The 138055-nt window shown below is 42.6% G+C and overlaps 3 protein-coding genes across 4 annotated transcripts; 1 reads left to right on the top strand and 2 right to left on the bottom strand.

Annotated features, from left to right (window-relative positions):
- Positions 1–11705: 11705 nt before the first annotated feature.
- nkx2.4b (NK2 homeobox 4b) lies at positions 11706–13874 on the top strand (the record flags this gene model as incomplete). The annotated part of the gene is made up of 2 exons (XM_080514612.1): positions 11706–12410; positions 13162–13874. Exons 1-2 carry the CDS (start codon positions 11888–11890, stop codon positions 13872–13874), a joined length of 1236 nt encoding a protein of 411 aa, XP_080370738.1. The 5' UTR covers positions 11706–11887.
- Positions 13875–17037: 3163 nt separating this feature from the next.
- On the bottom strand, positions 17038–77003 carry xrn2 (5'-3' exoribonuclease 2). 2 transcript variants are annotated; one of them, XM_080514613.1, is made up of 31 exons: positions 76804–77003; positions 76545–76672; positions 75112–75223; positions 74132–74243; positions 73801–73859; positions 73626–73715; positions 73444–73516; positions 72585–72635; positions 70919–71076; positions 68933–69007; positions 61422–61555; positions 60764–60821; positions 60591–60698; positions 59563–59607; positions 59193–59324; positions 58717–58761; positions 56578–56672; positions 54174–54309; positions 41371–41478; positions 40549–40638; positions 40398–40470; positions 40047–40130; positions 39445–39542; positions 38947–39026; positions 38748–38804; positions 37455–37523; positions 35508–35636; positions 34188–34306; positions 20485–20545; positions 18329–18542; positions 17038–17578 (listed from the first exon to the last, which is right to left on the bottom strand). In XM_080514613.1, the coding sequence occupies exons 1-31, from the start codon at positions 76876–76878 to the stop codon at positions 17513–17515; spliced, it is 2934 nt and encodes a 977-aa protein (XP_080370739.1). In that variant the 5' UTR covers positions 76879–77003; the 3' UTR covers positions 17038–17512. The 2 variants fall into 2 exon arrangements, with proteins under 2 accessions (XP_080370739.1, XP_080370740.1); XM_080514614.1 differs by lacking the exon at positions 17038–17578 and having other exon boundaries at positions 18503–18535; positions 20481–20545.
- A 16127-nt stretch (positions 77004–93130) lies between these two features.
- On the bottom strand, positions 93131–99228 carry LOC308143064 (bifunctional protein GlmU-like). Its single transcript, XM_080513735.1, has 3 exons — positions 99172–99228; positions 94108–94299; positions 93131–93670 (listed from the first exon to the last, which is right to left on the bottom strand). The coding sequence occupies exons 1-3, from the start codon at positions 99172–99174 to the stop codon at positions 93425–93427; spliced, it is 441 nt and encodes a 146-aa protein (XP_080369861.1). The 5' UTR covers positions 99175–99228; the 3' UTR covers positions 93131–93424.
- Positions 99229–138055: the final 38827 nt, after the last annotated feature.

Genomic DNA, 138055 nt, shown 5'->3' with positions numbered 1-138055 from the left:
TGTTCTTTCAATGATCAAAATCATGTTTTTGTTTTGTTCTGTTTTTGCTTTTGTTGTTGTTTTTTGTTTTGTTTTATTGCCTACCTGCTAATTTATACTCTTGCTTGAAAATCATGTTACTGTCTAGATAGAGCTGCTCAGGCTGGTTTAATCTAGAAAATCATGTTACTGTCTCGATAGAGCTGCTCAGGTTGGTTTAATCTAGAAAATCATGTTACTGTCTAGATAGAGCTGCTCAGGCTGGTTTAATCTAGAATATCATGTTACTGTCTAGATAGAGCTGCTCAGGCTGGTTTCATCTAGAATATCATGTTACTGTCTAGATAGAGCTGCTCAGGCTGGTTTAATCTAGAAAATCATGTTACTGTCTCGATAGAGCTGCTCAGGCTGGTTTAATCTAGAAAATCATGTTACTGTCTCGATAGAGCTGCTCAGGCTGGTTTAATCTAGAAAATCATGTTACTGTCTAGATAGAGCTGCTCAGGCTGGTTTAATCTAGAAAATCATGTTACTGTCTAGATAGAGCTGCTCAGGCTGGTTTAATCTAGAAAATCATGTTACTGTCTAGATAGAGCTGCTCAGGCTGGTTTAATCTAGAGAATCATGTGACTGTCTCGATAGAGCTGCTCAGGCTGGTTTAATCTAGAAAATCATGTTACTGTCTAGATAGAGCTGCTCAGGCTGGTTTAATCTAGAAAATCATGTTACTGTCTAGATAGAGCTGCTCAGGCTGGTTTAATCTAGAGAATCATGTTACTGTCTAGATAGAACTGCTCAGGCTGGTTTAATCTAGAAAATCATGTTACTGTCTCGATAGAGCTGCTCAGGCTGGTTTAATCTAGAAAATCATGTTACTGTCTAGATAGAGCTGCTCAGGCTGGTTTAATCTAGAAAATCATGTTACTGTCTAGATAGAGCTGCTCAGGCTGGTTTAATCTAGAAAATCATGTTACTGTCTAGATAGAGCTGCTCAGGCTGGTTTAATCTAGAGAATCATGTGACTGTCTCGATAGAGCTGCTCAGGCTGGTTTAATCTAGAAAATCATGTTACTGTCTAGATAGAGCTGCTCAGGCTGGTTTAATCTAGAAAATCATGTTACTGTCTAGATAGAGCTGCTCAGGCTGGTTTAATCTAGAGAATCATGTTACTGTCTAGATAGAACTGCTCAGGCTGGTTTAATCTAGAAAATCATGTTACTGTCTCGATAGAGCTGCTCAGGCTGGTTTAATCTAGAAAATCATGTTACTGTCTAGATAGAGCTGCTCAGGCTGGTTTAATCTAGAAAATCATGTTACTGTCTAGATAGAGCTGCTCAGGCTGGTTTAATCTAGAAAATCATGTTACTGTCTAGATAGAGCTGCTCAGGCTGGTTTAATCTAGAGAATCATGTGACTGTCTCGATAGAGCTGCTCAGGCTGGTTTAATCTAGAAAATCATGTTACTGTCTAGATAGAGCTGCTCAGGCTGGTTTAATCTAGAAAATCATGTTACTGTCTAGATAGAGCTGCTCAGGCTGGTTTAATCTAGAGAATCATGTTACTGTCTAGATAGAACTGCTCAGGCTGGTTTAATCTCATAACAGTTGGAAAATATTTGGATCAGTATGATTACTGTAAATAATATATGTAGCACTGACAAGGGTATTGTATGCATCAAAATAAATCCACCAAGTTGGATGGTTATTACGGTGACTGTCAAAATAAAAGCACAAGTCCAGCAGAACATGGACTGGGAGTCAGGACAGTTCTGATCGTCTCTACTGAGCATGTGCAGAACTACTTGTTTCTCCGGCTGTGGTGAGCATGAGCAGGAGCAGCATTTCTGCCATCTCCATGGAGACGGAGTCGGAGTAGTCTCAAAAAGTTGTGTTTTCAGTGGGTGCGAGCACCGTTGCCATGGGAACCGAGCCCCAAAATGCTACAAAGGTTTTGCGTTTTCACTTGAAAACAGGTCAGATAAACAGGACCGTAGAAAAACATCAACTTGACTGTTACAAAGATAAATATGCTGCTCTGGTTGAGCAAGGGAAAACAATTAGTGAAAGAAAACAATCCAAACAAATAAATACCACTGAACGTTTTTGTACAGTGGGAAATAAGATTCATTCCATGTTTTCTGCTTCTCTACATTGATGCTGTCATTTTCACTAAAACCACTAGAGGGCGCTGTCAGTAACTGAAAACAGACCTTTGACACCACATATGTTTCTGCCAATTCAAATGATGGAAAAGAAGAATTCAAACTTTCATATTCAGGGACGTTTCATCGCACAACAAAACAAACTTTTAAAACAACTGATGACGTTTATCTGAGCAGAGTTCAGCTCCACATGTGGAGAAATGAAACTTACCACCAAAATGTAGATTTGATACAACTTTTGGTCTCGTTTCCAAGATAACTTCATGTTTTTTTACCGACATCTCATGTTACAACTCATTAATGAGTCTGGACTCTTGGACACAATGAACACAAAGCTCCGCTTCTGATGGTTTTCACTTTTCAAGATGTTTTGAAGGAATCTTCTTAGAAATGACTCCAAAAATGAGAGGCTCAATATAGAGCGAGGAACGAGAACCGAAACAGCCTCAAGAAACAAACTGACCATGAAACACAGAAGTAGATTTTTAAAAAACCCACATTCAAACACTTTTTAAAGCTTGAGTTGAGGCTCCGCCCCCAACAGCAGGGAACACCAAGGTTCACTAAAATCTTCTTTTATGATATCTGTGTGTTTGGAACTTTATTAAGAGGGAGTAAAATAATCCATCCATCCATCTGTCCAACCATTCATCCATCCATTTATCCATCCATTCATTCATCCATCCAACCATTCATCCATCCATTCATCCATCCATCCATTCATCCATCCATTCATCCATCCATTTATCCATCCATTCATTCATCCATCCAACCATTCATCCATCCATTCATCCATCCATCCATTCATCCAACCATTCATCCATCCATTTATCCATCCATTCATTCAGTGTAAAACTAACTTTTGATTAATTTCCACATTGTTCTACATTCATTGTTTGATTCACTCATTCATTTGTCTGAATATGTAGATTTTATTTTTTTAAATAAACAGAAGTGTTCATTAATTCATTCAATTTCTTAAATCTTTCTTGATAAATGTCCAGTTTTATTTCATTCATTCATAAAGTCAACGAGACAAATCTTTTTCAATAAATTCCAACATTTTCATGCATCCATCCATCATCCATCATCCATCCATCCATCCATCCAACTTCCTGAAACTTTTGATACATTTCCACATTCCACAATGAATGAATGAATGAATATTCATCCATTCATTCATTCATTCAAATTATATTTATAATAAACTTCCACATCTTTCTACATTCATACATTGTTTGTTTGTTTGTTTCATTCATTCATATGGATATGTGGATTTTATAAAAGTGAATTTATTTATTTATTTATATTGTTTGTTTGTTCGTCAATTTAATTATTAATTTTCCTAAACACCCTTTTTAAAATAATGTTGTAGTCTTGTTTTTCTTGAGCAGCAGTCACAAGCAGCTCAGAATTAAACCTCCGAGCATCAAAGATAATTTACTGACTAGATCTTCTGGGGGGATGATTTGTAAACAAACAAATGAAAACACAATCCGGAGGATTAACTCGGGTCACCGAAGGGTTAACAGCTTCACAAACTGCAGCGTAACTAAAGTTCTGTGGTACGAATGTGACGACAGTCAAAATGTGTCAAATCAGACGCTCGAAGCTTCTGAATGGATCAAAATCACAGAATTCTAGTTGAATGGCTGAAATACTGCAGTGCAAATATCTGTAACATCATCTCAGGATCATAATTTAGTGTATTCATGGTCAAAATATGAAGTTTAAATCCTCTGCAACTTTAAGAATTGAGGTCATATCCAACAAACATAGAACATATAAATGTCACAATAAACCAGAAAAAGCTCATAAATATCATGAGCTCATGTGCAGCTTCTCCTGGTATTAGAACCTAGAAGTCCAACATTTAAGTCTCCATGAGACCAATCACATCAAAGATTTGAAAGAAACTCATTTTCTTACATTATTTGTGTGTAACTGAAGAAATGCTAAACATTACACTCATCACTGACTTTATTAGACACCTCAAAACTACCAGAATTTAACAAAATGTAACATTTCAAAAACTTTAATTTGCACTTAATTCAATCTGAACTCATTAAACAAGAAAACATTAATAATCTGAGTAAAAGACTCAATTCAAGCAACATTTACAAGCAATGTAAAGCCTATATTTAGTGTTTTAAATCAACTGTAATGAAAGAGATGTGAATAATTGAGACCAATAATAAAAAGTGCTGTTTAAGAATGTGTTAAATTACTTTTATATTGTGTTATTAAGACACTTTTACACGTGTTGTGTTTAAAAAGGTTTGGACGTCCAGACGAGGATAAAAATCCAAAGAAGATTAACAAATAATTTTATGACATTACTCTAGGATGATTGTCTGATCAGAACAATCTTAAGCTCTTCACACTCTAATCAACCGGTAAGATTTAATAGAAAGAAACAATTTTCAGCCAAAATTGAACTCATTGCATATAATTAAAAAACATTTTTTTAAATGTAATTGACAATTTTGAGTATTTAAGATATAAAAAGCACTATAATCCTCTTTTTTTTGTCACAATAAAGTCAATAAACAGCAGAAAATAAGAAAGAAGAAACAAAAATGAATATTAGTTAGATGAGGATATGATCACTTTAAGACTTTTGCCATTTCATGTAATAAATTATAGTAGTATATTAAAATGTAACAGAAAACTGCAAGTTAAGCATTATTTTAATCAGAACCTGAAAACAGTTTTGAAAGGAGGGGAGTTGGGCCCTGTAGAAGTATTTTGGACATTATGTGAATCCACAGCATGTAATAAAATAATCTCAAAACTCTACAACAGAATCCAAACATTTAAACACGAAGGTATAGATTATATTAGGAGGAAATGGGAAAACGAAGGTAATAATTTGATTTCGGTGGAGAGTTGGGAGGCAATCTGTCAGCTACCATGTATTACGACGGGGTCCGGCATGTGGCGGGAATTTTGTTGGAAAAACCTGGTGAGATTCTTCCTCACACCTGTTCAGAATCGTCACCGGGGAGGGGGCCACGCATGTTGGACACTCTGCGGGGTAAATGGGCCAAATCACTACCACATCTTTTGGAGTTGTCAGGTAATCAGGAGCTACTGGGAAGAGCTACATATGCATATAAATAATATATTCAGATCAAACATCCCCTTTACATGTGAAACCCTATATCTGGGTGATATCGTTTTCTGTAACTGGTCAAGAAATGATAGAAAGTTACTGGCCATATTACTGCCGCAGGTAAAAAAGCCATTACTAGAAAATGGTTGAAAGTGGAATCACCGACTATTGAAGAATGGATCGATATTATTCATGGGATTTATATAATGGAAAAATTATTGTTTTCCCTCAGGGTGCAAAAAGACACGTTTTATAAGCTTTGGTCTAAATGGACAGCATATGTAAAAACAGTGAGATCAGATTTCAATTGATATCATAGTTGGTGTGCCAACATATTAAAAAGAAATGTGTGTGGATGTTTGTCTCAGGTGATAAAAGCATAACGAGGAGATGAGCCCCCCCCCCCCCCCCCCCCCCCTTTTGTTTTGTTTTTTTGTGTGGTTTTTTGTGCTTGGTTTTTGTTCTTTCCTTTTCTTTTTTTTTTCTTTTTTTTTTTTCAATTGTCGAGAAAATGGAGAACTCGGGAGGACGGTGTGGACTGAGATACTTGGACTCTTCGTTATGGTTTCTGTTCGTTCCCTGTTCATTTTATTCAATGAAAGACAATGAGGAGAGGTCCAAGGATACTGTGAAATTGTACGAGTGAAATGGTGTCTATCCATGTGTTTTCCAAATAAAAAGTTAATTGCAAAAAAAAATGTGACAGAAACAGTAAAAAGCTGCTGTTCTTCCATCATAACACACTAAAAGATTTGATCAGATTAACAGAATCAGAGTTTTGAGTATCTTCACACACGTTAAGTGGTTTTATAATATAAAGATATTTTAGTGGGAAAAAAACGGTACAAGAGGTGAAATTAATACATACGAGGAGATTTAATTATTTCATATCTCTTCATTCAGTTTGCAACAATGTTATTAAAATGTATAGACACAGTTAAACACACATTGATAATAAACATGAGCATTATAAATAAATCAGAAACTAGACAAAGTTGCCTAAATGATTAAATATATGAGGATAAGATAAAGTAAATAGATGTAAATGACTTTGTAATTTATTTTACAGCACGACAGGGACGTCAAAAGCACATATGTAACAGCAAAATAATAACTTTTAAAGGCCTTTTGGGGGTTAAAAATTATTTTAAGTATCGATATTTTACTTTAAGGTGATTATTAATCCATCTGGGAATAATCAGATGTTTTAATATAAAAATAAACTATTCATGTAAATACTGTGAATCTCTAATAATGTGTCTCAACATTGGACTTTATAATCAACTTTAAATGTATTTTAATGACTGAAGCATCATGAAATACCTAGTTTAAGAGAAAATAATCCACTTTGAATTGATTGTAATTCCCTCTGAAAGCAATCTGATGCAGTTAGAAAATAAATACATTTGAATATAAATTGAATGTGAATACTGCAAGTATTTCATGAATTATCTTGAATTTAGAGTTTAAACTACCAAGAAAAGTAAAGTTTTGACAAAATGACATAAATGCATCAAACTTCAGGGCGTCTGCAGTCAAACAACACAATATTTATGTTATGTTCTGTTATAATAACTTTTAAAGCCTCTTTTCGGTCATAATAATCTAAAATAGAATTAAATGTGTTCTTCAAGGGTGAAAAAACCCATTAGAAGCTGATCCTCAACAAGTATTGATGGAATAGAATCAATAAGTTGATTGTGGGATCCTCCAGTGGTTTTGCTGACGTGACTGAGTGTCGACTGGAGGCTTGACATTCATGGTGCTGCTGAGGAGGAGGAGGAGGAGGAGGAGAGGAAGAGTATGACCGTATGGCCGTACAACGTATAACTGTATGACTGTAGGATCATATAACGTATGACCGTACAACTGTCTAACCGTATAACTGTAGGATCATTTAATGTATAACCGTATTACCATAGGATCTTATAATGTATGACCGTATAACTGTAGGATCGTATAACGTATGACCATATAACTGTATGACCATAGGATCGTATAATGTATGACCATATAACTGTCCGACAGTATGACTGTAGGATCGTATAATGTATGGCCGCATAACCACATAACCATTTGACCACAGGATCGTATAACGTATGACTGTATAACTGTATAACCGTAGGGTCGTATAACGTATGACCATATAACTGTATGACCACAGGATTGTATAATGTATGACCATATAACTGTATGACCGTATGACTGTAGGATCGTATAATGTATGGCCGTTTGACCACAGGATCGTATAACGTATGACCGTCTAACCATAAAACGTAGGATCGTATAACGTAGGACCATATAACTGTATGACCGTATAACTGTAGGATCGTATAACGTATGACCGTATAACTGTATGACCATAGGATCGTATAACGTATGACCATATAACTGTCCGACAGTATGACTGTAGGATCGTATAATGTATGGCCGCATAACCACATAACCATTTGACCACAGGATCGTATAACGTATGACTGTATAACTGTATAACCGTAGGGTCGTATAACGTATGACCATATAACTGTATGACCACAGGATTGTATAATGTATGACCATATAACTGTATGACCGTATGACTGTAGGATCGTATAATGTATGGCCGTTTGACCACAGGATCGTATAACGTATGACCGTCTAACCATAAAACGTAGGATCGTATATCGTAGGACCATACAACTGTTTGACCTCAGGATTGTATAACGTATGACCATATAACTGTATGACCGTATGACTGTTGGATCGTATAACGTATGACCATATAACCACATAACCGCATAGCCGTATGACCGTAGGATCGTATAAAGTATGGACATAAAACCATAGGATCGTATAACATATGACCCTATTAACGTATGACCGTATAATGTATGACCATATGACCACAGGATCATATAATGTATGACCATATAACTGTAGGATCGTATGACCGTATAACAGTATGACCGTAGGATCGTATGACCGTATAACAGTATGACCGTAGGATCGTATAAAGTATGGCCATATAACTGTAGGATCGTATAAAGTATGGCCATATAACTGTAGGATCGTATAACATATAACCGTATAACTGTAGGATCGTATGACCGTATAACAGTATGACCGTAGGATCGTATAAAGTATGGCCATATAACCATAGGATCGTATAACATATAACCGTATAACCGTAGGATCGTATAACGTATGACCGTAGGATCGTATAACGTATGACCGTAGGATCGTATAACGTATGACCGTAGGGCCATATGGTCATAATTTAGTTCTAGTTAGCTAGTTTTTCCTGCTGATGACGTAATTAAACCTCCTGGTCTCTGGTTCAATTCCAACTTCAGCCTCAGTACTTTTTGTTTGTTGGTTAGAAGTCACCACATTCATATTCATGATTTTAGAAAAGACTTGAAATGCTTGATTGAAATTCAGAAATGTTATTGCTTCATCCTTGTGTGGATTTGAAGCCTCTTTTAAATCATAATAAACTAAAAATCAAGAGTTAAATTTCTCCTTCTGGGACGAACAATCATTTTAAGCTGAAGGTGAAAAAGCACACGCGAAATATATTCAATTCAGTTTATTTTCATGTATTGTATTGACCTTTTTCTTATCAGCGTAATCTGGAGAATAAATGAATATCATGTGAGTAAAATATGAAATCAAACTATACTCGTATAAATCAAAAAGCTCATTATATTAAAGCAGAGACGCAGTATTTTTTTTAAATTACGCATTTAACCCACATTCAAGTATAAATAATTAAAAGCATCATATTTATATGGTTTTCTTGATTAAAAGCAGTTAAAAGTTTCACAGCAGCTGGAAAACATCTGCAGCAGGTTACCTGTCTCTCTGCCTCCAGGCCGGGTGTGACGCTCCAGAGGCGGCCTCCGCTCCTCATCTGGCCCCGGTCCCCTGGTCCCCTGGTCCCCCGGTCCCCCGGTCCCCCGGTCCTCTCCGGTCCCTCACCGGGGAGCCACAGCCGAGCCTCGCACGCGGGAAAAAAGGGTCCACAGAGAGCAACGTGCGGTAACGTGACGTGCAGGTCAGCAGGTGATTGGCTGCACGGACCCGCTCAGTGCGGCGCCGCGCGCGGAAAGGTGGGCGGGAAAAAAACAGACGTTTTCAGATCAGAGAGGAAATAATGTGAACTTCTTCAGTTGGAGAAAAGAAGATAGATAAGAAAAGAGATCAAGCGACTAATTATTGCAGGAAAAGTCACATTCAGGGACAGAATTATATTTATTATTCAGCGCATCTGCTTTCTGTTATATTTTCTATATGCATTTTATTTATTAATAATTGAATAATTAGTATAGAGTAATCATTAATCAGAAAAATGCTTGAAAACATTATTATTTTGGATAGATAGATAGATAGATAGATAGATAGATAGATAGATAGGCTTTACAGCAGCCAGTAACTATATGATACGTAACAGTACATAATAAAACAACAATGAGTAAAGATATCAGATATTGACTGTGATATTATTTGCTCTTGCCTACAAGAGTTAAAGGTGCAGTGTGTGAATGACGCCTTTAAACTCAACACAACAGAAAACATGCAAATAAATGGACGCAAATTGTAATAAATAGTTGTTGTTTTTTTTGCACAAATGCACCAACACGATTTTTTTTGCAAAATAATATTTTTTTGATTAATAAAAATAGATTTATTGAATGGAGAAAAAAAAGTGGTAAAGTGTCCCGTTACTCAGAAACAGGCAAAACAAGTGATTTAAATCATATTCAAAGTCGATTAAGGGACAAAATAATGATTCGATTTGGGCTTTTTCACTCACAGAGAGCTTAAATATACTCTTATATAATAGAGGATGTATGTGAAATGGATTCCAGTCGAATTTGCCGCCAAATTTTGATTAAAAAGTGAAGTAAATATGACTTGAGCAGCTGAAGGTCAAGCAGTCACCCCACTGATTTCAATGAAAACAACAAACAAAACATGTGACTTGAAGGCAACTGAAAAATTAGAGGATTTGTCTGATTAACAGATTCAATGTTTTTCATCGACCTTAGATGCATTAAAAAACTTTTTAAGTAGTTTTAGTTTCAGATTAAAGTTCGAAGTGTCGTTTAAAGCTAAATAAGCCCTTAAAGCTGATCAGAAATCGTTTTCGAAACATTTGTGTTTCAATACTTTGAATAACGAACGTCTGTGCTTGAAATATCTTTACAATAATATTTTTAAGAGGATTTTAAGGATCGCAAATCAGTCATGAATTATTAAAAACAGTTTAAACGCTAAAAAAAAAAAAAAAGTGCTTTAGATCATAATCAAAGAAGCATCAGGAATTTGAAACTGGAAGAGTAAATAATGCGCCTAAAGTTAATTATAAAAGAGAAGTGAGAAGATGTTACAGTATTTTTAGAACTACATTAAAATGCTTTGATACTGTCAATGCGTGAAATCCATCATTGTTCATGTTTAAAGGTTGTTTGTGGTAATAATAAAACTAAAAAAAGCTGAATTTTAAAATCTTAATAGATCATTGAACGGAGGCTGATTGCGTTTATTATGTATGGATTTTCTGGAAAGATTTAACGTTGAGATAGAATATTGTTAGAATCATCTTTATATTTACATGATATTGACCTGAAACGTGTTCAAGTTGTTGTGAACGTCACACACTGTTAGAACAGGAAAACGCTGTGAGCTCATAATAAAACCAAGCACGAGATCCCAGCTAATCATTTTGAGATCAATAAGATATTTCAGTATTTCTAAACGACATTTTTAATCTTTGAGAAGACAGATTGAGTTTTTAATTGTTTTAATGAATGATACCATATATGAGTTGAACGTCATCGTCACATATTAAAAGGTCAAAACAAAGCAAAGACAAGAGCTTAAAGGTGATTTAAGCGTGGAAAACTCATTTAAAGTTGAGTCTCTGCTGAAATAATCCAAACGTTAGGTTTTTGAACAGATTTGTTGTATAAATGTGCACGAGATGCTTTGGTCATCGGGTGTAAAACATCTAATGTGTGTAATAATAATGAGCTTTAACGGATCACAGAATATTTCAAATAGTTACAGTCACAGAAAAGTTGTAAAGGCTGTTTCGTGTCACATTAAAAGAAAATCACCTCGATAGAGTGGATCCTGGGACTGAACAAAACGTAAAAATGCGCCGTGAATGACCTGAAACGAATCCAAACGTTTTGGAGACAAACGACGTCGAACTGACATGTAGGTGAGACTTAAAGCTGCTCCGTCGAGCGTAATATGATAATATGAGCGACTGATCTGTGCGCTCTAATGGGCGTTAAACGTGCGTAATCGTGCGTAAAAGCGGAGGTGAGGCGCGTTTGGAGGAATTTGACTCACGCAAGCAAGCAGCAGCTGCAGGAAGCAGACTTTCTCCGCTCACCTCTCTCATGTCAACTGCCATTGTTGTCCGCGGTGTCCGCGTCGCTCCGCCCCTCCGTGCGGGTCCTGCGGGATAAGGGCAACTGGTCTCCTCCTGCGGCCGATCAGCTGGACTTCTTCCCAGCGACGCGCAACAAGCAGGGAGCCGGCGGGAGGGAGGGGGACGCAGGCACAGAGCCGCCCGGAGACACCCACACCCACTCATCCACCCGGCGGCGGCGGAGGGCGCACGGTGGGGTGGCCGCACCATGTCCTTGAGCCCAAAGCACTCCACCCCCTTCTCAGTCACAGACATCTTGAGCCCCATGGAGGACAGCTACCGCAGGTTCGGAGGGATGGATCCCGCGGCGGGGAGCCTCGGAGCCACCCCGCTGGGCGCCTACCGCCAGTCGCATGTCTCCCAGCCCGGTATGCAGCACCACCCGCAGCAGCAGGCGCCGCAGCCGCAGCAGCACCAGCCGCCTCACCTCCTCCACCACCATCACCACCACCACCACCACCACCACCTGTCCTCATCCTCCTCTTCATCCTCATCCTCCTCCTCCTCCTCTTCCTCAGCCTCGGCAGCAGCAGCAGCGGCCGCGGCGGCCGCGCTGGGTCCCGGGGGCCCGTACCACGTGTCCCACGGGGTGCCGCAGTTCTCCGGGGCCGTCGGCGGCTTCTGCAACGGCGGCATCGGCAACGTAGGAGACCTGCCGTCCTACCAGGAGACCGTGCGGGGCGGCGGGGCGGCGGCGTGGTACGGGAACCCGGAGCCGCGATACCCGACCAGTAAGAGACTAATTCACTGCCTCTAAAGTCACATTTAATCCGCTTCTATTTCCTGAACGTGTCAAAGTTTAGCTGTGAATTTTAAGATGAAATCCGTCCCAGAAAAACTTTGTCAAACTAAATTTATTGATTGTATTTGAATAAAACTTCGTCCAAAAACATTTTGTTTAAAGAGGAATGGGGCGAATTGCGTCGGGGTTTAACTATCCTCGACATTTTAAAACGGTTTTCTAAATGTACTGTTTTTACAAGCTTAACGGAAAAATAGCAGTGAATCAAAATAACTTAAATATTAATCAATATATTAGTAAAGCTGGTTGTACTCTTAGTGATGAATCCAGAAATTTCTACTTTTTCAACTCACATTTGTCACAATAACTATAATAGACTTCGTGTTGACTCTCCTTAGTGACCACAAACCCGTAGAATGTATTGATTTAATACGGATAAACTAAAAAAAGACACTTTAACCAAGACAAAATAAATGAAATAACTAATTACAGTTGAATCAGACACTTTAATAATCTAATCTATTTTGTTTGCAATATTCTTTCGTTTTATTTGGGGTTTTTAATATATTAAACCAATGGAAACGGATACTTTCCTAAAAGGATTTGGATCATTAATTGGTATTTTTTGCTTCACCTTATATATAACTTCCAGATTGACATTTCCAAAGGCAGTACATATATTTATTTAAACACATCGTTACTCGGTTGCAAATTGTGTTTTTGATGATTGTGTGTCTAAGTTTCCAGATTCATGGGCCCGTCGGGCGGGATGAACATGCCCGGGATGATGGGCGGCCTGTCCGGGATGGACTCCGCCGCCAAGTCCATGGTGTCGCTGCACGCGGCGGCGCCGCGCAGGAAGCGGCGCGTGCTCTTCTCGCAGGCGCAGGTGTACGAGCTGGAGCGACGCTTCAAGCAGCAGAAGTACCTGTCGGCCCCGGAGCGCGAGCACCTGGCGGGCCTCATCCACCTCACCCCGAACCAGGTCAAGATCTGGTTCCAGAACCACCGCTACAAGCTGAAGCGGCAGGCCAAGGACAAGGTGGCGCAGCAGCTGCAGCAGGACGGAGGTGGAGGAGGAGGGGGAGGGGGAGGAGGAGGAGGTCTATGCGTAAACTCCCGCAGAGGCTCCTCCGTGTCCCCGGTTCTCTCCAAGAACGGTAAAGGCTGCCGGACCGACACCGGCGGGACGCGGCAGAGCGGCGCGGTGGAGGGTCTCACTGGAGCCCCGCATCAGGCCCCGCACCAGGCCCCGCATCAGGCCCCGCATCAAGCCCCGCAGCCTCAGCAGCAGCTGAACCAGCTGTCATCCACCGAGGACCTGGAGGATTTATCCCCCAGCCCGCCGCTCGGACTGCACAGTCACATCAACATGACGCAGACGGACGCGGCGCTCATCGAGTACACCAACAGCATGATCGGCTCCAATTTACTGTACGGGAGGACTTGGTAGGAGGAGGAGGAGGAGGAGGAGGAAGAGGATCTTTCCCTGATGGATTTCTCTCTTTTTTTAAAATTCGGAAACGAGCGCGTGACTCGTGATCGTTTCCATCCGTCCGTGCGTAAAAAGTCCGGGTTCCTTTACGCACGGCAGGGACTCAAAAGACACTCGGTGGTTTTGAGCAACAACAGAAAGTGTTCTCTGAACCCGACTGAATGTCGATGATGATGTATTTTCTCCAGTTATTCAAAGAAATATTTGTTAGTTTTATTTGTATTTTTTATTTTATTTTTTGTAAACGACTTCCGTGGCTGCTGCCTTTAAGCTCGCATCTAATTTAAGGAGGAAACTTTTGCCTTCTTCACCTCAAAGACAAACTAAATTATTTCAGGTTTAAAATAATGAAATCACTGAAATTAAGCTCCGTTTTCACCGAGAGCGACTCGCTGATTCTCTTTGTTACCGCTTATTTTTTATTTCTTTATTGAATAAATGATTTTCATTTTGGACACTATTTTTTCTTCCTTTCTCCTCTGTGTGGATCCTGAAGCACAGCAACCCTCCATTGCTTTGATATTCGGAGCATTAATTCCAGCTGCAGTTAACATCGGATGAATATTAACGTGTATTAGAATTACAGATGAAAGAACACTGCGTATCTCAAAAAAGTCCGAATTTAACCGTGTTTTCCGACTTTTAATGACATTTTATTTCCCGACAATAGATGAATGCACATTTTCTGTACATGAATTAAATACATGTCTAATTAATTAAATATTAAATCAATTGCCATTTTTGTGGAACAAACTCCGTTTCTAAAACGAGGAGTGGAGAGGTAATTTAACAAATGCGGTTTCATTTGACCATTTCGAACTTTCTCGATTCGAAACAGTTGATTTCTGATTTATGTTGTTGAACAGTTTTGAATCTTTTTAACAGCAAAACGAACTTTTAAAAACTTATCAAAAGTGGACGAAAACTATTTATTGGATGTTTTTTTTTAATTCAAAAATCAATATAATAACAGGAAAACAAAGAAAATCTGGAAATGCTTTCCAAAATTTGCTACATTTTTTGTATTTCTCGTCATTTCTGCACATTTATTTGCTTTTTGGGAATTCTAAAGCTAATTTCTGTTTCCCATTATCTTAAAGAACGCCAAGGAGTGAATCTTCAACTCTTCAAGAGCTTATAAATCATTTTCACTCTTATCATTTGTTCATTCTCCACCACAAAGTCACATTTGATAAACAAAGAAACATTAAAATCATTTTGCGGAATTTCCCTCTGGGATCAATAAATTATTTCTCTTCTATTGTTTCGGATACTTTCAGAGTCGATCCAGTTTAATCAGTGGAACTCCTGTAACCCACGATTAAGAGAAATCTCTGGATTAGATTCGTTCCAGATCATCTCAAAATGCGTCACAATTCACCATAAATGACATTACACGTTTTGCAGTGGAGAAATATGAGTAAATCACAGGGTTGAAATATTTCACCTTTTCAAAAACTGCATTTCTGTACTTTTATCCATTGTAACAGTGACAGAAGCGAATCGAAATGTATCTGCAGATATTTTCAGCTCTAAATCCCCACAATCGTTTGATTATCATCTCAATTTTTCAGGAAATCTTCAGGGAATTTAATACAAACATGACTTTGGTTCACTTTTTAAATCGAAGCAATGTTCACAATGTTTTTTTTTTCTATTTGTGAATTCTATAAAGCACAAACCTCTGCATTTATCAACGTTTCAGATTATTTTGTGACAGTTTAGTGGTTTTTCAGCCTGATAATCCAAGACATTTGGAATTGACATGTATTTTACATGCATTTGTAAATGTGAAAGCACTCCAGGGTTTATGTTTTTAATACCCCAGAACACATTTTCACCTCGAACTGGATCAAACCGTCTCATTGTAGCCAATCTGTATTCAACGCTTTCAATTTGTGTGGAAACAATCTTGAACAGGCTTTTTGAATGAAATTGGTTTTGAATTTAACAGAAAAACAACAGTTTCCACTTATTTCAGACAATTTAAAATGATGTTAGTTGGAATTTTCCAGGAGTCATAACAATTAAACTAAATGGTTAAGTTTTGGTAGTTTGATCTGAGTGATTTTTACTTAAAATGTACCAAGACAAATAAATACAGATTTAGATCATTATTTTGAGAAATTGACCAGAAATTACTGTTTTTCATCTTTCAAACCATAAATCAGGCCCGAATTCAATAGAAAAACAACGCAAGTGTAACGTAGAATTGTTTGTTTCTAAAAACTGAAGCAAAAGAAAAAAAGCGATATTAAGCAATTTTATTTCAATTCCATTATTGAATCTCGAAATATGAATTTGGAGTGGAATTGAAAGTTTAGCCAAATTTTGCAGATTCAGCAAAACTTGTATATAAACCAAACCCGTTTCATTCCGTGAGAGAACCCTCACATTTCTATTTGTTTTGAAACTTCACCGCCACTGATTAATCATCCAACACAGTAAAACGGAGTTTTTCGATTTTGAAGGATAATGAATGAATGACTGAATTAATCCGGTAAGAATTCACTACACTTTTTTGCAGTAACTGAATGTTTGGGATTTTTCCATTTAATTAATTTTTTTTGTACACATTTTCATGACATTTAATTGCTTTATTCGAAAAAAAAAAAAAAAAGTGTTAAAAATTTGGTTAGTTTTTTTTGTATCCCATTTAAGATTTTTGTTTAAATTTAATCCCAAAACTACACCAGCATTACTGATTCCACCTTTTATCTTCAGCTCACGATGTTGAAATACATACATGGCCATATAATTATCATTTCTACTTTTAATTGTTTAATGAGGCTTCGAAAAACTTCACAGTGCAAACATTTTGTGAGAAAATCTGAAATCCCATTCATAAGTCTTCATATCTTTGTATTCTATATTTATATAAATGTTTCCCTTTTAAAGTGAAGTCCAACAACAACAACAACAACTTCTCTTTAAGCTACAAAACCTGAAACAAAAACTTCAAAACTAGTTTAAGAATGTGAATTAATTCAACATTAAGTCACATTTTATGAGATAATAGTTGGGTTTTACCATAAATAAACAACTTAAAGATATTTTTTCCAACACAAAAAAACTCACTTTTCCTTGAGGATCTTGAAATAAGATGTTTTAATGAGAAGCAAAGACAGTAACTCCAAGTTCCAGTTGATCTAAATCTTCATGCATCTGAGAATTCTACTTTTATATTCAGCTTCAAAAACAGCCCATTAAACAAACGCTTCACATCACTGACGATTTTATCAGATCAACTCGTGACATTTATTAAAAATTGAATTTTACATGTAATTTGCAGTCAAATTCAACACAAAAATGACAGTTTTTTGTTGTTTATTTTGCAGGATTTTCTAAAAAGTCAAATCATTTGGAGGGAACAAACATGTGTCCTCCGGTCACTCAAACTGACAGGAGATCTTCCTCATAAAAATCACAAACTACACATTTTGCATTTTCTTAAGTCGAGAAAAAAAAATAGAAAGAAGAAATTCCTTGTACATAGACGACAATAAATGGGAAAAAAAAAGAACTAAATGTTGCCGTGGCGACGACTTGGTTCCCGTAAAAACAAGTTGTGTTGTTTTCCGTCCAGCGCTCCGAGGTCACTTCCAGGTGTAGCGGCGGGACGGGGGAGGGGGGGGGTAGCCGCCCCGGCCGGAGCTGTAGCCCTGAAACACGCCGTCACATCAGTAAGTCGGGAGGTGGAGGACGTGAAGGCGAGCCACAAAGTCCGAGTGAAGGATGTGAAGCAGATCAACGAGCCCGGCTGGTTAGTAGGACACACTGCTTCATTCTTTCCTCATGCTTCCAATAGAAATGTGGAGCCGACGGTGAATATTTCCTCTTTTCTAACAACACCTGGCATTTCTACAGACGTTCCTTCACGTCGTCTTTCCTCGGAGACAAAACCCTCAAGCTTCTCAAATCATACCACAATAATATTACATCACAACTTTCCACAAACACTTTCAAATTAAAAAGTGTAAAGTTCAAACATTTCACAATAGAATCTGATTATTTTAAGTGATTAAGTTTATTGCAAAAACACAAACCATTCCAACTCTATAATAACTGACACTGTACACAACGCCACCAACAGTAGAGAAATTAGGATCAAACTATAAACTGATCAAATCATATGGAATTGGATCATTTATTATTAGATTCCTTTGATTTTAGGGTGAGAAGTTTTGACCATACGCAACTATAGAATTTGAAAACTTGATAAAAAAAAAGTTTAAAAAATGAGAACTGTTTTAAACTGAACTAAATTGAGGTTGTCATCAACCAATCAGAAGCCTCCTTTGTGTTTGTGGAGTTTCTGCCTGGAAACAGTTTTGAAAGTAGGGTTTTTGGCGGCGGGAGGATTAGGCTCCGCCCACCGCCGCTCCGCAGGGAGTCGGATAAAAAGACCTTACCTGTTGCTGCTGTTGTCCCCTGTTGTCACGGCGATCAGGCCAGTTGTCTCTGCGCTGGTCGAAGCGCTGCTGGTAGCTGCCCCCGGCGGGCCCCGCGCCCCCCCGGGGGTCCCGGCTCTGGTTCTGCATGTAGGCGGTCTGCTGGGACTGTGTGGCCCGGTCCCAGCCGTGACCTCCGGCCCGGAACGGCGCCTGCTGCTGCTGCTGCTGCTGCCTGGAGACACGGCGGCGGCCGTCAGGCTCCCAGGGAACTACGGAGCTTCTAATGAAGCTCGACATGTTCAAACGCTCCCTCTTTCACCCTCATCTTAAAAACTACTCATTCACTGCTTCAACTTTCTTTTCATCACTGCTCCTCTGCTAGACGATGAAAAAGGGTTTCAAACATGTTCTGCGTTTCAAAAGGAAAAGAAATAAGTTTCGTATTTCAGCAGTTTGAGAGGAAAAATGAACCACGAAACTGTTTAAAAAGCAGAACGTTCTCCACTGGACTGGTTCTTCACATGTGAAGATCAAACGGTGGTCAACCACATGTGGGAGCAAAACCTCCGTCCACTGAGGTTGTGGGGGAAACCTGACCAGTCCAGATCTGCTACCTTGGTTCCTGTTCAGCAGCTTGACTTTCACTTTCTTTAAATCAGGTTTTTGACTTAATATCTTCTGTGTTTCATGCGACAAACATCTTGAAAGTGTCGGGTTGACAACTTCCCCTGGATCCTGGATGGTGATTAATCACTGCAAGTGGCTCTGCAGGAGGACATATGTGGACGGTTTGATTTGTGATCCCGGTCTGAAGTGGATCTTCCTGAAACGCCACGGCCTGGCGTTTAGCGAGGGATCGCCAGTGAAAGAGAAGGAAGCGGCTCGTCCTCCAACACGAGGGCCAGAGGAAGTGAGAGGAAGCAGATCCACACATGTTGTGAGATCCTGATATGAAGGCGTCTCCTGAGAGGAGCATCCCTCATTACTGAACCAGGTCACACTGCGGCCGTCCATAATCCCCCCCCCCCCCCAGGTCCCCCCGTCCCGAGGAGTTAAAGAAAGTGTTTTCAGTGGCCACTAATAACCAGTGACCCGAGCGGCCACGCCGCCACAATGGGCCGGTGGAGACGAACCACAGAAACCTGATTAGGCCTTGGAGAGCGGCGCAGCTCCGCCGCCGCCCGGCATTACTGATGCCTCATTAAGTTGCACAAACCTCCTCGAGAGAAATTTGCTTTCGAGTGACGGGAGAGAAATCTTAATTTGGCGGCGGCGGTGAAAAGAGGGAAGGAGGAGAAGGCAGAGCGCCGGTTGGATTCCCAGCAGCGCCACTGGACGGGAGGAGCAAACAAACCAAGTCCAACTTTCCAACTCTTTCAACGGATCACTCTTCACTCTCAAGGCACCTCGTCTGTCTGGTTTCATTCCTCACGAGTTTGGACTTGTTAAAAGCATTTACTATGACGGCTTCTTCTATTTCTGACTTTTTAAACATTATTGAAGTTGTTGTGGCTAAAGAATGAATCTTTACAACTTTTAGTTTATACAAACTTTTAAGCACATTCTACGTAAGAAACTTTAAATTTCCGTTTGAAAACATTTCAATGAAGGTTATTAGAATTTAGATACTTTGAAGAGAGTTTTCCATCCATATAAAAGGTATTTCAGGATTTCTGGAAGCATTTTAAAGTTTTTAATACTTGAATTGCTTTGAGAAAAACTTCAAGCAACTTGCCTATTTTTAATACATTTTAAATAATCAAATTTTGAAAGGCTCTGAGGTTTTTTACTTATTAAATCAAGGTAATTTGACAACACTGGATTTTGTTTTTAAATCTTTCAGTTCTGAGACTTAAAAATGTACAGAAAGTCAACAGATTCTATTTCTTTTGGAGAAGTTCAGAAACAAGAGTCTCATTGTTTAGAAGAAATCTGTTTTTCATTGACTTTATATAAACGGTTTTACAGATTTGAGAGATAATAAAGATGCGGAGGAAGAGGAACAATCTTGAAAGACTTTCAGAAGCAGATGATTGAATTGAAACTTTTCCGTCCAACATGAGGCCCGTGGTCCAAACCCAGCCCGACCCCGGGACTGTGGGTGGAACTCCTGCTTTATGGGGTGTCGGCGCTTTATACAGACACGGTTGTTCTGACTGCAGTGGTGGACTTACCTTTGGTACGGCGGCTGGGTGAAGGAGGGAGCCGGCCCCAACAAACTCTGCTGTCTGGACTCTGCAGGAAACAAGAGACACAGAAATGAGCGGCTCGGCAAAGTCTGACACTTTAAGTACACGTGTCAAAATAAAGTCATTATTAACCTCCTGTTAGTAATCTGACACAGAAATCCTTCTTATTTTTGGTTGTATAAAAGCCACAAACATGAAGCTTTGACCATTAAACAAAAGAGTTTAACCTCCAGCACCAAAACACACCAACAGGAATATTTCAGTTATGGACACAGAAGGAATCAGTTTGTCACGTTAGAATGAAGCGTGAACAAAGTGGGGGCTCTGGAGGTGGTGTAGGGGAGGCAGAGGACGAGGAGGAGGCGGGGGGTTGTCAGGCGAGGAGCGCCGCATTTGCATTTTTTGTTCAGAAAATGAAATAAGCATTCAGCCGGCAGTATTGTGGACGCCTCAAGTACCCTGGCTCCGTCGCTGCAGGCCCTTCACAAAGACACACTTAAAGAAGGAGGGGGGAAAAAAAAAAAAAGCTTCTTCCAGATTTGCTGTTGCCACGGCGATGACCAGCTGCGAATCGCAGGCTTGTTTGTTTGGCGCGGTGGGCCGGCTGAGTGGCCGAGCCTCGGGGTGGGTGAAGGGTGGCGGGGGAAGAGAGCACGTTTACAAAACCTGGGCGGAGTTTAATCGAGAAAAAGAAAAGAAAAGAAAGACGAGCAGAGGAGTGATTTCATCCACGCTCTGGATGTTGGATTGACGTGTGTGGACGTTCCATCGGGGCCTGGCGGCGGTTTCATCACTAATGTAGTGACGTGTCCAAGAGGAGCGCCACAACAAGTTCCATCTTACTTCCCACCTTTACAAGGTCGTCACGTTCAGTTCTGCTCAAGAGGTTTCGCTCATTTCTGAATTCTACTGAAATGAGTTGTGGAGCAGAACACTGTTCTTATTGTCCAGCTGCTGAGCGTGTGCACAAGAACGCTTTACACCAGCCGTGGTGCACAGGAGCAGCGTTTCAGAAAACTTACGTTTCCACAGAGAGAGTGGGAGTGTTTTCAAAAAGTTGCTCTGAGCAGCGTTGTGTGAAGGAAGAGCCAACAGCAACAAAGGGTTGATGAAGTTTTCACGTGAAGTCGCCGGGGCCTAAAAGAGCCCATTTACATTTAATTGGACATTTATGGTCATTCTGTGAACTTACTGGTCAAACACTTATCTTTAGAAAAGCACTTCTGGCGAAAAATGAAGGTAAAAAACCAAAAGTACTTTTTTCACCTCATGTTAAGCCGTTTCTTTATGAAACATTTGAGGGCACATTTCATAGCAGGCCTCAACAAACACTTAATAACTTAAAGATGACTCAAGTACCTTTGATAATCCACACTAAAGCCACTTCAATACGTACATTTGCACACTACAGTACAATCTGAGAGGTAATCATAAAGGCAGAGAGCTTGATTGATTTCTGAGGAAGAGCGTCTCAGAAACCTTGAATTTCCATTTGAGATGTTTCTAATATTTAGCTCAACATTGGCTTTGTTGACCAGTTGACACTGTTAAGCATATACCCAAATGGTGCCATAAAGAACGGGGGGATTGTACATCTCAATCAAGTCCCCTGTGGGGTTCCTCAAGGATCTGTTTGTGTGATGAACATCGGCATGCAGCGCCGCCCTCAGACAAAACAAGCGTTTCCCCGGTAACACAGCCCCGACCCCGAGCAAATAGACCAATATTCCTGAGATCCTACCAATCTGACCGCTACATTTCAACACAAACATGAAAATAACTCACTTCAAGTCTAATGCTGATCGACGAGGAGAAACTGATTTACTAGCAAGCCTTCATAAGGCCTCGTTTACACGTTTCCAACTGAAAACCTCTGTTGTGTTTTGCATGTTTGTTTATTTGACAACGGTGCTCAGAGTCTCCCAAGGTGGAACTTTTTGAAAATGTTCAGTCTCCATGGAAATGGGGGAGACGCTACGTTTCTGAAACACTGCTACTGCACATGCACCACGGCTGTAGTAACTAGTAGTTCTGCACATGCTCAGTAGATGGACGATAAGAATGTTGCAGGACTCCCAGTGCATGTTCTCCTGGGAGTAGGTACTTTTATTTTGACAGTGGTCTGTCCACTAGAATGTCCTGTTCTCCCAGTGTTAAAGTTTAGAGCGTATTGTTCTCTGCTGCATGTGTGTGTGGAGTCAATACAGAAACAACCAACAGTGCCACCTTGTGGCCTGGAGCATAAACCAACCTAAATGTTTCTGTGTAAACGTGAAACTTTTCTGAAATGAAAACAAAAAAAACTATGCGCTTTCATTTGAGGCTCTAATGAATGAAGCAATAACAAAGCCACTGTTCTCGCAGCGTTTAAGTGCAGAGAAAGCGTTTGTTCGGTGAAGTAAAGGGAGGATGTAGCAGTGGTTTCACCCACCTTGGGAATCTGCTAAATATTCATGTCCAAACTCCTCATAATGCCCAACATCAGATTAAAAAAATTTATTATACTATTTTCCCTGACAGTTACATAAAATCATAATTTAGTTGATTGAATACAAAACCAATTGGACCTCAAGTTAAATCAATGAGATGTTGGGGTTCTCAATCCAGTGAGACCATTAGATAATTGATATAAATGGTGGTGAGCTATGTAAAGCGCTCTGGGGCTGCTCACACAGCTAGAAAGTGCTATATAAGTGAAATCCATTTACCATAAATCCCGGCGTGAGGAGGAGAAATTATGAGTCCTAAATGAAGCACTTCAATAATAAATGGATAGAAAAAAGCAAAAAACAAAACAAAACCCAGTGATATAATCTGCATCAGCAGATAAATTAAAGCAAAGTCAAGTGGGAGGTACTGCGTCTGCTGACCAGCGCAAGAAGCAGTAAAACACACAATTAGCAGCCAGCAGGCAGACTGCTGTCGAGACATTATCATTTTGTTTTTGTCATTCAGTTTTCATGTTTGATTATCTCCTCCACCAACAAACTTTAAGTGGACCACCCAGTCGGGCTCCAATTATAACTTCACAACGCTGCGGTCTTCTTTTTCTCATCACTGGCGAAGACTCAAAGGAGAGAATTACAAGTGGACACCTGTCAATCTCCTTAATTAACAATGATCTGAAAGTGTATAGACCTCCAGTCTGCGCAGGACAAAAGCCAACAAAGGATTACGCTCGAAATCCTTGAAACACGCTGCGTCCACTGTATTAACGCCGGGATTACAACCGTGCTAAACAACTAAACGTCTCTCTCCACCTCTTTTTTCAATTAGTTCAGCGACTATTTGACTCAGATCCTGTCCAGCCGGCTCGGCTCACATAACAGAGGCAGGACAGTAACTTTTCTATCTGCGGCACAAAAGCGGGACAAGCCCACAAAAAGAGCTGGGCAGCCTCTCCTTATGCTGCTGCTTCACAAGCTGAGAATTAAAGCCCAGAAAAGACTTGCTGCTGCTGGCAGCTGGTGTAAATTAGAACCAAGAGACCAGGAATGCTACACTTTTGATTGAAAAATGCCAGAATAACTTATCTTATTCTCAACTCTTTCTTCAAATCACATTTTTTCACTCCTGAACATAAACCGCATTAAAACATTGTGGTGTGAAAAACGGGCATTTGAATGGTATTTTGTCTAAAACCAAAAGATCTCATCCAGCAGGCTCAGTTTTGATATAGAAGTCAGACAACAACGTTTATTTATGCAGCTTAATAAATAAACATGTTTTCCTCTCCTCTGCTTCATATATCAAGAAACAAAACCTTGAAAGAAGAGAGATGCAGCTGGTTTGAATTAGAAATGAGGAATCACAAGGACAGGAATTGCCAGTCTTATATGAAAACATTAAAGAAAATGCTAATGATTTGACATCATGTACAAATAGAGTTCAATCTGTAACAAACAAAACCTTTAGTGGACTCTACTCCTGTTTTTCCAGAAATATCAAAGAACACTACCTCAACAAAGAAAGCTGGTTTAAGAGATGTATTAACAGACATGTTACTGTGATATATGTCTCCTGCTAAAACTGCTCAGGCTGGACAGTTATTAAGTCCATCAATCTGTCTTGTACACTTGTAGGGGGGCCAAAGTTGATGGAGGTTGGTTTTGAAGTGAGGTCACATCCTGGACAAGTCTTCAGTCCGTCACAGGGCCAACACACCTCCAGGCCTTTAAACTCTACAAACAACCTCCCCCTAAAACTGCTACCTTATCGTGGTGGGGGAGTTTGAGTACGCGAATGATCCTAGGAGCTATGTTGTCAGGGGGTTTCATGCCCCCCCAGTAGGGTCTCCCAAGGCAAACAGGTCCGAGGTGACAAGTCAGACTAAAAGCAGTTCAACATACCCCTATGGAGAAAAAAAACAAAGAGAAGAGAGACGTCTCCTGGTAAGGCGCAGCCGGGGCCCCACCATGGAGCCAGGCCTGGGGTTGGGGCTCATACACGAGCGCCTGGTGGCCGGGCTCTTGCCCGTGGGACCCGGCCGGGTTCAGCCGGAAGGGACGACGCGGGCCCCTCCTCCTCTTCCTCCTGTGTGCCCACCACCCACAGAGGCTGCCGTAGGGGTCAGGTACAGTGTGGATGGGGTGGCAGTCAACAGCAGGGGCCTCGACGACACGATCCCCGGACACAAAATCAGTTTTTTGGGACATGGAACGTGACCTCGCTGGGGGGATGGAGCCGGAGCTTGAGAGATACCTCCTAGATATATTCGGGCTCACTTTCACACCCAGCTTGGACTCTGGAACCCAGCTCCTCGACACTCCACTTTTCTGGAGTTGCCCACGGCGAGATGCGGTGGGCTGGCGCGGGCTTGCTTATTGCCCTGCAGCTCAGCCGCCATGTGTTTGAGTTTACCCCGGTCCCTACGTCTTCGGGTAAGGGACAGGTCTCTAACTGTTGTCTCAGCCTATGGACCGAACAGCAGTTCAGAGTACTCAACCTTCTTGGAGTCCCTGGGAGGGGTGCTAGATAGTGCCCCAACTGGGGACTCCATTGTTCTACTGGGGGACTTCAAAGCCCACGTGGGCAACGACAGCGAGACTTGAAAGGGGGTGATTGGGATGAATGGCCTCCCCGATCTGAACCCGAGCGGTGTTCCAGCACAGGGGTGTCCATAAGTGCACGTGGCACCTGGACACCCTAGGCCGGAGGTCAATGATAGACTTTGTGGTCGTGTCATCTGATCTCCGGCCGCGTGTCTTTGACACTCGGGTAAAGAGAGGGGCAGAGCTGTCAACTGATCACCACCTGGTGGTGAGTTGGATGCGCTGGACCGGGAGGAGGCCGGATAGACTCGGCAGGCCCAAACGTGTTATGAGGGTCTGTTGGGAACCCCTGACCGAGCCCTCTGTCCGCATAGTCTTCAACTCCTACCTCCGGGGGAGCTTCTCACGGATCCTGGCTGGAGACATTGAGTCCGAGTGGACCATGTTCTCCACTTCCATTGTCAAAGCTGCTGCTCTGAGCTGTGGCCGCAGGGTCTCTGGCGCCTGTCGTGGCGGAAACCCCCAAACCCAGTGGTGGAAACCGGAAGTAAGGGATGCTGTCAAGCTGAAGAAGGAGTCCTACCGGGCGTTGTTAGCTCATAGGACTCCCGAGGCAATCGACAGGTACCGGCAGGCCAAGCACACCACAGGGAGGAGTTCGGGGAGGCCATGGAGGAGGACTATCAGTCGGCCCTGAGGAAATTCTGGAAAACCGTCCGGCACCTCAGGAGGGGGAAGCAGTTTTTCACTAACACTGTTTACAGTGGAGGCGGGGAACTCAACTGGAGACATTGTCGGGCAGCGGAAGGAATACTTCGAGGACCTCCTTAATCCCACCACCACGTCTTCCATTGAGGAAGCAGAGGCTGGGTTCTCAGAGGTGGACTCGTCCATACCCGGGCTGAAGTCACGGAGGTAGTTGTTAAGCTCCTCGGTGGTAAGGCACCGGGAGTGGATGAGATTCGCCCAGAGTTCCTTAAGTCTCTGGATGTGCAGGGACTGTCGGCTGACACGTCTCTGCAACATCGCGTGGCGGGCGGGGACAGTACCTCTGGACTGGCAGACCGGGGTGGTGGTCCCTCTCTTCAAGAAGGGGGATCGGAGGGTGTGTTCCAACTACAGAGGGATCACACTCCTCAGCCTCCCCGGGAAAGTCTATTCCAGGGTACTGGAGAGGAGGGTCCGGCCGTTAGTCGGACCTCGGATCCAAGAGGAACAATGTGGTTTTCGTCGTGGTGATGGACCAGCTCTATACTCTCCACCAGGTGCTTGAGGGTTCATGGGAGTTCGCCCAACCAGTCCACATGTGTTTTGTGGATTTGGAGAAGGCGTTCGACCGCGTCCCTCGGGATGTCCTGTGGGGGGTGCTCTGGGAGTATAGAGTGCTGGGCCCTTTGTTAAGGGCTGTTCGGTCCTTGGACGCCCAGAGCAGGAGTTTGGTTCACATTGCTGGCAGTCAGTCAGACCTGTTCCCAGTGCACTTTGGCCTCCGGCAGGACTGTCCTTTGTCACCGATTCTGTTCATCACCTACATGGACAGAATCTCTAGGGACAGTCAGGGGCTGGAGGGTGTCTGGTTTGGAGACCACAAGATCTAAACAAACTTTTCTGGAGTACAAATGCAAAAAACATTGTGTAAACAGGGACGAAGTGTAAGATTTCTATTGCTTTATAATTGTATTCGCCAATGATGTGACTTCAAGAGATTTTAAAGTGATTTTAATGCTTTTTTTTGACAGTCAAAGACGCTTTACATTAAATTATTCATTCCATCCATACTGGATGGTGGTGAACTCTCGATATCTGCACCATTGGCCTCTCCAACCACCACCAACCACTCACTCTCTCACTACATTCACCCTCTGACCACCACCAACCACTCTCTCTCTCTCTCTCACTACATTTAGCCAGGCATTCCATGTAAGCAGACAGGAGTTGGGAATCGAACCTTCCGATTGGGAGACGACTGCTATACCAAATGAACCATGCCGCCCGAAACTCGGTTCAAAATATTGCAAGAGTATGGTTGAGGGGAAACTCTTAAAGGGGTTGCATTTCTAAACTTCAGACTATTTTAGGTTCTAAAGAGAAGACCTGGAAGCTCAACAGATTATAGAAGTATTTGTTGTTCTCGACTGAATTCAGGTCATGAGCCTCAATTTGAGCAATCCATCAGCGGGTTTCATTCTCAACCTGTAGGATCAGGGCTTGACATTGAGGATTTTGAGTGGACAAGTGCTTACAACTTTTAATTTGCCGGGACAAATTTTTACTTGCCCAAAGTTTAATGGAAATAAAGCTTGGGTAATGTAAGGATTCGACCAACACAACTTTTTACATAAAAACACTTGAAGTTTCTTTAATCATCAAGATATCGCAATAAAACTCAGGGAAGGTGTATCTTTATGCTCTTCAATCTGAAGGAGTAATAATATATATTTTAAGTTTGGACTTCACAGCAAAAAGCCCAGAGTTGAATTAACGCCCACAGTGTTTATTTTAGGCCAACCAGCCTCAAATAAACATATGTACAATATAATAATAATATGTATAATAAACACAGCTTTTTGCAGTTGGTCTGAAGTAAATTTGATAGTATTAAGATTGGAGCGGTCACACCCTACTACCATACTACTCCATACCTCCATATTGCCACACCTTATTTATTGTATTAGTCACTTTATATCCATATGCATTTATTTCAATAACATAGTAAATCTGTGTCATGTATTTTAATTATATTAACAAATCAAATCCTCTTCCTGCTCAGTCAACTTTTTTCTGAACCATAAAAAGTTATGAAACTTCGGGATTAGAAAGTCAAAATAATCCAAAATACGTCATTTCAGTTGAAGTTGTTTTTATGTGTTGAACTCAAGTGACTTTAATTAATTCCAGTGACGATCTGAATGTTGACGGAAGTGAAAAATTCAAAATGGCAGACGATGTAATTCGACGGATCCCCGAGGAATTACTCGACACTATCCAATCAGAATGCATGTTTTCTAGGCAAGACGCAGCGTCACTGACCAGAATGGGGAACACCAATAGCGAAGAAAATAGCCGCCACCATCGGCGTCAAGCGCTTTCCCTTCGCTATCATCTCGTTCACGCGAGAATCATGTGATGGCGCTCTCGGGGCCAGAAATGGCTGCGCCCTGCGGTGGCGTAACACGTTGGTGATACCAAGTGATTTGTGCAGAAAAAACACCAAAAAACCACTGACTCTTTGGCTGAAGAGTCACAATTCAATAACCAGAGTCATGAAAAAAAGCACATATGACAATTATTAACTTTCCAAGTGAATAATAAGATGAAGGAAACTGTTGTAATTGTGTTGTGATATTGTCATTGCTGAGCTCTACTCTGAATAATAGTTGTGTTCACGAGGGAAAATCCAACAGCTTTTCTGTAGGTTAAGGATCAGTTTGTAAAACATTCCCTCAAAGTTCAGTTTTTAATTAAAGTTCAAAACTAACTAAAGAGTCATCATATTTGAAACATTTAAAGTAGAGATTTGTAACTAAAAAAGATCTGAAATGATCAATAAATCAATGAAATGTTCGTTTTTTGTTGACTTTGGCTCACAGGACATTTCCAGCAGTGCACGAGTAATAAAGTCGATGGCAAAAAAAATTGCAGTGGCTCCATGGAAACATCTCGGGAGGATATTCCTAAAAGAAACACAGATACCGCTGAGGCCACATGAATTCAGTGCCTTGTTGTTGCTCCAGTCAGTGGACTTGCTAGCATGAAGCAGCCAGTACGAGGAGCTGCTGCTCTCAAGTGGCAGGGGGAGTTTGGAAGGCTCATCAGTTGCTGCTGGATCAAACAGTTACTTTTGCTGGCCCTGGTTAAAATTTGGTGTCACCGTGTGTCAAGACAATAATGGCCGCCAGCAGAGACTCCCCGGGCCGGTTATTAGCTGGCAGCTGGTGTGGCCGCGGTGCACAAAGCCCCGCGGTACGGCTCAGGGGTGGCGTGTTGACACATCACCGCAGGAGGTAGCAGCGCCGTCAAAAGGGGGAAGTTAACTTTGGTTTCAACACACTTCAGAGTGCATCACACAGCCAATCAAATAGGATCCTCCCGGATGCTTTTATCAGGGGGGGGGGGGGGGGGGGGTAGGGGGGGTAGCTACTGTGTCCAGCAAAGCCACTCCAAAGTCTCATTACTGGCTCTGGTCTCCCACAACACTAATCAGCCCCCCCCACTCACTCTCACAGGGAGGGGGAAAAACCAACACACACACACACACACACACACACACACACACACACACACACACACACACACACACACACACACACACACACACACACACACACACACACACACACACACACACACACACACACACACACACACACACACACACACACACACACACACACACACACACACACACACACACACACACACACACACACACACACACACACACAGTGATTACTGGCCCAGCAGAGGATTGGCCCTGAGAAAGTGTTATCTGGACAAAAGCAAGCCTCTGGCCTACTGCAGCAGAATGAGGCCTACTTGTGCAGATAATCACATTCCAGGACATTCCAGTTGGTCCATCAGAAGTCCATTCATTGGTTTTTTTTAAAGTCAATTTATAGAGCTGTGGCAATAGGAACATTTTTCATGGCCATTAGACGACGAGCAGAGGAGAGACAGATTTGACGGCAATTCAAAAAAAAAAACATGTTTTATGTAATTTGCTACAAAAACATAACACACAAAAATGTTTTAAATGCCTGCAAAAGACTTTGGCCACCAGTGCAAACCGCAAAACCCAGATTAGGTCCAAATACCTGTAATTGGACACCAGCAGGCTGAGAAAGGGCAATGAGGTGGTGAGCACTTTCATCTCACGGGGCGTTTCCACCAGAAAGAACCAGGTTCAGGGCCAGTTCTTAAAGGAGACCCGCCAAAGAACCACTTTTTTTGGTCCACCGTTAACGGAGCCAAGCGAGAGCCACGTCATTGTGTCACTCCAAAACGTGCTACGTCAATGATCACCATCAGCCTGACGGCGCTCATAGAAGGAGGAGGAGACGGACTGTTTGGACCGGGTCGCTCCATCTCGTCCGTCCTGAACCTCGCAGAGAGGAACCGGACTGGCGCCTGACGCGTCATCAGGTGGGGGCGGAGTTATCGCTACTTACAAGGTGGAAGAGCTGCTGAACCAGCTTTCTCAAATCTACAGGGAACACGGAGCCCCAGAGGGGTTATCAAGAAAAACATAAAAATGAGGCGTGGGAACGATATAAGTCGCTCCCTGAAGTCAACAATAGGAGGCAATGAGGTCCTTTAATCCTTGATAGCAGCGCCGTGGCTCTCGAGAGCACAGCGAGCTGTGGCACTGCACCAGATATACAATTTAGAAGCGGTTTTCCATTGTTTTGACGCTTTTCATCATATCATCGTTGTATCCAGCTTCGCTTCCATGTCTTATTTCACGTTATGACCACAGGCTGAGGCCGAGCAGTGGAGCGATGTGCTCCACGACCAGATGATCCAATAATACATTCTACCCACTCAACTTTAGAATGAAGCCATACTTTTGGTAGAAGTTTCACTCTCTCAACTAATAAATATTCAGTGTGTGTGTGTGTGTGTGTGTGTGTGTGTGTGTGTGTGAGTGTGAGTGTGAGTGTGAGTGTGAGTGTGAGTGTGAGTGTGAGTGTGTGTGTGTGTGTGTGTGTGTGTGTGTGTGTGTGTCCGGAGGCCAAACATGCTTGTTTTCGCATCTTTTTATTTTTTAAATGCCATGCTTATATTGTAGTTGTTTTGTTGTTGTAAAGCTATCAACGTTTCCATCACATATACTGTGCCACAAGAGAGGAGCTTTAAATGTTATATTTGAAGGTTATTATGGTACCATTTTCACGCTCCAAGCCTCTCCAGCAGTGGCAGACCTCGCGGCTTTTCTGCCCTGGGAGAAATATGGCACCAGTGGCTGCGGGTTCAGGAAACGGCGGCTACGCAGCATGGCTGATAGAAAGCGCACAAAGGTACAGCTCCACTGGTTAAGCCCAGGAGTTTTGTCAAGGCCGAAGAGACAGCCTCATATACACTGTCCTCATTGTTTCAGAGGGGAAGGAGAGGGATAAGACGACGTGGAGCTGGGTTTTAATTTGACCACCATTCATTTGAAACAACCCCGCGTAGTTGAAGTGTTGAAGGAAGTTGTGAAACAACTGCAAGGTTACAACACAAACAGTTGGATTTTTTTTAAATATATTGGTTAAAGTTTATATATTGAGAAATAAATGTGTTAAGTGTAAAAATGTTGAGATTTTATGCACGTGAACATTTATTACCACACAAACTGTTGAGCACCAGTAACATTTCCCAGGTGGCAGGTATCAGTAATGCATCGGTTTCAATGTGAAAGGTTCCCAGCCCTACACCCTGGAGTTAGAGAGTTTGGAATTTGCCTCTATGCAATAATAATTTATTCATTCACTGTTCACGTTCCTGTACTATATTATTTACCAATTCTATTGTGCACCGTGTGATTTTATTTTTATCTTGTACAATATGTGATTCTTATTCTCCCATCCTGCTTTGCTGCTGCTGTGACATGGTACATTTCTCCATTTGTGAGATTATTAAAGGATTATCTTATCTCTTCTCTTAAATGTCATCACTTATAGAGCACTTGGTGAAGTGCTGCAGCATAACGAGCAATTTTCTTTCTTATCCTCTTAGTTTTGAGAGAAAAAAACCCCCAAACATGCGACAAACTTTTCATCACTTCAGTTCATGTTGGACAATATTTTTGTGGGATCATGAATTACAGTGGTCAAACACTTTTGATGATTAAATTATCATGCATCATCTTGCGTGAAGATAAAAATGGACACCTTACCGAGGTTTATTATTTCAGGAAAATCCCACAAAAGTAGTGTCATAAAAAAAACCGTAGCCTCTTGATGATAACACATTTCGGTTGCAGGTACTTCAAATGAAAAATCACCCCGAGCTGAAGAGGCGCAATGATTCTCTTTCATTACAATAACAGTTTCTCCAGATGATGGAAATGGAAATACAATCCAGAGCCTGGTGAAATAAAAAAAAAAAAGAGAGAACAAAATGTCCTGGTCCACTAATTGGCAAGTTTAGCCCCAAGAAGGAGCGGCGGAGGCCAGGGGAGGTGCTGCTGCGACCGCGGGAGCCAAAAGCCCCCATTTGCATCAAGTGCCACCAGAAGAGTTGCGACTCCCCCGCACGCTATCGGTGGACAGATGAGATTATTCATCAACTTGCAAATTGGCACGTGAAAGTGAGACTGGAGGGGAGCCGGGCGAGGAGCGGGGGGCCGGGGGCCGTGACCAGGAGTCAGGAGAGAGGTTGTGGCCCCCGGGTGACGAGGTGTGAGGACCGCTCAACCGCCGGCCAATTACCTGTGTCTCCGTTTGGCAACAGACTGACAATCATGGGGGAACTGCTCAGAATATCTCTTCTACAAAGGAAATGAATCATTGATGGAGTGGTTAATAGAAAAAAAAAAATCAATTACAACTTTTCTCCATTTTGAAATTGATCAGATTTGGTTATTTGAGGTTTTAGAAGAGATAAACATGGAGGACAACTTTTGTCCTCTGTTCCATCCTGTTTGTTTATCCATCCATTCGACAAAACGCTGATCCGTCTGTTCAAAGAACCACTCTGCCATCGCTTCATCACACATTTATCCATCTTCCTGTTTAATTACACATCCACTCATTCGCTTTTCAGATATGCCTCAATTTATTCAAACCCTTCAATTATGCAAACATTCATCCATCCATTCGTTTATCCACATCACTCCATCTACTCATCCACTCATGCATCCACCAATCTCTTCACTCGTTTTTACTACATTGATTTAGATTGTGATACAAGGTTCACTGTTAAAATGTGTGATACAGTGTTTGTGCCGTCTTTTTAATTGTGTTCCTCTACTAATCAGCTATCAGACTTCATCTCACATGCATCCAGTTGAAAAAGGTATATTAGATCCCTGGTGCACACACATGTTTCATACAGATGATCAAGGTACAAGGGTGTAAAAGAGCAGTGGTCACACTGAAGTATCTGACACACAGCTGGAAATATTTCTAGTCATCTCCACGAGAGACCTGATTGAAAGCAATATAAGCAGTGAATCGTTATTGGGAACAAAAGCAGAATCATCCAGTATTTTACAGGCTCTTAACACTCTTCTTATGGGAAAACTTTGGCTATTTGGATTCGCTATTATGTACAATTCAATTCAGCTTTATTTATATAGCGCCACTACAGCGCAGTCATTTTGAGGCGCTTTTAACGGAGATAAACCAAACAAATCCTCCATTAAAGACTCCCAATGCTCAAGCTTTTCGTGCAGTGTCACGCAGATCAAGGTCATTATGAATAGCAGCGATAAGCAGAAGATGAACAAAAGCCAAGGAAAAACTATTTCTGGTATGAATGGAGCTGGATTTTTAGGTAAACGGGTATTGTTTTCACCGTGTTGCTGTGTAGCCATGAAACTTTACTGAAATGATAACGATGCGTTTTCTCTTGAAACTATTATTGGTGTTAACATCTGCATTATATCTGAGGTATACGACACTTTTCAAGGACCTTTTGATGGGTCTTGAGGGCTCAATGTCTGTCTGTGTTCTACCATGGATCCAAACAGGTGCGAGGATGAAAGGGTCTTACGTTGGTAAGGCTGGTGACCCCCGCCGTGTGGAGAACGGTAGCCTCCATGCTGGTAGTTGCCCGGCGGTGGCGCCTTGCTGTACTGTCCTTGACCGGCCTGGTTTCTGTTCATATTGTGACTGAAAAGGAGACCGAAAGTCAGGCTGTGAAAACGGAATCATTTCCAGACGTTTGTAGAGGCGCGTTTCTTATTGCAACACATCCACTGAGGCAAGCTAATTCAACCGTTCTAAAGTGTTTTACCTTTTCTTTGTTCAAGTCACTGAACATGCATTGACCATAAAGGCATTCAGTTTAATTAAGCATCTGCAGACATTTCCACACTGCTTTGTATGCAGCATGTGTATCACGTTAGTGTAAATACACACAGATGCATAAAGTGTCTGTAGGTTTGACCACAACAGTTAATTCACAGATACATTCTGTTGTAAATTGATTTCTTTACTCTGGTTTTAGAGGGAAAAAAAGTGGAAAAATAATTTAAAAAAAAAACCCCGACACAATTTAAACACTGAACCAACTGTATTTCAATAAAAGGAAACTTCAGAACTTTGTTACAAACTGTAGGTTCATATGTCTTAACTCACAATGAACCAAACACTCACTCCTGTCTGCACAACGCTGCCACTTTTTAAAAAATTTTTTTATAATCAAGCAGAAATCCTTCTTTTGCCATTTTTTCAGTGTTTTTCCTGTTCGCCATCTTCCCAACACCTGCCCGTTTGGCCCGTTCAAGGCAAATAACTGCCTAATTCACTGAATTAACCACATAGTTAAGCAGGGGGAGGAAAAAAAGGAATTCATTGCATTTCTACAAATCCGTGCATAATTAATTCTCCAACACGCTACACTTGGACCCAGCCAGATGTTCAATTATTCACATTTGCTTAATGATAATATCAATGTGTGGAGTAGAGAGCCGAGATCATAATTAAGGATGGCTGGTTAATGGGGAGCGTTTGTGTGGCGATACAAACATTTAAACATGTTGATTTCATTTTAAGAATACTGTACTGAGTCACTGCAAAAGCAGCCGTGGTTTAACGCTATTTAAATATATCATCCAGCAATATGAGACTCTTTCACTGCAGGTTTGAATGTTGCTTCTTGTTAATCAAACCACTTAGAGAAGTAACTGTAACCTGGAGGGAATCCTTTTTGGAAAATCTGTACACAAGATTTCAATCAGGTTCCAGCAAATGCTCAAACAAATTGAAATAGTTGTCTGCCAGTGTTAATCTGTCTCCAGTCAAGGCAAACTGAGTAATCCAGCCGTTCTTGTCCTATTAATCCAGGGAAAAAAAGAGAGGAGAAAGTCACCTCAGAGCTCTGAATCCAGATTGGTCCAGATGAGCCTGCTGCCTGTTGGGATTGAAGCCCAGCTGGGGCCTCCAGGGTTCCCGGTTTGACCTCTCCCAGTCGCCTGGCTTCAACACCTTCGCTGGCATCCTGAGTTAAAGACAAGCATGAAAAGACAGCAAAGTTAAGAGTTACTCTAACAGAGAACATCTCTAAATTCTATTTCACATAAAAGCTCTCACTTCTGTACAGAGAATGAACCAACACGCAAAAACAAGCCCATCGCCACTCACTTCCACTAATTCCCATCCCACAGTTGCCCAACTCGCTCGCAACAAAGTCAATATGTTAAACAAACCGAAATCTGTAGCCATCAACCTGTGTTTATGTTTAACGAACTGACGTCATCGCCGGAAAACTGTTGCATGGGTTTCTGGGATATGAAAGATGGCGTGGCGACGGCGCCAACCTAAATATCAACATTTGACCGATTCATCAAGCCACGAGAAGAGTCTTAATGTGAAACCCATTGCACAACGCCGCAACAGTTCATGCACACAGGGCTGTGTGTGCATGAGTGTGTGTGTGTGTGTGTGTGTGTGTGTGTGTGTGTGTGTGTGTGTGTGTGTGTCGTCCGCCTGCTTCAGGAAAGCAAAGATAAACAGACACAGGGTTTTATTTCTGTTGATAAAGTATTTTATAGGTCATTTGATGACTATGGTTGTGAGGTGAAAGATTTTCCTCTCAGGAGGATGATTGGTGCACAGTGCTCAGAGTTACGTGATGCTCCTGAATGCACCACCCAGGGCTGTCGGCTCCTGCAGTTGAGACGGGACGACAAAGCGCTGATCAGATTTAGTGAGTGCGTTTGGTTTACTGCTTCTTCAAACAGACAAATGAGAAAACACTTTCATTGGTCCACTGTGACTTGTTCGGCAATTTCATTGGTCTGATGTGACGAGGCTAAATGTATCGGCGGCATGAAAGTCGTTAACCCATCTATACATTCGCCACGTCATTGTTTAAGCCTTAGGGTTCAGTGCTGTGAAAAAAGTAGCGGCTTTTAGTCCATAAATGACTGTAGTTCTCAGTCCAACTAGTCTGTGGGGCATTTCTGTAATGTGATCATGTTAAAGTGACTACACAAGATGGCAGCTGCATTCAAAACACTTCAGAACGTTTCTCCGGCTGGTATTTGATGTGAGGATCATCTATGGAAAGACGAGATGACTCAGTACAGTCAACTTCTTAGCTGCTCGCTCACGACATAAAGCACACGTTACTTGGGGAATAGATTAAACAGAAACCCCAACACTGCACAAATTAGCATTTTTCCCCACAACAAATGTCTTGTTGCTCCACGTGTTGTGAGCACGCCGGCTGAAGGGGATGGAATTCTGCTCTCAGTTCTTACTGATTCCTGTTCTGCAGAACGTCTCCACCTCTGAGTGTGATTGGTGTCTTCCTTTCATGGGAAACTTGTTTTTCCTACCGTCTCCTCGACTTGCTCGTGTGTAATTGTTGGGTTTTCTCTGCAAGTGCGACCTGAAATGACTCAGTTGTTTTGATTGCTTTAGAAATAAATAAGAAGGCAGTTGAAAACTAATTCTTAAAAAAAAGAAAACATAACCACACCCACAGACGTCTTTCCACCACGAAATGTGGCATTATGGACGGTTTACAGAGCAAAAAAAGAAAAAAACATTTCTTACTTGAATAATGTACACACATTTGTTGATTTTGCAGCTTTTAATTCTGGTTTGTGAGCTCATTCTCAGAGCCACAGACAGCAAACCGTAAGAGACAGACCAACGCGCTTGGCTTTGGGTCTCCAGTTGAATGCTTCAGGGACGTCAAGAGCAAAAACTACATTTTCACACCTTAAATAAAAGTGCCGATTACACTCTGCAAAGAAATATATGAGCTGAAATAAATGTAAAATATAAAAGAAAGAGAAAAAAGTCTCACTTTGCTCCACTCAGGAGGATGGCTTTGAACACAAAGCCATCTGCATACACCGGATCCTTGAACTTCACTCTGGAAAGCAGAAGAAAATCCTTTTCAATTGACGACAAGGAGAGTTTCCATTAGCTCAGTTTTTTCTTTGTCAGAAAAGGGAAATAAAGCCATCCTTTTTTAGTGCAGAGATCCCGAGTTTGTGATAGTTCATGTCAAGTGCTGTCATTTTCTCCTCAACCTGCCTCGTGTGAGCCACATTGTCAATGTGCTGCTGGATGTCTTTTCACCCTCGGCGTTGTGGGAACCACAGACAAAGAGGGACAGCCGCAGTGAGCAAGTCTCAAAATAACAACGTGTCTACAGCGAGTGGATTTATGTCTGTTTGCTTGTTGTTCTCTGCCACTGTTCTCTCCTTTTCTCTGCTATTCCCTAATGCCAACCGGAACAGCAGAATCTCCATCTTTGAGTCCAGTTCTCCTGGTAAAAAAAGGAGTTTTTTGCTTTCCACTGTCACTTAAGGTTGCTGATATGAAATTGAAGGGGTTTTCTCTGTAAAAGTGCCATGAAATGACTGTTGTGTTTGGCGCTAATTTGAATTTGAAATTTGAATTGAAATTAATGTTTATCTCTATGTCGCACTAAGTTTGTAAAATGTAGGCCCCCACCACAACAGTTCCAACGACACCCACTGGACAAACGACGCACACACACACTCTTCTACTCCTCATCGATGAGATTTGCTGCTGACTTTTCTTGTTTTCTGCTATTGTTCTTTCAATGATCAAAATCACGTTTTTGTTTTGTTTTTGCTTTTGTTATCGTTGTCGTTTTGTTGTATTGCCTACTTGCTAATTTCTACTCTTGCTTGAAAATCATGTAATCATGTTACTGTCTAGATAGAGCTGCTCAGGCTGGTTTAATTTCATAACAGTTGGAAAATATTTGGATCAGTGTGATAACTGTAAATAATATATGTAGCACTGACAAGGGTATTGTATGTTTTCCCCCACCCATCCCTCTACCCCCAACTCTCTCTCTCTCTCTTTGAGTGCCCCCCCCCCGGTCATGTACGGCAGCCATGCTAACTTCTAATAAAGCAGCAACATGGGGAGACTCTTAGTCTCTTCCTGTTGCAAGAGCTAAAACTGTTCTGCCACAAGAAGGCTCTCCATCACATCATATTGTCTGCCCAAGCTGCCAAACAGGACACGGGCAATTTTTATTTATTTTACACGTTTGTGTCAGATCACGGTAGAAATATAACTAAATGTTCTCAACTCAAATCAGAGACGGCGAACTCACCCGATTGAGAAGTTCTGAGCGATGTCACGCAGCAATGGGATGGGCGACTCCACCGGCCTGAGGGGGAGATAAAAACACGACTGAAACAACAGGCCGACTGTCACGGCCACACTCCACCAGCTTCTCCTCTGCTTGGGTTGGAACATTAGAAACATTGAACGAGACGTACGAAAGTGAGAGTAGAGCCGGCGTTTCTTACTTATCTGGTAGAATAGGGTCGTCGTCAAGTTTTAATATACCTTGGATTCCATGGCACAGCTCTGCGGGTATCTCAGTGCCCTGATGGGAGACAAAGATCAAGTCAAATATCCCGGAGGTTAACGTGTGCAGTTCCACATGCTCCACTGTTCAGACGAGCTTGTCATGAATTATTCATCTGGCGAGTGCGGCGCGAGTCTGAGCAAGTGATGCGGTCTGCAAATGCATAATCAACCAGACTGAATCCCGAGTGGGTGACACCTGCACAGACTCACTTCACATCTGCAGCACAATGACTCAGCACAAAAGAGGAAGGAAATCGAAGTTTGCAGCACAGAGAACTACACAAAGAGTTACTCCGAACACAAAGCAGGTGAATGTGTGTGTAGAGACGATAAAAAGACAGAGGGCTGAACCGGATGACACACAAACTGCAACTGTGAGTGTGAATCATCTGGATATGGACTTAAATTGGTACTTTGTGTTTGTGCTGCGTCACCTCGTGAGATTCGCCACGGTACAGTTCGTGGATGAAGTCGAAGAGTGGGTGACACTTCCCAACAAACAGCACGTCACTGCCAAGGCTGTTTCTTCTCACTGCAAGAGAGGAGGAGATGGCAGCTGGGAGACAGAACCGAGAGGCTGGAGACCAAATGAATCGTAAAAGACAAACTGAAAGGTGAGGATGAAACTCTATGAACAAGAGCTTTTTCGGATCATGATCCAGAACAGGAATGATAATAGCTTAGTTTATTTGTCAAGAGACCATTTATAAAATAAATTCAATCTTAAAGAAAAGATGCTTTGTACAAGGTTTAGCTGTTGCTCGAGATAATAATAAGACAATGACTATTTTCTATGGAGGCTTTATAAATAAAATTCTCAAAAGGTAATATGCTTCAATAAAAAATACATTAAAAATTAAAACAGGCTGGGGCTTTTTTTGCCAAGACAAACTTTTTCAGATTAATATTTAAGTGCCCAAACATACCTAAAAGTTCTCCACAAAAGACACCGTTTTCAGTTTATACACACTACAATATTATGGATGACAGTAATCATGATTTAAGTCTATGTTGTCTTATGTCAGCCTTTCCTTACCTTCCTCGACGGTGAGGTCGGGGTACACGTCAGCCAGAGCAGCCCTCAATCGCCGTTCATCAACGAAAGGTAACAAGGCGACACCTTCACAAAAGAAGGAAGCATGATTAAAATCCCGGAATATGGGTGAGAACACTTGCTAAAAACCGGTCTGGAGTTGTGTGTCACCAAGTCGTATTCAAGCAAATCTGCAACCCAAAGTAAGCCAAAGATTGAACTAAATCACCGCGAGGAGTCTCCAATGTAGTTGGTCGTCTGTCTGTATGGTCCAGGTTAAACCAGGGTCCAGGATAGCAGTGATTGTGCCTCGCCAGGTAAACAAAGTGAAGTTTTTAAACAGGCGTTACTCACCTTGCCAGGCGTATTTCTTTCCATTGAGATCAATGGCAAAGTCGTCTGGGTAAAAGTCAATGATGGACGAATCCTGAAACAAAACAACAAGGAGCTGAAACGTTTGAAGACGCCTGTGAAGTTGTTCAAATTGAGGAGAAATGAGACTCACTGGACTGCTCATGAGATTCCTCCAAGTCTCGGGCAGAAAGTTTCCACTGGCGGCAGGAAACACTCCCATCAGCTGCTCCAGAGGTTTGAACTATACAAAGTACACAGAGTCATTAATCAACTCAAATTACAAAACAACAGGACGAAATCAAGAAATATTTAAAGGGCCCCATATTATACCGTTTTCCAACAATTCCACACTGGTGTCAGAAGTCCAACAACAATCTGTGCGCTCATTTCTGATTTAATTCAATGTAAAATGCCCTTAGATGGTAAACTCTGTATATTGCACATTTTTCCAAATAGCTTTAAATGCAATACAAAAAACAAGAAACGTGTCAATTTTTGTTTGGTGCAGACAAAATATGTTATGAAATGGAAGGACACAGGAAGACCTGGAGTGAAACTGGGTTAAAATGATGTCCAGTAACTTGGCCTTGGAGAAACTGACATATATTGCCAAAGGCAAACTGGAGGACTTTAAAGACATTTGGTTGCCCTTTCTACGCCTTGTAAAAGACTTTGATCTGTAGATAATAATTTTGTTGTAATTGAGTGAAGGGTGGGTTTTAGGATGGGGGAGGGATTTTATTTCATTTTGTTGTATTTGTGTGTTTTTTATACGTTTTGTCCTTAAATTGAACATTTCAATAAACATATTTGTGAAAAAAAAAGAACTGTCACTGATGTGTTCGTACACTGAAAGAGTTGTGTTGGCTGTGTTGTTCTTGAACCCTCATTTGTTCTGGCCCTTATTAAATAAATAAAAAACAACATTGTTGAGAAAGATGAGACAAAAGAAGATGAGAGAAGTTCTTCTCACCGGTTTGGTTTCCTTCTCGAAGTCTGAGAACATGTCTTTGATGTCTTTGAAGTCGGAGGCGAACGGAGCGTAGTGGAATGGGAAGTACCACTTCCAGGAAGCACAGCCCTGCAAATCAACATGCAAACAACCACAGACTTTAATAAGACGACACTTGTCTGCTGCGTGTGCATTTGCAATGCGATTCTGTAGCAAGTAGTGGCAGGTTTATTTGCTGCTGTGTGTGTCGATTTGTCAAAGAAAAACAAATGTGGCATTTCATACCAGAAGAAATGCACGGTGGCACAGTGGTTAGCGCTCTTGCCTCACAGCAAGAAGGTCATGGGTTCAAATATGTCTTTCTGTGTGGAGTGTGCATGTTCTCCCTGTGTGTGTGTGTGGGTTTCCTCGAGATACTCTAGTTTCCTCCCACATTCCCAAAAACATGCACCGGGGGTCCCTGAGAAAGACCTTACGCTCCCTCAAGCGCTGCTCTGTGCGGCTGCTACTGATGGGTCAATTCGGAAAGGAATTTCCCCTCTGGGGATTAATACAGTGCTATAAATAAATACACTTGTCTCAGGCTTCAATGAAAATCAGCAGCAAGTTATTCCTCTCCGTCTAAACCTACATATCAAGATCAGACACATTTTAGTTCAGGGACCTGAGCCCAGTTTCAATTCAAGTTGGACGGACCGGTGAAGTTAAACTTATTTCTAACTTTAACCGGCTGTGCGGCCATCGGTTACAATTAATAAAGTCCTGGGTTGTAGGCCCTGAGATCAAGTGTATAAATCATTCTCCTTATGCTTTTTGTAATCCTTTTGCGTTCATGCATTTCATAATCTTAGTTGGATAAGTAGAGGTGTGCGATATATATCGTCTCCTATATAACTGTGAATGTGGTTTTGACAATGTGTAATTGTACAGTATCATGTATTGACACCCTTTAGAAAAGGAAAACGGCAATGAGGCAGTGCGGGAGGTGACCATAAGCCAATCAGCGGACAGGATTCAGTCACATGGCGATAATGTGCTCTGACATGAGCAGCGTCAGGAAAACACAGGGGTGAGTCTCGCATGGGAGCAACATGCAGGAATCTGCACACATTTCAGGAATTCCTGCAAATGTATCTTTTATAGTGTGGGAAAATCCCACACACAGGGCTGTGTGTGTGTGTGTGTGTGTGTGTGTGTCTCTCTACAGGCAGAGTCGACCTGCTGCACAAACTTTTCTGTGAGTGTGGTTGTATTTCTTTTACAAAAAAACACTTCAAATGTGTTCAACAGCCTCCGTACTACTGAGCGCAGTGCACAGAAAGTGTCACCAAGTCCACATAAAGTAGCACATGATGCTAAAATACTACGACTTGGTCCTAACAAGGTCAGGAAGACAGAAATATAACTTTAGAGGAGCAGAGTGCCGATACAGGCAGAAGCAAAAAAGAAAAAAGTAAGCGATCAGATTTAGTTTTTTTTTAAGCGACTGAAATAGGAGAAAGACAAAGAGAACAAAATCACAGCATTGTATGAAGTTAAGAGAATACCAAGAGAGAAGAAGAAGAAACAATCAGCACTTGACGAATCAATCTGAGGTAAACATCTAGACGAGGTGTTAATATCACAAAGTGCATACAGATCCTCACAAATAAGTTGTCGCTTTATTCCCACTGTTGTTAGCTGGAAGGAAGCAGAGGAGACAGAAGACAGAAAAGGACGAGACGAGAGAGAATGGAGAGAAGAGGTGAGCCACAGATGCAGCTGAAAGAGAAAGGAGATGATTTCAGTAAACCTGAGGAGTGAGTGGGATGATGTTTAGAGGCACATTGGCTAGAAATACATGTGTCTTTAAAGCTTTCCTTCGTTATGGTGCAGAGTGCACGTGATGAAAATGACTATTTTTCACAAAACCAAACTATTACTACTGAAAATGGCAAAAATCCTAACATGATGCCAATTTTAACAAGAAGGCCGTTGCTGGGCTAATCCCCCGCCGGAGGGCTTTATATTTTCTCACAAAGCCAGCTCTAAGGCAGCACACTTGGTACACTAGAGGGTGTTCCATGGGTCCTAGTAGATCATTATGTAGAATCTGAAAGGTCTTCTTCATCAGCTATGTCAAAATACGTCTCCAGAGCCCAAAAGGTGTTTTTTATGCACTTAGTGACCCTGTGACCTGATATGCAAATGAGGTCATGGTCACCATGCTGCCCCTTCTCCCCAGGTGGAGTGTCCATGTGTGAAGTTTAGTGACTGTGGGCCCAGGAACTGCTGAGAAATGAGTAGAAATGTCTATATGAAAGTACATGTATTGTGCAACCATGACGAGCAAACTTCAGACCCTACCAATCTTCAAGGTCAAGGTCAGGTCACTTGGTATGCTGGAGGGTGTCCCCAGAGTACTAGTAGGTGTGTATAACATTTCAGAGCCCTAGCTCAAAAACCTAGGCCTCCAGAGCCCAAAATGTGTTTTTAAGCACTTCGTGACCCTGTGACCTACTTAATATGCAAATTATGTCAAGGTCACCATAGTATCCCTTCCCCCTCTGAGATGTATCCACATGTGAAGTTTGGTCACTGTGGGCCCAGGGGTTGCCGAGATATAGGTAGAAACGTTTGAACGGACGGACGTACGGAGACCGTTTCAAGATCCCCCTTCGGGGCCTATCGGCCACGGCGGGGGGGTAATTAAACCTTCTGGTGCAAAATATAGACAAATGTCCAAAAGACTTCTGTAGAACGCATCCTGTTGAATTCTGGGTGTTTTTACAAACTGAGGCTTTATGTTCCACATCCTTGCTCTGTGTTTGTAAAATTGCAATAATTTCATGGCTTGTGCTAGTACTTTTTTTTTTTTTTTAAACTGCATGGATTTGGGAAGCAGGAGCACCTCAACACATGGTACAAACAGAAGAAATACTGAAGTTACCAAAAATGGGGAAAAAGCACTTTGTTTTACTTTATGTTGGAAACTTAATGAGAAAGAATACAAAATAAATGAAAAATAGTTGCATTTCAGGACGGGAGACCAAAGAAAGTTTTGTAAATCAGATCTAATCGTTTCTCTATTCCAGCTAATTGTTGGTTGGAGATGATTTGTTGTCTTTTTCTTTGTCAGAGAGGCTTGAGTTAATGTAATAGGACAAAATGACAAATGGAAAGAAGAGAGGAGAGAAAAGCTTTTCTTTGCCCTTTTTACACTAAAGTTTTGAGCTTAAAATCCAATCTAATGGAAATGAAGCAGCAATGCTGACATTTAAAAAATCTCCAGGAGTCTGGAGCCTGCTCAGGCCGAGGGCGCTTTACTCGCTGGTAAATCCAACCACCAGAATTACATCTTCGCTGCTAATGCTGTACAAGGACTGATTTGTGTAATGAAACCTCCCAGATGCTGTAGATACCCCTGCATTGCAAACACCTGCCGAGAGCCTCTTACATGCCAGAAATGATTCCCTTCCTGAGCTCCGTGGTTCTGAACTGTTCATGGACAAAGGAGAGAGAGAGAAAAAAAAAAATCCAACTGGGCTGATCTAGTGCTCGGACCACTTATCCTTCCTGAGCAAACACGCCTCGCTCCAAAGAACGACCTTCACTTCCCACAATCCACCTCTGAGAGAACGAGGTCCTCTCCGATAAATCCGCCGATCCTCACATCTCAGCCCGCCGGGCGCTAAAGCCCCGCCACTCCATTATCAAAGATGGTCATTCACATGATAATGCGGGAGCCTTTACCATGATAAAGGCGGGCAGGGCTCCGATCTCCACGTCCGAATAATCGCACTGATCATTTATGGTAATATGACAAAATGTTTTGTCTGGAGGAGAAACTCATTGGTGACGGAGGACGGGCGGGTCAAAGACCACGCAGGAATCGGCCTCACTGTCTGGGAGACGCACACAAAAGGAAATCAGTTGCTGCTTTCAAAGCTCAAGGTTTCATCTGGTCGTGCATCTGATCGTTATGGGGCTGAACTCCATTAACAGTCAATTCAACTTTATTAACAACCATCAACATGTCAAACTATTCATCAGTTCCCATTTCAGCACGAGACATACACACCAGAAGAAAAAAGAAATCACACAAAACAACATTTATACCATATTTTCATAATTTACTATTCTTTTTGTAAAATGAATGAAAAGGTTTTTGTTTTTTTTGTCAATTTTTAACCAAATGGTTTTCTGGAGAATAAGATCCTTATTATTAAAATTAAATAATTGTTTGAAAGTCTTAGTAATGGTTTAGTAATCCTTCAAAGAGCATTTGATTTATTTCCAGGTGCACAGTTGATGTTCTTCAATGAGAAATAGATTTTTCTCTCCTATTGTGTGAGGAACATTTGGTCATATAGTCGGAGCATTGATGAACATGAGGCGTTAACTCACATCTCCCAGTGGAAATGATTTCATCTCAATTAATACATCAAATGCAGGATACAACCTTATTATCCATATTTAGTAACTTCTAAACTATTTATTTAAATTACAGTACTGGAAATCATCTCAAATTTAAAACAATAAAACATTTAGATTATACAGCTGTTAAATAGGCTCTTATCCCCAGACAAAACTAGAAAGAGACTTTTTTTAATTTATAATTTTGCCCTCATGATTGTTTTCAATGTGAAAAAGAGAGTTTCCCTTTTAAGCCAATTGCGAGTATTTCAGTTTGATTCTTCAAGTCGATCCATTTCAGGCTGATCACTGAAGAGAGAAAACAGTTTATAGTCTTTAATGAGAGACGGGATTTTGATCTGGGCTCACAAAACCAGCAAAAAGAAAACTAAAAGACATGGTCAGGTGAAGAAAGGGTTAATCAGCATTAATATGTTATTATGTCACCATTCTCTCATTGTAATGGTTAGAAATGTATAGAATTTTCTTTAGCATGTTTGTTACATTTGTACCAACCGTACACATGGTAAGATGTTAGAGCACACCTTGTGACAGTAAAATGTAGATTGTTTACAGATTATAATAATAATCTATATAATAGCGGCCCACGTGTAGTCTGAGAGCAACTCCTGAGAAACTGGGACCAAAAGCAGTGCCGAGAAGTTCGTACAGAAATTCCTACACTGTAACAGGCCATGAATTCAACACACTAGGAATTAATTAGGTTTTTACATTTTAAGAACGGCAAGAACATTTCCCATTAAATTTTGTGTTGCTGATTCTCGCTGCTGACTTTTTTTCCACATAAATCCAACCTACTTTCTCGCAGCTCTTTGTGGAAACGGTTTGCTGAATTGTTCATGAAAGCACAGCACACTTTTCCTCAATTTTCCACGTGATGTGTGCTTTTTGTGTACGAGTTCCTGACGGCATCGGATTCCTGACACACAGAAAATCGGCGGACATGACCGTTTATTCCTTCTTCGAAAACAATTGATTCTTTCCCAGTCAACCTTATAATCACTACAAAGTACAAATGAAGCAAAGAATCGTCAGATATAATTTTACATTTAAGGATAGAAAAACTTCAAACCTCAAACAAGATGTAGATGTTTTAAATAATATTAAAAAGGCATGTAGAATAAAACGATAATTTTTTTCAGGAATCCACTGGAGAGTGTATATTGAACATGCTTTCAGGGGTGTGCCATTCCCACTTTTGACGGAAGACGAAAACTAAACTCTAATCCAAGTGGTGAGAGAGAGAGAGAGAGAGAGAGAGAGAGAGAGAGAGAGGAGAGAGAGAGAGAGAGAGAGAGAGAGAGAGAGAGAGATAGAGAGAGAGAGGAGAGAGGAGAGAGAGAGAGAGAGAGAGAGAGAGAGAGAGAGAGAGAGACTGAGAGAGAGAGAGAGAGAGAGAGAGAGAGAGAGAGAGAGAGAGAGAGAGAGAGGAGAGAGAGAGAGAGAGAGAGAGAGAGAGAGAGAGAGAGAGAGAGAGAGAGAGAGAGAGAGAGAAGAGAGAGAGAGAGACACAGAGAGAGACAGAGAGAGACAGAGAGAGAAGAGGAGACAGAGAGAGAGAGACAGAGAGAGAGAGACAGAGAGACAGAGACAGAGAGAGCAGAGAGAGAGAGAGAGAGAGAGAGAGAGGAGAGAGACAGACAGTCTGCTTGGACGTTCATTCTGAAGCAGAGCACATCGCAGACACCGACACACACCTGTGACACCCCAGCCCGGGATAAAACCCCCCCCCCCCCGCCCCTCTCCGCGCTGCCGAGGTGTGCGTGATCATAACTCCAAGCGTGAATGTGTGGAAGTGGAGCGCAGAACACGTCCCCCGCGCGCCGCCGAGGGCCCCGCGCTAATGAATTCATTCAGAGCGGCCCCCTGAGACGGGCTTTTGGATTGGCGGGGAGTCAACATGGAGCTCGCGTGAGCTGCACAATCAGGCCGGACAAATCCCCGCGGCCTCAGCCGCAGGCGGGCCCCGGCTCTCCTCCCAGAGGCTCCGCCGCTGATTATTTCATTTCAAGATAAAGATCAATATTTTATGACTGCAAAATGATTCAGTGTTTAATCACATGGCAAACAAGGCGTGCAGGCCACACACACACACACACACACACACACACACACACACACACACACACACACACACACACACACACACACACACCACACACACCACACACACACACACACACACACACACACACACACACACACACACACACACACACACACACACACACACACACACACACACACACGAGTTGACTTTTTAGGACAAAGACAACAGAAAGTAGTTACTTTGGTAAAGAAGCTACAAAACCAACCAAAAGTCTATTTTGGTCCAAATTCCCTCAATGTCAATAATTATTAAATATAATTTTTTTTCTGTGGGAGATAGTTCTTCTCAATTGGGCTGGACCAGTAAAATAAAAACCTTTACATTTAAACTGAAGTTTTTCTTTGTTGTGGCATAGAGTATACGTGACACAATTTTCACAAAACTAAACAATTGCTACTGAAAATGCCGACAATCTCAACTACAAACTCTAATGCAGAAGAAAAGATCGACATGTGTAGTCCAGGCCTCACATATTTCAGAATTAGACATTGATATCAGCATCACAAATTTTAGTACCGACTATAACAACTGTAATCCTGATTAATTTAAATTATGAAATAAACTACGGGGGTAGTGGTGGTTGATACTGTCGCTTTTGAGCAGCTGTTTTGCAGGTTTGAATCCCACTGCTCACAGATCAGTACGTGGGTCCCTCTGTGGCTTGTTCTCTGTGCGACATAGAAAATGACTATATCGTCAATATTTCAGTGCCACACTGTAGCGCAGGCGGGATCTCAGAGACAAAAGGTGTACATCTACAGACTTCCCATACTCTCGCGAGAGCTACGACATACACCTTAGCTTAGCAGAGTGCTAGTGGGTAGAGGAATGTGCGAACAGACAAGGAAGGTGGTCGAAGACGACTTTTTTTCAAAGAAAAAGCACAGGTTCCATCATATGACGGTAGTTTGGATTCGAGAAGGTAGCATTCGGCATTTAGGATTTTTAAACAGTGATTTAAATTGGTTGTGCTTCTACTGGGGACAGGGCCGATGCATTCCAGTATCAGTATCGGGTTCCGATATCAACGTAATTCACAGATCGGAAATTTCAGATCCATGAAGTCTCGTCTGCTTTACTGTTGCTGAAATGACTCCACAGTGTTTCCCTGCTGCTGCAAACTGTGGACTGGATTTCCTGAAGGGAGGTGGGTCTCGATGAGACGTGGAGTAATGAGTCAGGAAATCCATTCCACAGTTTGCAGCCAGCCAGCAGGCTAACGTCGTAGCACTGTGCTTCATGACAACATGTTTGGATGGATTTTACAAACAAAACACTGCAAAGTGGATGTTGGCAAAGCTGTTGTACAGCGAGGCGGCGCTCTGCAGCAAGACATCACCATTTTAAAGCTCCAGCTCTCCAGTAGAACAGCTGACATTAAAACAATGAACAGCAGCTCCTCCACTGTCAGCAGGAGACTCACACCTCCGTGAAGCTGCGTCCTCCTCCACACTAAACTCCATGAAAATAGTCCCAAAGGTTGGAGTTACGTTAGAACTGGAGACGTTCTGTTGGTGCTGCGTTGCTAAAGAATTTCTCCAGGGATTAATAAAGTGATTGAGAGCTTTTAGAGATAGAACTAGTTTATTATGAGATGATGACATCATAATATCAAACCAATCAGAGCTCTCGTGTTGAAATAGTTTCGGTATCGGCTGATATCCACATTCTGGTATGAGGATTGGATCAGAGGTGAAAAAACATGGGTGCTTCCCTGATCTAAAACAAGCTAAATATTTCAGACAAGACACATTAGTAGCACACACAGGTGCACGCTTTAATAGGTTTTATTGGTGAAAATCCATTTGATTGTAATAAAAACATGTATTTACTTCGGTTATCTGGCAACTGACCTGGTTCTTTCAGTAACAACTTCCTGACACTCATTGTACTTGTCCTTTACAGTCCTGCTCTCAATAATCTGATGACATCTAAAGCCTTCAGTGTCAAACGTAAACAGACGCACAGAATGTAGAACAACTCTGGCCTGAGCCAAAGAGACGACATGTTTTTCCTCCTCTCATTTGCAGCCATAAACTGCTCACATACTGACTTGTTGTCCAGTAAAGTAGAATAAGTTTGAACTTAATAATGCATTGGTTTTATATAGCGCTTTTCTAGGCACTCAAAGATGCTTTACATTGCATTATTCCATACTGGATTGTGGTAAACTACATCTGTAGCCACAGCTGCTGTACTCTCACACTGCATTCACACAGGCAGTTCAGGGTTCAGTGTCTTGCCCAAGGACACTTCAGGGTAAGTTTTTTTTTTTACTTTTTAGTGAACCTTATTAAAACATGTGGTGTTATACGTCCCTCCCTCACACCTGTGGCTCTGCTCCGTCCTTCCCTCACTTTGATTCACTGTCTCCAGTCCTTCATGTCCCTGCAGGACATTCATGTATTTACAACAGACAACATTACGTATATTAATGTACAGCAACAGCATTTGACTTACAAAAGCTAAAAAGTAGTCAGTGCAGTCAACATTAACTCTGTTTACAGCACAACTTAACCTTTACAGTGAAACACTTTATTTTAAGTCCTCCTCCTCCTCCCTAATCCTCAATGGTCATGATCAAGCATCTCACTATATAAATATTCAGAACACTGCTGCTGATCACCTGATCAAAACCTCTATAGTTCTGTGAAATAATGAAGTAATCATTGAAAATGTATCTTTAAATAAAAAACCTGACATCAGTCCTCACCTGTTCTATATGGATCTATTACAATAAATATGATTTTTAAAGTTTACTTCACGCCCTGAAGCTCCACCTCTTCTCTTGATGGATTACACTTCATCTCATCATAAAATAGTTCATGTTTCAAATGTATTCGGAACTAATCCATATTTCACTGATCAATGAAAGAGCTGAACTGAGCTTCCTCAGTCTCTCCACCTGCTTCACTCCTCCTGATGACAGTTTACACTTAATATCTAATATAAAGTCATACATGTTAATAAATGTTGGAGTGATGAGGTTGTTCTCTTTTTGTAGTGTAACTTTACTCATACTGACATTACTCTTTTAAAAAAACAACCTCCAGCTGCAGTTTCAGTCTTTTCTTCTCTGCTGCACTGAAATAAGATGACGGACTATTTGGTCCAGTGTTGATGACACTCAGGAACACTGACAAAGTGAGAAGTTAAATAAAGGGCCACTGATTAACACTTCGTTCAACAGATTTTGTTCTCAAATATGAATGTAAAGAACGTGACGTTATATAAACGAGTGATATTATTTGCAGCATTCCCTCCAGACAGTTTTACCTCCTGCAATAGAAGTCCTGTGGTTAAAAACCCTGCTGTTCCCCCCAAACACTGGAGCCGCTGAGGGAGGGGGCGGGGCTCTGACAGGACGCTGTGCTGCGCCGTCAAAATAACTAATTAAGGACATTTCTTAATTACTGGGGGGGACAAATACACAAGTCTCCACTATTGAGGGGGGGGTGACACACTACTACTCTCCTACTCACATGGCAGCACAAGCCATTGGGACTATTTTCAGGGAGTTCAGCAGTAGGAGGGGTCTTGAAGGTGCGAATCGCCTGCCGACAGCCTGGAGGAGCTGCTGTTCAGTGTTTTGACACTTAAAACGGTGACGCCTGGCAGCGCCTCCATGTACAACGTCTTTGCCAACATTGCACGTTGCTGCATTGCTTTGCGGTGTTTGGTGGCTCTTTGGAGGGAGCCGGATCTTTGGGATCCGTTCATTTCAAAGAGCCATTCGGCTCATTTTTAGATTTATTCACTTTTAAGAAGCCAGCCTGGGGTTCATTAATTTGATCCTGGAAATAATCACAGGGAGAAATGATGGGCTGTGATTTGCATCACAATCATTTCGAACTCAGATTTTCCACCAATATTTGAGGTTGAATGATTCTGAAATATTGATTATAGCTTCATTTGATGTGTGGACAAGATTTTCAAGTCTGATATGGATTCATTGTAAATATTCCACTGCCATATCCCTCTGAGGTGACAGTTTACCCCTTTGTACAAAGTGTGTGCATGTGTGTAAAACTACTTTGACTTATGTTATTCATGCAACACCTAAACACTCATAAATACACAATAAAAAACAAAGCAGGCTACAATGAAGTCCCATGAAAAAGCTTTCAGTGCAAAATGTCCACACAAGAACATTTTTAACAATACAGAAAAATATTCAAACATTTTATAATAAAAAAATACTAAGTTGTTGGTCAGTAACACCATGTCTTGTTTTAGTGCAAATTTGAGAGAAAAACATTTCACACAAGAATATTTTGTTAGAAAACTCAAACAATAGTTCAACTATTAGAAAAATAGATCAAACTACAATAAATTAGAGACAAAAATGGGGCATACAGCCCACTAGCATGACTAGTACAAACTGTACAATGGACTAGTGAACTGTCCTGAGTTGCTTTGTTAAAAAATATAAATAGAGCTAAACCCTGAGGACTCCTGAAGTGTCCTTGGGTGAATAGTAGCATATACCTGACCTACAGAAACAGGAGACCAGTCCTTTACTTTGAACCATAATCCCAATAACAGTTTACAATAATAGTAAACAAAATAAATGACATTCCCAAAATTATAAAGCAGATCCATGCTTTATGGCCTCCCCTTCTTGTCCTTCCGCAAATTTGGCAAAGTCGGCAAAAACGATCATCTGTGGGAAAAAGAATTGCCCCCCTCTCCTCCACCACGGTCTATGATGTCTTCAAACAACCACAACAACCAGGGACTACAAGCTCCGGTGGAGCTGCAGAAGCTAAATGACGCTAACAGCAGGATCAGGGCCATAGACCTATAGAACTAGAGTTATATACAGGTTTATGAGCAGGAATCTACTTCTGAAGTTCTATGTGCTCTGTCTTCTTTTGCATTTTTGGAGTGTTTGGTGAGTCACAGCTCCTCTAAAGGCCTGGCATGTGTACTACATGTCCTGAAGCCTCGTGTTGAGCAGAGCTCATTGTGTGAACCATCGGTGTGAACTCAGGGAGAGAGAAAAAAAAAAAGAACGGTTCCCAAACAAAGGCTGTTCGATTCCCATCGTTCATGTTAATGAGTCGGTCAAAAGATTGGGTTCGTTCGTGAACGTCACAGCTCGAGTGTTTTGAGAGCAAAAGATGTCCAAACACCAACATGATGTCATGAAGAGTTGGATAGCACAGTGTCGCTACGCTAGCCTGCTGGCTGGCTGCAAACTGTGGAATGGATTTCCTGACTCATTCCTCCCCGTATCATTGGGACCCGCCTCCCTTTAGGAAATCCAGCAGGGAAACACCGTGGAGTCGTTTCAGCAACAGTAAAGCAGACGAGGCTTCATGGATCAGAAATCTCTGCAGGTTGGATTGGAAGATTCTGATCCGTGAATCATGTTGATGTGAGAACCCGATACAGATACTGGAATGGATCGGCCCCGTCCCCAAACGTAGTATAAACAAGAATGTTTTCATGTAGACATAGAATCGTCACACTGGTGAGATTGGTTGCATCAAAAGTGTCGATTTCAGGCCAAGGCAAAAAATAGAGATCTACATCGTGTATCGTGATATGCCCTAAGAATATCATGATATTGACAAAAGGCCATATCGCCCAGCCCTATTTAACAATCCTACAGCAGAAAAGATGTTGAGCCTTTAATGTGCAAACACTCTTGATAACAATTTTTTTATTTTTACCATTTTTGGGACCTAAACCAACATTTAGCTCTTGGACACCAGACTGAAACTGGGCAGTGTACTGTTTATTCCATAGGGTTTTTAAATCCATGGGTATTATTGTTGAATAGTAAAGTTTCTTTCACTATTTAAATAAGTGATCTGCTAAACTAACTAAATCTAGAAAGCAGATCAGTTCCTGTGTGGATTCTTTTACTTGACTCTAGTTTAAGCGGGATTCTTATCAGGGTGAGATGTTAACGTTTTATTCCTTTCACAAACTAAAGTAGTTTTCTTTGTCTGCGTCGTTACATGCAGGATCTGCTCGGCGACGTCTTTCACCTTGGATTTATCCTCAATGCTCGAAAACACACGGACAAATTTGATGCTACTAAAGCTGCTGTTACCGCCCGTCAGCTAAAATGTCTTTATTTGCACACTGAAGAGGCGACCTTGAAGGAAAAATGAACGATTTCAGGCACAGCTGAAAAAAAAAAAGATCCATTCATGCAGTACAAAATGAGTGGGAGTGCATCTTAAAAAAAGAGAGAGAGACTCGGGGCATGTTTCGGTGTGGTGAATAAAAGCAGGAGTGATCTCAGGTGAGCTTATGATAGTATTCTACATGCTCACAGTGTTACCTGGTAATAGTAGCGCAGCACCCAGCAGAGCCCCTCCACGTACGACATGACCACCTTCTTCCTGAAGTCCTCATCACTCACGTCCACGTCAAACTTGGTCTTGTAGTACCGCTGCTTCCAGCCTTCCTCCCACAACCTGCAGGACAAACGGCCACGTGCACTCAAGTCAACCGTTTTAGACGAGCATCAGTTCCTAAACGCACTTCTCAGAGACTCTGACTTTCTAAAGTGCTCCTTTGGTCATGTTGCTGGGCTGCTACTAATCATCTGGTTGCAAATACTTCAGAAATCTTTTTATGTTTATCAATCGCTGTTGTTTTAAGATGTTTAGTTGTCATGAAGTATAAAAAACATGAGTCTATAAGCCGGGGTGGAAAGTACGAGGCCCATGGGCCGAAACCGGCCTGTAAGAGGCTCAAATCCCGCCAATCCATCAAGCACACACTTATCATTTCAAAGAAATCATTGATTCTGGAACAGAAGAATGGTAAACACAACACTGAGACCCAAGCTGAGATGTCCGTGATGCGGCCATGAAAGCCTAGAAACCATGCTGTCAGAGGGAGTTTATAAAAAAATCTTTTTCAATGTAGTTTGCACCAGAAGGTTTCACAAATATGGGCTTTATATTGAGACGGTCATTTTCGGTCATGATTGATTGAGATGTGTGTGTGTGTGTGTGTGTGTGTGTGTGTGTGTGTGTGTGTGTGTGTGTGGCAACAGAGATGACAGGTATTCAATTTGCGGTTCTGGAGTCTTAAGCGGCTCTTCAGCGGCAGCGATGTCGGGAAGCCTTCAGAATATGTAATCGAAATAAACATTTTGCTTTCATTCCATGATGTACAAAAAGCTCATCTACTGAGCTAAAACATCCAAAATAGCTGGGATAGCTAAAAACAAACAAACCAAACAACTGCTACAAAACAAAATGGTCAAATTAAAATGACAATAATTGTAAGTGTAGCTTTTTTTGGAGGGAAAACTGGATTCTTTTTAAATGAAAAAAGTAAAAAAAAAAATATTTTTAAAAATTAGGCAACAAAGCTAATCAACTGCTCCTACAGCTAAACCTGCTCTGACCATTATGAAACGCAAAGTGGCTTTTAAATAGCTAATTCACTAAAGAGGATAAAAATAGCCAAGAAAATTAAAATTGCTAAAGTGGTGAAATTCATGAAAAATATAAATCCTTAAAATGGCCAAAAAAGCTAAAAAAAATAATTCATGAATGCAACCTCAGTTTTTGTGTGTAAAGCATTTTTAGGCAGATTTTTCCCCTTCATTTCAGACGATTCACATATTTTGTGGCGCCAGACAAATTATATTTGGTAGGAAATCATGAAAACGGCTCTTTTGGTCAAAAAGGCTGCAGATCTCTGTCTCAAACTGTAAATGTGAAGGTGGCAAAGGTTCCACCACCTCCTGCTCTAATACTCACTCACTAATCTGCCTGTTAGACTCAGAACAGTGAATATCCGTCACTAACAACTGGATCATGGCTCTGTTGTAGATACATCTAAACAACTCAGACAAACAGTTCTCCGGATGCTCCTCTGTTTGTCTACAGGCTGGGGGGGGAAAAAAAACCCCCTGCAGGACCAGTTTAATGGCTTTGACTTGTTGGTAGATTTGGGGCGCTGTGCACACATAATCAAGGCCGTCCAGCATCTGCGTGGCGGATCGTCGGAGGAGCCCGCGGGGAGCGCCGGCTCCTGAGAGGAAAGCCTCCATGAATACCAATTTAGCACCGTGGATTTAGCAGCTCTGACGAGTGCGCCAGAGGAATTTACTCCAACGCTCCTGCTTTCCATATTAATCACGTGTGTGTGTGTGTGTGTGTGTGTGTGTGTGTAAAGTGGCAGAGAGTTAAATAGCTTGTGCTGCCGCACAGTAGCATTAATGAGCACATCTCTCATTCTGAATGCAGTTTATCAACCACACCTACACACACTGGCTTTTTAAAGGAGATCTTATTTTCAGGTCGCTAAATCTATACAATGCTTTATCTGCACGATGAATGGTTCTAGACAAGCACCTCAGGCCACAGCTGCGCTGTAATATGAACACAATAATGTGACGTAACGACGAAGAAGGGAAGGAAAGTGGTGGGAGTTTTGGTAAGGGGTTTAGTAAATGAAAAGATGAACAGGGGTGGATAGACAAAGACATGGAAGGATGGAAAGGTGGATGAATGAATGGATAGATTGAGGAATTAATGCATTTATAGATGAAAGATGGACGATAGAGGCACTGATGGGAAAATGGATGGATCTTTGAATTTGGAGGGGTTGGAGCGTCTTGTGGGCCGGTTTTGGCCCGACGGGTCTGATGTTTGACAGCCCTGCTTAGCGCCACATGGTGATTTCACAGACTCCGCCCACACAGCAGCTTTGACAGCGCTTACCTGACATTGTCTTCGGGCTCCGGCTCGCTGTCACTGTCTTCTGCTTTCCTCTTCACTCCCCGGGCGTCTGCACTGCCACTGGGTCCGGCAGACGACTGAGCAGGACGGGAAACAGGAAAGAACACAACACATCAACACAACGAAGCTCAAGAGCTGTTAGGTTTTCACCAGAGCACCACCTGTTGTTCAAGAGCTTTAGCTCACGTTATTTAATTAGTTTCCACAACATGAGATAAAAAAGAAAGTGACTGAACAAACACTTCACCGTTGAATCATTAGTCAATAAACCGACGAGTTTTCACAGAAAGAAATGTCACACTTGCATGGCGGCTCATTTCTTTGAGCCGTGGTGCCGGGCTGCACTGCTCAAACTGACAAAAAGCTGCGAAAAGCCTTTAGACAATGCAACTCGGGTGACAACAAACCGCTTCAAATTCACTCCAGAAAAAGACGCAGCGTGTTTTAAAGAGATTGTGCGGGGCTGGAAAGTGATGCAGGACGACTTTAACATGTTTACAATTATGACGTGTATCTCAACCAAAGAAGGAACAATTATTAGCCTGAGCAGAAAGATACAACTATGAAATGATCCGGGGCTGGATTGGAGCTTCTTGCAGGCTGGTTTTGGCCAACAGGCTTTACGTTTGGTACCACTGTTTTAGACCATTTTGCAGGATTTCAAGTGATGAACCCCATCTTTAAACTAAAAAAAAAAGCTTTTTACAAATGTCCGACTGTTGGAAAACAAAATAAAGACATTCAAATAATAAATGGGTTTAAATTTCACACTGAAACAGGTATGTGCCCTTCAAAAGGTTACAAAGAGTGGAATGCAGGAAAAATGTCATTAGGTAGAGGGGACCTGGTAGCCAATCCATAAGCTGCCTCACCTGAAGCTGCTCTGCATTTATGTACATCTATATGTGTTAGAAGGACGCCAGTGCACTGAGGTGAAATCATCACTACTTTTCTACTTAACCTTCCCTTTCTCCCCACAGCCTTTGTGCTCCTTTCATTCATGTGCTAATGTATGGACAGGAAATGTAATGGCTCGAGAGACACTCCAAACAGGAGCACGTCCGTGAACCTGGCGTTCAGCAGCAACCGATGTGCGATCCAAACAAATGGCCAGAGGATAGAACGATGCAGGGGGTCAAGATGCACCGAACCAATTACAGCTGTCATTTGGCCACTTGCTAGAGCGACAGAAGCATCATTTCATTTAGGCGTCGTTTACACAATGTCGCACGTGACGACACCTAACCCGTTAAAAAATGGAGCGTTTACACTGCAGCAGCGGACGCACAGACAACAATGTGGTTAGTCTGCCGGGCCACAGGAGGGCGCTGTTGCTTGATTTTGTAATAACAACAATACACCATAAACGTAAAGAAAATGGAGGGAACCCGACATCCCAGTGGACTGATGGGGAATCAGATGCTATCAGGGAGAGTCTCAACTATTAAACTACTGACATGGAGGATAAAACTCGAATATGGACCGTGAGTCAAACCACTGCGGGTCGCCATGTTTGTTTACAAGTGGATGAGCAGAGGGAGGAGGAGAGATGCGCAGTAACAGGCTCCAGAGCCTCCATTAGTCTCTGTAGGAGGGAACAGCAGCCATAAAAGAATCTTTCCACCTTGGGAGCCGGATTAAAAACTTTATGGATACAGTGGATCAGAACACTGGTGTTGTGGAAATGGACCGCCCAGAAGTGAAGAACGTTTTGTGGATACACTCGTATTCGTTGTCGTGTAAACGGGTCCTTCGAATTTAAGTCAATGGTGTCAAACACGTAACCCGTGGGCCAAAACCAGCATACAAGAGGCTCAAGTGATGGAGTGATGCTGCCATGAGAGCTAGCAAACTAGCATTAGCCTCAAAGCCATGCCGTCAGGGGGGGGGGGTCTGTAGAAACACCCAGAATGCAACAGCTCCAGAATAAGTTTTCTGGACATCTCACTGTATTTGCACTAGAAGGTTTGGCTTTATGTTGAGATTGGAGTCTTTTGAAAGAGTAATGCTTTTTCTGTGAAAATATAGGCTTTTGCATCATGTAAACTGTGTAGCGACATTGTTGAATGCAAAACTGTGTGAAATGCTGCTCCAGTGGCCTTTAGATTTAAAAGGACTTACATTTCCTCCATTCTTCATCATGGCTTTCAGGGACTGAGCAGCATCCTGGAGAGAAGAAAGAAAAGAGAATCAGCATTGAAAGCGTCAAGATTGAAAATACAACAATAAAATCAATGGATTCATTGCTGCCTGCCAAAATGAAAAATGTACACATAATATGGTGAGAAATGGTCAGTTGATTTGTTTTAATCGTAGGTCCTGAGGTTGGTATTTACTCTGCTGAATAATATCTCAATTACAAGAATATACAAATAAAATGCAGGTTCTACTGCAGGAAAACCTGCTTACTTCCCATTTAAACAAGTCATTTGTGGATTAAGAAGTAGAAGCGAGTATATGGGTTAATGGTACTATAACATGCAAGAGAAATGACTATGATGTAAGAAAACACATGTTTTGTACAATGTAAACATAACATGAATCGATATGGAAACATACTGAAATACACATTGTTTTCTAAATGGTTGCAGAGTTACCCGGTTGTGTTGCATCCTCATGTCGAAGGCCTGGTGTCTGGCGTTCTGCACGGCATCGGGCCGGTCTCTCCTGCCCAGGGCGTGAGGGGCAAACTGGCCTGTGGTCATGTAGGCGGGGCCCTGCTGCTCCGCCTGCAGGGACACAACAACACTTAATACCGCTTTACACGACAACATTGCAAGTGAAAACGTGACGTTTTTCAGGTACAAGGCAGTTTTGAAAACAACGCCTGTTGACATGGAGACCGTGGAAAGCGAAGTTGTTTTCATGTTGGGCCACCAGCTGCTGCTGTTGGTCGTTTTTGTGATCGAACCACACAAACACACAATGGAGGACAAGCTACATGAGCATTCATCCAACTTCACTTACTTTCATCCTCCTTTTCTTCTCTTTATTTCTCCTCCTGAAGTTCTCCTGCAAGATATTAAAAAGGGCGTTGACACACTCACAGCTGATAATGTGAACAGCAAGCTGTCCTAAGTTTCATCTTGATTCATGATTGAATCATAGCAGTTATCTGAAAATGAGGAAGAAGATTAAGACACAAAATCTCTGACACTCTGATGCCTTTATAATTTGTTTTTCTGATATATATTGTTCTTCTTTAACGATCACATTTATGAAGTGGATGTAAACAACCCCTGTGGGTCAAGAATGGTCCAAAGAGCATTTCAAAATTTCAACACAACACCTGGAAACGAGATGAGATATTGATGATGCTTCTATTAAATCGAGCAAACCAACTGTATTTTGCACCAGCAAGTTGAACTAAATCTGGCTTTACGTTGAGATTGTAGTCATTTTCCACAGCAATTGTGTGGTTTTTTGTCACATACACTGTGCTGCAACAAAGAAAAGCGTTAAATGGACTCACTGATGTAGTGCCTATTTGCTGACAGCAGCTCCAAAACGCTTTACACAGTTCATCACATTCACCCATTCACACACACATTGACACACCACTGGAGGCTGCAGCCGTACAAGGCGCTGTCACTTCAATGGGAGCAGTCTGGGGTTCAGTGTCTTGCCCAAGGACACTTTGGTATGTAGGCAGGCACAGACAGCAGAGATGGGAATCGAACCTGCAACCTCCAGATTGGTAAACGACCCCTCTATGCCGCCCCAAGTTTAAAGTTTAAATGAAAGGATATTATGTCTCTACTTTACCAGTCTGGCAGACTGGAGGTGGAACCTGAACCAAGACTTCCTTATTCCCACTATGTGATTAATCCAATAACCCACTTACTGCTTATTGGATTTTCATCATCATCATCATATAAGTAGTGACTAAATTTGCCTCTTTGAACCACAGTGTTGGACTTTGTACACCGTGGATATCGGTGGGCCAGTTGTGTATTTTTTCTTTAGTTTCCTGTAAGACAGTAGTGATTTTCCACCTCGTCATCTTTGCGTTTCTTGAAGATGTTGTCCTCGGCCACGCCCACAGCCTGCATGATCATCTCCACCCGATCCAGCTTGACGTAGCCGTTCTCTGTCAGATAACCCTGCAGACAAACACGACTGGTGAGATCTTTGCACACGTGGTGTTCGGATAAACGAGGATACTCACTCCAGTTTTGTGTACAACGTCTTTGTAGATGTTAACCAGCCGATCGATCGCTCCTTCTCTACAATTTAAAAACAAAAACAAGTGAAATAGTCCACATGACGACAGGACAAGAACAAAATGTGCCTGTTTTTCTTTGTGTCCAAGTCAGAGACCACCCAACGAGTCTTGATTCACATTTTGTGTAAAAGATTAAAGCGTGTTGAAGCAACAGAGCCGTGGGCTTTTCTATTAAGGTAAATGGACTTCGCTTTTCAACTGTGTGAGCAGCCCCAACGCGCTTTACACAATCCATCACTTTCACACACACATTCTCACATCGAGCCATGCCGCCCAATGGATCAGTGACGGTTGAAGTTCAGGAAAAAAAAGAAAGTTGGGCAGACACTAGGCACTGCTTCCTGTGTACTGTAGACTTCGTAGTATACTTTAGCCGTCATGGCTGCTGGAGGTGCTTCAGGCATCATTTGCATATGGAGTATAAATTGGGCTTTATGGCATTTAATATGTACTCATGTCTGTATTTGGTGTCGGCTAGTAGTTAAAGGTTAGTTAGTACTAACCCTAACATTAAAGAAGTGGTACCGTGCGTCTCTACTATGAACCAATCACATTGAGGGAAGGACCGAGGCAGGAGGCGACGGGAAGATGTCGGGCTAACCTGATCTCTAAGGACGGAAGATGGGGCAGGAAGTCGTTGCCGACGAAGAAGCACATGAAGACCCAGTCGTCGACACTCCTCTCAAAGTCGAACTGGAACGGCAGGCTGGCCATGGTCAGCTCTCGGGCCAGATACTGAAAGTGTGGAGAGAAGGAGGTTTTTAAATGAGAATACACCCAGAAGAGCATTCACACAGTTCAAGCTACGACTTGACTTGTAGACCAAGAGCCACATCATAGAAATTAGGCAGACAAACACGAAATGACAAAGTGAAATACAGACATGATGTCTGATACATTTCGATGTGGAATTATAAAAAATGGACAACAGTCGGCAAGGTGTGGATTTACAGCCTGAACAGTAATCATTTCATCCCCAGTCCACACCAATGCACAGGGACCATGTGCAAATCGCAAAACAACAGTGAAGACGGATACTATAAACCATACTTCACTATCAAACCAAGTGAAGGCTTCAGTGATTTTTGATGACACGGCATTAAATACCAGTCATGTTATCAGGTATTTTTGTGGTCTTTGTCTTTGCTTTTGCAGCAGTTTGTAATTCACACATTTCCTGCAGTGTGGTCACAGCCAGCTAAACATGTTTCTGCTGCTCCAAAGACATACTTCTGACAAAAATGAGCTTGTGACAACGATGAGAAAGTGTGTGTGATGAGGTTTTGTTAAAGACTTATTGATGCTGGAAATTAACCGAGCTGCTCTCAGCAGCATCTGTGTCTAATCCACCAATAAACTGCAACTTCTTCACATACCTGTCGTCTTCAGTTCTCAATAAATTGAGGGATTGCATTAGTATAGGTCATATAATTAGAATATCATGAACAAAGAATCTAATCCTTAATGGTGGCGCCGTGGCTCTTGAGGTGCAGAGCTCCTCCACTGTGCTGTCAGCTGCGTGAGATATAGAATTTAGAAGCAGTTTTCCATTGTTTTTACACATTTTATGGTAACATCTTTATAACCAACTACACTTTCATGCCTTGCTTCGTGTTATGACCGTAGGCTGAAGCAGTGCAGCCGCTGCGCAGTGCAGTGTGCGGCTGCCTCGTGCTCCGCGACGAGAGGCTCCAATATTATTGTCCGAGTCCACAGAACTTTATAATGAAGCCAGACTTTTGGTTCATCAGCAACTAAAAAACAAACTACATTCTACTGTAAATGAAAGCTTGGATTTTTTTAACCATAAAATGAGCCTTTTAATGGCTTCATGTGAAAGAGACTTTAATCAGCGTGTGTTTACGTAGGTTGCCATGGAAACAGCTGTAGAGCACCGTTCTATCATTCTACACCTCCATTCCTCCTGATGCTGAAGCTTTTGATTCAGACACGTCCAGAAATAAAGTGAAAGGAGCAGAAACTCACAAGTAATGCTCACATGTTGAAAAATAAGCCCCAAGCCCATTCACGGATTTTTTCCCCCTCTCTCTGGCCACTCTGCGGCTCCGGACAGAGACGGACGTGAAGAAACATCAATAGAGCGACCCGGACCAAACCGATGACTACAGTCCGTCTTCTTGGATGAGCGCTGTCAGCATTGATCGCTGAGGTCAGTGACGTAACACCTTTTGGAGTGACGCAATGACGCGGCTCTCACTCGGCTCCGTTAGCGGTGGAAAAAAAACCAGTTCTTTGGCGGTGCTCATTTAAGAACTGGTCCTGAACTAGGACCTGGTTCTTTCTGGTGGAAACCCCCCATCAGTAGACCAACACCAGTAATGACATGGCACCCCAAACCATCACTGACTGCGGAAACTTTACACTCCACCTCAAGCAACATGGATTCTGTGCCTCTCCTCTCTTCCTTGATTACCAAAGGACCTGCAACATGTACTTGCATAGCTTTGGACCACTCAGCAGCAGTCCAGTCCGTTTAGTCTTTAGCCCAGGAGAGACGCTTCTGACGCCGTCTCCACTGACACCAGGAATGTCTTGCATACGTCTGTGTGGTACTTCTTGAAGCACTGACTCCAGCTGCAGTCCAGTCTTTGTGAATCTCCCCCACATCTCTCAATGGGTTTTGTTTCACAATCCTCTCCAGGGTGCGCTTATCCCTATTGCTTCTATACTTGTTTCCTACCACATCTTTTCCCTCCCTTCGCCTCTCTATTAATGTGCTTGGACACAGAGCTCTGTGAACAGCCAGCCTCTTCAGCAATGACCTTTTGTGTCCTGGCCTCCTTGTGCAGGATGTCAATGGTCGTCTTTTGGACAACTGTCAGGTCATCAGTCTTCCCGTTGATTGTGTCGCCTACCCAACTAGACTGAGACCATTTAAAGGCTTTTGCAGGTGTTTTGAGTTAATTAGCTGAATAGAGTGTGGCACTAGGTGTCTTCAATGTTGAACCTTTCCACTATATCTTAATTTTCTGAGACACTCAATTAGGGGTTTTCATTAGTTGTCAGTTATAATCATCAATATCAAAAGAAATAAACACTTGAAATATGTCAGTCTGTGTGAAATGAATGTATAAAAGTTTCACTTTTTGAATGAAATTACTGAAATAAATCAACTTTTTCATGATATTCTAATTATATGACCAGCATCTGTATATAGGCAGGGGTGAGGTAAAGTTTATAACTGGGGGGAGACGTGATGCATGAGCCAAACTATAGGCCTTACCTTGTCCCATTCATACTGAAGATCAACATATCACTGAGATCTTCTCCTTCCTACACTCAGCTGCATCAATGCCTTCCTCTCTCCATCCTCTTGTGTTTTCCTCTCGTCTGCTCTTCTCTCCATGCTCTAGTCTTTCCCTGTCTTGTCTCCTCCGATTAAATTCCATTATTAAAAGTGTTGGCAACAAATTTCATTATCGATTCGTTTTGTTGCGTGATTTTTGCCACTCGCCATGTTGCGGAGCCGTTTACTTCACCTTCGGAGCTTCTGCAATGCTGCCTGACTGAAATAAGGTTTTTTTTTTTTTTTTTTAAACAGCGAATGGAGTGAGGCTGAGGCAGAACAGAGGCGGTATAGTAGAACCTGTGAGCAGCGACCCGGTAAGAGCGACACCCTGTACTGGATGACACCTCACTGTTTAACACATATTTAACCGTTAACACACCTTAATGAGAACAAGCTGCCTGACAAAGACAACGGACAATTTTTCCTGGAACATTTCAAGCTGAGCACCACTGGAACAGCCAAAATACTGATTATTAGAATATTCAGACATTGTGGTGACAGCAGATTAGTTTTGAGATGTGAATTATTGCTGCTCTGTGAAGTTCCTCTCCGTTAGTTTGACTTTCACTAAACAGTAGAGAACATGAGGCCCGTGGGCCAAAACCCACCAAGAGGCTCCAATCTGGTCCAACCAAGGAGCTTATAGAGGATTTATACTAGTGTAGTTTGAAATTTCATTGCATTTTGCATCAGAATGGCTCATTAAAATTGACTTTATGTTGAAATTGTAATCACTTTCAGTACTAACTGTTTGATCTTGTAAAAATATAGACAATTTCATTGCATACACTGTGACGACAACAAAGAAAAAATCTGAAGTGTAAACTGAAAGGTTATTATAACAATATTTGACCAGTCAGGTCACTCAAGATGAAACTGGACTGTATGTGGTCCCTGAAGTAAATTAAATCTTATTTAAATCTTACACAGACACACCTTGGTTCAGTTATGTGCTTTGAAATAATCATAACATATTTGGTGTTCGTTCAATATCAACTGGTCCTACAATTTGAAATGTTTTTTTTTTTTATCCGACTCAATGATTAATTGAAAATAATGATCAACCAATTAATAAATTATGAATTACTATTGTTAGCTGCAGCCCTAGTTGTCTCTTTGTCCTCTTTTATATTCATCTCTTTATGCTGCATCAGTGTTTTACTTTAGTTCAGGGCTCCTCAATTATTTCCCCCCCGAGGGCCAAAATCAGACCAGCAGGCCAAACCAAGGGCCGGAACCAGCTCAGGTTTTTTACACTGTCAGTAAAAGTTGTTTTAATTGCAAATGTTACCATTATTACTATCATTATTGTTGTTGTTATTATCATTATTATGAGTAGTAGTAGTCAAGGTGGTTGTAGTAATAATTTAAGCCTGGGATTTTCAAAACTTGTGTTGAGGCTCACATGAAAAAAGCACTCTTGGAGAAAAGTAAGTGTAAAACCAAATATCTCATTATTTACACACAGAGAGACGGAGACAGAAATACAGGGAGAGATTTCTGGATTGTGCTTCTTTAAGTCGCTGGTCAGAGGTGAAGAACACTCCTTCACTAAATCCTCCACTCTTCTTGTCACAGTGTGATCCCCCCGTCAAACTTGCTTTAAGGTGTGTTTACACATCAGCACGATGAGTTACCTATATCATTTCCCATCATTCCTGCCACATTCCTTCATTCTTTATGTGATAAAATGAACCTCAATATAGTTCTTAAATGGGCCTGACATTCTTTATGTGACGTAGTGCCACACGGCGGAACAATAATGGTGACGGTGTGTAATGACTTAATAGATGATCCGCCACCGTTTCCTGCTCTTACTTGTAACGCATGATAAAAAGGTGGCGGCTGTACGTGACGCCTCAGCCTTGAATCATAGAATTCAGATTAAAATCGTGATCCAGGGTCAGGAATTGAGATTCGTGCCAAACTGGTCGTCGTTCTATTGAGGCCTCCTGCTTTACATGGTGCCTTACCTCTCGTCTCCCTGCACTACACTTTGCTTCTTCTCTGGTTTCTCTGCTCCATCTCAAAAAATATATACAAAATTTGACTGTTTACATTCTCTGAACTATATACATTGCTGCAATTCTCCGTGCTTTGTTTTTTTCCCTCTGTTCTCTCACTCCTCTTCTTCATCTCCTTCCACTTGAAGACTGTGGCCATGATGTTTCCAGCTGGGGGCAATGAACTCAATGTGTGGTGTGCATTACATTCAGCTCATTATACAGGTTAGACAACATTTTCTATGAAATAAATGGTACAATAAAAATCTGTTTTGCATAATAGATGAATGCCTAACTTAAGTATTTTTCATTTCAATGTCATTTAATAATATTTGTTGCTTTATCGCACCGTGTAATTTATTATACAATGCTTTTAAAACTGCAGTCTTCATTTGAAGTGGTCATTAACACTTCAGAATAACATTTACAGGATCAAGAAAATTGTTCTATCAAGGAATCAAGGACTACTTTCATTACCTCACTTAAAAAGAGATTCACACCATCAGTTGTGGAAACAAGTCGGTTACCGTTGTTCCTGAAATGTCGATGTTGAGGCACGGATTGACTACAGGCTGGGAGGATGCCTTTCCTTCAAAAAAGACATTTAAAAACCCCTCCGCTTGATTCGGCCCCCTCAACCCCTCTTAGCTGCAGCCTTGCACCTGATAATGGCTCCGGGAGTCAAACTGCTGTTGGGCCAAGCTCAGAAATGAGCATCAGATACTACTTCCCCCGGTATCTGCGCTGTTTGGAGCGTCTGCTTCTCCAGAATTTCCTCTGAAAGTGATATTTGTCTTCCTGACCCCGGCTCGCTATCAGTGATGCGCTCAGGTGCTTCATGACAGTCCCATCCTATGGGGTTATATTTGTGCCAAAATTCTGAGCCAGCGATGGGAAAATTTGAGCGCAAAAAAATTTATTGTGCAAGCACACTAATAACATTTTGAGGAAATATTTAAATTACTCAAAGAAAAACTTGAGATTGCGCGCTCAAAAATCATTTCTGCGCTCAGATTCTTCCTCTGCGAGGGAAAACATGTTGTAATCCAGGATCATTATCTTTAGTTGTCCTTATTTCTGTTTTCCCTCGCAGCATGTTTTTCCCTCTTCTTCTTCTTCGTTGGTTATGAGGCACTTCCAGAATCTGAAGGAACCAATCAGAGTTCAATGCCCGCACCGAATTTCTGTGATTGGTGGACAACCGTGTCTGTCACATTTGGTCTTTGCACGTTTTGAGCGAGCGCACAGCAGAACTTGAGCGGACGTGGAGAGATTTGAGCGAGCGAGCGAGAGCGAGAGCGAGAGCGAGAGCGAGAGCGAGAGAGAGAGCTCAGAGGAAGAATCTGAGCTCAGAAATGATTTTTGAGAGCGTAATCTCAAGTTTTTCTATCTCTATTTAAATATTTACTCAAAATGCTATTAGTGTGCTTGCACAACACATTTGTTTGCAGCAGACACACTACCTGCACACACACACACACACGCCAGTATGTGGGAATTCCCACACAATGAAAGACAGATTTGCGGGAATGGACTAAAATATGTGCGATCTCGCAGTGAAATTCAGCTCTGCCGTCGAACTGCCATGAACATGGCGCTCTGAGCTTGTCACCTCTTAAGTGGTAATTATAAACAAATGCAGCTCAGTGGAGCGTGCAGTATCTATTTTCACCACTAGACACTAGCACAAATTTTTCCATTACCGTATTTTCCGCACTATAAGGCACCTAAATACCTCAAATTTTCTCAAAAGCTGCCAGTGCGCCTTATCACCCGGTGCGCCTTATATATGGACGATTGTTCTACTCAAGACTGCTATTTGACAGCTGAACAACCAGAAACTTTTATTTTGACAATTCTAACTTTGCAACCGGATCTTCAGAGCGGACGACACTCCACACAACACCTTCATCACTCATGGTTGCACACCAACATTCTAACAAACCAAAATAAACTAGATGAAATAATGACTCCCTAAACTGGGGAACAAAAACACATAAACACAATCAACACAACACCAAGCCCAACAACAACCCACAATAACCTCCAACAACACAAAACATGAACATGAAGCTTCTCAGTGCAGCCGATAGAAACTCCCATAATTCATTGCAGCTATTTGTGGTGTTTTAAATGCAATTATTGGGGGTTATATTTGGTTTGTGGTGTCGGTAATAATTGTGTTGTGTTTTTGTTGCTTAGTTCATGTAGTTTAGTTTATTAGCGGTAGTTGTAAGTTGTCAACCAGCAGTGAAGAAGGTTTTGTGTGTAGTGTCCTCCTGGCATAGGCTGCAGGTAGGACTATCAAAATAAAGTGCGTGCACCTCTCTGGGTGTTACAATCAGTGGAAAATGTAACCTAATGGCTTTGAGCTATAAAGGTTGCTGACCACTGGTCTATTCCATGCGCCTTATAATGCGGTGTGCCTTATATATGAATGAAGTTGTAAATTATGTCAATCAATGTAGGTGCGCCTTCTAACCTGGTGCGCCTTATAGGGCAGAAAATACGGTATTATATTTTGTGATGTGTTGGAAGTTGTAGCTGAAGGAGATCTGGGAGTATTTGCTGAAAAATCTCTAACACAATATATAGAGAAATGTATTTACATTAAATGTGTGAAGTGTTACAGCATCTATGCACCAAAGGTTTGGTGAAGCAGGTCTGAGATCTAATTATTTCTTTGTGTATATTTCTTTCAGCTTTGTAATGAAATTAGCCTGATTTGAATTTCATCAATACACCAGTATTCTGACACACAGCTGAATGAGATCATGCTTGAACTTAGAGTGAACTGACCTCCCGAAGGACGCACAGTCGGATGAAAATGAACTCCTGCTCCGATCCCGGCATCGTGTCTGCAAACTCGTCGTGCTATGGAGGGAAAGAGAAAGCAGGAGAGTGGCTTGAATTCACATTCCTTTTAAAGTGATGAGTCAGAGTCAGACCATTCTCAAAATACTCCACGTCTACAAATGTGACTAAACGCTGCCAATGAATGGATGAAATAGTCTGAATATAGTGACGATGCAGCAGCCTTATTGTAAGTTGCTTGATTACAGAGAAAAACACCCTTTGTTTATGTGTTTTTTTTAATGTTCACTTTAATTGCAATCAGTGAAAAACCAAGTTGATTAACCCTTCAGTGTGAGGAAAGTACAAGGGGCCAGACCACTCACAAGAAGTAACCCAGCAGTAGGATTTAAATCTACCTCATGGTTAATTCCCCCCAGGGCCAGTGGCACCGGTTTGTTTTGTTTGGCCGGGCAGTCACGTCATCTTTCAGTTAAACCTTCCCTGTTCCCTGTGTGCTTTTTCTTTTTGGACAGGTGAACGAGGATTTTGGTGAAAAGAAATCAAGGAAAATTAATTGAATGCTTAAAAACGTGCGCCCTTGTCTCTTGTGTCCTGAAATATAGTTCCTCCCTCTTTGGGGTCGTAACACTAACAAATGAAACCTGGCCCACAGGCTGCAGTCGGCCTGCGGCCCACAGGCTGGACAACACATCTGGACCAGCGCTCATTTCAAAGTGCACTTCATTAATAGTGCCCCTCAACTGTGATTTGGATCAGTTCACATGCAGGTGAACTGAGGTCCAGTTTACGGACAACGCGAACGCGTCACGGACCATCAGTAAACTTTCCTGCAGACTGAGAGAGATGGCGTGACGTAGAGCGCAGTGCATGTTGGGTAGCAAACAAACAAAGCGAACACGCTAGTGTGAATAAGCAAACACCAAGCACAAAGAAGATGTGGAGAAGTGAGGAAGTACCAGCGCTCATTGGTATAAGGTCATTAGACGATACAGCGCCACAGCTTGTGGCTTGAGAACAGGGGGGTCAAAGTCATTTCAGTTGAGGGGCCACATCAACCTGATCTGACCCCTGGAGGCCCAACAAGTCAAACAGAACATAATAAACTGCAGATATGGACAAATGCAAAGTCTTTCCTTCTTTTGATCCTTTTGTAACTGCAAGAATTTGCCAGTCTATTCTGAAATATACATATTAAAGGAAATCCGATATTATATTTGCAAAAAAAAAAACCTCAGTCACCTGAATCTGGATATCTTATTCAGGATAAAAACAATTTGTCATCATCTGGAAAATGTTTTGAGTTTACGTGTCTAAAGTATGATTTCACATAAGTTGGACTCATTGTTTTATTGTGAAAGGTGTTGTGTTGTGTGACCTCCACACATGCATTAATGTCGGGAGTCAAATTCTGACCAAGGGCGGTTTTGAATGTCATTTTTGCCAATCTAGTGTTTTTAGATCAGCCTCTGTCAGTTTTCATATTTATACTTTAAAAAGAATCACATGGCGGCCGGTTTAGATCCTCTGGCGGGCCGCTTCTGGCCCCCGGGCCGCATGTTTGACACCCCTGCTTTAAAACAAGGAATTAACGAAAATGAGTCCATTAGCTCATTGTCAGTTAGCAATACTTTTCTCGTCATGACCCGCCTTACTCTGCCTCTGATTGGGTCAGTAAACATTAACCAACCAGGTCAGTGAATGCAGGAGTACTAGCTGGGAGGGTCATGGCCTTATCATCCCATTGGGAAATAAAAAGGCAAAAAGGCTGAAAGATACTGGTGAATGGTGCAGCCTGGAGGATTTGGAAGTGGGTGTATGTAATGCTGAGTGAACAAGTAGTGGGTATACGTCCTATATTCATGTATACTCTGGACTACACCACTGCAAACTACCACTCGAGTTTCAAGCGTGTCGTATGAATAGTAATGGCTTCTGAAACTTGGGATGTATTCAGTAAGAAAGTCTCACCTCCCCCTTCTTCTCCCGGGCCACCCCCTGGCAGTCTTTGATCTCGTGGCCGACCTGTCCACAGAGCGCGCAGGGCCGGGGCTTGTTGGGCTTGAACTCTTCTCTGATGATGGTGAAGTTGGGCTCGTGAGTGGCCAGACCCAACATGATCAGATCAGCTGAAACAACCAACGACAGACGTCCCATCATCTCTTCAGCTCTTCACTTTAACCCTTCGTCGGCCACCCACTGAAACACTTCAACTGTTGTGAGTTGTTATAGGGACAAACAATACATATAGCAATCTTTTAAAAGTCATACAACGTGACGTAACTGGAATAATTCATGACTGAATTGTCAAAGGAATACTGATGTAATAATACACATAGCTGGAATTGACACTCTGACAACTCATGAAATCATTTCTTGCTGTAAAACTCAAAAATATTACATGGAAATCTCATTTCAGCATACAGTTAGTGAGAATAGACTGATGGGATCTTTCTTTCCTATTTCAATGCTTTTTAATGTTATTTATTATATTGTTCGGTTTGCTCAATCACAAAAAAATAGCTAAATTCAAAACATCTAAGCAATGGTTGGAGCTGAAGACATTCTGTTGGTGCTGCGTTGCTAAAGAATTTCTCCAGGGATTAATAAAGTGATTGTGAGGTTTTAAAGATAAAACTAGTTTCTTATGAGATGATGACGTCACGCAGACCCCACATTGTCCACATGGAAGAAAAATACTTTGTACTGCTTCCTTTTCTGACCTTCTACTAACCTCAAGTTGTCTTTTGGGAGAAAACATGCAGACATTCCTACATTTATGACTTTACTATGGAGAGGAGTTTATAATAATGCATTGATTTTATACAGCGCTTTTCTGGGCACTCAAAGATGCTTTACATTGCATTATTCATTCACTCCATACTGGATGGTGGTAAACTACGTCTGTAGCCATGAGCTGGCTTGGGGCAGACTGACGGAAGCGAGGCTGCCATTTTGCTCCATCAGCCCCTCCGACCACCACCAACCATTCACTCTCACACTGCATTCACACAGGCAGTTCAGGGTTCAGTGTCTTGCCCAAGGACACTTCGGCATGTGGGCAGGCAGAGATGGGAATCGAACCTGCAACATTCCGATTGGGAAATGACTTCTCTACCAACCGAGCCATACCGCCCTGTTTATTACATTTATTATATTCCAATATTTCACACTTTACCATAGAGAGGAGTTAAGTACAGCCTCATATAAAATCAACAATAATGATAATAATATTAAAGCAAACAGAGCTCTGGAATAGGAATAATATCGTATCAGCAGATATCCACATTCTGGTATTGGGATCCGATCGGAAGTGAAAAAACCTGGATCGGTGCTTCCCTTTCTCAAAATTAAAAATAGTTTAAAAAAATTGCACTGAAGAAAAAGAACATCCTGTATTTGTCACAGTAGTGGAGTTTAAGGGTCTGATAATTAAATGCCAACAAGCAGCTGCTTTAAATTTGCCCACTGAAACAGTGGGGGGGCGTCACACACATTCAATCTCAACTTGTAGGAAACACCAGACGAGATAATGACGCCACACTTCTAACTGGAAACTAGTTATCATGTGGAGTTTGCTGAGGTCAGCAGTTTAAACGAGAGTTAAGTGTTTGAGGAGGCGGATTTCAAGGCTTACCATCGGCTCCGCACAGGCAGTGGTGCGTGTTGGGGTCATGGTGGGGCTGAGCTGTCAAGATAAATCAGAAACAGTGAGTCAGCAGAATATCTCATAGTGTGCATGAGTGTGTGTCATATCAATTAAGGTTTTGTCGAGTTTTTGGAGAATGAAACAGTCAACAGGAGAATCAGTTGTTTTTCCCCCAATAATTTTTTTAATGATGAACAAGGTACAAAAAGAAGATTACGTGAAGGCAAGGCAATATTTTCCACCCCCCCCCCCCCCCCCCCCCGAAACAGAACATATACAAATATAACACCACCACCATGACGCCACCATTTGTTGGTGTCAACAATGTGAGACCAGGACATTCTAGTGGACGGACCACCAAGTTGGATTGTCATTACCATGACTGTCAAAATAAAAGTACCAAGTCCAGGAGAATATGGACTGGAAGTCCTGACACTGGAGGAAACATTACTCTTATTGCCCATCTACTGAGCATGTGCAGAAGATTTAGTATGGCCAAAGTGCAGATGCGCACTAGCCATGTTTCGTCAGCCGGAGCACTTTTGAAAACCTCCACCTTGAGAACCGCTTTCAAAAAGTAGCTTTTTTTTAGTGGCTCCAATCATTGCTCTCCTGTAAACAGACCATCAAAACACAACCCAAGTTTTGAGGTGTCTCTTGAAAGCGTTGCATCAATGGGGCCTCAGACGTCACATATTTCATTTGCATCACGACTAACTGGAGAAAGTGAAGCCAGATTTGATTTGAGTCAAGTCCTCATACCATGCCAACACAAGTATTTCAGCTATAAATTAACACGATGTTGCTCCAGTGTGTGCGCATGCCATAGTTTCAGACAAAACTCTACCTCTCTGCTTCCTGATGTAGTCCATGATCTTGTGTTCACCTTCACCTGGGACACTGGCATCCGACAGAAGCACCTGCGCGCACACACACACACACACACACACGCGCACACACACACACACGCACACAGTCAGTGGGAGCATCAAACGTGTCGCCCTGAACAACAGTATGTGAGACACTCACAGTAACGTTCTTCCAGCCGGGGTCATTGCTCAGCCTCTCGGCCACATAGTACCGTAGACATTGTGCCAGGTTGTCCATGAACTCTGTCCCCTACAAACACAACCACATCACTGAAAGAGGCTCCATGTGGAACGACAGACCTGAATAAAGAAATGCAACCCTCGAACAGACTTACTGGTGTGATACAGTTGCTGTCAAATCTCTCTTTGATCTCTTCAGGGGGAAGATAACCTCCTGTTAAAAGGAAGAAAAATAAAGACATTTAAACTGGACTAAAATGTCTTTGTTGACCTGCTGATGATAAATAATCATAACTTGAAAAATGTAAAAAAACAACAACAAACAAGCAAAACAATCGAACGCTTTCCAATAGCTGCTTCTGTTCACTCTGAAATACTTTCATGGCATCAGAAATAATATCTAAACTTTCTATCTGAACTGTGGTTCAGATAATAAACTATCTTTCTCTTGACTCTGATAGACTAGTAAAGTAAAAATGCACACACCTCTCTGGATGACCTCCTCTCTCATGCGTTGCTTCTCCTCTGTGAGCTCCACTCCTTCTTTGGAAGCACGAAACCGTCGAGAGCGCTGCTGGTTCATTTTGGCGCGTGGAGCCTGGGCAGTTAAAAAAGGACAGACAACTCATGTGTCCCTTGAAACCCGTGGATTACTCTGAACACAGCAGACTGGATGTGACTGGAAAGTGAAGGGATGATTAAAAACTGCAGCCTGGTATTTCCTTATGTTGTCCTTCGAGGAAAATTGGTTTAAAATGACGTATTGGAATAGCATGTAATCCAACAATATGAGCAAGTGCCATGAAACGAAGATTTAGTTTTTGCGAATACAAACATCAAAGAAAAGAAACATGAGGAAACTGCTGCTCAAGGTTAGAAGGGATCTCAGAAGCTTTGGGTCTGATTAATGCTGCTAAAAACCCACAACGATAATCCAACATACATTGTGTATATGATACTTTTAGTTGCGGGTTTAGTTCTGAGGTTGAAAATGTCTATACACGTCCAAAAAGTACTTTTGCCATTCAACTTTTGTTCCAACCACAAACGAAGTGCGAAAAATGGCCTAAGTTAAAATAAATGTTATTATCAATGTGGGGATTAGTTAACAGCCACAAAAAACATTTGCAATATGTATGACACACATCAAAAATAGGACACACTCCCAGAAATAAGAGCAAGAGATGAAGAAAATAAAGACAATATAAAAGCTCTGTCAGTAGATACATTGCACAACAGAAAAACATGTAATGCGTCTACATGCCTCTTGCTTGGACGTCTTTTTAGACGTTGGCGAGTTCAGAACCGGCAAAAACACTTCTATAATGTAACATACATTAAACTTTCAATTAACCCAGAATGCAGCGCTGTTGTAGAAGTTATGTTTGCAGATTTTATCCCAATATTCAAAAATGCCAGTGAGAAAAAATTTGAACCAGACTGAAGGCAAGAAAGCAGAGACTCACCACTCCATCGATGGCCATGTACAGGACTCTCCTGGGCCGCACGATATTGAACAGACGATCGATGTATTCAAATATGGCGACCATCATCTCGTCTTCATTTTTGGGGGCAGGTCTGAAAGAGACACCAGTTTTAAAGGCACTGCATTGGGCTGAATGGTACAGCAAGGCAAAGCGCACCCAAGATGCATGTGTTGCTTGGTCCCACAACAGCGTGTGGTAAAATGTAAAATGTAGGCGGGGTTGTGAACGACCCAAGAGTGTAACATCATTATGCAATAACAGTGGCAGGAAGAATCAATCCGAATTGCAGTGTCCATCTCCCGCTGGATCTCCTCTCCTGTTGCTGAGAGGAGCGTCTGAACCTCGTAAGAAGACCACAGTGCTGTGTCGCGCCGATTTAAATAAACCCATTCAAAAAAAACAACCAGTGTGTGAAAAGTGGCGTATGAGAACAATAACAGGAGTGTTTACGACAGATGAGATATTTTTAATATTGCCAACTTGTCGAGTGACGATTCTCACTACCAATCAGCAAACGTGTGGAGGAACGATGCTTCATGCTTACAGCCACAGAGAGGAGCAATTATTCACGTTACGCTAAATAATCTGGGATTACACAACTGAATGACATTGGAAGCCACACCACGTACGGTTCTAAAAACCCTGATCTCCCACATGTGCCGATTTCATAATAGAGCGATGACAGGGGGCGGGGGTGTGTGGCTCCCAGTGTGTTCTGTTCCTGTTCAGTGGCAAACGGGACCAAATGGCTCTTTGAGAGTAGAAGGTTGCCAAACCTTGGCCTCGAGATTAGAGAAGCAGACTTGGGATTGGGAGTTTGCAAGGTCGAGTCCCATTGAAACGCGGCCAGGTCACCAATGTGGGTTTCTGAGCATAACACGTGATCCATTTGAGCTCCCAAGAGGATATATACAGTAGGTGTAACTCAGGTTATTGTTTCAGTTTTTTTTAATGCATGTGTGAGGAAGGGTTTGGCTCAGTTGGTAGTGTTCATTTCTCAATCGGGAGGTGAGGACGAGCCTTTGAGCAAGACACGGAACCTCAAATTGCCCCCATGGGATGGAGAGAGAGCCATGCAAGACTCCCGTCTCCATTGGCATGTGAATGGGTGAACATGACCAACACTTTGGGTGGAAAAACTATACAAGTGATCTCCAAATCCATAGGAGCATCATCACACTGTTTTGATTTAACACAGTAAAACAGATTGTGCTGCATTTTAGTTAGCAAAATCTGCAATATCAATAACGCCTGATTGATTGATTGTCATAAGAAACATGTTTTCAGGGATTTTCTTTTACACTTGACAGCTTCACTTCTGTTGCGAATGAATGACATGAACCGTCATTAAAGCATCTTTACAGCTTTATTAAATTCAAAAACAATAATATGAAATAGAAACCCAGTCTTACTTGTCTTCTGGATGAGTACACGGGTGAATGATCCCGTTCATGTCCAAGTACAAATTATCAAACTCCACCTCGTTGGGATTTGGTTTGGTTGTATCGACAGGAATACGAACTCCGTTACACTCTTTCCCCTGTCGGGAAGGGAAACAACACACACATCAGCATCGATTCGTATTAAAACACACGCTCTGTTATCTGATTGCTTAATAAAAATTAAAAAAATAGACCCTACAGCCCAATCGCTGATGCTAAGCTAACGTACCTTCTCCTCAACACAATGCACAACAATTGATGGATATTTGCGGCTCAGCCAACGGAAAAACGCCGGGACTCCCATCTCCGGTGAACGTTTGTCTTTCTGTCAGCTTAATAAAACAATGAGGAGTTGTCGCAGACGGTTAAAAGAGCAGAATTACAACAGGACGCGGGTTGTGGAGAAGACAAACACTTCGGCTACATGCTGCTCCGGGCCGCCATTATTTCATTATGTCTTCCGGTTCAAGGGGGCTTATTCCGGAACTCCCCGGAAAGGGATCCGTAAATCACAGCGACCCTCGAGGCCAGGGATGGTACTACAGGTATCTAAAGTTAGTACGCTTGGCTTTAAAAAATAAAATAAAATAAATAAATAAATAAATACACGAATGAATAAACAAACAAACAAACAAACAAATAAATAAATACACATGATATGATATGATATGATATGATATGATATGATATGATATGACATGATATGATATGATATGAGTCCCTTAAAAAATGATACAGTATTCTATGATACAATACAGCAGTGGTTCCCAACCTTTTTTGACCAGTGTACCCCTTGAGCTGGTTTCCATGTGAAAAGTACCCCCTCTCTCGTGTGTGATTATTCGCCTTAATGTGTACTTATATTTAACCCTTTGTCTTTCTATCTATCCAACTGCTCATTTAAATAAAACAATTATTGTGAGTGTAAAAACATACCTTTTAATGAGACACTTGCGCTTGCTTGTCTTTCATAAGTCTTTCATAATTCCTTTTTTCACTGGGCTCCCCTGTGCCTGCGTCCGAGGCGACGGTACCAGTAGCGGTAGCTGGACGTTTACTCCTGCCTAGCCATGCATCCATGTTTACAGTCGGTTTGCAGCTAGAGTTAGCTAGCTTCGCGAATCGTGCGCGCCCGCAGCAAGAACGTGAACCTTTTTTTTTTTTTTTTAAAGCGCGCCACTTTATAGTCTTTTCATATTATGTGCATTGTAGTGTTACAATCACTGTGGACGAACTGCTACTCATGGAAAATAAACGTATGGCCTTACTAAAATTCATGACATAATACAATATAATATAGTATTTTTTTTTTTTTGTGTGTGTGGATACTGTAGGCTAATTTATAATCTTTCTGCGTACCCCCTGCAATACCCTCGCGTACCCCTATGGGTCCGTGTACCCCCGGTTGGGAATCACTGCAATACAGGACATGTGAGACATGACATATGCTATGACGAGGCCTGTAGCAACGCGCCGACAACGTCGACTCCTCGGTTCTAAAAGATCATTGATGTGTTGCCACACCTACTCGCCACACACACACACACACACACACACACACACACACACACACACACACACACACACACACACACACACACACACACACACACACACACACACACACACGAGTGATCAAAACAAACCAGTATGGAGGGAGAAACTCATCTCCAACCAACCCGCCGCCCAACATCAAAAGTGTTGGAAAACTTTAAACGCACCCTTAAGTGTCAAGGTATAGTTTTGCAGTCTTTGTACGATGGAGCCGGCATATCACACCTTCCATGTAGGGGCATTTGAAGTGAAGGCGTCCCGTTGTTACTCGTGACTCCGTAGAACACAAGTAAGTAGTGTTACCATCACCAATGTTTGCTGAATTAATTTCATTTCAATTATGCAACGTGAGCTTGAGCTCTGCGCACTTCGGTGGTGCTAGCTAACTGTGGGTGTGTTTCGTTACTGTTAGTAGTGAGTGGTTAAACAGCTGTGTTTGGCTAATGTTAGCTAGAAATAGCATATAATGCTGGCATGAACGGTAACAGTGACAAACTTACAGCTAACAGACCACAGCTATCTCGTCACAAGCACCACCAAAGTGTAGCTAGCTACGGTAGCAAGCAGGTTGTAGTAAAATTAGTCGTATTTGTTCAACGTTACGTTAGCCTATTCAGAATTTGCGTTAGTTCAATCATGCTGTGGTTGTTTCTGAATGAAACACATTATTAGACTGATGTTTGCCAGCTTAGTATTAGGATTCACTAAACAAAAGTTAGTTTGCCAATGTATGTCAACTGACAGAGCCAAGGCCAAGCCAAGTCTGTTAGAATAGTCCACTATTCCACAAAATAATCGCCCAAATAATCGTTTTAAAAACAATAATTTACCCTCAGCCCTAGCTATGACATAATATGATAGATACCACGACATGATAGATGCCATGACATGAGTACTATTAAAAACTTTCCAATATTCTATGATACAATAGACAATATATGAGACATGATATATATATCGATCGATCGATATAGATATAGATATAACATGTTCATATGACGGTACATTGCATGACAGTATTTGCAATTATGTTTATTGATTACAATAAATGTAATTTTTTAATACCTAGATAGATGAAATGCAAAAAAGTAACCAAAAAAACGAAATCAGCAAACAAAAACCTGCCTCTCTCTCTCTCTCTCTCTCTGTCTCTCTCTCTCTCTCTCTCTCTCTCTCTCTCTCTCTCTCTCTCTCTCTCTCTCTCTCTCTCTCTCTCTCTCACTCGCTCTCTGGGGTCCATATTCCTTGTAATTGCACTGTGGTTGATCTTACATGATGCTCTTTTAATGGGGGACTCCACATTTAAGGTGAATTAGATTTTTTTCCCCCAATCCTCTCCTCCTCTCTGACTCATACAGGGGAGAAGAGGAAGAGGAGGAGGAGGAGGAGCGGTGGTGGTTGCGGCGAGGGGGTGGGGTGGGGTGTGGGAGGGGGGGGGGGGGGGGGCAGGAAAGGGGCCATTAGCCTCCCCTCTTCAGGCAAGGTGGGTCTGACATCAACACTGCAGTATTATTACTGCAAAGAGCTGCTGATGGAAAACACTTGGCCTGCTCCGATGAGCCATTTCCATAAACATTTACGCTGGAGTTGCAAGTAATAGGACGAAGCCATCATTGCTGTGTTTGTGGAGGGAAAATAGAGGGGATAAAGGGAAATCTGATGCAAATAGCACACAGAGGTGTTCCAGCTCAGGAATGTGACTGGAAAACACACATTTTGTCAGCTGCAGATGAGATGTTCACTGAAATCACAAGGAAATACCTGCTGATTTCATGCTCTGGCTGACTCCAAACTCATTTCCATAAAAATGTTGTCAAGGAAAAATGGAAATTAGATGTTATTTAAACAAACATTGAGCAGAATGTAACCCTGAAGTCTTAGTTTGGAGGCTTTAGGAGTAAATAGGACTAAATAAAACATAGAAAGAGGATCATTGTCTCATATTTTTTGTCAGCTTTTCGCTCTTCTCTACCGAAGATTCTCTGAGATGATTTCCCCTCATTGTGACCAAAAGAGGGAGAGCTCCCTCATCTGGTGGAGCATCATAAACAGTGTTAGAGTACTTCATGTAGGTTCTACTGCATCTTCAGCCTCAATCCAACAGTTTTCTCAATGTTTTAAACATTTGACCACTTCTGGATGCGTTTTGTTTTTGAGGCCCCTTTTGAGCCTGACACATAGCAGACTCCAACACTTAATGCATCAAAACCTGCATAATTTCAAACAGATTTAATCTAAAAGGCATGCATAATATCAGCATACATAAGCTAACTTTTAGTTTATTACATTTAACAATATCATGATGGGCAAATTGTTTTCTTCCCTACTCTTATGTATATCTTAGATACCGTAGAAGTGAATTACACATCAAACATGTCCTCAAACTCAATGCAACTCAGCAGGAAACCACCTTTTATTTATTTATTATAAGCTGCAGTGGTTGCCTAAAGACAGTTAAAAAGCTAAATATATGCTTATTAAAAGGTGCCGAACAACACATAAACATGAAAATCAACTACAAAGTGACTGAAAATATGCATAAAATTAATCTTAAGCTGTTGTGAAGAAGACTGAAAAAGGGTCAGGAAGAAACAAAAACAAAAAAGAAGAGGAAAATCCATTCAGAAATGTCCCTACAGACGGACCAGGCTGGTCAGGAGGGCCGGCTCTGTCCTGGGCCGCTCGCTGGACTCGGTGGAGGAGGTGGGACAGAGGAGGATGTTAACCAGAATGTCCTCCATCATGGACAACACACTCCACCCACTGCACCCGACAGTGGAGGAGCTCAGCAGCTCCTTCAGGCTCCGACACCCGCAGTGTAAAACAGAACGCTACCGGAAGTCCTTCATCCCAACAGCTGTTAGGATGTTTAACAACTCACTGTAAATGTCCTACATGTACCGTTACACCTGCACTGAGTACATCTCAGTTTCTACCTATCTACACCGTGTGGATAGCAATCCTGGCAATTTACTCTATTTTTAGAGGATTTCTTTCTTTCTTTTTTACTGGATTGTTTTATTTTTTTTATTTTAACTTATTGAATTTTTTTTGCTCTTGTTTAGATATTTACATATGTTTACATATTTTAATTCTCTAATTTTATAATTTCTGCACCTTTTTACCTTGAGCTGTTGTAAGTTTGTGTTTCCCCCTGGGGAGGAATAAAGCTCTATTCTATTCTATTCTATTCTATTCTATTCTATTCTATTCTATTCTATTCTATTCTATTCTATTCTATTCTATTCTATTCTATTCTATTCTATTCTATTCGTATCATCTAGCAGAAACGGAGGCCACACAGTGGCACTGTGGTTTGCTCTGTCGCCTCACAATGAGAAGGATGTGGGTTCCACTCAAGGCTGGACTTCTCCACTTCCTCCACCCTCTACTGTCACACCACCAGTCTCCAGGTCCTTGTCTCCACCCTCTCCATTCAGTCCCCACTCTCTTTTGTCACTTCTTTCTGCCATTCCATTGGTCCGGAGGTTTGATCCCGGTAAATTGAACTCAACCACCATTGCCACCTCTTCTTCTTGCACCTTTACCTTCCCACCTGTCTCCTTTCCTTTCACACACACATTCTGTGTGGTGTCCACTGACCTCCTCCTCTCCAGGTTCTCTCCCTCCTGCGCTCTCCTCTCACCACACATTACAATGTTGTCTGCAAATATCACGGTCCACAATGCTTCTTGTACTAAGCGAATCTGTCATCCTGTCCATCCACATCGCAAGCAAGAAGGTAACGCACATCTCAGCACTGTCCCTCCATCCTCACACGTCCTGCACCAGCCTGTACTTTCCCATGACTTCTTCACACAGTACTCCTCTCTTTGTAGACAAAGAAAGACACAGTGACACTCCTGACAGAAAGAAAAAAAATCCTCTGGATGTAAACGCAACAAAAAAAAAAAAGATTTGTGACAAAAAGAAACACAACAGTGAAAAAAACCAAAGAAAGATCAATACTGGTTTCTAAAATAAAATAAAATTCAATAATGATGAATGGAGAACAATAGTGCAGAAAAGAGGTCACAGAGTGCCTCCTTGCTCATTTATATAGATTAGAAATAAAATACACACACACACACACACACACACACACACACACACACACACACATGCACGTACACACATACACCAAAAACAAACCAAAAAATCTATCACACACTCAAATGATCTAATTTCAGTGAGCTTTGCGAGTCAGAAGTTCTGTGTTTTCATGTGGTAAATCCACACTCTGCCGCTCACACACACCGGAGATGACCTCACACACACATTACAGGCAAACCATCTGATTAATGTGATTTTAATAAAGGAGCGAGTCAAGGGAAGAGTATCTCTTTTTCCATCGCGTTTGTCCAACTCAAAATGTACCGGAGCCCGACGCTGACAAAGGCGGCGGCTAAACGTGTCGGCGCCCCTTTTCCTCCTCGCGCCTTTGATTAGCTGATCCCTTTAGCCCACACATGAAAAGCTCAGCAGGAATTCACATGGTATAATGGAGCAATTTGTGTCTCCAAGGTTGTGATGTGTCCTCCTTGGCTCGCCGAATGTCTTCATATCTGAGCCTCTTTGAGTCGGTTTCTACACATTGTGCAGCTGGAATAAAGGCCTGCAGGGCTTTTTTCTTCTTCTTCGTCTTCTCCTAGTTCTTAATAAATCCGTATAGAACTGCTCCTGGGCTCAATTTTTATTTTTCTCTTTTGTTCCTCTATCGGACCAAACCCTTTGATTGTGATTGGTGCTGGATGTTTGGTACACCCATTTAAAGATGCAGTATGGAAACTTTTTAAAATTGTATGTATTTAAACTAAACTAATGGAAGACAACAGCAGTGAAGACGTCAGTCAATTCATGTCTATGTCTTAGGTATTAGTCTGGCTACAGATATTAGCAAGTGGCTTTGGCTCAGTTGGTAGAGTGGTTTCATGTTGGAGTGTCTGCGGCCAAACTGCTCCCATTGGATGGATAGAACCCCTTGCATGGCAGCCACATCCACTGGTGTGTGAGCAGTGGTGACCTGCAGGTCGGAGCAGCAGACTCGGGGTTAGGGTTAGTTGTAGGAAAATACGGAATATGTAAATGTTATGAGTGTGCGCCGAATGCGGCGGTCACAGGTATGGAGTCTTTCCAACTTTCAAAACAAACTATGCAATAAAAGATGGATGTCTGTGCTCAGAGGACTGTAGAGACACGGTGTGTTATGGCGGCCCGGCCAGAGGATCCTTCAACAGAAGTGATGCTTGAAGTAGTAACACCACTGTGGATTGCCCAAAACATATGATATGGAGAAATGTAAAAAGTCTGCATCCGGGCTCGCCACATGTGATCGGATCATCTAAAACTCCTGTTAAATCCGGTTGTAAACAGGCCCGCCGATCAACGTGTCTATTGGCGAGTGGACCACAGTACTTGTTCCTCACAGCAGTAGGTTCAGCCAAACATTGTGAGGCTCATTTTCCATGTATGTGCATCCAAATGTCCATTGTTCATGCAGCTTTGACGCTCCTGCAATCAGCCAGAATCCCTGGAGGAGAGATTTCTTGTCCACAAAGAGAGTGGACAGACTGATCAATGATAAACACCTTTTTCAACTGTGTAAAACCTTTTAGAGTATCAACCTTTCTGTTGTTGAAATTCTCTAAATGAAGTTAAACTTGTTTGTGTAACTGAAACCCGACGTGCTGATCAGCCCATCTGCCACCACCGAGCCTCCCTCTTTTAAAAAAGTGTGCTTATCTTCCATTAACTCTAATTGAGTCCCACTCGTGCGAGTCAGACGAGAGAGAGGAGGGTGTGTTATTAAAAAGCCTTCCCCTCTAATGTGTAGGTAAGGGCCCCTCACCGCCACGTCTCGCCAGGCCCGCAGCTTTGGAGTGAGCACCTTAATTGAGACAAATTTAGCTCAATTAAACTGCTTTACCTCTGCCAGCAGCGTTTGGAGGATCCGTGCAGCTGAGCGGCCTTTTCAACGAACAGATCCAGTACTGGTGCCGTCAATGTTTGTGTTGGTGACCGAGAGAGTGGAAGCATGGCGCTGCGACATCGGTGTGACAGTCCTCATGGAGCTCAATGACTGATTTCATTATGAGTAAACAAACAATGTACAGATAAATAAAAAAAACAAGCACACAGACACACGACACTCAGAAACTAAATGGAGAGGCGGGGGTGGGGGGGGTTAATTAGTTCTATGAATGACCATTTTCATTTCCAGAGATCGGTGTCATAAATAAGTGTTTAGCAATGTCGATTTGCAGATAGACGTGTTTGTGTGATCTGGCTGGTAGGTCTGTGAGTTTTTCTCCCGGTACTCCAGCTTCCTTCTAAAACCCAAACACATGCTTGTTAGCTGCAAAACACATTTTAGTTCAGGATCCCCAAACAGCCCAATTTCATCCTGAGTGGGCCAGACTGGTAAAATAGTGCTATATTGACCTTTAAAGTTAAACTTTGAAGTTTTCCGTTGCTGTGGCACAGAGTACAAGTGATGACAATGTCTACAGTTTCACAAAAAAACTAACAATTACAAGTGAAAATAGTTACAATCTCAACATGAAGCAGATTTTAATGAAACAATCTGGTGTAAAATACAGTGAAATGTTCAAAAAAACTTCTTCTACCGTTGTTTGTATTACAAACTCATCCTAACAGCATCAAGAGGTGCCGGGGTGGCAATCAAAATGACCGACAATATAGACATTTGATAAAAAAAATCAATGTTTTCCTTGAAATATTGACAATTAGCTTGGTGTTTTGGCCGGAATAGAGCATCTTGCAGGCTGGTTTTGGGGCACGGACCTTATGTTTGATGTTATAGAATCAGATAATTACTACATTTCTGAGAGTACATATAAATGCAACAGCCAATTGAAATGAATTCTGTGTTATGTTGGTCTTGGTGCTGTGTGATGTATACATTATAGTAGTTTCACATGCAGTGATGTGTACATTATAACGGTTTCACACCGGACAACCCACATGGAAAGAACCTATATGAGGATATATGCACATATATGAAACCTATATGCAGCATATATGCACATATTTGACAATATATATGCTGTATATATGCACATATATGCACATATATGACCATATATATGCTGCATATATGACAATATATGGGCTGCATATATGCACATATATGACAATATATGCTGCATATATGCACACATATGCTGCATATATCCACATATATGACAATATATATGCTGCATATATGCACATAAATGCACATATATGCTGCATATATGCACATATATGACCATATATATACTGCATATATGCACATAAATGCTGCATATATGCACATATATGACAATATATGGGCTGCATATATGCACATATATGACAATATATGCTGCATATATGCACATATATGACAACATATATGCTGCATATATGCACATAAATGCTGCATATATGCACATATATGACAATATATGGGCTGCATATATGGAAAGTCCCACATGGACAGAACCAGAATATATATACATATATACATAGTGGCTCGATAGCTCAGGTGGCAAGGCAACGGACTGGTGCATGGGAGACCCTGGTTCAATTCCCGCTAGGGTCACTGAGCAAATAACAGCATCCAGAGTGGGCCCACATGGAAAGAACCTATATAAAGGTTAGGATATATGTGGCATATATATAAAATTGGCCATTTTCCTACATTTTATGCACATATATGTACATATATGTGTGCATACATGGGCTCATATAGGTGTGCATATATGCGCATATATGGGCACATATAGGTGTGCATATATGGGCACATATAGGTTTGCATATATTGGAACATATAGGTGTGCATATATAAGCATATAGGTTTGGAATATATGTGACATATATAAAATTGGCCGTTTTCCGATATGTTATATGTATAGGTACATATATGCGCACATGTATGCACACATATATGTACATATATGTACATAACATATAGGAAAACGGCCAATTTTATATATGTCACATATATGCCAAACCTATATCAAAACCTATATTAAAACATATATGTTTATATAGGTTCTTTCCATGTGGGAACATATACATTAGATCAGTTTTGCATTCTCATGTGTCAACTTCGGCTGTAAAACGGTTCCTGGACGAAGACCAGCTGTTCTGATGTCATTTCACTGTCTCTCTTGCCTTTTATGAACGTTCCATGCAGGACCGTTTGGACCTCTATCAAATGAGACAGATCCTACAGTAGAGGAAGCAGATTGGTCGCGCTAACTCCCAGGTTGAAGCTTCACCTGCATTTTCGATGCTAAACTACTTGTGCATTAAATCCCTTTTTACGCAAGCAAGAAGTCTTTTTTCTCCCCCTTTGATACGCCTGTTTTTGTTTACTTCATAACCATTTGGAAACAGTGGTGAAAGATTAATGTCCATGTATTCACCATTGCAAATGCTTATAGTGTGATAAAAAAAAAACCCAGCAGCTGCACCACTAGTGGCCCGACATGCTAACTCCATTGGTTTCTGCCATTTCTGTGTCAATGGACATTGTTTACAAATCATTGTCAAGTAAACACTGAACCTTTCTGGACTGAAAACACAAAAACGATGCATTTACAATTGAAATGTTGTCGTGTAAATGGGGCCTCAGACACACAGTCCGAAGCTGCTTACTTAACCTCGCTGTTACTTTCCTGGTTTAATGTTTACAAAGTAAACAGCGGAGCTTTCATGTGATCACTTTGCCTTGTGAGGCGGTGCAGTCTGCAGCCGCCGATGTCTTTTTCTCCTGTTGATCAGTTGGCTTTCTCTCCAAAGAAACCTCAGCAATCCCACCTGAAAAGAAGACCTTGGAAACACAAAGCAGCTCAGCGGGGACGAGAGGAAAGGCACTTGAAGTACGAGCAGCCATAAATATGTGTTTGCACTGGCACTCATGCTTTCCAAGATGAACGAGCTGAAGGTGCCTGGTTATTTTGATGAGTTATTATGGAAGAGCAAAAAAAAAAAGTGATAAAAACATTTCATTGTACTTTGCATGTGCAGCAGCAAAAACACATTTTCATTGTAAAAACAAAACAAAAACAAAAACAAAAAAAACAACCTTTATTTATTTAAGTATTCATCTATTCATAAATGTTCCATCACATTCACTTATCTAAATCGAGGATGGATTTCCTTTTCGTTTGAAACAAATTCATGATCGTTAAAGGAGCCTCCTGCTTCATTTCTCCTCAAATGTCTTGACTTGTGCTGCCCCCTGGTGGAAATGTTAAATCAAAAGAATCAATCGACGCCAACTGGAGCTCCTTCATCTTAATAAGGTGGAGTGACTTTGAATGAGTGTATAAGATCCGCCAACAAGTAAAGCACAATCAAAGTACAGTATCAAATAGAGTAATATATATAAAAGCCTCATCCAAGCATATTAAAGGTATTTTCCCTGCTATTAACAACAAAGTGAGCATCAATATTATTTCAAATCTGCTTTCGTAAGTCCTCTCAAATATAATTCAGTGGGATGCAATGACAAAACCCCCCCAAGAAATCCATTACGAATCAATGCTTTCAAAAATGTATTTCTGAAAGATACATATCAAAAATCCGAACTATAATCAATGTATGAAAAACCCTGTTTCACACAAACATCTTGACGGCAACATATTCAGACTTTAGAGAAAAAGAGATATTCTCCTGTCATTCATAATGATGGTTTAATATGAGGCCGGTTCAGGAAAAATAGATGATTTGATCCTGATTAAATGACTGCATTTGTCTTGTCGGATGAGCTTTAACAGGAGGCGTCCGTCAGGATGGCTGTGATGGTGATATGGTGGGCCAACAGTGGCACTCATGCTTTATGCTGCCAACCCCTGACATTAAGCGATTATTATTATTAATAATAATATTAATAATAACAACAATAACAATAATAAATTAGTTTTAAATAACAATATATTTTGAACGCATTCACCTGTGTGTGTTCTCTCTCTCTCTGCCCTTTCTCCTATATAAAAACTCACTCACACAAAAAACCCAAACAACAATTTGTGAGAACTTCCCACAGCAGCAGCAGAGCAGCAGTAGAGCAGCAGCAGTAGAGCAGCAGTAGAGCAGCAGCAGTAGAGCAGCAGCAGCAGAGCAGCAGTAGAGCAGCAGTAGAGCAGCAGCAGTAGAGCAGCAGCAGCAGAGCAGCAGTAGAGCAGCAGCAGTAGAGCAGCAGTAGAGCAGCAGCAGTAGAGCAGCAGCAGCAGAGCAGCAGTAGAGCAGCAGCAGTAGAGCAGCAGTAGAGCAGCAGCAGTAGAGCAGCAGCAGCAGAGCAGCAGTAGAGCAGCAGTAGAGCAGCAGCAGTAGAGCAGCAGTAGAACAGCAGCAGCAGAGCAGTAGAGCAGTAGTAGCAGCAGCAGTAGAGTAGCAGAGCAGCAGCAGAGCAGCAGCAGTAGAGCAGCAGCAGTAGTAGAGTAGTAGAGCAGCAGCAGTAGTAGAGCAGCAGCAGCAGAGCAGCAGCAGTAGAGCAGCAGCAGTAGTAGAGCAGCAGCAGAGCAGCAGTAGAGCAGCAGCAGCAGTAGTAGAGCAGCAGCAGCAGTAGAGCAGCAGCAGCAGCAGTAGAGCAGCAGCAGTAGTAGTAGAGCAGCAGCAGCAGTAGAGCAGCAGCAGCAGCAGCAGTAGAGCAGCAGCAGCAGTAGAGCAGCAGCAGCAGCAGTAGTAGAGCAGCAGCAGTAGTAGAGCAGCAGCAGTAGAGCAGCAGTAGCAGTAGTAGAGCAGCAGCAGTAGTAGAGCAGCAGCAGCAGCAGAGCAGCAGCAGCAGCAGTAGTAGAGCAGCAGCAGTAGTAGAGCAGCAGCAGTAGAGCAGCAGCAGCAGTAGTAGAGCAGCAGCAGTAGTAGAGCAGCAGCAGCAGCAGTAGAGCAGCAGCAGCAGTAGTAGAGCAGCAGCAGCAGTAGAGCAGCAGCAGCAGCAGTAGAGCAGCAGCAGTAGTAGTAGAGCAGCAGCAGCAGTAGAGCAGCAGCAGCAGCAGTAGTAGAGCAGCAGCAGCAGTAGAGCAGCAGCAGTAGTAGTAGAGCAGCAGCAGTAGTAGAGCAGCAGCAGCAGCAGCAGTAGAGCAGCAGCAGTAGTAGTAGAGCAGCAGCAGCAGTAGAGCAGCAGCAGTAGAGCAGCAGCAGCAGTAGTAGAGCAGCAGCAGCAGTAGAGCAGCAGCAGTAGAGCAGCAGCAGCAGTAGTAGAGCAGCAGCAGCAGCAGTAGTAGAGCAGCACCAGCAGCAGTAGAGCAGCAGCAGTAGTAGAGCAGCAGTAGTAGAGCAGCAGCAGCAGTAGAGCAGCAGCAGCAGTAGTAGAGCAGCAGCAGTAGTAGTAGAGCAGCAGCAGCAGTAGTAGAGCAGCAGCAGCAGTAGAGCAGCAGCAGTAGTAGAGCAGCAGCAGCAGTAGAGCAGCAGCAGTAGTAGAGCAGCAGCAGCAGTAGTAGAGCAGCAGCAGCAGTAGAGCAGCAGCAGTAGTAGTAGAGCAGCAGCAGCAGTAGTAGAGCAGCAGCAGCAGTAGTAGAGCAGCAGCAGCAGTAGAGCAGCAATAGTAGAGCAGCAGCAGCAGTAGCAGAGCAGCAGCAGCAGAGCAGCAGTAGTAGAGCAGCAGCAGCAGTAGTAGAGCAGCAGCAGCAGATAGGGTGTTTTGATTGGTGCGGCCCTCCGCCCTCATGCTGAGACATTCAAACAGAGCTGCGTGTCATTAGGACAGAAGATGTTTGGTTGACACATGAAAGCTGGACGATCAGCGGTGGCGACCCGGGAAGAAGGGGTGGAGGCGGAGGCAGGGGGGGGGGGGGGGGGGGGGGGTCGAGGGGAGGGGGGGGGGGGGGTCGGCGGGGGCCGGCAACCGCCACTCTTGTGTGGCGGCCGACTTCCCACTGACCTGGGCTGGTGTTGTTAGAAGTGAGGCGGAGAGGGGGCGGCTTCAGAGCACCACAGCCCCCCAGCTCTGCCCCCCGGAGGCTCATTACTCACACACACATTACAGGCGCAGGGACAAAAGGCCACAGGGAGGAGAAGTCACTGACGTTAGAGAGAGCCGGCACTGAACACAGGAACTATGAGCCTCAGTCTGTGATTGGGAGATTCACCTGACACACACACACGCACGCACGCACGCACGCACGCACGCACGCACGCACGCACACACACACACACACACACACACGCACGCACGCACACACACACACACACACACACGCACACAAATTAATTCCGGTTCCCTCGCATTGTTAACTTGAGGGAACAACTAATCTCGTTCCCATGTGTTATTATTTATTTCTCTGGGGCTCCGTTGTTATATAATAACAGAGATCCACAACTACAGTACACAACTACTGCTTAAAGGTGCATGGCCAGAAAAAAAGATGTGCAACTATATACAAACAAAACTGCAACACAGAAATACAAAACAATACCAAAAAAGTATTCATAACCATACAGAGGCAAAACTACCACAAATGATAATCAATCACAACGAAACAAGCAAAAGCATAAAGATCTGTCACATGCAAAACAACAATGTTGGAATAAAAAATAGGTAAAAGTGCAACAAAAATATGCAAAACTACAGCAAAGGGAATTTATCATTATAGAGACAAAACGAATGCAGACTCGATAAATAATTACGTAGTTGAGAACAACCACCACAGAATTATTCTGCATTACATCGAAAGGCAAAACTCCAAAGAGATGCAAAACTACCATATTGATGGAAAACAAACACAATTACAATTTCAAACTACAAGAAAGAATTGTAATAGTACCAGAGAGGGATTCATAACTATATAGAGGCAAAACTACCACAAATAGAAGCAAACTACACCAAAATAATGCAAAACTACACCTTCACCAAAAAATGCAAGTTCATATCAAAAAGATGAAAATCTACAACAAAAAGTTGCTAAACTAAACCATATGGATGCTAAACTACACCAGAGCTGCACCAGCAACATGAAGACAAGTGAACCTGCGACATGATTCAGAACTATTCGAGGCAAAACTACCACACAATGAAGCACAATTACAATAAAAAGATGCAGAAGTACAAAGAAGATGCCATAACTACCACAAAAACATGCAACAACACAGACATTTAACTCTATGAAGGTACAAGGCCACACAGTGGTGCAAAACTAGAAAAAACTAAAACTCGACCAACAATGTACAAAACCGTACAGCGAGACAAAGTGAAAACCAAAATATACTCAATTCAAAAGAAAAACCCAATACAACACAAAACAAAACAACAAAGAAAGACAAATCTATTAGACTGTCAATACTTCTTTATTCTTTATAGACGACAAAGTCAGACAAACAAGAGACACAATTAGACAGTTGTCATTCCTTCATACAGATTCTTCCCAACAGGAAATAAAATGCATCTGCATTGCGTTTGCTGGTAGTTGCAGTGCTGCTTTCATCTCCCAGTCTCCATAGTTGAATGAATTCTCTGAAACAATCACACAAACCGATTGATCTCACAGAACCAAACACATTTGATTCACATTCGCACTTTCATCTGGGCACATATTAAATACAAACTGGATCCATGGCGCTGCGGAGAGAGACAGAAAACCCCCGACGCTGTGCAGAGATGAAAGTCGACTCTTCCCATGAGCAAGAGGGCGGCAGTAAAATGTAATTGGTGTCTCTCAGCGGGATTCCGCCACCGCCGAGCATTAATAAACAGCAAAACATTACTTTAAAACCTGTGACTCACTCACATTTCGAACAAGGACGCTACATTTCTTTGTGAGGAAGCGCGGCGGGGCCGTTTAATCACCTTCCACTGCATTAAGACGTCGTTTAGAGAGGAGAAGCCAGCGTCTTTAGATCAAACGCCACATTTCAAACACGCAACATCCACCCTGCGCCGCAGATGTCACCCTCTAATTTGTTCAGTGAGCGAGGAAGCGGGCCTGCTTTTAGTTGGATGTTGTCTACATGTGGGGGGGGGGGGATGGGTGGGGGAGGGAGGGACATCAGGATGGACCACCAACGCTTTTCCTTCTTCTTTTCCTCGGCCACCATGCTGCGTCAACACAGCGAAACAAAAGCACAAAGCTGCAGTGGGAACGCTTTGTACCAGCAGCTTTAATGTGGCCCGCTGATGCCCGGGTACCCCGGGACGCACGCCCGCCCGCCCGGAGGACGGCGCCCCCGGAGGCAGCACACAACCCTGCACGCTCGTTCCTCCATCCTAGAAGAGAACAGAACCGCCGCGTTTCTGTGAACCGAGAACAAATAACACAATTAGTTCAATCTTGACCTGCTGCCCTGATGTTTCCTCAGATAAACAACTGCAGTGGATCTTCAAAAGAGCCTTTAAGCTGAAGATTGCAAGAAAATCAGGAGCTGTTTGATAAGTTGTGGGCTTCATTCCTCGGTCATCTCCCAACTGATGGACACACTTGGCAGGTAATGTTAGAACACAGACATTCACCAAAGTGGATCGTTATTACCGTGACTGTCAAAATAAAACTACAGAGTCCAGGAGAATCTGGACTGGGAGTCATGACACTCTGGAGGAAACATTGTTCTGACTGTCTCTACTGAGCATGTGCAGGACTACTAGTTAGTGCAGCCATACTGCGTAATGCAGTAGGAGTGTTTCAGAAAAGACGCGTTTGTCTCAGAGACGGAATCGGAGCATTTCCCTCGTTTCCATGGAGACAGAGCGTTTTTTAAAAAATTGTGTACTCCTCAGTTTCTATGAAAACGGAGTGTTTTCTAAAATGTGTGTTTCCCCCATTTGAAAATATGTGCGTTTTCCCCCCGTTTCCATGGTATTTTCAAAAAGTTGCATTTTCCCCTCTAAAACCAATACTGAAAAGATTGTAGGACAAACATGCACAATGAAAAAAAAACAGGAGGTAAGCGGTTGAGTTTGAAGTACAAAATGACCCACATTAAAAGTATTCGATGACTGTATAGAAGGTATGATACATCCATATTTATCTTCTCAATAAATACCATAATCACTGTTATTTATTAGAGTTTTTATTCACATTTGACATTTAAAATAATCAGACATCGACAGTTATAAACTTTCTCAGACCTCATAAAACCTAAAAATGAAGGTTTGGCCATTTTAGGATGAATAAACATTGAAGTAGAGTAGAAAGTAGCCTTGTTGGTACTACGAGGATCCACTTCATTTGTTTGCTGCTAAATAAAACTAGGAGTCACTATTATTTCAATTCATACCCATTTTGGCCACAAGCTCAATAATGAATGCTCTAATCAATATGTGTTTGGTACCAGATGGCGGGAATGTCTTCAGCTCTGAACGGACTGTGGACTGACTAATCGGACCGTGCCTGGATGACCAGCTCGGGGAAACCTGTCTCCTCGTCCATTTCCCGGACGAACTGAAGGTCGCCCGCCTCGCCCACGACCACCTCGGCCGTGGTGAACACCTCCAGGCCTCCCAGCACGTGGCCGCCCAGCGTCTTCCCCTCGTTGTCCGACAGGCTGATGTGGAGGTGGGCTTCAGGGTTGAGTGTGCCCACCAGGGAGACGATCTCAAAGCGCCCGCTGAGGTGCATCACCTGGTGAAGAAGAACGTGAACGTGACATAAAATTCAAAAACTTAAGAAATTAGTTGAACAAAATTTAAAACATCCACTTGTGTAATTTATATGAATGTAAGATGCTTCCTGAAGGACTGTAATTCAACCAGAAGACCTGTCATCATATTACAGTCGTCACATCAATGGAAGTTGAATAGACCCTGAAAACTTAATTGGAAGGACATCTTGCATTAGAAAAGATGATCAAATATATATAAATATATTGTGACTCTTTGATCTATACTATGTAATCATATAAGAATTGACAGTATTTTAATAATACAATTTTTATTTTGCACTCATTGTGGCTGCATGCTTTGCTAAGCTGACAAACAGAGTTGGACTTTGCATTAAATGGATAAAATGTGAATGTAAAATACATGAAACGGGAATACTAATGTCTGTAACCCACGTGCCTGGTTGGTGTTGGCGGCCGTGGCGTCGGCCAGCCGCAGCGTGGCCTTGGTGAGACTCCCCACACAGGTGAGGATGAATGGTGCCCGGAGCCGCCTCTGGTCCACGAAGGCCTGCAGGCCCCCCAGCAGCTCCTGACCCGGGCCAAAGCGGACTGCATGAACCTGCATGGGAGAGCCCACTCCCACTGAACTCTGGGGGAAAATGAAGAAAAAACAACCCACAGCCGTGGCTCTTTTATCAAGCACAATCTCTACATTTTGATTTGGAGTGAGTTGCAGTACATTTCAAAGTATTTCAATAAAGTGAAACCTTCTAACTCGCTTCATATTGATTGACTGTATAGAGAGCAAAAATACACCAATAGAAGAACACAACTTTTAATGTAAATAACGAGTCGACCGTCTCATCTCGTCTCGTCTCAGTGCAAGGCCTTGTTTCCACACCGACTCAAATCTGGGTTTGGATTCAGAGACAGAATCGTCTGATGGTTGTGTAAAGACTCGGAAAATAATTATTTATCCAGGTTTGTGCGATTGGAGGCTGACGGGCTTAAATACCTTAAAATAGGTGATTGGTAGTAGTTGTGGAGTTTTTGCAGTGTGAGGAGAGTTTGTAACGTCTCCACTGTTTCTCTGGCTGCAGCACTGTGAAGCAACACGTCCAAAACCTCTTTTCAGGGTGTGTGTGTGTGTGTGTGTGTGTGTGTGTGTGTGTGGTCCATTCAGATCTCTAACAGGATCACGGTGCTTAACCAAACATCACCCTGACCTCTGGCTCTGCAGGAGGAGGGCGTTACGTGTTCCTCAAGCATTCATGGAGCTCCTGCTGGCTCGCTGCTTTTCAAAAGGCAGCCAGAGGATGAGGAGGAGGAAGATGAGGAGGAGGAGGAGGAGGAGGAGGAGGAACAGCAGGAGCACCAGGCACATAACTTTACATTTCTGTGTTTCCTCTACACTCATTTAGGAGTGACAGGCTGCCATTTCTAAATCCTCGCTGCCACTCCATCAAATGTCTCTTTCTTCTTCTTCTATTGTTTCTTTAATTGACACAAATACACCACCGCCGCAGGTCTGCAGCTTCACAACAGAGTCCTGCACTGGGTCGGTCAGTGGAAGAGACGGTATTTCGGCTGCTCAAGCCAGATTCTGTAGCGGCAGCTCAATTTCAGTGCACTATTTTAGGCAGCGAGGCGTCCAGCCGTCATTTGAATGGTCAGTTTGTGAAAAAGACGGCCAAACAGAGACTTGACATTTTGCTCAAGGCCTCTAAATATGTGTAGAGTCAAACCTCGGACCAGGGGATCTGAGAAGAGTGGAAACCCTGGACTGAGCACACTGGGGGTTCGTCCCAAAAGCCCCTCCTGCCTCCTTATCTATGGACTTTAGCCTCACCCTGGATGATGTCACGGGGTACAGGAAAGGTGTTAGGACGCTTCCTAAAGGAGGTAAGGAAAGGTGTTAGGAGGCTTCCTAAAGGAGGTAGGAAAGGTGTTAGGAGGCTTCCTAAAGGAGTTTCCTAAAGGAGTTTCCTAAAGGAGTTAAGGAAAGATGTTCGGAGGCTTCATAAAGGAGGTAAGGAAAGGTGTTAGGAGGCTTCCTAAAGGAGTTAGGAAAGGTGTTAGGAGGCTTCCGAAAGGAGGTAAGGAAAGGTGTTAGGAGGCTTCCTAAAGGAGGTAAGGAAAGGTGTTAGGAGGCTTCCTAAAGGAGTTTCCTAAAGGAGTTAAGGAAAGATGTTCGGAGGCTTCATAAAGGAGGTAAGGAAAGGTGTTAGGAGGCTTCCGAAAGGAGGTAAGGAAAGGTGTTAGGAGGCTTCCTAAAGGAGGTAAGGAAAGGTGTTAGGAGGCTTCCTAAAGGAGTTTCCTAAAGGAGTTAAGGAAAGATGTTCGGAGGCTTCATAAAGGAGGTAAGGAAAGGTGTTAGGAGGCTTCCTAAAGGAGTTAGGAAAGGTGTTAGGAGGCTTCCGAAAGGAGGTAAGGAAAGGTGTTAGGAGGCTTCCTAAAGGAGGTAAGGAAAGGTGTTAGGAGGCTTCCTAAAGGAGTTTCCTAAAGGAGTTAAGGAAAGATGTTCGGAGGCTTCATAAAGGAGGTAAGGAAAGGTGTTAGGAGGCTTCCGAAAGGAGGTAAGGAAAGGTGTTAGGAGGCTTCCTAAAGGAGGTAAGGAAAGGTGTTAGGAGGCTTCCTAAAGGAGTTTCCTAAAGGAGTTAAGGAAAGATGTTCGGAGGCTTCATAAAGGAGGTAAGGAAAGGTGTTAGGAGGCTTCCTAAAGGAGTTAGGAAAGGTGTTAGGAGGCTTCCTAAAGGAGTTAGGAAAGGCGATCACGTTGGTGTGGCACATCAGACTGGGCTTCTCTTAGTGACATCATAATAATGTGACGGTGGTGCAAGTTTGTGAAATCTGCCGTGGCGGGGAAAGAACTACAAGTTTCTAAAAATGAAGTACAAAAAGCACATTTGGGTTTTAGATGATTTCAAGTTGTTCCAGCAGATTATTGCTTTGGTCACTTACATGATCTGCTCCCTTTTCAGTCCTCCTGACTTTCTCTGAGAATTCAGACACAGTCCTCATCATGGCCGCCACACAAATCACTTCTGGGGTTCAGGACAAATCCATAGATAAGGAGATAAGAGGGACAATTCGAACTTCTCTGTGCTTGATTGGATTGTGATGTCGGGACTTTGTGGCATAAATACATGGCAGTTGATTTTGTTTAAAGGACGATTGCTTATTGGAACGCTTGGATTGAATCTGCTCTGCCAGTGAATTTAAATACAATGTTTATGGATGGATTTTCAATGCGATTTTGATGAACTGTGATTATATTGCTTCATACAAAATACAGTCCAACGGAAATTAGTCAAATAAACGCTGTTGCTGAATGATCAAATACGGGAAGTGAAAAAAAGGTCAATTAAACTGACGGCTAAAGCTTTGGAGGACAAAATCGAACGGCTCCAGCATGAGGGCAAAAGTGCTGTTAATAAAATAAAAGTGATTATTCCAAAAATAAAAGCGCACATGAAATCAAAAGAAAATGCAACTGAAATCCCTTCCCAACTAAACAACTTGAATACATTGTGTGAAGAGACCCGACCTGCACAATGAATGACTGCTGCTACTTCCTGATGAGGAAAATAAAAACAAACTAAATGAGTGGTTTTCTAGCACGCTGGATGACAGTGATGCATTCAAAGAACAAGTGGGAAAATCTACATGAAAACTCAAATGACCATTTCAGACAAATTCTTCTGAGCAACCACCAAAGGAACTGAAACAAGCGGTACGACGTCCCTTTAAAAAACGCAAAGATTTGTTTGCTGCTGACCCTCCAGTACCTGTTCCCACTGGAAAAGACCCTCAGGATGAACTTCAGCCCCGTGGCGGCATCTCAAATTCAACCAAGAGATCAAGCTCACACCAGTCCTCCTCCTCAGACTCGCGCTCGTCTGCTCACTTCAAAACACAAACAAATCTTGCAATTTTGGCAGCGAAACAAAAGGCATTAATGTGAAAAACATGCATTGGATGAAGAGGAGTTAAAGCTATGCAGGAGAAGAGAACGGCTTTGACTGGAGAATGGAATTGCAGAGGAAATGGCCAAACTTAGTGTCATAAAATCCCAAAGCAGTTTTGGCAGTAAATCATAGTCCAAAGGTTTCAGACGGGATGAACTCGTACTATGACAGGAGGCGCTTAAAACAACAACTCAATGTCAATGCCACTGCCAGTTAAGCTAAAACCCAATGCAAATGAAACCACACAGACGACTGTGAGCCCTAAAGGCAGTCCTGACGCCTAAACCTGACACACGACGTCTCCCAGGGCCTTCTTCCCTGCTCCAACATGATCCAGTGGCTGCTGGAGATCCTGTCACTAATGTTACTGCATGAACACCGAAGGCCTTAACCATCAAACCTGCTGACTCCAGACGACCTTACAGATCTTGATGACTCCGATGATACAGCGCCCACACACGATCGTCGAGAAGACGCTCTGGGCCGACCAACATGTCTGGAGGAGGTCGGGCTCTTTCTCAACGCAAACAAGACTGAGTGCATGACGATCAACCAGAATCACCAGTGTGTCCAACCCAATGATGCCAAATACAGTGAACTGTTAAGAAGACTTCTCCTGTTGCTGTTGCATTCTGGGTGTTTTTACAAACGCCCCCCTGACAGCGTGATTTTAAGGCTAATGCGAGTTTCCTAGCTTTCCTGACAGCATCGCTGATATCTTAAGAAATTAGTTTTAAAACAATTTTCTTTGAAATGATTACAATTTGCCCGGTGGTTTGGCCAGATTGGAGCCTCTTCACTTCCAGGTTTGACCCCAGGGCCTTATGTTGGACACTGCTGCTTTAGAATCAGATGAAAAGGAGATTTATGAGAGTGCACCTAACGGGACGGCCTGGAAGTTGGACAAAGTTGGACAAAGTGGTTAAAGATGGACAAATGAATTGCACTTTGACAGCAACTGTTGGAAAACTCAACCTTTCCCTTTATGTTGCACATTGATAACCATATAAGACTTTCTTCATTTCACTCCTTGAAAACAAAAGTGCTGGCAGCAAAAAAAACAAAAACATGTTACACTGAGTTTTTCTATTCTTGTGGAGGTTTTTTCCTGCAAGAATGAACTGGCTATGTAAAAGGACCATATGAAAGTCACTTCAAATTCATAACATACATCAAATTCACACATAAATGGCATTCAATCTATTCATTCTATAATCTGAAATCAGTCGGAAACCAACCTTGCTGGTTTATGTTTACGAGTCATTTAAAGAATCGTTTGAAAAGAGGACCTCTAACACACTGCCAGGAAAGATCTAGAAGAACACTGATCCCAGAGATTCAAATCACAATTGAGTGCGATTGCTGTCAATGTGTGGCTGAACTCAAATCTGCTGCAGCTCTTATCCCAGAAGTCTCCTGTTACATGACAGTACATACATTATTGTACTGAATATCTGCGTTGTAACTCTGTATTTGGTTAAGGCTGCAGGGAAACAAGAGAAACTTAGAAACTCTCACCAAATCGGGTTAAATTGAAGGAAAAGTGAACTCACCATCGTGCAGCAGCCTGCTACTCTTGCAGCTCTGAACTCTGCAGGCAAACACTTCCAGTCACATGTCGTTCCAGCCTGATTTACACTGAGCATGCGCAGGAGCAAAAGAAAGAAAGGAAAAAAAATATCCACTGAAACTTCGTGCTGAAGTTTTCGCCTGAAAAGTCTCTTCTTATTTATGGTCTTTTATTGCCTCCTGCTGACGCATTGTGGGTACTGCAGGTAGAAACCTGCAGGAATCTGGAAACTAATTTAGTGTTTTTTTTAATTTACCATATAATCAGCTTATATCTTCACAGGTAAAAGTACAATGACGGTTAAAACTCGGTATTTTTGCTTATGTACTTGAGTTAGTACAGAAAATTGCGATTTTACTGACATTTACTTCAAGGTTCAAGGTGTTTTATTGTCATATCACCAGTAAAAGCCAGGTTTCACAGTGAATAAAATTCTTATTTAATTTGCAATAGGAGTCTAATAAGTCTAATCTAAAGTAAGTATCAATTATTTTACGTTTAGAAAAGTGTTACTACTCAGACAAATACATGTACTTTTAATCATGTCCATCATGGGAGTTGATTGAAACGGGAGAGCTCCACGGCGGAGGTTCCTGAGTGGGATGAACCAGGGTCCCGCCGCGTTTCGTCTAATTTCATAAAAGGATCTTTTGCACGTACTCGTACTATGACTCAAGTTATGTGTTTCCACATAATGTATAAAGAATAATGTACTTACTGTCTTGAACCCATCAAAGTATAATAATTCTTTTGCAACAACCCATGGTATATCATTTCCGTCATTTTATTTATTATTATTTTACTATAATCATGCTAATTATTTACCATGTTCTTTTTGTTTGTTGCTGAATTGGTATTTATTGTACTGATATTTTATCTTATGTACTACATTTTTTTCCCAATTAAAGAAATCGTTTGAAATAGTAATTTTCTACTAAATGGATACCAGTCAATCATCCCACAAGTGGAAATGAGATCAGATTATATCTAATATGGTGACAATATCAATAATAATTATTATTATTATTAATTTGTTTTATTATTTCATTATTTTGATATATGCAAAAATCTGAACGAACAAGGTAACATGCTCACATTCACTCCTTAACTGAAGATGCACAAGTAATCAAGAAACTAGATTGAGTAATTTGGAAATATATGGAAGAATGTTCCTCTGGGATTATAAAAGTGTTCTGTCATGTTCTATTTACCTGCCATGTTAATGGAACAACACCGGCTCAAACACTGAAACTGGTTTTATCAAACAATATTTCTTTTATGTCTTCTTTTTTTTTTAAATAAACCCTTCTTATTACATTTTTTGTCTCACTTTCAATCTCTTCCTTTAAATGTCGACTTCATTTTAATAGAAGACCTTCACACTTTCTAACTCTAGGTGGGGCTGCAGTTTGAAAGATACACTGGGTGAGTTCACGTAGAACTGAATCAGCGTCAATCTTCATGGAATCTGAAGCACAACAGGCTTTATTCAACCTTCTAACTATGTTGATTCGTTTAATAAACGTTGTTTGATTAACCTGCACAAGCCTACATATTAAAGAAAAGCGATTGCAGTTCCTTCCTTCCCCTTTTGGGCTGAGCCCAGCCGGGCTCCCCGGGAAAGAGCCCCCCCTCCCAGGCCTGGCTCCAGGGTGGGGCCCCGGCCTGCACCTTACTGGGGGACGTCTCTCCTCTCATGTTGTTTGTCCATAGGGGGGTGTTGAACTGCTTTTAGTCTGACTCCTGGGACCTGTTTGCCTTGAAAGACCCTACTGGGGGGGGGGGGGGGGGGGGGGGTGCTCTGAGCTGCTTCTTCACCAGGATGTTGTTGGTGAGGATGCTCTCTACAGAACATCTGGATCTCCGCCTGCAGCAGCAGGTCAGGAGGTTCTACCACCTGCAGCAGCAGGTCAGGAGGTTCTACCACCTGCAGCAGGAGGTCAGGAGGTTCTACCACCTGCAGCAGCAGGAGGTCAGGAGGTTCTACCACCTGCAGCAGGAGGTCAGGAGGTTCTACCACCTGCAGCAGCAGGTCAGGAGGTTCTACCACCTGCAGCAGGAGGCCAGGAGGTTCTACCACCTGCAGCAGGAGGTCAGGAGGTTCTACCACCTGCAGCAGGAGGTCAGGAGGTTCTACCACCTGCAGCAGGAGGTCAGGAGGTTCTACCACCTGCAGCAGCAGGTCAGGAGGTTCTACCACCTGCAGCAGGAGGTCAGGAGGTTCTACCACCTGCAGCAGGAGGTCAGGAGGTTCTACCACCTGCAGCAGCAGGTCAGGAGGTTCTACCACCTGCAGCAGGAGGTCAGGAGGTTCTACCACCTGCAGCAGGAGGTCAGGAGGTTCTACCACCTGCAGCAGGAGGTCAGGAGGTTCTACCACCTGCAGCAGCAGGTCAGGAGGTTCTACCACCTGCAGCAGGAGGTCAGGAGGTTCTACCACCTGCAGCAGCAGGAGGTCAGGAGGTTCTACCACCTGCAGCAGGAGGTCAGGAGGTTCTACCACCTGCAGCAGCAGGTCAGGAGGTTCTACCACCTGCAGCAGCAGGAGGTCAGGAGGTTCTACCACCTGCAGCAGGAGGTCAGGAGGTTCTACCACCTGCAGCAGCAGGTCAGGAGGTTCTACCACCTGCAGCAGGAGGTCAGGAGGTTCTACCACCTGCAGCAGGAGGTCAGGAGGTTCTACCACCTGCAGCAGCAGGTCAGGAGGTTCTACCACCTGCAGCAGCAGGTCAGGAGGTTCTACCACCTGCAGCAGGAGGTCAGGAGGTTCTACCACCTGCAGCAGGAGGTCAGGAGGTTCTACCACCTGCAGCAGGAGGTCAGGAGGTTCTACCACCTGCAGCAGCAGGTCAGGAGGTTCTACCACCTGCAGCAGGAGGTCAGGAGGTTCTACCACCTGCAGCAGGAGGTCAGGAAGTTCTACCACCTGCAGCAGCAGGTCAGGAGGATCTCCAACAGCAGCAGCAGGTCAGGAGGTTCTACCACCTGCAGCAGGAGGTCAGGAGGTTCTACCACCTGCAGCAGGAGGTCAGGAGGTTCTACCACCTGCAGCAGGAGGTCAGGAGGTTCTACCACCTGCAGCAGCAGGTCAGGAGGTTCTACCACCTGCAGCAGGAGGTCAGGAGGTTCTACCACCTGCAGCAGGAGGCCAGGAGGTTCTACCACCTGCAGCAGGAGGTCAGGAGGTTCTACCACCTGCAGCAGCAGGTCAGGAGGATCTCCAACAGCAGCAGGAGGTCAGGAGGTTCTACCACCTGCAGCAGCAGGTCAGGAGGTTCTACCACCTGCAGCAGCAGGTCAGGAGGATCTCCAACAGCAGCAGCAGGTCAGGAGGTTCTACCACCTGCAGCAGCAGGTCAGGAGGTTCTACCACCTGCAGCAGGAGGTCAGGAGGTTCTACCACCTGCAGCAGCAGGTCAGGAGATTCTACCACCTGCAGCAGGAGGTCAGGAGGTTCTACCACCTGCAGCAGGAGGTCAGGAGGTTCTACCACCTGCAGCAGGAGGTCAGGAGGTTCTACCACCTGCAGCAGGAGGTCAGGAGGTTCTACCACCTGCAGCAGCAGGTCAGGAGGATCTCCAACAGCAGCAGCAGGTCAGGAGGTTCTACCACCTGCAGCAGGAGGTCAGGAGGTTCTACCACCTGCAGCAGGAGGTCAGGAGGTTCTACCACCTGCAGCAGGAGGTCAGGAGGTTCTACCACCTGCAGCAGGAGGTCAGGAGGTTCTACCACCTGCAGCAGGAGGTCAGGAGGATCTCCAACAGCAGCAGCAGGTCAGGAGGATCTCCAACAGCAGCAGCAGGTCAGGAGGTTCTACCACCTGCAGCAGCAGGTCAGGAGATTCTACCACCTGCAGCAGGAGGTCAGGAGGTTCTACCACCTGCAGCAGCAGGTCAGCGTAGCTAAAACAGCTCGACCCAGTGGGAAACATATAGTGTCTATAAACAGCGAAGCTGCTGTTGAAGCTAAATTAGCCAAGATGTAAAAATTGGCAAAAGCTGAAAAACCCATGAAAAAAACCTTCAAAATTGGCCACCAAAAAAAAAAAAAAATCTATCCAAATGTATCTACCGTAATTTCTACCTGTGACAAACCTTAGTTTTTGTATGTAAAGCATTTTTCGCTAATGTATTTTTTAAAATTAATTTCAGATTGAGAAAGATTACTATTGCATCCATAGGTGAAACTAACCGCTCTCACTATGGTCTAATACCAGCTCATGTTCCCTATTAGTGGTGAACAATCCTGTTTCACAATGATTGGAAGAGATTACATCAAGCATGTTTTGTGGCTCCAGACAAACTTTATTTGGTGGAAAATCGTAAAAAAAGGCTCTTTTGTTCAAGGAGGCTGCAGACCTCTGACCTAGAAGTACCACCACCTTGCCCTCAGACACAATGCAACCCCCACAAATCACTTCCAAAAGTGGTGCTGCTCCACTGGACAAGAATGTTTTTACATCCTTAAGTCCTCAACTTTTACTTTTTCTTTTTCTTCTTTTTTTTTTTTTAATCAACTGATACAAACTCCATATTGTGATTCCTCTGAATTGTCTACCTTTCACTGGGTGGGGTCAGGTTACAAAGACGCAAATCATCCAAGGAGAGAACACTCCACCAGAACAAACCTCCACAGATGTATTTAGTCAGAATGTTTTTCTGTAATAATGAGCAGATTAAATTGGGGGTGTCGGCGGTGTGGCGGTCCCTGGGAGCCCGAGGAGGCCACGCTCCGGCGATTATTTCGAGTGGAGGTGCTGGCGCGTATTCCCTGTTGTGAGGCTCTGATTACTCTCAGGCTACGGCGTCCATGACGACAGACTGCAGCTTAAAGCAACAGGAAAACCCTCGGCACGGCTGAGTCACTCATTTCTAATTTCAGATCCTCAAACAAAACAGATTTCAAAGACGGAACATCCTTAAGATGTATTCTTGTGATTTCATGAGCAACTTGTGAATTCTGCATTCTGAATCCTCACAATCAGTTGAATCACTTTCTGATTGAATCCTCTCTTGGTTTGTATTGATCCTGTACATATCGAGCAGTAATGTGCTGCTCCACCCGTTATCAGATCTCCACAGGAATGTTGGAGACGAGAAGATTCTGTGGCAGGTGTTTGTCAGCTTATTACAACACATCTGCTATAAAAAAAAAAAAAAGTGCGATAAAAAGTTACAAGTTCTGTATTTGTTGACAAAATGTGAAACTCAAATGTTGTATTTAGTGGATTTGTTTTGTCATTGGACTTTAATGTTGTCCTGGAGTGACAAAGCCCTGGCCACTTAAGAAATGCAGTGTTTGACAAGATGTTTTCACTATTTATGGCCCAACATCCAACTTTCCCTTTATTTCTAAAATCATGGAAATAGTTGTTGAGCGTTAGCCATGTGACCAAAAGGTCTATTTGACTCTTTTCAGTTCTATTTGGGAGCTCATCGTAGCACAAAGACAGTTCAGGTTAATGATGGTTTCATGGCCTCGGACGAAGATTCTTCTCTGTTCTGTTTTTGATGAGAACGTTGTATTACAGAGACTGGAACATTTAACCAGGGTTAAAGCTACAGCAGTACACTGGCTTCAGCCATATTTAACAAACAGGTTCCACTTCGTTTGTGTTCATAACTCTTCAGCTCAGACTAATGTTAGTCATGGAGTTCCACAGGGATCTGTCTTAGGTCCTATACTTTTTACTTTGTACATGCTTCTTGTCGGGAATATTAATAAAAAACACTGTATTAACTTCCAATGTTATGCAGATGACACAGAAATATATTTATCTATGAAACCTGACAATAATAACCAACTTTCTAAACTAGAAGCATGCCTTGAAGATATAAAGGACTGGATGAGCCATCATTTCCTGCTCCTGAACTCAGATAAAACCAAAATTATTATATTTGGCCCAAAACATCAGAGAGAGAAATTATCTAAAGATATAGTCACACTGAATGGTATTACTTTGACCTCCAGTACCACTGTGAGGAACCTGGGTGTTGCTTTTGACCAGGTTTTATCCTTTAACTCACACATTAAACAAATCTGCAGGACTGCCTTTTTTTCACCTATATAATATATCCAAAATTAGAAACATGCTGACTCAGAGTGAGGCTGAGAAATGAATTGATGCATCAGTTCCTTCCATAGTACATTATTATAACTCCCTATTATCAGGGTGTCCCAATAGCTCCTTAAAAACCTTTCAATCAATTCAAAGTTCTGCAGCAAGAGTCCTGACAGGAATCAGCACAAGAAGTCACATTACTCTAATATTAGCTGATACAAAAAAATCCTAAAGATCCTAGACAACATGTATAGTTGGGAATCACTCATAATTGTATTTTTTAATAAATGCAACCATATAGCTTATTCTTAAGAATGAATGAATGAATGGTTTATTTCAGTTACAGGTTTAGTGCAAAAGTAGAATTTTGTGCATTCAGTTTATTGTGCTTTGAAGTTCACGCACACATGTGTTTTTTGTTTTCCTTTTCACAATACTTACACCTGTTTCTCAACTTTTAACACTGAGTCCTATCACAATGACGTCCTGTTGTGTGGCTTCAGTCATTTTTTTAGGGGAACAAATTATGCTGTTCAAGAATTAAACAGATGCTTTTGTGTGAAAAATGTGTGTATAAATAGTCAGAAAAAAAATTCCTTCAAACTGCTGCTTTGTGTACGCGGCTCATCCGCTGTCCTCCTTTAGTGTGTAGAACTTTACTCTGCTTTTCTTTTGCCACATCTGTGATGTTAAATACAGAATTAAGAGATAAACCTTCCCTTTGTATCAATTCACCGGCGAACAATGGCGCTCCACAAAACTCAACTTTTCATTGTTTAGCTCAAGCTTCCCTTTAATAGGATTTGGGCATTTAATCAGTATTTTTGGCAAATATGTGTGCGTGTGTATGTATGTGTGTGTGTGTGTGTGTGTGTGTGTGTGTGTGTGTGTGTGTGTGTGTGTGTGTGTGTGTGTGTGTGTGTGTGTGTGTGTGTGTGTGTGAACTAATTAGGACCAGCAATTACCCCAAACTGTGGGCTGCATCTCGGGCTGAAGGGGCTGAACGGAGCAACAATAGCAGGCTGTCACTGCCAACGCTGCCATGCATGACAGATGCATGTGGACACGCCAGACAAAGGCACGGCTGGTCGTGTGTGTGTGTGTGTGTGTGTGTGTGTGTGTGTGTGAGTGTGTGTGTGTGTGTGTGTGCTGGTTGGATGCACTAGCAGTGGTGGTGGGGGTCAGCTTGTGTCCGATACAGGAGGAGTGGAGGAGTGCTGCTGGCGGCTCAGGCATCCTTCCACGGCACCGGCAGCTCCCAGCAGCCCCTGCTGCCTCGCCCAGAACCACACCCACAACACTCAGAGCTGTCAAACTCCCAGCAACCCCTGCTGCAGCTTGGCCTGCGTGCAGAGGGTCAGAGCTGTTTGTTATAATGTCGTCTGCATAAGGACAGTGTGGTGTGCAGCTGCCCTGCAGTCCTGCTGCTGTAGGACTTTACCACAACACAACATACCTGAATGTATTGTACAAGCAACCACCTGTCATCGTGTGACTTATGAATATTTACCACCCAGACAAACTGAATGATCAAACATTTGTGCATTAAAGCATTTCTCGTGGTCATGAAAGTGAGTAGTGGACTTGGTTTAAGATGAAGTTTGTCTGGAGTTAGTATGTCCTCACGAGGAGCTCTTGTGCTTCACTGGTGACTCTTGGTAGCTGTCGGAGTCCAAATGAGATCTTGTTTACACAACAATGTCTTAAAGTGAAAATGCTAAACTTACATTTTTGGTATATGTTTACACAACAATGGTGGTCAGCGCCACTGAAAACACACTTTGAAATCAGCTCTCAAGGTGGAACTTTTTGAAAGCACTTCCTGCGGACAAAGGAATATAGCGACTTTTCTAAACACTGCTGTTGTACATGAGCACTACGGCCATAGGAAATAGCCCATCTGCACGTGAGTATAGAGCAGAGGCAGTGCCGGGGTGGGGGGTGGAGAGCAGCAGCTCCCCCGAGGAGAGCTAAAGCACCCCATGGCACCCCCAAGAAATGGGACTTTTTTTTCTGTGGTGTATTTAGATGGGTTTTTTTTTATGTGTGAAGATTATGATTTGTTGCCTGGTTGATTACTAAATACACCAATAAAATTTTTTTTTTTTTGAAACTAAAAAGCCTTGTGATGTGATTCAGCCAATCTCTGCAGCGCATGCATTCACCTTTGAACTTATTCCTTTCTGTTAATATGAGCTCATTTTCCCTGGTGACTGGTAACTTGCTAACAGTAATGAAACATGGAGTACTTTTTGCAAAAAAAAAGAAAAACTAAGGGAAAACACACTTTGCTCTGAACAACAGCAACAACTGACAGTTTTATTCTGACTTCTCGTGCTGAGTGACGATTATTGTCTGTTTGGTGTTTGAGCTTCTAACTCTGACTCCTGGTTCTCTCTATGCAGTGTTTATTAATATAATTAGATCCATTAAAGAGAATATGTTTCTCCCAGTGGAGGTTTTGGCAGCAGGAGTCAGTGTCTTTGTGTTTGAGGCCTAAAAGAACACTTGCAGTGTGTTTTGCTTCCTGCTGCTGTCGAGGCTCCAACATCACTACATTCTGCTGTTAAAGTTTACATTCAGTGGTGAGTTGAAGAGGCAGGCTTGTAAACCTTTCACCTTTATCACTCTGGCTCAGTGGCGTTTCTAGATGTAAATACTTGGTGGGGCAAGATTTTATTTCAGGTTTAGTGAGTTCCAAAGGAAAGTGGGTGCACCACCTTTTAGGACCATATAGGTCCTTATCCAGTACAAATGTTGAGCATTGGAGATGGCTGATCAAAAATAATAATAAAAAAACGTTTCAATTGAAAACAAAAGTCCTTCCCATGAATCGAATCAGGTCATGCAGTTCCAAAGACAAATGTTCAAGCACTAGACCACCAGTAAAACTGCTCAATTGGGGGAATGTTAAAAGGTCTTGCTCACTGCTTCAGTCAATTAACCTTCAGTTTCTCAGCTATAATACGTTTGAAACTCGTGCTCGTAAATAATCAAACTAATTAATTTTTATTCTAAACTGTTTGTTAGCTTCAGCTGCTAACAAGCTGGTGTTTGTGACGACTTGCTCCGGTTCTGTGAAGCAGTGTCTAAATCAGCATCAGCCAATCAGCTCTGAGCTTCTAGTGACGTTGTTAGTGGGGCATGAGGCATCAACATCACATGATCTGAATGAATGAAGCCACAGCCTGACCGTGAACACTTACACTGTACTGTGTGCAATACACACTGCATGGTGAGAGAGGGGCGAGCGGGAGCTAGCTCCACTCATTCAACCATCGGTGTGGATCAGGAGGAAACAAAGCCTGAAGCAGCAAGAGGAGACCAATGACCAGGGGTACAGTCATCACACAGTAGTTATTTACGATGTAAGAGGAACCTTTATTCACAGACAAGAAAATATTGTAAATCATTTTGAACAATTAATAACACACTTTGCATGCAGTCTTTTCTGATGACATCAAGTGGGGCTCAGCCCACCTGCCCCTAATGACCAGTCACCACTGCTCTGGCTAAATAGCTTGCATTTTGTGTTGCATAATGTTGTTTGAAATTGAGGAACTTTTAATGTGTGTGAGTGACTGTTAAGTGTGCGGTGCGCATATTGTCTGTGCTACAGTAGAAAATAAAATAGAGATTCCTAAACTCCCCAGAACCTGCAAAAAAAAAAAAAATCTCTGGCGCCACCACTGTTGCAGAGTGTTATGACTCCCAGTCCATATTCTCCTGGGACTTAAAGTAGTGCCATGACTATCCAGACATCACTGGGCAGAGACATATTCTTGTGTGTCTGGACAATAAAAATGATGGCAACAGTGTCTTATAAAGCAAAATTATATTTCTTTCAATGCTACATGTATAGCTTTTTCATCAACAGTGTTACTCCTTTGAACCTTTTATCACAATCAAAATAAGTTGGATCATTTGGTACCTGGCCACAGAGAATAAAAAGTTTAATAATAAAAAATGTACGCCCATTGTTAATGTTTATAGCGGATTGTTCTCTGCTGTATGTGTGTGTGTGGTTTCACTACAAACACAACCATCAGCACCACTCGTGGCCCAACACGAAAACTACATCGTTTTCAGCATTTCTGCAGTTTCCATGTAAACGGATAGGGTTTTCAAAATGTTGTCAGGACTGAGACATGGCTCATCCACAAGCGAACAGGAGTTTATTGAAACGGTAATAGAGCTAACAGCTAAAGCTAAAGCTCACAGTGGAGAGGAGGACAGCGAGAGAATAGTTTTCACCTACAACAAAAGTAACTGAACCAACTGAAACTGGAGTAACTGTACCTGATACGATCAACTTGTTATTGTCACATGTAGTAGTGCTACAGTCACAGGACTGATTATCCTTTTAATAATGAACTTGAGTTAACAGTTTATTTCATTCAAAGACTTTTTGAAAAATCTTGAGAGATAATTACTCAGCAAACACAAACAAACTCTGGCGTTGACACGTACATCAAATGTTAAAATGCATCTAAAGTGCACATCTCGATGTGCCGCTGCCCCAGAAAGTCCATCACATTTGTATTTCTATTAAACCTTCCCCTCATTCGTCCCTCAGAAGGGCCACAAGTTTTATTACACTTGAGGTCAGGAACACAAAGTGGAGCTCTGATTGAGTTTCACTTGAAGAAATGATCTTTAATAATGAGTATGAGCATGTGCTGAGCATCAAAGGTCATCAAAAAGTGTGTTTACCCCCCCCCCCCCCCTGCACACACTCATAAAAAAACCCTTAATGATGTTGGGGTTTATTCAACGAGCTCATTAGTGCTCCTGGACCCAATCCTGTCCCCCTGCTGCTCCTCGTTAATTCAACTGGTGCTGGCACAGCTCATCCTCTCCTTAACTTTTTATCATCGCGTCGTTTCCAATGATCTAATTAAAGAAGAGGAATCGATTCATTTCAAGGTCACATTATCAAACACTCGGGGTCACGTCGGAGGGATTGGACTGGAGTTCACGTGGTGGACACACACACACACACACACACACACACACACACACACACACACACACACACACACACACACACACACACACACACACACACACACACACACACACACACACACACACACACACACTGCAGGTGGATATAGGTGAGATGTTTCCACATGCAGTGGAGCGTGTGTTTGTGAGCATGTTGGAATGACATGTATGAACATGTCAGAGACATGAGCAGCTGTGTGTGTCAGGTGCCTCTTGGGAAGTGTGTGTGTGTGTGTGTGTGTGTGTGCGTGTGCGTGTGCGTGTGTGTGTGTGTGTGTGTGTGTGTGTGTGTGTGTGTGTGTGTGTGTGTGTGTGTGTGTGTGTGTGTGTGTGTGAACTAATTACAACTAGCGTGCTCCCATGTGTATTTGTCGAGCATGTCTGCACAGTATCTGGAGATGCATATGCACAACATTTTTATTTTTTTGGCATTTATAAAAGGAATCAGGGCCAATGAAATGGTTCAGTTTCTCAAATAAAACCAATTTAGAGCTCGTAATGATGATTATCCAATGTGATACAACAGAGGTTGAGTTGCATGGAATGAAATGAAATGGGAATCACAGTTGGATGAATACGCCTTATTTCTTTGTCGCCTTGAAACATCACATCCATTCATTCATCCATCTTCTCTATAGCTTTATACAACTCATATAGACACAATTATAAGCCACCAATGAGCTTCAAATAGATGTTTTTGGATTGTGGTACATAAACAAGAGACGACAATCTCTGCACACAGAAAGGCCTGGACTCAAACTGGTGTAAATGACAGTGTGAGGCCAGAGTGCTAACCACTACACCCTCCAGTGAAACACAAGGTCCTTAAACCCTCATCAGACCAGCGACCATATCTGATAACTGTCAAACATGAGGCTCGTGGGCCAACATCAGCCTGCAAGAGGCTCCAATCCACCAAACCACCAAGCGAACTGTAAATATGCCAAAGAAAACATAGATTTTTTGAAAATGTCTTAAGCTGAGTGACAAAAAACACTGAGACCCGAGCTGAGATGTCAGTGATGCTGCCAAGAAACATAACAAACTAACATTAGCCTAAAGCCACGCTGTCAGGGGGAGTTTGTAAAAAAACCCCAAAATGCAACAGTTACTGTATAAGAAAATGTTTTTTTTTGGTGTGTGTGGACATTTCATTATATTTTGCACCAGAAGGTTTAATTAAAATTGGCTTGATATTGAGATTGTAGTCATTTTCAATAGTAATTGTGTTTTCATCACGTATACTCTGCGCCATGACAAAGAAAAACTTTAACATTTACATTTAAAAGGTTATTATGGCACTCTTTTCCCGGTCCGGAACGCTCTGTTAATCTAGTGTTAAAGGGAAGTGAAGGAATAAGGACACTCTAAAATGTAGTTGCTGGCGGCTTTAAGAGCTTCAAACTGGATGAGGTACAAGCCTTTGGAATCATTTTGAGAGTCATTTTTGCATCACGTTGGAATTTTCTTTGAAGTGTGAACTTTTTGGAGGAGTAAAAGCTTCCATCTCGTCAGAGTCGATTGAAAAGCTTGAAAGATGCAACTTTTCAGGTTTCTCTCCTCTCTGCTACTTGATTCCTGCACCTTCTCTGCTCATTGTGTGCGTGCAGCGTTTCACCAGCCACCTCTCCTGAGTACACTTCCCCTCCGAAACACCACTTTCCTGCTGATTTCAGATGCTTTTCCTGAAGCAGCTGCGGGACAGAGCTGTTCTGATTACAGACTGAGATTAAGGAAGCCGGTGACCTTTTGTTGCTGTGGACTCGTCCTCCACGCCTCCTCAAATCAATAGACGCCTGGGTAGGCTCTCACACATCCATCTACTCTCACAGATCAATCCTTCTACAATCCTCTCGCGCCCTCAGCGGGAGCGCCGGGGGGCTTTTAGGGTGAAATTATGTGGTGGGGACTGCACTGCTGCCACTGCCGCCGCCGGCTCAGAGGAAGTAATATGTCGACTTCAGGGCTTTCTCATCACACCGAAATTGCTGCTCGTATTGATGCTACTATTAGCGCTACCCTCGGCGAAGACTCGAGCATTAAAGCTCGTGGCCGGCGCAGCTCCAGATTGGCTGTGATAATGGAGCTGCTGTGAGCCTATTAGAGCCCAGTGTGGTTCGACCGCCTCCACGTCAGGTGAGCCAAGGGGCGGAGAGCCGACACTGCAAAAAATATCCATCCCAGGAGCTCCTCAAGGCTTTAACTGCTGCTTCTGAGAGACTACGTTCACTGTTGCATTAACAAAGTGTGTTTTTATTTTATTTTACTGTATCAACTAAAAAAAACCTCCTGAAAATAGTAAGCACAGTGTTGCTTTCTGCCCCTTCCTTAAATGACTTACCGAAGCTTTTCAATAAGCCTTGTTTGTTTTATGAGCAAATAAGTCTTCTGGCCGCATGACGGCACTGAAGCCTCTTTTACACGTTTCAAGTGAAAACTCGTACTTTTTGCTTTTTTGGTTTCAAAAAGCTTTGACATTTACCCTCGAAATGTTTTGAAAACAATGTCCATTTACATGGAAATGGCAGAAACGCTGAAAGCGATGTTGGGTCACAAATGGCTGATGGTTGTTTTTGGGGGACACATGGAGTTTGGACCATGTCCTGTGGGGAAACTTTTGGTTCTTCCATCCATGTGAATGGTACAAAGCAGTATTGCAGACTTTATACACACGAAAGACATTCCATTCCTCTTTATGCAGGATAAGGCTTCCTGGCACAAACCAAAACGTCGCTAATGAATGGCTTGTGTTGGACAAACAGGTCAGATCTATTTGGGCCCCATCTCATGATACGATCTTCTACTAACATCTTCCTCGATACCACAAGATGTCTTCTTCTGGAAGATAAGCCAGAGCTGCTTTGTCAAGAGGACACACGTGGTTCTGTTGTTATGACTAATCAGAACAATGATGTTTCTTCAGAATTAACCAACAAAATGAAAAACTGGGTGTATAAGCATGTGTTTTGATGATGTACAATCAAACAGTGTGTGGGATGGAGGGTTTGAATCCTGCAGCGTCACCTGATAGATATCATCCTTCAGCCTCCGGTGAGCACGTAACTCATTTCAGAAGAGCACAAAGAGATGACTTAAAGTGGAAAAGAGAAAAATAAACCCATCTCTGCTTTGCTGAAAGCAGCCTTTTGCTAATCCGAGCATGACTGACTCTTTTATTCATCCTTTAAACCTTGATATGGAGATCTGAGGACATACCTGCAGTATTCGGCCCTGCAGTGATGGGTGTGAGAAGGGGAGGCAGTGACTCTCCTCCTCCTCCTCCTCCTCCTCTTTCCCTCTCACTCCTCCTCCTCCTCTCTGCTTTCCCTGCTGCCTGGCTTAAACTAATCCCATTATCAGTGAGGCGGCCTGACGCTGATGTGGCCTGCTAACTGACCAGCTGCTCCGAGTCTGGCCACCACGCTGCAAGAAACGACGGTCAGCTCAGGTCACGGAGCTGCAGCCAGAAATCTGACACACATCTGTAGATGCAACCGGTTAATGTGGATTTATTCAAATAGCAGCTTCAGAACAAGGACAGTTTCATTCCTGACATAATTCAGCAATATGAAAACAAATGAGATGACGTGTTTGGTTAAAATATGCAAAATTATCAGTTTTTCTATTATATCTATAGTTTTATAGATATAATAGAAAAACTGACAATTGTAGCATAATTGGGAGAAATGAATAAAACCCTTTTTCTTTCTTTCTGTCTTTCTTTCTTTCTTTCTTTCTTTCCAACATCCATCAATCCATCTCCATGGATGTAGATCCACCTCTCGACCTATCCATCCATCTCTCCATCAATTCATCCATTATCCATCCATCCCTCCACACATCCATCCTTCCACCCATCCATCCCTCCATCCAGCCCCAAAAAAGCCCCAAACTGGTAACTTCTTGTAGATTTGAGGGTCCTTTTGTACAGCGTGCCATGGCCCTTGAGCCCATTGCCCCGCCAGAAGAGTTGGGTAGTAATGCATTACATGTAATGGCGTTACATAATCAGGATACAAAAAAATTAACTGTAATCCGTTACAATACATAAAAAATTTATAATCTCATTACAGGTACAGTATATTTGATAAAAACTGGGATTACTGAGCGGGATTACAATAGAAAATCAGATGGAATAAACTAGAAATGCAGCGGTCACATGCCTCGTCCACTGGCATTGCGACACTTCCTGACACTTTCAGGCTGGCCAGCACTGACGTGTTGCCATGGATACGGCAGCTCATCACTATGTTTTAAAGTGGGAGGAGTCTCTTAACATCTCTGTACAATGCTAATGATGCTTCCCAGCAGTGAAAGTGATGTGAACATCCAGGAACTCGACGTCTCACCTGAAGAAACATCTGGTAGATAAAACCTGCTCACTTTACTGAAACACACCTGGACTCTGTCAACTAGTTTTACTAGCTCATAACCTGTCAGTCACCTGCCAATACCAGTACTGGTGCTGATGGTAGGAAGACATTCTCAATATGTTTAGAGGATCTCATGTTTTAGGGATTAATTGGGGCGACACGTGCCATAACATAAAAATTTTTTTTTTTAGGTCTACTTGTTGTCTGAGTCACGGGTTGTTCAGTTATTATCAATCAGTGATTCATGATGGGCACATTTTCTTGAATAGAAATTAAAAGCTTTATTTGTATTGTGGTTTTGAGTCTTTAAAAGAATCAGTGTTTTACACCTGATTAGTTACTGAGTTTTGATTTAGTTCAAAACTTGTTAAGTGCAATTTGTATCTGTTGTGTATAAGATGTGTCAAAACACTGAGCAGACGAAAAATCCTTGTGTTTATTTTTTATGTTTACTGGTGAAGTAATCCAAAAGGAACTAAAAGTACTCTGGTATGTTACTTTTTTATTTTAGTACTTAGAGTAAGTTACTGATAAAAATTTCTTGACAAGTGACTTGTAATTGTACCAGATTACAGTTTTCAAAGTAACCTTCCCAACCCTGCCCGCCAGCTAGCTTGCGAGCCCGGAGAGCGCCATGTGGTGCGGAGGCCCAAAACAAACAAAAAACAAAGCAGGTGGAGTTCCTGGATGCAGCACAATGATGTGGAGTCACTCGGAGCGTCGCTAATCCCGCCTCCACCACCAGCCGGAGCCCTGGGGGGGTCAGGAGGCAGGGATCGTCACCTGGAAATGACTGGAGTTGTGTTTGCTGAAGAGAAGTCACTCATCTTGTCTCCTTTTTCTTTTGTTAGATGAAGGTTGGATGAAGACATTTTGTCAAGGGGGCGAGGTACAAACCACATGTGGTTGTTCTGCATGTTGGGCTGGTAGATTTGACCTCATTCTTTTTCTCTCCTCTTCTTTCATGATCCCTAATCCTCCCATGGAGCTGCTTCAGATCCCAACAGCTCATCGTCCACCTCAAACACACAATCACATCTAAAGCATCTCTTGTTTTCCTCCTCAACGTTAAATTAATTATGCTTCTGCAGCAGGGTTTGGTTTAGCTAATGTGGACTCTGATGATCAATCTCAACTCTTCTCTTTCTCTTTTTAAAACCCTGCTTTTATCACATTTTCAAGTGAAAATAGAAAACCTTTGTTGCATTTTGGGGGTTCGTTGTTGGGAGCCACTAAAGATCAAACATTTTCAAAACAAGGTAGAAGTTTTCGTAGACACTCCAACTCTGTCCCCATGACCGTGGACATGGGGGGAAGCGCAACTTTTTGAAAATGCACTGACTTGTCTCTAACTTGTTTTTAAAATGCGCTACTACAGCTGTAGTAACTAGTAGTTGTGCACATGCTCAGTAGATGGACAATAACAACAATGTTTCCTCCACGGTGTCATGACTCCCAGTCCATATTCACCTGGACTTGGTTCTTTTATTTTGACAGTCACTGTAATAACAAGCTCACTTGGTGTTCTGTCCACTAGAATGTTCTGTTCTGCCAGTGTTCAAGTTTAGAGCATATTGTTCTCTGCCGCATGTGTGTGTGGGTTCCTTACTAAAAACAAACAACAGCACCCATTACTGGCCCAACATGTAAACTACATCGTTTTCAGTGTTTCTGCTGTTTCTGTGGAAACAGACATTGTTTTCAAAATGTTGTTGCAACTGTTTTATAAATGCATCTCGACTCTTCCTTAAAACTGTTTGTTCGTGTCACTGCTTCATTAAATGTATCCTGATTAACAATGTACAGAAATATTTCAGTCTGATATTTCCAGTTTTTTGCTCAGCTTTGGGTCTCCACCTCACTGAGGTCCAGACAAATAAACACTAGTTGATTTCAAACCGTCTCCACCAGGGTCTTTTAATGTACAGCTGCCTCAGTATCGAAGTCAAAACAATGAGGTGATTTACACTGAATTAACTCATTAATCCAACCATGCATCATTCATTCATGTCTTATCCATTGTTACACTCCGAGCAATTATATAGGAATGAATTCAGCCATCCGTTAGTCGATGCAATCAACCCTTCAGTCTTTAATTCATTCATTTATGTGTTCATCTACGCATTGATTCAATCGTAAATAAAGGCATTGATTCATCCTCTAACCCATTCTTGTATTCATCCATTCATGCATGAATTCATTCAGCCATTCAATATTTTAAGGCATACAACTATAAATTCCTTTTCTGCAGTCGTTCATGTATTCACTCATCTGTGTTTTCATTACTTCATTCATGCATGCTTTGATGCATCCATCCATTTATCTCTTTATCCAGCCGTCTGCAGTCTTTCCCATCAAGAGTTGTTTGTGTCTCTTTCCACTAAATAAAAGTCTTCTGGAGCCACAAAACACTCATAAAAGATCATGCAGCTTATAAAGTTGTTTATGTATTTCACCAACCATACATTCATGATCTTTCATGACTACAATTTAAAATTCATTTAGCTCTTTTATCTATTATCGCCATTTTTTTTTTTTTTTTAGCAGTCTTTAGTCAATTCAACTGATTCTTCCAATTTAGTCATGTTTCCTATTTAACTGTTTGACCTGTTTTTGCACCATTTTCGACCGTTTCAAACATTTTGGTACAGCTTTTTTCCCCGAGCCAACCCTACACCTCCACCAATCCTCAAACGTTTTTTTTTTTAAAGCAATTTTAGCAGTTTGCATCTTTTTTAAATACCAATTTTACCAATTTGTAGCCTTTAAAAGCAAACAAACAAACAAACAAACAAAGGATTATAGTGGTTTGTACCTTTTTTTAATGTCACTTTTCGCAATCGGTAGCCTCATTTTAAAACTTTAGATCAGCATTTGTATGTAAAAAAAAACAATTATCTGCTATACAATTCTATATATATACCGAGAAATGTAATGACATCTTTATCACATGCATAAAATCCTGACTTGTACAGGAACTGAATCTTAATGCTGAAATACAAACCTCATTATAATATGTGACAGAAAACTCCCCAGTGTTGTTTTCTTCACTGGCCGTAAACCGTCTTTCTTCCATTTTCCGTGGCTTGTCTTTCTTGCAGCGGCGATGTCAGCTCTAAACCAACACTGATTAATCATTTATGGATCATCCCATTATGCCACTTTACACAGTTCAAAGGCTGCACATTTGCATCCCAATTTGTTCAGTGTGGTATAAAGACACGCTCAGCCTTTTTGCATCACTATTTCTCGTATAAATGGAATTTGAGACGGTCTGTCCTCACATCAGCGGATAAAGAAGATTAAAGTGCGGGTATCCTGAGTTTCCTCCTCCTCCTTCTCCTCCTCCTCCTCCTCCTCCTCCTCCTCCTCCTCCTCCTCAGGGCTTTGATGTGTCTCCTGATCTTTTTGAGGAAGGCAGACGTGAAACACTTTTTTCAAAGACAGATTTTGCTCCATCACTGAAAGGGAACCAAACAAGATGGTTTTTACAATTCATTCCTTCACCCTCAATTGTATTTGTACAGAATTTGGGTGTTGTTAAATAATATTATGGGAGTTAAAAAAAAAAACATGACAAAAATCATTTATAGGTAATAAAGTTTAAGACTGCTCAAGATAAATTATATTTATTCAATTATTTTGGGATTTGGATTTTGAAGAAGTGTTTTGTAACTATTATTAACTTTACATTACATTAACGTTTCATTTGAAAAAAGAAAAAGAAAAAGCTGAACGTGATCATACATGGTTACTTGCCCCATAAAGGTTTAACTTATTTACAAATGATATACTATGAAAATTTTAAATTAGGAAACTTACATCACTTAAAATCAGTGTTGCTCAAACTATTGAAAAATATTCCATGATTACAATTACCATTTACTGCCAACATCTGTGTTACTTTCAATAGTTTCCCTCAGTGTGCGACATCATCATAATGTCCACAGAGCTGTGTTTTAGTGACACATTAGCTGGGCTGTTTGTATCGTGTGGAAGGAAGGTACGAAAAAAAACAAAAACAAAACAACAACAACACAGGAACAAGAAGTTATTCAGAAATTACGCCCATCATAATTCAAAGTCTGCTCTGAAATGCAAAGTTGCCTCAGTAATTTCAACATTTACTTGTGTTCCCTGAACTCAACCTAAAACATTAACATTTCCACAACGTTTCAAGTGAAAACACCAAGATTTTGTTTTCCTTTTAGATGGAAAGAGCCCAAAATCTCAAAACGATGTAGTTATCATACTGGGCCACGGGTTGGTTTGTTGTCTTTGTACTGAAACATCAACACTTGGAGAACACATACATTCTAGTGGGCAGACCACCAAGTTGGATAGTTATTATGGTGACTGTCAAAATAAAAGCACCAAGTCCAGGAGAATCTGGACTGGGAGTCATGACACGACGGAGGAAACACTGTTCTTATTGTCCAGCTACTGAGCATGTGCAGATGAACTATTTTGATTAGAATAGAAATACCTTAATAACCCCACAGGGAAATTCTTGAAATATAAAAATCAGCAATCAGCATTCAGTCTGATGAAAAAGGTCTGTTGGATCAAGCGAACAAAAGTGCTACCAACACCCAAAACACTTCAAACGTTTAGCATTTTCTCTAGAAAAGGTTGTATAAGTTGTGACTGAAACCTCCTCACAATCAAGCAACAAATTTAGCATGAAATAACATCACTTTTCTTGGATTTTGACTTTATTTTTGTCCGGGAAGTTCGTACAGGCCGACATAACTATGCATGTTTTCACTTTGTGAGTCACTGATGTTAGTGAAATCTTGCTGTGTCTCATACAGAATGATGTGTGATTCGCAGTGTGTGTTCCAGGATGACCTGCGTCAACACTTTTGGTGTCCTTCAATGCAGATTCAAAACTATTCAGCGTTTAACAAGGCGCTGTCTGACTTCATAGTGAGACAAACTCCTGGACAATCATGCAAAGGTGGGACATTCACTTTGCCTCTTCTTGCAAGAACAATGTTGTAAAATTGTGTTCAACTTTTCCAACAGCTTGTTTGAGTCCTATGTTTTTCACGTCTCCCTGAGGTTTTTTTTTTACGAGGAAAATTTTCCTGACAGCTGACTGCCGTTCCCCTCGCAACTGTGAAAATAGAAAGATGCAGGTTTTCATGACAGATTTGAGCCTTTTTTTCTAATATAGCTACTCTGCATTGTGATAAGATCAGGAAATATATAACTTAAGGTACATTTTTGAGCTATTTTGACTTTACCAGCAGTTTCAAGGGTTGCCTAAAATCTCCAAAATCTTACATGATGAATCAATGATAACTTTACCCTCCAGCAGGTGAAACGCAACAAAGCACAGACAATAAAACTCATTTGTTTTAATTCCGAACATAAGAAAATCAACACCAAAGCAACAGGAGGTAAGTGTAGGGATGCAACATTACCCTGCAGCTGAAAGGAGGCCGAGCTGCATTAAATGTCACTGCATACATCTGCTTTCTGCGCCCACAAATGACTATTGATTGTGAGCCTGACACTTTGGGCTCAGAATGCTTTTATTTACAGGTTTTCAGGCTCTTGTTTTGTGGCGCAATAGCGCTTCGAGCCCAAACAAAAGCCCGTGCTGGCTGCGGCTCGGGTTTTGTTGAATCCCTCCACATCCCCAGTATCCGGGCAGATATGTACAGTCTCCCTGCCCGTCTCATTTCAATTGGCCTCCATCTGTTTTGTCTATCCATGAAAAGGTCTATTATGATCCTCTGCTCTTTGTACAAATGGACTAGTAAGCGAATGGCCCCCGTCCATGCTCCCCTCCTTGCTGAAACATTAGATTCCAAGGAGCCCATACCGCCGCCGCTTTAATTACCCAGCGCCCGGCGGAGGGATCTTTAATTTTAACGACTTTTAAAATGCTCCGTCTTCAGATTCACTGCAGAGAAAGAAGCGGAGAGGCTGGAAGAGGGGAGGGTGAGTAGGCTCTTTATTAACCCTACAGTGACTAGCTAATGTGATTGAAGTGGAACCACCTGGTGGGGGGAACTGTATCGTCAGCTGCCACTGAAGGCCAGCGAATGGCGAGGACCAGGTGCTGCGCTCCAGCCTCTTAATTGTTGCCATGTAATAGCTTGCTTCAGTGCACAGTGCAGCTTGGGGCGAGGATTAAAAAAAAAATAAAAGCTGTTGCTGCTAGCAAGCACACACAAGTCCATTTTCTTCAGTCACCCCCACCCCCCAACCCCGCCACTTCAACCCCCCCTCAATGCAAGACAGACATACAGACAGACACTCCTTCAGTTGCAGTGAAACATAAAGGGATTTCGTGGTGGAGGGGATGAAAGCAGGGAAGGAGGGGCTATTTTCATTCGGCCACGAGGTCGGAGGAGGCTATCTGAGGTGTGCAGCCATGGCGTCCTGGGGGTTTGGGGGGGGGGGGGGGAGACAACGACACTGAGGCTTACAAAGCGACAGAATGTCCACTGCAGAGTTCAACTCCTGAGAGGCGGCGGTGGACCGGAGCAATGAGCCAAGAAATCTGTAGAAGCTTCTGCTTGAACGTGAACCTGCTGGTGGCGCTGTGAAACCCTCCGGATGTTCCCCACCACTCTCACTCCAGGGGGGGTTCGGGTTGGACTGCTATGGGCTCACACAAGTTCGTCAACGTCCCCATAATAACACACTGTGTACAATGTAAAACGGGCTTTAGAAACCTCTTTCTGAGATTCTATGTTTGCTCATGGTCACTGTAATGCTTTGGTCAATCAGAGCCCCCAAAGGTGGGGTGGGGTGGGGGGGTCCAATCAAGTTTAAGTAGTGACTTGATTAAATAGGTATGGGCCTTTATTAATATTTTCTTGGAACCATCTTAAAATTATATTTTCATTGCAGTTGATTGGTTGGTTGTTTTTTTTGATTGGAAAACACAATAACTCAAAAACATGTGGACAGATATTGATTAGAAAAAAAAAGAAACTATCAGATAATGGGACAACAAAGAAGTGATTTAATTGGTGCAAGACCTGGATCAGATCACAACAGTTTGGTTCCTTTTCAAGTGTTCAAACCAAACTGGAGCGAAAGTATTCAATTCATTTCAAGTCTGAAAGATGGATGAGAAGGGAAAAAAAACACCTCTTGAGACAAAGATAACAATCTGTCAATCAGGCAGTTTCTTTTAGATGCGTCTAACGGGCCTGGGCCTGAATCTGGCCCCTCTGTGTTGTTGTAGGTGACCTGCAATGAATGCATGTGACAGAATAATACCATGATAATAACAGTACATCTTCCCAACGTCTTCCTGGTTTTCTAACCGGTGATTGACCAGTGTGTGTGTGTGTGTGTGTGTGTGTGTGTGTGTGTGTGTGTGTGTGTGTGTGTGTGTGACGGGCTGCAGATGAAACCTAATCTCTCTGAGTGCCACGCAGATGGAGCTGCTGCAGCGAGGAGGATCAGCAGGAAGGGGCTGAGTGCTGCTGCGTTCAGGGACCGGGGCCCTTCCCGCTGCGCCGGCTGCCAGGTAACCGTCCACAGGGCCTGACCGCCTTGATCTCCTCTGGAGGCCCCCGGGGGCCACCAGGAGCCGGCAGGCAGCAGGAGCCCGGCTGGTATTTCAGCAGCAGGATTATTGCACTCAGGGACGACGCAACTACATCATCTTGGAGAAATGCTTTGTTATGAGCAAAACAGGAAACAAGACAAAAAAGAAAGTACTTGAAGAAGCTTGAAAGGCTGAAGTCATCTGGCAGAACCCAACAATCTATCAATCCTCTTTCCTCAGAGGAGGAGGAACCTGCAGAACCAGACTCAGAGGAGGAGGGACCTGCAGAACAAGACTGAGAAGAGAAGGAACATGCAAAACCAGATGGACAAGAGTAGGAACTGGCAGAACCAGACTCAGAGGAGAAGAAACCTGCAGAACCAGACTGAGAAGAGGAGGCACCTGCAGAACAAGACTCAGAGGAGGAGGAACCTGCAGAACCAGACTCAGAGGAGGAGAAACCTGCAGAACCAGACTGAGAAGAGAAGGAACCTGCAGAACCAGACTCAGAGGAGGAGAAACCTGCAGAACCAGACTGAGAAGAGAAGGAACCTGCAGAACCAGACTCAGAGGAGGAGGAACCTGCAGAACCAGGCTCAGAGAAGGAGGGACCTGCAGAACCAGACTCAGTGGCTAATGAGCCTACAGAACCAGACTCAGTGGCTAATGAGCCTGCAGAACCAGACTGAGAAGAGAAGGAACCTGCAGAACCAGACTCAGTGGCTGATGAGCCTGCAGAACCAGGCTCAGAGAAGGAGGGACCTGCAGAACCAGACTCAGTGGCTGATGAGCCTGCAGAACCAGACTGAGAAGAGGAGGAACCTGCAGAACCAGATGGACAAGAGTAGGAACCTGCAGAACCAGACTCAGAGGAGGAGAAACCTGCAGAACCAGACTGAGAAGAGTAGGAACCTGCAGAACCAGACTCAGAGGAGGAGAAACCTGCAGAACCAGAATGAGAAGAAGAGGAACCTGCAGAACCAGACTCAGAGGAGGAGAAACCTGCAGAACCAGACTGAGAAGAGGAGGGACCTGCAGAACCAGACTGAGAAGAAGAGGAACCTGCAGAACCAGACTCAGAGGAGGAGAAACCTGCAGAACCAGACTGAGAAGAGGAGGGACCTGCAGAACCAGACTGAGAAGAAGAGGAACCTGCAGAACCAGACTCAGATGTTTGAGAGTAAATCAAACTGCCTGGATAATGTCATGCAATCACAACAGCTGCTGGTTTGGCAGCTGAAACAAACACAGAGAGGAAGAAAAGCAGGATGAAGTGGAAACGTCAGTACCTGATTGGTCCAGACTGAAAGCAGAAATCCCGCCCCTTTAGCCGGCTAGTGGCTCGCCACAAGCAACCGTGATGAATGTTCTTCAGATCAGATATCAAGAGTCTTCCTCACTACTTCCTCCTCACTGCTCCATGTGTGGACAAAATCACAGTGAACGTTTTACATTTTCATTTGAAAACGTGTAAACAGATTGAACCAGATTATAGTTCGTCCGGTCTGAAAATCATTGAGCCTGGATGCCGTTATCATCGGAGCTCTTTTAGAGAGACATTCATGGAGCCAAAAGTCCAATTTGCTGACATGTTGTGTTCTCCAAGGCACTTCTGTCATGTTGTGCAGAGCGTTATAAGGAATTAATTTGCTCTCCTGCCGCATCCTGTAAAGACACACATGAAAGCATTTAATCAGTGAGTGTAGGTGGAAGGGAAAAGGAAACAAAGCACAGTGACAAAAAAAGAAATTGAACTTGGAATCCTCTGGTTAGACCTGTGCATCGTCTGTATGTGTGTTTACCAAAGGGTGAGTTGAATATTTGCAGTTTTAAGATTCTGTAAGCCTGCTGCTGCCTTGAAGCACAATGTATATAGGTCATCTCTCAGTTGGTTTTGAAATTGTCCAGAAAATGTGGATTCATCAAATGTTAAAATAAGATTTTTTTAGATAAATTCTTCCATCTTTTTCCACTGATGACTTCATACTTTTCGAGAAAATCTATTTGTAATTCAAATAAGTCTAAAATGAAGGTCAGACTAATTCTAAAACTGTTCGTCTATGTCGAAAACCAATAGTGTTAAACCAACTGGTTGAAAACCACGAAACAACAATTTCTTTACCGAGTATAATGATGTTTTATTTTTCATTGAAGATGAGATTCTCTTTTCAAGAGAATTTAATTCATTATAATATCCAGAATAAAGACTTCACAGAATGACATGTCAAACCAACAACCTAGAACACACAGGAAAACCCCAGTAGATACCTGCTGCCACCGAGTGCAGACAATCACACTGAGACACGGGTGAAACACGTCAGGAAACAAGGGAACAATCGCAAGAAACAAAATGTGGGCCATAACAAAAATCATTCCAAAACTAGAGTAAAAACAGTTCAAAATTAGAACTACACCAGTACTGAACTGGACCAAAACCAGTTTTAAACTGTAGAGAAACCAGTTCACAACTACAATAAAACCAGTCTCCACAGTATCTATTCTAAAACGAGACAAAAACTAGTCCTGAACCAAACTAAAAACAGCCCAAAACTAGACTGACTCTAACCCAAAGGTACAACTAAACTAAAAATGAAAATTAAGATGCACTCAAACCATTCAAACACTGGACTAAAAACAGCCCAAAGCTATTCTAAAACCAGTTGGACCAAACAATGTCCAAAACTAATTTAAAACCAGTCCAAAATTCGACTAAAATAGCCCCAAACTGGACTGTAACATTAAATACTTAGATAAAAACTAGTCCAGAACTGGACTGAAACTAGTGTAAAGTCAAAACTAAACTGATATAGAAACATTCACACCAGCCCTGAGCTCAGACCAAAACAAACACAGAGTCAAAAAACCCCCAAACAAACTAAAAACCCCAGCCCGAAACGAATACATAAACTAAACTAAAACAGTCTGAAACCGAAGTAAACAAGTCCAAAACTAGATTAATACCAGTCAAAAACCAGAGTAAAATCAGTTGAAAGATGATCTAAACTAGACTCAAAACAATTCAAAATCAGGATAAAGACGGCCCCAAATTAATCAAAGCTCATTCAAAACTCAGCTAAAACCAAAAATAGACTGAAACCAGTTGAAGGTTTGTCCAAAAACGACCTCAAAACATTATAAAAACAGAATAAAAACAGCACAAAACTAAACGAGAACAAATCCAATTGTCCAAAAAAACAGAATACAATCAGCCTAAGAGTAGCCTGAAAAGAGTCTGAAACTTGAGTGAAGGCAATCCCACACTCCAGTAAGAACAGGTCAGAAAAAATGTAACTAAAACCATAAAAGTTATTATAATTGGTGTAAAGTGACCGCTGCAGACGCAGGTGTATGTCTGAATCCTGAACCCTTTGTCAACATGGCGGCAAATTTCATCTGTGCCAAACAGGAATGAAGTGACTTTGAAGTGACTTCACAAAAAAAAAAAAAGAGAAAAAAAAGAAAAGAAAATTGTAACAGACATGAAAAGAAATGAAGCTCCTGGTGTCGGACCCGTGTGTCGCCTGTCAGCCATCGTGTTGGTGTTTACCAACGGATGAGAGGAATATTTGCAGCGTTAATGCTGGTTGAGCCCACTTCATCCTGCCGGTGCTCAGCTGCCTTGGAGGGGAATGTATCTATAAAATGTCTCAGGGAGCCGTCTCTCCATTTGACGGCCCTCTGGGAGAACAAAGGCTCAGCGCTAATGCAGCCCAGATCAACCGCCTGCTTCTCTATTGAGCAAGGTGCCAAGACGTGCAGGCTTTTAATGCCGCAGGGGACACGCCTTCAAAGCCTAATGCAAAGTGAGTCATCCACCGCCCGTCTCATTAGACGGCCTCCTTTAATTCAGCTGCCTTTGGTTAATTGTTCACAATTGTGTTTTACCCATCTGAGCCGATGTCAAGAATCAAAAAAATGAGTTTAAGTGGGAGGTGGTGAGAAGAAAAAGTGGTGATCAGGAGGACGACCTTAAAGCACAGCAGCCTGGAAAAATGTGGGACGACGCGGGGGTTGTGCAGCCATCTGTGACCCCCGCACCTCGCCAAACGTTGACAACTAGCAGGTCCCATATGGCCGGCTGTGATCCGCCGGGTGTCACCCTCTTGTTGCTGTTTTGTTGTTGTTATTTATTTACAGGAACAGTCAGATGAGACGATGGAGGCGAGGGCTTTGCTGCTGGTGCCAGAAGCAGCCAGGAGAGTTGCTCCGGCGTGGTTGGGTTGTTTTTGGCAGCTCCGTGACGTCCAGCTGAGTGGCGGTACAACCAGAGGACAGAGGGAGAGCGAGGACCGGGCCATCTGGGGGACAGACATGGTGGACGTCCCCACAGCTCGTCTGTTTCTGTCTCAACTGCTGCCAAACAGACACAACCGCACTTGTGTAGACTTACAGGTTTGTTTGTACCAACTCTTCATGGAAACCTTCCACGGGTCTCAACAGGAGAGAGTTGGAGCCACGCTCATGAATCTAGGAGGTTCCTGTCAACTTTTACAAGCAAACCAATGGCTTGTTATTCATTTTAAACATTTTAAAAGCCAAACCAGTTTGAAAACTGATCGAAAGCTCATCAAATCAATACAAAACTAATCTAAAATTACTTTCAATGATGTCTAAAATCAAAGAAAAATATTTGCCAACTTGATCAGATTGAAAACACTCAAATTCAGTCACAAACCAGTCTAAAGCTCGTCTGAACATCTGAATTCAGGACAAATGTTTTAATGAAATGTGTCTAAAACCACATCAGACACCAGAAACAAATCTAAAACTACTCCCACAATCATGGCTAAACCATTCTAAATTTACTGAATAATAGAATCTAAAATCAAATAAACTAGTTGACAGCTTGTCTAAAAAATTGTAGAAGAAAATGTGTTTAAAACCCAAAAAAAAACAACAGAGCAAAGGCACGACAAGTCCAAGGTTGATTTGAAACAGGTGTGAAAACGGTTTGCTGTTCAACTGGTTGAAAGAAGACAACAATCGTATTTTAACAAGTCTAATGTTACAAAGCTCATTTTTAACTAATGTAAAATTGAAGTCAAAAGTGAAAACCTGTGTGAAAGTGGTCCGAACTGAAAATAAGAGCTAATTGAAGACCACAACTAAACCCTTCTAATTTCACGTTTGTACACCAGCGTTTTCAAGTGAAAAGAGAAATCCTTGGTCCGTCTAACAATGGTGGTTGGAGCCACTGAAAACACAACTTTTGGAAAATGTGTGCAGTCTCTCTCTCTCTCTCTCTCTCTCTCTCTCTCTCTGCGGAAATGGGCAAACACAACTTTTTGAAAACATTGCGAATGTGGATGCGCACCATGGCAGCAAATAGTTGTTCTGCACATGCTCAGTAAGAACAACATTTCCTCCATCATGTCATGACTCCCAGTCTAGATTCTCCTGAACAAACTCCTAACCTGGCATGCTATCGACTTCATTTTCAGCGTCTCTATTGTTTCAGTGTAAACAGATTTTATTTTGCAAATGTTGCTGTGTAACTGCAAAACTTTTCTAAAATAAAAACCCAACAATGATGCACCTTGAGAGCCATTTTCGGAAACGTGTCTTTTGAGTGGCTGTGAGCACCGTTGTTGTGTTGCTGGACACACAAAACACAAGGAAAGTTTCACTTTTCTCTTGAAAACGTCCTGTAAGCGTGACCAGTCTCAACTCAAATGGATTTGACTTAGAAAACACTTTTCCACTGGATGAACAAAGAAATGTACAGTTAGTCACACCAGTGCTGTTTTTGGCAGCCAGTTTAGTTTCAGTCTAAGTTTTAGTCTTTTGGATGAAAATGCAGTTTTAGTAGATGAAAACGCAAAAGGCTTTAGTCAGTTTCAGCTGGAAAAAAAATGGTATTAGTGGTAACCAGTGGTGTGCAGTCTGGGGCAGCAGGGCTAGCACTGCTCGCCCTGTCAAACATGATTTTTCTTTCTTTTTCAACAATTAAAAAATGATTCTAAAATAAATGTCTGGAATCAATTTGTGACTTTAGCAACTTTATCCAGAAGACGACTGGTTATATTTTGTGGAGCTCAAATCTCCTATGTCCTCTAAATGCATCACAACTCTTTTCCTCTGCTGGGGGTCAGAAGTAACTTCATTGCTGACCTCTGATGGAAGCTGGACGCTGCTATTGGGTTAAGATATTGAGTGACAGCATCATCAACCGATCAGATTTTGATGTGTTATTGACGGACCGCCTTAGGGCCAGCAAAGCCTTGCTGTCTCATTGCAATGAGCTTGACTGATTGGTCCATGGGCCGGTGGTGATGACTCTTTTATTATCTGCTACTCTGGAGTGATGGCGGCTGATTTAACAGCAAGATCGGGCGATACATAGCGGCGCTGCTTTGGGGACGTGCTTCAATTGTGAGTAGAAGAAGAAAAAGACCGACACCAGAAATGGATGAGCTAAACTCAAACCAACAAAGGCTTTGTGTAGCATCGTACAGCAGGATGGATTTAATCTACAAGTGATGGTGATGCTAGTTTCTTTTACATTCTCTGAATTGTTGGCATTTGGTGCAGTGTTTGGTTGTAAAGAAGTATTTCCCATACAATCATGCACACAGACAGACAAGCATGCATACATGACAGTAGTGCCCCCCCCCCCCCCCCCCCCACACACACACACACACACAGACACACAAATTGTGAGCAACAGATGAGGAACCAATATGCTCAACTTGACCTTATGTGATAGTAGGATTGGTGATAATATGGTAATAAAGGATCCCAGCGCATCTAAAAATAGAGATGTATCAAGTTTCATTACATCATTAAAAAAAAACAACAACAAAAAAAACATCTGCCGTGGATGTCAACTTTAATGCCTAAATAAGTAGTGTTCATCCAGCATTATGTATGTGTGGTTGAGGCGTCAATTTAATACAACTAAAACTATCCATCGACAAAAATGTTTCTCTTAACTTATTGTTTCAGGAGATGAAGGTTTAAGTATTTGGATGTGACGTTGTTAAATGGAGCCCAGAAGTGAAACATGTCTTGGCCTGGGAGTGGCTCGGGGTTCCCCCAGAAGACCTGGAGGAAGTGGCAGGGGACAGGGAGGCCTTGGCTTCTCTGCTCTCTTGTCTGCCACCGCCGCCCCAACCAGACTAAACTGGAAAGAAGATGGATGGAGGGATGAATTTGGACAATCAGAGCAGAATGTTGTCACAGTAAGCTGATTGACACCTACAGACGAACAGCTGGAAAGACAGTCTCATGAATGAAGCAGTGTTTCTCCTCCACATAACTATATGTACACTCACTGACATGCCTGCAGCTGCTGGTTTATCAATTCATACATTTTTTTTACAATTCTCACTTGCAAATTAGTATAAAAGAGGAGGGAGGCTCCATCCCTCTGCTAATAAACTAAAGTTAGATAATTAATGTCTGTGTGACAGATCAGCTGGGAACATTTTGATCCCAGCTCACACGCCTCTTCTCATACTTTTGTCATCATAAAGCCAAATTTAGGTCACTCTCTCGTTATCATGAAAATGAGGGGTGTCAACGAAATCATTTCATCATCATTGACAAAAACAACACTGCACAAAGTTACTAGCCCTAATCCTAAATGATTGTGTCACAGTTTCTACTTGTGACCACAAGCCTCATGTTCAGCCAACTAAATTAACACGCCCCCCCCCCGCCCCCATCCCTCTGAAGAAAACAACACATTCAAGCATGCACGAAGCCCAGGGTAACTTCAGGAGAGCAGAATGCTGATGTAGCGCACGAGAATGTCCCAGAGGTTCAATTACGCGGCCGCCACAGGTCCTCTCAGCCTTCATTAGCCGCCTGCTGGAGCAGACGCTCCTTACGCATCTCCTTCAAGCCCGGCGAGGCTTCGCAGAGATGCCTTGCTCTCCTCTCCGCTCTCTAATGATCACACCCAAACCTCTCCGAGAAGCCAGGGGAGCCACGGTGTGCTGTTATGTAGTTTGTTAACGTGGCGTGGAGCGCCTCGTCAGCCACCTCGGCACACACTGTTCCTCCCGTTCCCACCTGAGATGCCTCGCCCGGGTGTCGGCATGCCCAGACAGGGTGGAGGCTAATTGGCGCTCGGCAGGAGGACACTGTCACACAGACCTTCCAGGGTTAGCTCCTCTCTCGGAGCGAAACGACAGTCAAATGTACAGCTAAAGATCACCAAATTGCATTGATGTATTTCAGAAACATATTTTTTATGATGAATCTGACAAGTTTCTTGCTACTCGAGAGCCGACTTGAAGCTGAAAAGATGTGTTCAACCGAAGAGCAGCTGTCTATCCTGATTATTGAGGCAACCATTAGCATTAGCTTTTCTTAAAACGTTTACTGCTTATCAATTAGCATTGGTATGCTCCAAAGATGAATGTTGAGTTCACTAAGGCAAGCCTTTGCAGTGACATGATCTGAAGTTGCTAATTCATATTGTTCTACTCATTGCACCAGCGGGTAGCATTAGCACCCACTGTCGTTTTCAAAAGGTTCTACCTCTGGAGTCCTCCTGAGACTGTTCTGATGTCAATGGCTCCGAGACATGTTGTCGTGTAAACGGAAGCCCAAAACGTAAATTAAATTTTGCACTTTCACTTGAAAACGTCATGTAAACGGGACCTCATGTAAACATGAACTTTTCTTTGTCTGCTGCTTGAACTAAACTTTAAAAAACTTCAAAACAACCCCGCTGTTTTTTATTCACAGCTTACAAATAGGGATTCAATTTACTTTTCACTCATTAGTTTCTAGAAAATGCTAAATTAGGCACAGTATAGGTGTCAAAAACAAAAAGATTCCCTTGTTGTGCCACAGTTGAATTTTATCCATGAGAAACACTGACAATCACATTTGGCAGTGATCAAACCTCATCTCTGTTACTGCGCCATCTTAATTTCCTAAACCCTGGATACGGGAGAAAATTTAATCTGCTCACTTATTTGGGTAATGGAGATGGAAATTAGATTAGGGCATATCTCAGAGTGGAGCCATCTGGGAGCAGAGTGATGCTGGCGGCTTTCAGAGCATGGTTTTTTTCAACACTGTTACATTGAGGAAAAGAAAGAAAGTGAGAGAATTCCTGGATAAGTCGACGAAGCTTCTGCAGCTTTTAAATGCGTGTCCACAATCGATGTCTCTGGATTTAACAGCATGTCATACAGTACACTTGAACACTGATGCCAACTTCATAAAGCATCATAAGTAACCTGCTTTAAGCCCCATGTGACCTCATGACACTCCAATCACATTGAAAAATCATGAAAAGACATTTGACCCGTTCAGACCTGGTGCTAACGTGTTTCAGGTGATCCGATCACAAGTGGCGAGTATGAACAGGCGCCAGAACGCTTTCACTCAAACCACTTCCCGAAGTGTTCAGGGACACATCTGACCACATAGGCTCTGTAATGTGAATAACATGTGTTATACATAAACGTCATCATTTCATGCCAAGTTTTCATTTTAGAGATTGTGACTGTGAGTTATACAGTCTTTCCAACTTTCCAAAGAAACGAGAAAGCAACATGGGAGTCCTGCCCAGAGTTCAGCAGAGACACGGTGTCTTAGAACACCTGGGCCGAGGAGACCCTCCAGCACTAGCTGGGGGACTCATATCGCAACCGGACCTTTAGCATCAGTAATGTAGAGTTAGTAACATAATCTAATTTCAAGTGGTTCCCTCAAAACGCAGGAAACGGAACAGACTCCATCAGGGCTCACCACACGTGATCAGATCATCAGAAATGCCTGTTAATGCCACATCTGAACAGGCACCATAGTGTCATACAAGCTGCACCCTGGTCTCTTGGCCCATTGACATTTAAACCAGACGTTATTTGCAAATAAATGTCATTTGTCTCTTCCTACACTTATGACCCAGGCCAGTTGACCTGATTCAGTTGTTTTGGGACGTTTTAATGAGCCTTGTTTGTCCATAATCCTACTGCACATGAATCCAGACCACTGCAGACTGGAACACCCTAAAAAAGCTACAGAGCCTGTGACCCGGTTGTTGTCAAACTCACTTAAATCTTTGCACTTGCTCAGTTTTGATGACTTGTTCACTCTCTGGCCCATATGTCCCTCCACTAACCGGATCATTGTGTAGGTCAGTATCAACATGCAGGTGGACTTATCGTGAGTCAAGAGGTAGAAGTGTGACTGCTTGCCTCCAGGTTGCACCACAGCAAGACCCCCGCCATCAGCTTCATGTTTACAGGCCAATTATCTCTCTGAGGGAGGGAGGGCCTGACTGCAGGCCTCTCCGGCGTGTTACAGAAAGGTCAGCGCCGCCGGCTATTTAAGCTAACGTCACTTGAGAATCGCTGTCGAGTGCGACCCGCCCATTTTTTTCTTTACCCATCAGAGGAATGTCTGGCTGCTCGACTTCAAGGATGTCTCCGCAGAGACCATTTCCTCGAGCGCACTTGGTACCCACTTCAAAATGCCCCCCCCGAGGAATCTTCTTCTCCTTCTGATTCTTTATACTCATGATAAAAGTGTGCGAGCAGGAGAGATGGGGGCAACTCAAGGTTAAAGGAAGAAGCTGCGCTCCCGCCCTTTCATGCGGTGATTGCCCTCCTCACTGGTGGGAGATAATGACCTGTCAAGAGCCGGGACAGTTTGCGTCCTTGCATCATCTTTGAGGTGAGGGACTTCTCGTCATGGTCTTCCATCGCAGTAATCCCCTTGCCTGCAGCTCCATTAGGCAATGAAACAAGTTGTCCAACTGTGGGGCCGGAGGGGGTTAATCCGGCCTCAGCTGCCACCGTCCGAGCCTTTTCAAACCTCTGTCAGTTTATGGGGACTTCAGACGGCCTCTTCTGCCTGACCCTTATTGATTCGGTTCTGCACCAAGCCCCCTCCTCCACTCCCCCGTCAATGACACACACACACACACACACACACACACACACACACACACACACACACACACACACACACACACACACACACACACACACACACACACACACACACACACACACACACACACACACACACACGCTGCTGCACCAAGTGCGGGCCCTCCAGCTACAGCAGCACCAGGGTGCCGTAATGTTTCAATTACTGATGCCAGTCATTGTTCAGGCTGACAGCAGAGGCCCTTTTGAACAGCGGGACTCCTTTTTTCAGGGGGCAAAACTCACTCGTGAAGTATTGTATTTTAGGGTATTGAACCGATGCCCATTGATTTTATTTTAAATAATCAAAGATTATATGTGTGTCGCCACATTCTGCATTTTAATGACAAAAAGTGATGAAAACAAAGCAGCTGAGCTGAGCAATTCAGTGTCAAATTGACAGAATAAATGATAAAATAAGAAATTGATATAATCTTTGTGGAAGGATGTAAAAATAATCCATTTGATATTTAAAGCTGACATATTGAGATATTGAGAATTCAATACTTCCAACTAATTGTCAGTTCATAGAATAACGCCAAACTTAAGACAATTTTTTTCCCATCATTTATGCGTTCACAGTAGAGTAGGGATACTAAGGCCTCCACCACGGCCATGGTATACCTGGCTTGCCGGTACCTGTCAGCTGCCTCGGGAGTCCTATGAGCTAACAACGCCTGGTAGGACTCGTTCTTCAGCTTGATAGCACCCCTTACTTCGGGTTTCCACCACCGAGTTCGGGGGTTTCCACCACGACCAGCACCAGAGACCCTGCGGCCACAGCTCCGAGCAGCAGCTTCGACAATGGAAGTGGAGAACATGGTCCAGTAGGACTCCATGTCTCCAGCCTCCCCCGGGATCGGTGAGAAGGTGGGAGTTGAAGACTGCACGGACAGAGGGCTTGGCAAGGCATTCCCAACAGACTCTCATGACACGTTTGGGGTGCTGAGTCTGTCTGGCCTCCTCTCCATCCAGCGCATCCAACTCACCACCAGGTGGTGATTGGTTGACAGCTGTGCCCCTCTCTTTACCCGAGTGTCCAAGACATGTGGCCGGAGATCAGATGACATGACCACAAAGTCATTGACCTCCGGCCTCGGGTGTCCTGGTGCCATGTGTACACCCCTGTGCTCGAACATGGTGTTCGTTATGGACAAACTGTGACAAGCACAGAATTCCAATAATAAAACACAGCTCGGGTTCAGATGGGGGAGGCCATTCCTCCCAATCAACCCATTCCAAGTCTCGCTGTCATTGCCCACGTGGTCATTAAAATCCCCCAGTAGAACAATGGAGTCCACAGTTGGAGCACTATCCAGCACCCCTCCCAGGGACTCCAAGAAGGTTGGGTACTCTGTACTACTGTTCGGGCCATAGGCCGAGAAAACAGTCAGAGACCTGTCCCCTACCGGAAGGCTTCGGGGCGTGACCCTCTCGTTCACTGGGGTAAACCTCAACACATGGCGGCTGAGTTGTGGGGAAATAAGCAAGCCCACACCAGCCCACCGCCTCTTACTGCAGTCAACTCCAGAAAAGTGGAGTGTCCAGCCCCTGTTGAGGAGTTGGGTTCCAGAGTCCAAGCTGTTCATGGAGGTGAGCCCGACTATATCTGGATATCTCTCAACCTCTCGCTCAAGCTCCACAGCCATAATAACCAGTTATTCTGCACATGCTCAGTAGATTAACAATGAGAACAAAGTTTCCTCCAGAGCGTCATGACTCCCAGTCAAGATTCTCCTGGGACTTGGTAGTTTTATAGTTGACAGTCGCTGTAATAAAAATCCAGTCCCGTGGGTTTTCAGTTGAAATGCTGTGTAGACGGGACCTAAATTCATAAAAAGGTATGGAGTCATTTAATATGTTCCAGACCACGAGGAGAGGACAGCTGGAAGGGAGAAGTTGTCCTGCTAGAAGGAGGTATAAACCCTTTGATTACCTTGTTGATTCTCTGAATGTAAAAAGTTTAGACATTCCAGTCTGAGGGGCCTTTCACATGGATGGTCTGGGACTCAGGTCACATGGGGGTGGGGGAGCCCAGAATGTTCATCTGTTCATTTGGTTCAGGTGGCGTTCATATGCAGGTTTGACACTGGACCAAACCACTTGTAAAACGTCACGCAGTTACAACACCTGCTGGTTTGGGGGCCCTGTCACCTGACACAAACACTGACCAGAGAGGAAGTCAAGAAGAAACACGGCTCATTGATTGGTCCGAAACTGGAAGTCCTGCCACTTTAGTCCATGGTGACTAGGCTAGTTAGCCCGTGGCTAATGGGTAGCTATAAACAACCATGATATATCATTTTCAGATCAGATTTCGATAAACACCTTTTTCAGTTCTTCTTGCTCATTACTTCCTCCTCACTCTTCCACATCTACCCGCAAGATATTTTCCAACTTTTTCTTTCTGCGTCTGCTTCTTCTGATTTGCAGGGTTAGCTGTTGGTTTACTACCCAGAATGCATTGCGCACGTACACGTCCTCCCCGTCCTCTCACTCCATTTGCTAGAATGAGTGCTTGTAAAGGAACCATTTTTCTCACTTCTCCACGTCTGTGCATGAGCCATTTTCCAGGAGAAAACAAATGTTGCAGGGCTCCCGCTTTCCTTTCCATGTCCTTTTCAGATTTGTGCTCCCAAAATGCATTGCGCCCCATGTCACGTGCCCTCAACCCCCACCCCGCACGCTCAAAAGACCATTTCAAAGAGGACCGAAACCGATGTTTTGAAGGGGACCAGATTCCGCTTGAAAAATCCAGATATCGAATTTGGGTCGGTTAACATTCCCCAAACAAAACCGATATTCCCAAAAAGTCCATAAAGAGAACTCTGGTCCACATCAAAGAGGGGAATAGACACCAAATCAGAAAGGCCAAAAGCTCTGGGATTGAACAGTGGTTTCGTCACAGTGAGGTGCAAAACAACCCACTACACCCAAGCTATCCAGCCTGCTTATGTTTATTATTTTTGACTACACCCCTCCCCTGCTCCTGGTTGACTATTACCATCAAACATGTTTTTTTGTTGCCCATTCATCCATTCATCCATCCAGACACACACACACACACACACACACACACACACACACACACAAGCACACACACACAAAAGTTCCACGTTTGGCTCAAGGTGGCCTCAGATGAGCGGGACGATGTTTTGTGGATAAAAAACTCCTGGAGGTCATACCTGGAACTGCTGGTCCAGCTGCTCTTTCTGAGTGGACGTGATTCGAATGCTTTACGATGCATTCAATACCTCCGCTCATTTCCTGAATGCCTCCATTTCTGTGAACCGTAAAGAGCTTCATTCCTCCAGATCCGAAGCACTTCGTCTGGCTCCAAAGTGAATCACTGCAGCTATTCGGGAAAATGTTTTCACACATTGTTATTTTAACAACGCAGATGGTCCAAAGCTGGAAACTAAAGGATGTTGTTTTTTTTTAATTACAAAGCTCTTAGGATGACTCAGAACGTAAAAGCATCCCCCCATAATGTGCTTTCGGTTTAATGCCAGCAATCATTCTGTTTGGAGTGGGTGTCAATTTTTTGAAAATGGCTCTTTGTGAACGTTGTCATTTAGGCTTTCATTATAATTGCGTGGAAATGCTGGATGTTGTGGGGAAAATGTGGGACTTTTCGAGTTACTGTGGCAGGTGAGTTGCTGTGTGACTCTGAAGTGTGCAGAGGAATGAATGTGTGTAGATGAATGGCTCCATTTGACAAAAAACTACTGCATTCATAAATGGAACAAAACCAGAGACTACCTGGTGGCGATGATATTAAATATCTTAAAAGGGTCACTAATGAGACATTTTCTTCTATGATCGGTGAGCAATGGGTCATAAACACCATAAACTACAAGTGATGACTTCCACACAGCCCACCTTCTTCATCCTGTCAAACGATGCATGAAGCTCATTTTGACGAATCGAGAAGTATTTTCTCCTCTATCAACACATGTACACAATTTACCAACTGTTTTAGGGGAAATATAATGACTGCTGTAATTTGATGATTAGATTTTTTTCCCCACATATTGTGATTTGCTACTGCTTTATAATAATATAACAACTTTTATTCATATAGCACGTTTAAGAACAGTGTTCACAAAGTGCTTTGATAGTAAAAACACACAAACAGAAAAAAAAGGTCAGGAAAAACACAAGAGACAAACAATCAATATAGTTTGACTACAACTAGTTATGGCTGCACACCAAAGACCGAGGTGGCTAAAAACAGAGAGTATGTAAAATAGATGAGGCACAATTATAAAAAATTGGTAAAAGGAAATTTCAAATAAAAGCAGGTCTATAAAAGTGGTTTTTTAGAAGTTATTTAAAAGAGGTCACTGATTATGCAAACCTTTAAAATATCACCCAAGTCAAAAGCCTCTGTTGTCAGATGTTGATAGAACTCAACATTTAATATTTAATCATTAAGGTCAGTTTACGTGACAGTTGTGGAAGAAATAAGTTAATTATTTCAACAATCCAGCAGCCCCAACCTCCTCCGACAGTGGCACTTTAATCACTCTCATCATAATTCCCACTTATGGGAGATGTTTTCTGCAATGATGAGGCAGTAGTTCATCGTCTTGACCTACTGTCTCACGAAGGTCAGTTCCTTCTGTCCAATAATCCACAGCCATTGATCTAATGTAAACTCTTGTTTTGCTTAGCAAAACTTGAATTTGCTTTGTTTTTAGCTGGCGTTGATACACATGAACATTTTTTGGGGATGTTGAAGCATCTTTCTGTGTAAATTTGCTAATTAATGAGCAACAAGCCTTAAAATAACCTGATGAGTGAACTATCTTGTTGGATAAATTTGCGCTGTAGTGACGGAAAACATGAGTTTGGCTCTTCAGTTAGCAACATTTGGCTTTGGTTGCAGACCCCCCCCCCACCTCACCCCACCCCCCCCACCCCAGCGGCTCAGGTGTTTGTCTGCGAGGTTTCTTTCAGAGATTGGTCATGCCTTGACCGGGCTGCTGCGCCGGCATGTGCCAAACTCG

Source organism: Blennius ocellaris, assembly GCF_963422515.1.
Source record: "Blennius ocellaris genome assembly, chromosome: 18".
In the NCBI taxonomy this organism is placed as follows: Eukaryota; Metazoa; Chordata; class Actinopteri; order Blenniiformes; family Blenniidae; genus Blennius; species Blennius ocellaris.
The sequence above is the reverse complement of the archived record's forward strand: the minus strand, read 5'-3'. Positions and strand labels throughout refer to the sequence as shown.

Bases quoted from the DNA above. Each gene is read 5' to 3' on its own strand.
- xrn2 (XM_080514613.1), bottom strand. From the start codon at position 76,878: ATGGGAGTCCCGGCGTTTTTCCGTTGGCTGAGCCGCAAATATCCATCA. The intron at 37,524-38,747 runs GTGAGTTCGCCG...TCTGCTTTCCAG, and splicing joins GCTCAGAACTTCTCAATCGG to AGTGAAGTTCAAGGATCCGG. The intron at 17,579-18,328 runs GTAAGGTCTTTT...GGCGTGTTTCAG, and splicing joins GGGGACAACAGCAGCAACAG to GGCTACAGCTCCGGCCGGGG.
- LOC308143064 (XM_080513735.1), bottom strand. The intron at 93,671-94,107 runs GCACGTGGGTTA...CTTCTTCACCAG, and splicing joins CGGCCGCCAACACCAACCAG to GTGATGCACCTCAGCGGGCG.